This window comes from Sylvia atricapilla, chromosome 16, assembly GCF_009819655.1.
Source record: "Sylvia atricapilla isolate bSylAtr1 chromosome 16, bSylAtr1.pri, whole genome shotgun sequence".
NCBI classification, from domain to species: domain Eukaryota; kingdom Metazoa; phylum Chordata; class Aves; order Passeriformes; family Sylviidae; genus Sylvia; species Sylvia atricapilla.
The window spans coordinates 11,663,061-11,805,825 of NC_089155.1; the positions used below are offsets into that span (position 1 = coordinate 11,663,061).

Consider the following 142,765-nt stretch of genomic DNA (forward strand, 5'->3'; position numbering starts at 1 on the left):
TCGTGCTTTTTCTGTGTAGAGTGTTGAGACGGTTTTTAAGAGATTCACCCCATTCTTTTGATGACCCTGGTGGTAATGGAGGGTCTGAGGGTGCCGGGGACACAGTGGGCAGGAGGACCAGGCTGTGGGGATGTGGGGACAATCCCTTCATGGCCTGAGGATAGAGGGATGATCCCCTCATGGTGTGGGGATGGAGGACGATCCCCTCATGGCGCGGGGATGATGAGACGATCCTCTCACGGCGGGGGGATAGAGGGACCATCCCTCACGGCGTGGGGATGGAGGACAATCCCCTCATGGCGCGGGGATGGAGGACAATCCCCTCATGGCGTGGGGATGGAGGACAATCCCCTCATGGCGCGGGGATAGAGGGACCATCCCTCATGGCGTGGGGATGAAGGATGATCCCCTCATGGCGTGGGGATAGAGGGACCATCCCTCATGGCGTGGGGATAGAGGGACCATCCCTCAAGGCGGGGGGATGGAGGACAATCCCCTCACGGCGGGGGGATAGAGGGACCATCCCTCACGGCGTCCCTCAGCGCAGACCCGGCCCGGGCCCCCAGGGGCCTCCACGGCCTCGGGGCCCAGGGCAGCCGCAGCGCCGCAGGTGGGGTGAGCTGGGGCCGGTCCCTGAGGGAGAAGCGCCAGCCCCGAGCCGGGTGCTCGGTCTGTGGTGCCGGGCCGGGGCTTCCCTTCTCCTCCTCCTTCTCCTCCTCCTCCTCCCCCGCGTGTGCGGTGCGCGGCCGCATGTGGGGCGCAGGCGGCGGAGTCTCCACCTCTTCTGGCAGCGGGAACCTGTGGCTGCCAAGCTCCATTAAAGCCATCAGCAGCCGAGGGTACGCGCTCCGCGGAGAAGGCGGGGTGGGCTGCGGTGCTTAATTTTAAAATATATACTTTTCTTTTTTCGCCCCCCCCTCTTCATCCCTTCGCAAGGCTCGGGCAGAGCAGGACGCCCGCGGGCTGAAGCCGGGGTGCCGCCGCCGCGGGCACCGGAGCGCCGGAGGCGGCCCATGGCTGCACCGCCGGGCGCCGCGCCCCGCTGAGCTCCGCGGGCACCGGCGGCGATCGCGCCTCTGGCCGGGACACACAGCGGCCACCATGGTCCGGTGCTGGTGGCTCGCAGGGCTGCTCGTAGGTAGGTGCCACCGGCGGCTGGTGCCGTCCCGCGGCGAGAGGACGGGAGGGCGAGCGGGTGGCGGAGTCGGGGTCGTGCCCTCAGGAGGCTCCCCGTCACCTCCCTCACCCGTCCGGGCACAGTGAAGAGGCAGGAGCGGGCAGGAGGGTGCGAGGAGTTGGAGTGCCACGGGACTGACTTCATGGGGAGTGCAGAGGGACAGCGAGGAGCGTGCAAGAAGTGTGCGAGGAGAGCGCAGCGGACTGGGGAGGAGGACGCAGGAAAATGCAAGGGGAGTACGAAAAGGGTGCAAAGAAGCGGCGAGGAGGGGGCGAGAGGACCGGGATGGCGTGAGGAAGCCGCACGGCGGGTGTCGGTGTGGCCGGCGCCGGGACGGGGATCCCGGGGTGCCCAGACCTGGCAGGAGGCACCTGGCGCCGGGAGCTCCCCGCTGCCTGCCCGGGTCACCCTCGGTGCCCGCCCGGCCCCGGCAGGGTTTCCTCACCCTCGGTGTCCTCCCGGCCCAGGCAGCGTTTCCTCACCCTCGGTGTCCTCCCGGCCCGGGCAGCCTTTCCCTCACCCTCGGTGCCCGCCCGGCCCGGGCAGGGTTTCCTCACCCTCGGTGCCCGCCCGGCCCCGGCAGGGTTTCCTCACCCTCGGTGTCCTCCCGGCCCGGGCAGCGTTTCCCCGCCGTGCAGATGCCGGGAGCTCCGCGGCTCCCCCGCCGCTCGCCGGGGCGGGGACGGGCGGGGAGCGCCCGGAGGGACCCCGGAGCCCCGGGTTGCTGCCCCCAGCTGTGGGACCGGGAGCGGGGACAGAACCCCTGGAGCCTTTCCCGAGTGAGCGCCGTGCGGGATGCCAGAAGCGCTGGCGGTGCTGGGCTGGGGCTCAGCCTCTGCCCCCCGCCCGAGGGTCCCGCCGTGGTCGGGGTCGCTGCCCTCTCCCCAGGGACAGTCGGGCATCCATCCCCTTTGCCACCGCAACTCGGTTCCTGTCCCGAGCGTGGTGCACGGAGAGCATCGAGCAGAGTTTAGCTGCAGGAAGGACTTAGAGGTGATTTTCTCTGGAGTTGGGAATTCTCCCTGGGAGGATCCAGCACCTGCCCTGGCAAGGGACAACCTCACAAGTAGCGTCCTGCTCCAGGGACGTGACGCTGAGCCCCAGCTGTACAGACAGACTCTCGGAGCAGTGCAAGCTGCATCTTTGCGGCTCTCTTTTAGAAAGGCATCTCTCAACCCCACAGCTCTTGGAGCAGTTTCAGAAGAAAAGGTTCTGGCTTAAGAGACCATATGGGAGAACAAAGGCAACTGTGCTGTGAAAAAGACACAAGATGATTTGTGTTTACAACAAGGAGCAGTGTCTGAGGGAGACTCCTCTGCCCTCAGACAGTATTTTCCTAGGAAATGCAAAGGACATCCTTGGTTGAGACTCCTGAACAGAAGGGACAGGTGAAAGGAAGGGTTGGGAGGATGTCCCTGAGGGCCTTGTGCAGTCTGGACACTGAAAGTCCAGGCACCTGGTTCCTACTGCTCTTTCTGCTGCTTAGTTCACTCATCTGAGGTTTTGGGCAGCAAATACCACACTGGCTCCCCTGTCAGGCAAAAGAACTGTGTAGTGACAGCTCTTGGATATTACTTGCATTAAGTGTAAGGGACCAGATTATAGAAAGAAATCTCTGAGCAGGGCACTTCTGTAGAGTTACTTACTGTTCTCCTAACATGGGATCTTTGTTGTGCAATGTTGCAAAATAAAGCTGAGAAATATGAATTCTCTAAGTATCTTATTAGCTCAAGTTGCTCTGCTCAGGGATCTGTTATACTGCATTATGTAACTTAGCTCCCTGAAGTCTAATTAAAATAATTCTTTCTTAAATCCTCATGCAGTTTCTCTTAGTCCAGTCTAACCTAAACTCTCTTCTTCTCGCATCTGATGTCAGTGAAAGAATTTCCATTGATTTCAGTAAGAATGGAAACCGAACCTCAAAATTACAGTTTAAATACCTAAGTCAGACCCAGAACTCATTAAAATCAAAGCGAGCGTTGATTGCTGTGAGCAAGACTGGCATTCTGCATTTTGCATAAGGCTGAACATTAGCATGAGCATGACACCAGTGCATAATTAGTTGAAAAACCACTTTAGTTAGGTAACTGGATCTGACTTTGGAGTCTCCTCCAGAAAAGAATCACTCATTCCTGGAAATGTCCCCAGAGACTTGCTGAGTTTTACCTAAGCTTTCATTAAAGTCTGTGCATTCCAATAACACTGGACTGATATTTTTCATGTGTAGCTTCTCCTACATGGTTTTAATATAAAAGATCTATTCTTGCTTTCAATGTTTATTTTTAAGTTTGAAAGTGACTGTGTTGAGGCAAGATAAGATCACCACTTGCATTCAGTTAAGAGATTAGCAAGAGAATCCCATAAGTGATACAAAAACATTCAGCATAGAGATGTGTGTCTATTTACACAATAATATATCTGTTCTTGCTATTAAACCAACATCATTGTCTTTGGTTCAAATATTTATTTGGGTAAAGTTTACTTAGCTAATTCCTTTTTACCCAGTTGGTGGTTTTTATTCTTCATTTTTCAAGCTGGCCAAAAAAAATCAACAACTAATGTGCTATGCTGGATCGTGTGATGTGACTATTTTTTTCTTTCAATAATTATAGGGTTAGCCACGTTTCAAAGTATATGGATATAGATAAAAACAGGGCTGAGATGTAAAAAAAGCACAAGTGAAAAAAATACGGTGTGGTTTCTATATTTTCCCCACAAGCACAAATTGTTGAGTAAGGAGATTTTCAAAAGCCAGAAATTGCTGTGAAGAAAACCAAAGCTGGAATCCAGTGCTAGGGGAGGCTGCATCTGGCAGAACAAAGTTTGGAAAGAGGTTTTGCTTTCAGTGGGATCCTGTGTTTCCCCACAACAGAGCATATGTCATCTATAAAGACAACACTTTCATGGGTGAGATAAAATCATAAAATCAACTTCAAAATTAGGAAGCACCTAAACAATGCTCTTACACAAGTGCTTTGGTTTTCTTACTCATTTGCTGAGGAAGATAAAGGTTTGAAAGAAGAGAAACTTCCTGATTTTAAGATGGTGTATCTCAGATATAATAATCCCAAGAAGCTGACAGTGAGAACGTGAGAATTTCGATGTGTAACCTTCTTCTGTAGGCTAAGAGTGCTGCCAGAAACTGAAAATATGATTCACAGAACAGCTCCTTTTCTTGCCATTTAAAATTGTGTAAGATCTTAGGGGTTAGTAAGATGCAATCTGTGGGTTTGTTTTTTTTTTCTCTAAGGAGTTAAAAGATCTCGTGGTTTAAAATGCATTATTAGAAAAGTTCTGTTTCTGTGTCTTAGAAAAGAAGCTCTGATAACTATTTGAAATGCCAGAACTTCAGGGTGTTAAGTGATAAGAGGGTTGAAATCCATCACTGTTTTTTGAGTTCTAGCAGGGTGGTGGTGTGATAATTGTGGCCTTCATAGTGGTGTTTTATTGAATCATCAGGGTTTGGATTCAGCTGAAACGGAATGCTGCAAAGAAGCTCAGCTCCTGTGGCACTGTTGGACAGACATTTGGATTGGTGCAGCCTCTACTTACAGCTGGTGTGAGGGGACATAAATCAGCAGAAGTCTCACCACAGAGTGCTTGAAGAGATTTGCTTGAGTTCAGATTTTAAAATAAGACTTTAAACTTGAGTGCATGTCAAGCACTGAAAAAGTTCCCCATGGTTTCTCCTGGGTTAATAAGAAACACTGACAAATGTGTGACATTTTGGCCCTGTCTAACTCCAAGACTGTGGTCTTTGGAAACAGCTTTCTCCTGGCACTCTGGGATCAATGTAGACACCAAGCTCCCCACTGAGACAATTGGATTCACCTTGTTCACACTCTCACTAAATCCACAAGTGCTGGACAGGGCAGGTTATGGCTTGGCTCTCCCCTGTTGATACAAAAACACAATGACATGTTATTTTTAAAGCTTTTCAGAGAAAAAAAAATCATTTTTCCGAGTTAGGCTGCCTGGAAAAGACAGATGAAAATATAAATGGCAGCAAGGTTTTGCTGCAGAAAAGCTCCCAGAGTTTGTTAGTTTTGAGTAGCACAAGTCCTGTTATTAGATTATGCAGCACGTAGGTTGAATGTCAGCTTTGATTTTAGCATCTGTCGGTAGAGTTTAGAAGAACTGGAACACATCAAAACTTGGCTAATGTGGACAGGCAAAACAGTAGACTGAAATTTCAGGCTATCTAGAAACCACACCCAGACCCCAAAACACATGTTAGAAGTAACTTTAATTCTGTGCTCCAGATGAACAAGTAACCCTTTTCTGTGGTCACTTGTGACTCTAAGTTAAACGTGTGTGTATTGCTGGTGTGGGCTCTGGATCAGTTTCCCTCCTTCCTGCAGAGCTTTTTTCCTGAGGATACCTTCTGCTATGACTGCTTTTGAATGCCCTTCTCATCCTTGGCTTTGCAGGAGCCAAGTAGCCTCAGAATATTAGATCCTATTAGATCCTATTTTTATTACTATAAACAGTATCCTTGCAGCAGCGCCAAGAGTCCTGTTGTGTTAGGTGCTAAATAAAGAGAGAACAAAAGGATTGTTCTTGCTTTAGTGGGTTTATAACCTGATTTCCTGGACTTAGATTTTCAGCAGTGAGTGCTTGACATGGCAGGGACCTGCTGGGATTCCCAGCTGTGTCCAGCAGTGTAGTACCTATTGCAGTTGCTTAGGTCTCTACATCCCTAAATGCCTTTATGCATCCAGCCCTCCTTTCTGCTCCCGTGGAGGCCAGGCAGGGATTCTGAAGAGCAGGACAGTGAACAATGTGCTTACACAGGAGAGCAGCTGTCCCCCGTGGGAGCAGGGAACTGGGACGGCTCCATGGCAGTGGGAGACTGAAAGGCCTCTCAGATTATCCCGCCAACTCCCTGCCAAGAGCAGGTTGTTCCCTGCTGAACTAATGCTTTGCTCAATCCCTCAAAATCCTGCCAAGCAAGTGGACTTAGGTTGCCTACTACATTGTGCCTCGAGAAGTTCACTCTGCCATACAAGCCACATGTTTTTTCCTCTCTTCATTCATTCCCAACAGAATCTTTTTATTCGCTGCAAGGAATTCCTGCCCTTCCTTGGTGTTTGTGCTTTGTGAATATTTATAGGCTGTTATCATATCCATCTTGCTCAGCCAGGCTATATGTACTCTGCTCTTTTAATCATCCTTTGTAACCCAATCCCTCCCACCCCCTCATCATTTTTTGTTGTTCTACTCTCAACTCCCGCCAGTTCCAGTTGCTCATTTTGCTTTGGGTAAATGCTGTATTTATGTTAATATTATGTGGTGGGTGGTCCTCTCTGCAGTCTTGGTCCATGTGAGTGATTTAGATGTTTGAAATGAGGTTGACATTTTATAGCCAAGCCATGGCTGATTACTGGTTCTGCTCTTCAAAGCACTCCAGGAAAAAAAATATGCTTAGCCATCACTATTAAAAATGGCCATGATAGCCACTAATAAAGTGTCTGTGCAGGGGTTCAGGGGCATTGCCAAAACTGGCATGAGTGCTCCATACATTCAAAGCAACAGTGTGGCATTAATTTCACGTCCATGTGCTGTTCATTCTGTTGGGTTTCCAACTCAGCTGAATTAAGGAATGTAGATGTAGTATTTGCCATTTGGTAAGAATGTGAACTCTGGTTAGAATTTAACTGAGTCATGATAGTAGCCCCAGGGTGTTGTTCAGCCTTGGACTGAATTGTCTTGCTTTTGTTTTGGAAAACAAATGCTTCCTTCCCCCCATGGGCTGTCCCCAGCCTCTCACTGTTTAGGCACCCAGGGAATTAGAGATCTCACTGTGGTCTCACCTGTCTCACCAAACTGAAATTCAAACTTTCGGCAATTCTCAAGATAAAAAGCCCTAATATCACTTTCCTTTGTTTTCTTTTGGGTTTTGGTTATATATTTACCTGTGTCAAACTTACATGGCAATAGTGATCAGAGTTAAACACAAGTCATGATATTCTAACTGTGTAAATTCTCAGATTTTGGCTCACAGCAGGACCCTGCTCTCAACCTCTCTCCTGTCCCTGGCTGGGCTGCCCAGTGCAGGGCTGGCAGCAGCACGGGCTCTGAGCTACGGGCCACTTACCCCGAGCTGACCACAGTGGCTGGGCCAGCTGGGGCCATTGGGCTGCACGGAACTGCTGCTCTGTTCTCCAGGAAATCTTCTGACATGGACCAGTTTAGCTGTAGAAAAAGCATCGGCTGGTCTGAGTCTGTGCAGCATCTGGGGTGAGAGGAACATGAAGTGAAATGGCTCCCGTCTCTGTCAGGACAGCAAGGATGTTGTGTGTAGAGCTCTGTTGTGGAACCTAAGAGTGGTGTTTTGGCGAGCATCAACTGCAGGAGAGCTCTTGGGAGGGTGGACTCACATCTGGCTCTCATGCTTTGGTTTGTCATCACAAGTCCTCTGTGCCAGATCTTACATGTCCTGCTTGATTCACCTCATTTGAGAATATCATGATCTGTAAGGTCCCTTCCAGCCCAAACCATTCTGTGATCCCCCCTATTCCATTTCTTCTTCTTTCCTCAGAGTGTTTACTGTCAGTTAATGGAGATGAGCATCTTCTGAATAAGGTGCTGATGGCACCTTTCTTGTTTACAGACTCCAGTAGAACTGGGATCAAGCCCTTGAATCCCATTTACAGTGTTAGGTTTGGCTGTCTTTGGGGTAAACAGCCAGAGAGGCAGTTCTAAAAAGATATTTTATTTAAATGTAGTTTATACTGAAGATCTTTGAGTTACTTCTCCTTCCTCCCCTTCCCTACCACAAATCCCATCTGTCTTGTCATCTGTCGCTGGACATGACACTTAACAAGAAAAATACATGATTCCAGGATTCCAAGAGCAAAATATTTACTTCTCTAGTGCCTTAAAAACCTCCAGGCAACTCACCACAAGCCCTTCACTATTTTAATTGTGGATATGAGACAGATCAGGCAGTGTTCACAGCCTTAGAACAAAGCCAGGCTAAAACCAGAGAATGGGATGTCTGAACTCGTTTGCCATTGTGCTAAAAGTATGTGGTGAAAGTATGTTTTGAAAACTTCTCTAAAATCCTAAGCTACTTGGGACTTTTGAGTCGGCCGAGTTTCCTCTTAGGATCTGCAGGATTTCATGTATGATTATGCTCAGCTGTGCAGAGGAAACTCCAGGTGATGCTCTGCAGTGATAGTTCCTGGGTAATACAGTTACTGTGCCAGCCCTGAGACATAACTGAGAAACATTTAGTGAATTCAAAGCATTTTATGAATATCGTGAACTGAGCACCAGACTGGAGAAAGAGCTAAAAGTGAATATACCCATTCTACAGACAAATAGGAGAAGGGATGAATAATAGAAACACTTTTCCAGAAACCAAGCAGTGCTCCAGTGAAAGCACTGGCATTCTCCCTCAACCACTTGACCACATTCTGGCTTCAGTTCAGGGAGGCATTACTAATCAGGAAAAATGCTCATGCACTGGCTTAATTTCAAGCACATGCTTAAGTTTCACTGAAACCAATTAGACTTAAGCATGTGCTTAAGTCCTGTCCTGAACTGTGTTGAGTTTGCATATAGGCAGAATGCAATGTTCTGCTGTGATACAGTTTTCCATCCCCAGTGGGTTATATTTAAGTTTTATAACTTTATAATATTATAATACAAAATTTATCTCTTCCCACAGAGCTGTTCTCTTGGGAACGTCTTTTTCTGAGTGAATTAAAAGCACCACTAACTTAATCTCCACACAAATGCAAGAAAAATTGATTTGCTAAATACAACCATTTTGTTTGCTTTTAGAAGAATGCTTATTCCTTTGGTGGCCAACCCAAAATCCATTCTGTGTGCTCTCAGGAGAGAAAAATGCTGAAGAAACACTGTTTTACTGTGTTAATGAAGTCTGTGTGGAAAAGTATAATTCACTTATGCAAAATATATTGATACATTTCTTACCATCTATTTCTTTCCAGTCTGAACATTCCTCACAAAATATCAAAGGTTTTATGTCATCTCTAAATGAAGAAATGTGTAATGCTCCATGACTTCAGGCCCTGATCTTATCCCTGTGAATGGGTGACTAACTGAAACATTAGAATTATAAATGGGAATGATAAATTCTGGCCATAGGAGGCAATAACATGTAACAGATTAAACAATCTAGCTCTGGAGAAGAGCTGATCCACAGTAACTAATTTGTTGCAAACTGTAATATATGCATTTTCTTCTCCATTTATGAAGAAAGAGATGTGTGACTCAACTTTGCTTTTTTCCAGAGTCAATCTGCTTGGGGGAGCACAAACAGGATTTGTTTCCAAGAAGGAATATGACAGCATTTTTCTCTTGGTTGATAGTTTTTTCCTTTAGAAGCGAGCAGTGGCTCTGCATCTGGAGCACACAGCACTTGTGTAGCACAAGGCTCTCATTTCCAGGCTTGGCCATTGCCTCGGAATCTTTCACCCTAATTTTACCAACAATTTACTGTGGGGAGAATTTGAGAATTTCCAGCTCTGCCCTTCTTATCACTTGATGCCATGGATCTGATTTTCCTTAGCATGGTTTACACAGGTGAGGGTTGGAATAGTTGGTCTGCAGTTGCTGCTGGTGCTGTCTGCTCAAGGCTTGACCCGGTTTGTGCTGATTGCAATGATGTTTTCAGCCCTGCTGCTCCTGACTGCCCGAGTGCTTGTGCAGCCCCCTTGCTCCGAGGCTTTGGGCCGGTCTTTGGGCTGCAGCACACACCAGAAATCTGGGAAAAGCCCCTGTTTTGTCTAAGTGCTGAGCTGGGGAGCTCTCTGGAAATGCTTGTGGTTAATGGATGCAGATGACGGCAGAGTGAGCGAGGGGAACAGATCAGTTAGACATTTTTTTAGGTTTTCCTGTGAATGAGGATTTTTGTCTTGAAGATGAATTGTGAATAATTCCTTCCTCCTGCCTGAGAACTCTATAGACCAGTTAATTTGTGTCTCTCTTAAGACAGAGGAGCTGCTCTGATGCTCTTTACCAGGGGCTGAGTAACAGAGTGGCACATGAGTGACAGCAGCTTTATGCTGCTCTTGGAATAGAGAAGTGCTCTAACTACAGATTTTAGGTCTGAGACTGAACTTTTCCAGCTTGAAAGGATGTTTGGATCTGGTGGGGCTGGAGTATTTGAGAGAAAAAAAAAGCAGCCACAAAATTTGGACACAAGCCAATAGCTTTGGGTTTGAGGATGCATCCAGCTTGGAGTCTTGTGCTCAATTTAGTAAGACAAAATCCTTAGGAATTCCCATAATATCAAATATTTACATTCTGGAGACTTTTTTTTTGCTTTTCTTTTCTTTCCCCATGGAGCTTCATCCCGATTATAAAAATTCCCTTTTGTATTGAATGTGTCAAAATGCAGTGATTGCACTGCCAAAGTGTCTTTGCTCCCAAACAATGTAGACTATTAGTGTTTCTGCCAAGAGTAGCACCAAGGGTTCAGTGAGATATTGAAGCTTCTGCTGCAATAAACACATGCAGAGCTCAGTTTGTGAGTTGACTGGGTAATATTGTGTATATTTTATAGCTGCAGTCTGTATATCTATAGACTGCACTGATACCCCTGGAGTCTTTCTGCGGTTATGGGCAAGAGTATATCTGACCCTTATGTCCATTATTACCGCTAATATAAATACAATTATTTTTTAATTTACTGTATTCTCTAGGATAATAATCTTGTGTTTGTTTGAAGTGTGGTTCACTTTGGACTGCCCTTGTTCTGATGACTTTCCAATACTTAGGCCTCTTAGGGCAGTCAAATGAATCTTGGCGTATTCTGCACTGAGTTTAAAGAAAAAGCCCTGGGAGCAGGGAGCACACAGGACCAAAGAGAAAAGTCATGGCAGAGCTGGGATGAGGATACAGATCCCCAGCTCCTAATGGCTCTTCTAAATAGGCACTCATGGGGCAGCCTCACACATGCTGCAGCTGCCAAATTAGAGGTTTAACTAATAGCAGTGGGTTTTGTAATCCCATATTTTCCCATTTTCACATGAAGAATCACAGGAACTGCATTTTAGGAAGCACGAGTGCAAGCAATTGTGTAGGAGTTGGCTGTGCCTGCTCGCCTCGTCCAGCCCTTAAGGATGATAAGAACAGTTAAGTTGTAAGAACTGTTTGCGAGCAGACTCACAGCAGTTGTGAATCTGCTCCCAAAAGAGCCCTGAACTCTTATAATTTGTCTGCAGTGCAGGGTGAGGTACCAGAAAATGCAAGTTTGGTTGTCCTGGCCTTTGGGTGCTACTCTCCTCCTTCACTGGGGGCTTTCCTTTCCATGTGTTTATTCCTTTTGTGAGAGTTCAGGCTTTGTGTGTTTAAGACTATGCAAATACATTTCAAGTGACCTGTAAAACCTTCACAAATGGCAGCACCATAGTGAAGTGACTGAATTTGTCCATCAGATAAAAGTCTGAAGTTACTGAGTGGGAATCCCTCTCCTTTTAGAGGGGATTTAGTGGGACTCCCTCTCTGGGAGCCTCTGACTTGCACAGCAGACATTTAATTACCAAATTCCCACTTGACTTGGTCCGGGGCTTGTATATTGTGACTCTGTGTCTTCATCTCCTTGACTGAGGCACAGGGTGTGCAAACCTTTCACATCCTCGTGCTGTGGGAAGGCGACACAGAGATGTTGGGTCTTTTGTTCCAGCTGATAGACAGTCTGGAAAGCAACCTGTGTCCTAGCATTGGTATAAAGTGAATAAAATTGGCTTCAAAATGTCTAGCACACTCCTGGGTAAAATGCAAAGTACAGCTGGAACAAACGAACCCCATCTGGGCTTCATAAAGCCCTGGCTGGGCTGAGCTGCACTGGGACCAGGGTCAGTCGTACCACGGAGAATCAGTGGGGTTTCAGGGGGTGCTTCACCCACAGCTCATTCCATGGTGCCAGGAAGAGGGAAATCCCAAGTTTCTCAGAGAAGCAAGCCCGCAATGAGCTCCACAGAGTGCTTAAGTAAAGAGTGAATAATGTAGGAATATATGTACATATGTGTGTGTGCATGCAAAGGTCTTCAGGATTTAGCTGAGTGTTCACACATTCCCTAAGCCAATAACATCCGTTGTTATGGGAAATGAGGTAAGTGACAGAATTACTGTCCTTATGGCGGGCGACAGGCGAGGCCAGCGTTCCCATGCTGTAATTCCCCGCTCCAGCCACTGCCTCAACAATACCATGAGAGGGGGGCAACGCGAACAAAGAGCGCTCGCTTTTATTTGAAGGTTTCATCTAAAAACCAGTTGGACTCAGATGAAACTCAAGTCGGAAAACTTGAGCGAAATAACAAACCGCGTGTGCTTAGCTAAGAGTTTTCTCTGAGCGATGCCGCCGGGGGTCCGTTCTCCCCGCGGGGGCTCGGGGGGCTCCGCTGGCGCTGACCCCGTGTCCCCGTGTCCCCGTGTCCCCGTGTCCCGCAGCCTGCGCGGCCGCCGAGCCACACTGCCACCAGCAGCTGCGCCACCTGCAGGACAGCGCCGGGATCGCCGCGCGGCTGCCGCCCCGCCTGGAGGGGCGCTGGGTCTCCACCGGGTAAGGCACCCCCAGACCCCGGGTAAGGCACCCCCAGAACCCGGGTAATGCACTCCCAGACCCCGGTAAGGCACCCCCAAACCCCGGGTAAGGCACCCCCGGAACCCGGGTAATGCACCCCCAAACCCCGGGTAAGGCACCCCCAGAACCCGGGTAATGCACCCCCGGAACCCGGGTAATGCACCCCCAAACCCCGGGTAATGCATCCCCAGACCCCGGTAAGGCACCCCCAGACCCCGGGTAATGCATCCCCAGACCCCGGTAAGGCACCCCCAGACCCCGGGTAATGCATCCCCAGACCCCGGTAAGGCACCCCCAGACCCCGGGTAATGCACCCCCAGACCCCAGTAAGGCACCCCCAGACCCCGGGTAATGCACCCCCAGGTAAGGCACCCCCAAATCCCGGGTAAGGCACCTCCAGAACCCGGGTAAGGCACACCCTCAGAACCCGGGTAAGGCACCCCCAGAACCCCAGGTAATGCACCCCCAGACTCCGGGTAAGGCACCCCCTAGACCCCGGTAAGGCACCCCCAGAACCCGGGTAAGGTAGTCCCAGACCCCAGATAAGGCACCCGAGACCTTGGGAACGTGCCCCTCTCCCCTGTCAATGCGCCCCTAAACCCACAGCAAAGACACCGCATACTATGGGAAGGAACATCCTCTCAACTTGCCCCCGATTCCCAGGAACGTGCACTTAACACCCCGGGTAATCACTCCGTTCTCCTGGGAAGGCACCCCATCCACTGGGAATGCATCCCCAGAGCTCTGGGGGACCTCAGAATGGACCCCCAGAGGCCCCAGCCCCTCAGCGCAGCTCCTGCCCACGCCTGGTACAGCAAACTGCCAGGCAACAACAAGAATTTCCTTCTCCCCTTCCCCAAGGCCCCATTGCCATCTGGAGGAGGGCTGGGACCTCTGGGTGCCCCTGGAGCCTCCTGCTATTTCCCATCGGGGTGCAGCTCGAACGGGCAGAGCAGCCCTGATTCCCGCTGCCCTCCGGATGCTTCCCTGTGGATGTGCATGAAGTGTAACACCCTCAGCCCATCACTCCCACTGTCCGGTAGCAGATGCCCAGACTGTAAAACCACCCAAGGGCGGCCACATGTGTGGGAGGCTCTCATCCACGATGCTGCTCCCACCTCTGCTCTCCCCTCCCCTGCACCCCGGCTGCCCTGCGAGGGATTTCCCCCCGTTCCACCGTGGCTCAGCGCTGCCTTTCCCCGCAGGTGTGAGGTGCGGCCGGGACCCGAGTTCCTGACCCGATCCTACCTCTTCTACTCCAACCGGCTCTTCAAGGCTCTGCAGTTCTACTACTGGGACCCCTCCTGCCGCGACCCCTCCTACTCGCTGGTCATCAAGGGCAAGCTCCGCCTGCGCCAGGCCTCCTGGATCACCCGCGGGGCCACCGAGGCCGACTACCACCTGCACAAAGTGGGCATCGTGTTCCACAGCCCCAGGGCCATGCGGGAGGTGGCCTCCTGGATCAACCAGACGTCCGGCGAGGGCTGCCGCGGGTTCCTGCCCCCGGGGCGCTCCTGGGCGCCCGGAGCCTTGTACGAGGTGCTGAGCGCCAAGACGGAGCGCGACTGCACCGCCGCGCTGGGCTTCGCCATGCACGAGCTGAGCCTGGTGCGTGTGGAGAGGCGCTTCCAGCCCCTGCTGCAGCCCCAGCAGAGCGGGAGCCGGCTGGTGGAGGAGCTGTACCTGGGGGACATCCACACGGACTGGGGGGAGAGGCTGCACTACCGCCCCACCGGCTACCAGCGCCCCATGCAGAGCGCCCTGGTAAGGACGGGGCCTTTGCACGCTCCCCTCACTGCACCAGCAATCCCTGACTGTTCTAGTGGCCCCTGGCAGCACTTGGCCCCCTCAGTCCTAGGGACACGCAGGTGCAGGGTGCAGGGGGATGTGGGCTTCACCCTCTGCCTTCCTGAGAGAGCAGGACCACGGTGGCTGAAAGCAAAACCAGCACGGGAAACAAGCCTGCACTGTCATGGGCCTGGATAGCTTTTGTTATGGCCGTGTTTTCCTAGGAAATGCACTTTCCTTGTTCCCTGCAGCAAAGTCAGTGAAGGCTTCAGGCTGCACGTGGTTAGAGCCTGTCTGCTCTGCCCTTCGTCTGCTCTGCCCTCTCCTTTGCTCCTTGAAGTGTGCTCCAGGCTGAGGGGAACAAGGGATCTGCCATTAACTCTCAGTCTTTGGTGTAATGCCAGTAGCACAGGAAGCTGCCCCCAATACAATGATGTTATGACACACAAATCAGATTTCCATTTGGAAGTACGTAAAACTGAGCAGCAGAGTTGGTTGCCTTTTATTCTAGTTTATTTTCTGTTTTATAGCAACTTAGTTTAGTCCCAGGAAAGCAGCTTTCCATCTGAATCGAAGCTGATCAAATCAGAAATGGTGGAGCGGTGAGATGGGGTGAAAAACCTCTCTGAATTATCCCAGATAGAAGGGAAATAAATGGAAAAAAAAAATTTGGGGCAACATTTCCCCACACCCCGAACTACACCAACTGCACTTCGAAAAGCAGAGCAACACCCCTGTCCCTCTCAAAAGTAACATTCTCCAATTGGTTAAACTTGTGTTATCTTGGGCCAAAACCATATATATGAGCAAAACCAGATGGTAAACATAAACACTTTTAAAAGTTAATTTAAAACCAAACCTAAAGATACTGAAATTCACTCTCTGAATGCAGCCCTGTAATTAATCAGCCAACAGCTCTCCAATGGACCTGCACATGATGTCACCACTTGGCGATAATTAGAAGCTGCCATACATTAGAAATAACTTCACACGACTGGTTTAAGCAAGTAAGGGTTTTGCTCCATGTCTGTAGTAATAATTTTATTGGGCACAGGATTTTTTTTCTTTTTCCTTTTTTTTGGAAAAAATTTTATTTTCTGTGAACTGACGTCCATTTGCCTGTGCTGGTGAGTTACACAGCTTTGTCAGGAATTATTTTTTACTTTCTTTATGAAAATATCACTCTTTTTTTCCCTTAAATTTATATCTGTTTTAAAGAAACCCATTCTCCCCAAATTACCTTTCATTATCAAAGAATTTCCTGCCTAAGGAGAGCATATATATTTGCCAACTTCTGGGATTATTTAGCCATAATGTACTGTGTACTGTCAGCACTCATTACTGTGACAGTAGCAGTAAAGCAAGCTGAAAATGACTAAATTACAGTAGACTCCAATCAACTTGCATGTAAATTACCCACCCTACAGTTAACTACTGAGTTATTTAACCTTCTTGCCTATGACAGTTCAGTAAAGATTAGCTCGTGTTCTAGAAAATTATATAATGTTCCAACCCTGCTTATTTAAAAATAAATCAGTTGTGATATATGAAGTACAAGAAAAATTTCCAAGCTACACAAAACCCCCGCTGGCACCGGCTCAGGGGCAGGGCTGGTTTGACTCAGAGCTCGGCACCGGCGGGGAGGCGAAGGTCAGGGCTTCATTCTGCAGAGGGTTCTTTCCTTCTCCCGTCCTGGCTGCTGCGAAAACCCCACGTCCCCCTCCCGGCTCTTCCCGGTCCTGCCCCGCATCGCTGGATGTGGGAGCACGGGCGGAACACCTCGGGCTGTGCTGGAAAAGCCGCAGCTCCAGGAGCTCCCCGACAGCTTCCTTCATTCCCAAAAACCGCGGCGTTTTGTTCAGTTCTGGCACTGCCCTCACCCTCACCCATGGAGAGCTGCCGGGAACCCCCTGGCTGTCCCGAGGGAGCGTTCCCCGTCCCGGAGCGGCTCTGCCCTTGCCCTGGGCTCGCTGCCGGGCTGTCCTCAGCAGCCCCAGCGCGGCGCGGGGCACAGCCCGCTGTCCTTCAGCTACCAGAATAGCAAAGAGCAGGGCAGCGCTTTATCTCCCTTAATCTGCTCCGAGCCTCTGCCAAGCTGCCCGCAGTTCCGCACCCTGCTGTGGGCGAGGGGAGTCGCAGCTTTTGAAATATTCTGGAAGGGTTTTTTTTTTTTTTTTTTTTTTTTTGTATTTTTGGTTTGGTTTTTTTTTGCTTCCCAGTTGCAGAACTGTTATTTTTTCTGTCTCCTGCAGCACCACGCGCACCCTTGCCCGGCGTGTGGGCTTATCTCCAGGGCCGATGAGCATCACCCCCCGATCCTGCCCGCCCGCGCCCCGCGGCCGATGCAGCTCAGCGGCAGCTGGGTCAGCACCCGCTGCGAGCTCCGCCCGGCCGTGCTCTTCCTCACCAGGTTCTTCACATTCCACGGCAACAACCACACCTGGGAAGGGCATTACTACCACTACTCCGACCCGCTCTGCAGGCAGCCCACCTTCACCATCTACGCCTCCGGGCACTACACGCAGGGCATCCCCTCCTCCAAGGTGCGGGGCGGCACCGAGCTGGCTTTTAAAGTCACCCAGGCTCGGGTGACGCCCATGGACCAGGTGACGGTGGCGATGCTCAACTCCTCGGCAGCGGGAAGCTGCGGCTCGGCGGGCTCCTGGAGCGCCGGGGTGGAGCAGGATATAACACCCACGAACGGGTGTTTGGCTCTGGGCATCAAGCTGCCCCACACCGAGTACGAACTGTTCAAAACGGAGCAGGACACGCAGGGGCGCAGCCTCCTCTACATCGGGGAGCGGCCCACGGACGGCTCCAGCCCCGACAGCCCCGACAAGCGGCCCACGTCCTACCAGGCCCCTCTGATCCAGTGTGCTGCAGCCCCAGAGGAGTTCTCCAACTACATTAGCCTGAAATACGTGGGAAGAAAGGATGCCAATGGGATCGAAGCACTAAAACCTTTGCCTGTGGCCTTTTTATTGTTTATAGCACTTCTGTTTTTAAGATGGGACTAGTTATCTCTTCAGGTACAGCGCAGAATTCAGATAAATCTTGGTGCTAGCGTGATTTTTATTTCCTTCAAACGAGCACATCTGGAATCAGTTTTACTCAGATTTGGAAACACTTTTTAAAAACACCCAACAGTGAATGAAGCCAAGGAGATATGCCTGACTCCACACTGTTTGTCCTGTGGCTTTATTGCCTAATCTCCTCTCTTTGCGTGCAAATTTAATGTAGTGACACGGATGCACTGCACATTGCAACAGATAATTCAGCAACATGAGGGGGGAAAAGAGAGACATCAATTAAAATTGCTGCTTTGAGCTTTTGACATTGCTAAGATTTAATCAAGAGCTTGATTCAGATGTAATTCAAACATCCGAAGTGTTTGCTGCTGAGTTTCTTTGAGGTTAAGTTCCCTCCCATCACACTCCTTTTTGCTGTTCATGCAAATTTAATCTGCAGAGTCAGTCAGCAATAAACAGTCAGCAAGTGTTCTTGAGAAGGGCACGGTTCACATGCCTCTTGCAGTTCACAGATATTTTCTGCACTTTGCCTGTGTATGTCACACACAGGGACCCACAGCCAGTCTTTGCACTTGGAGATGCCCAGGACAGCCCTCACAGAGGACTTGACTCTTCCACCTGCCCCTGGGCATAGATTACTGTAGATGGAAAACACTTCTGTGCACACCAGCTCCAGGCCTCAGCGTTCCCTGCAGCACTGCTGTTATCCCTCCTGTGTTACCCCAGCTCTGGAGACATCAGCAGTGTCCCCGTGTCACTGCTGCTGTGCCGGGCACAGGCACCATCACCACGAGCTGTGGGAAAGGAAAGATCCCCCAGCAGCCTTCTCAGGCCATGTATTTTCACTGCCTCCTCATTAGTTACTGGCACAGCAGTTGTTAATCCAGCTCTCCTCTCAAAGTGTCACTTCCAGCCTCGTTCCTGTACAGATGTTTTATAAATCTGCCTCTGGTGAACAATGAGCTGAAGAGATTGCTCAGATCAGACAGCACAGTCAGGTCAAACTGATTCCTACTGACAAGCAGGACAAACTATGAAATTATATTCCCTGTCTGCTGCAGCTAAGCATCATATAACTTCCTCAAGAAGCCCTTCTCCAGCAGCTAAATCCTCTCCAAATAAGCCTATATATCTTACCCACAAAAGGTATTTTGTTAAAGCAGCTATGCAATAGCCACCTTCTTAATGCTGTATTTACGAACTTGCAGCTTGTACTTAGATAAATTATGGGGTTTATAACACAAAAATACTTTGGGGGGATCTGTACATTAATAATTCAAATGAGATGCTTATTAAATGCATTACAGTTGTGACATAAATGTTGTCAGCATGTTCACATGTTCCAGGCATGACCCAGTATTAGTCATGCACATAAACAGTTCTACTCAAAGGTGATCACAAAAGGGCCAGGCTTGGCTGCCTTGCCTTGGGTTCCCTCCCTAATCCCTGGAGACTTCAGCAGGCAAATCCTATTTGCAATCTTGCTGGTTGTGCTTTGTTCCCTGCTGCTACATGGAGATCCAGGGGTAACTGGAAGTGATCTCAGAGAAGGTGGTGTCTCCTTGGGGATATTCCATTAGGATGCTGTGAACTGGGGCAAGTCCTGGGCAGCTGAGCTGCACCTGCTGTAAGCCACGCACCGGCAGAACTTTTCCTTCAGGAGTTTCCATCACTGAGCTCACCACAGCCCAGGGAAAGGCTCCTGTGGCTCCCATCAGCACAGGCACTCGTTCTGCAGGACACAGATGCCCGTGGCAGGAACAGGGAACAGCCTTGTGCAGCCTTTGAGGGTGGGTGGAGGAGGGACAAGGCAATTCCTGCCCTAATTTACCCCCATGAATCAGATTTGTGTGCAGATCCTTTTTTTTTTTTTTTTCATTTACACGGCACAGATATGGATTAAACTTAACAAAGGTCCAGGTCCTGCATGGTGTAAAAGCTCTTACAAGGCCACAGATCCTTTCCAGGTGGGGATGGGATTAACATGATGTGAAACACCATCACACACTTACGCAATGTTTGCAACAAGCCCTTGGGAAGGCTCTGCCCTGCAGCAGCTCAGGCACCACTGGCTCCAGCAGCACCAGTTCCCCACTGCTCTGCTGGCTGAACTTCCCTGTGAAACCTCATCAGGAGACTCCTCGTCCTCTTCCCCCCTCCAAGTACACCTCTGAGAGGAAAAAAACCCCATGAAGAGCTATTTGCATAAATATCGTAACTTTTATTGTTCTGGTCACAGTTTTTGAAGACACATTCCTAAATTACACAGTTCTCTCTTAAGAATTTGTGCCTTTTTCCAATTTGAGTTTGCCTGGCTTTGACTGCCAGTGATTCTTGTGTTGCTTTTTAAGATCAGAGAGCTGCAGTGTGCAGTATTTTCTGCCTGTGAAGGTACCAGTGCACTGTAATCAAGACAGTCTCAGTTCTGGTAGAAAAACTCAGCCAACTGAGTTTTCTCTCACCCTCTCTAAGGCATTTTCACACTCCACCAGTAATTTCTGAATTTTTTTTTTTTTGCATCCATTCCAATTACTCAGCTTCTCTTGTAGAATGTAAATATTCAAATTGCATCCAAAATTCCCAACTCTCCCAGCTGAGACATACAGAAGGATAATCACTTACAGCTAACAGTAATTAAAAACAAGAGCACATCCGTATTCATTAGGCTTTTACCCTGGGACTGCACTGGGAATGTACATGGAGCTGTTACTCATTCTGGTCCTGGCTAGGGATATTTTTGTTACGTTTTATCAGCAGTGATTTTGTATCTGTGTTCCTCAGTGATCTGGAACCATGGAATCTGCCAGGTCCCTGCAGAACCCTTCTCTGGGCATCTCCATTTCATGGTGGTTCTCTCTGAGCTGCAGCAGTGTGGGACTGTCAGGGAACACAGAGCCCTGCCAGACCCAGCTCACTCTGACCCCACAGGACTGAAACCCAAAAGACACCATGACAGGACTTCCACCAAGCTCCATCAGGAACATCCATCTCCTTTTCCATCCCTTCCCAGGGTGTCCTGACCCACTGACCACCCCCAGCAGCAGCCCAGACACTGCCCCAGGCTCCTCCCTTGCCAACCCTGAGCAAGGTTTCTGGGCCTACTGAATTAAAAACTGTTAATTTTGAATCCTGAGCATAGCTAAGGAATGACATCACCTTCCCAGTTGTTTTACATCATCCCTAGGTTTTATCTCCTGCATCTATTTATTAACAGTTCTGATCCTATTGCAAATTTCCTCTGAACTTCAGCTCCTCATCTCCCTCTCCAAGCACTCCAGCCCACATTTTTCTTTTCCTTTGGGCTGTGCTTTCCTTATTTTCTTTATTTCCTAACTCCTGTTTTGAATGGATTGCTGTGTGCTTCCCTTTTTCTTATTTGTGTTAAGTTACTTTCCATCTAATTTTTCCCCTCATTTCATCACTGAAGCAGGATGGGCAGTTCGCCAAAGTTGTCCCTCTTCTCAATTGCAAAATTATTGTTTTTTTGGCCATTTAATACCTTTCATTTAGAAAACTGTCAATTCTACTTCAGTTTTTCATCTAATTTCCTCCCTACTCCCAGATCTGATATGAAATTTGCTCAGCTATGCCCTCTTGAAGCACCAATTACATTTATTAGCAGCTCACATGGCTGTTTGCTCAGCTCCACTGCAATCAGGATCCCAACCTCACTTCTGACATTCATTTATCTTTATCTGGCATAAACAAGAAAAACCCAAATTATTTCATCTTTCACGTCTAACACTGCATCAGAAAAACAGGTCTAGGACATAGACCAGGAGCTTTAATCCTGAGTACAGGGCTGCCTTCTACTACAAAACAAATAAATACCTTTTTACTGTCCCTGTGAAGAAAACCCAAGCCAGTGTGTGCTGGAAGTTGGCGGTAACACACACATGGGTCTTTGTAAACTCTTCTACATTCACTTCTCTTACAATACTTTCTTAAAAGATTCATCCTTTTTTTTTACCACTCCAAAAAACAAAAATATAAATTAATTTCCAAAGTCTCCAACCATTTTCTGGCTTCCTGCACTGAGACTGAGCCTTCAGTACCTTCTTTAATACCACGATCTCCTCAGACAAGCTGCCTTTCCAATTCTCTGCCTCTTTAGCAGGTGCAGGAGTTTAAAGTGCGAGCCAAGTCTGCCAGACAAACAGCCCTGGGTCTGACACACAGCTCAATTAACAGTAACTTATTTTTCCTATTAACCACCTTCATGCCTCTCTGTTTAAAATACCTTAGAACGCATTTATGCATTCTAGATTTCCCACTCAAAATGAAAGAAAATCTGAAGCACTTTCAGATACATTAGCACCATCGTGCCACTGCTTTGTTTGAGAAACATGGAATTAATATAAAAGCCTGTCCCACACTTTAAATCAAACAATCCACTGCACTGGAACAGCAGGAGGAAGCTGGAGGCAGAAAGGAGATGGATGACAAGACTTGTTGCTCCGAACTCCACAAAGAGTGAAGAGGAAGGAAAAGCAAAGAGGAAGCAGGAGGTGAGTGTCTGTGGGATGGGGAAAGGCATCCAGGAGCAGGATGCCAAGGGACAGCTCCATGCCAAGGGACAGCCCTGGGACAGGCAGGGAAGAGCAAGCCTGGAAGGGTGATGGGAAGAAAGAAACCCAGATGGAAAACAGGCAGCAGGGAAGAAAAGGCATTTAAAGATGCTCAGCTGAACAGGGGTTTCTCTGCCAAGGAGCAGTGAAGGAACAAGGATGACTTGGCCTGGACCAAAGCACTGAGGGAGGGACTGGAGTGAGATTTGACAGCTCAGGCAGAACAGAGCAGAGGGAGATTGGGCAGCCGAGTCTCCAGCCCCCACAGAAATGCTCCTCTGGGCTCAGCACTGAGGCAGAGATTCCTGGCTCCAATCACACTTGTGTGTGGCCTCCCAGTGAAATGTGGAAACAGAAATTGCTGCTTCAGCTCCGAGTTCCTCCCCACCACGAGCTCAGGTCGAGAATTGGGACCCACACACGGAACACAAAGAATTCCCCCCTGAGACACACGAGGGTTACACCCAACACCACAGAGCCACACTGGACCTTCAACTTTTAAAAACCCATTTACATGTAACTAAAGAGAAATTAGGGTCCTCCAAGTCCAGGCACACGAAGCTGGGCAGTTTTGGGCAATTTCTGAGCAGTGCCAGCTCCCTTTTTGATCACTGAAATGATCAGACACTGCAGTGTGCTCCCCAAACTCACAGTGCACAAACCTGGTTCTGCCATTTCCCTACTCCTGAGTGCTTGACTTTGTACAGCCTTAATAAAGGTCTTTTAAAAGTAGCTCTCTGTGGGTAATTGTGCGTGGGACATTTGCCAAACTAAACATGAGGGAGTTCAAGAGGCTTTTCTAATCTTGTGAGTTTATCCACTAAAGAAAAAGATTTGATTAAAAAAATGAAGTACAGCTAAACTGGGAACAATACTTTACTACGGGCTGTTCTTCATAGGCACTTCAGAATCTTGAAAAAAAAAAAAAAACCCCACAAAATTAGGAACTTATTAAATCAGAATGAAATGTACCAATGCAGAAACATAAACAGAAATGCCAGATGTATAATGTCAACTTGTAATACACAGCTTCAATTAATTCTTCTTAATTCATTTGTTTTCTTAACTTCTTTTGTTTTGCTCTCTGGGAAAGGCCATTTTCTAAAGACGGATCACAGGAGGAAAGATCCAAAGTTCAAGTTTACTCCAAGGAAAAGCAGCCTCATTCCTGTGCTCACAAGATCCCTTTTGTACTTTTCATTCTTACAGAGGCATCAGGACCAACTCTGGACTGGGGGGGCAAAGACATCTACGTGGAAGTTTAGTAAAGGTTTCAAAGTTTTACTCTTCAAGTACAAATGTGAAATTAGCTCAGAACAGGAACTGAAGCCCCAGGAAATGGCAGAGTGAATGACAGGCACACAGTCACAGTGTGTATGTGTGCGCTCACCGGGGTATCATGTGCAAGATTCCTGGCTGGCTCTCATTTGTGTTATTTTAAAAATAATCTTCATTTATCCAGTAAAAAACCACAACCCATTAATCAATCAACTTTTATAGCTAAGCAGATTTGAGCAGTGGCAACACAATTACTTTGTTCTGTGAAGCGAATCTGCTCAAAATCCCGAAAACATAAACTGAATTTCACTCACCACCTGTCACTTCTCAATTTGCTCACCCGAGGCCTTGGGCCATGGATGCTCCCCCATTCCCAAACCATGGCACAGTGGCTCTCCAGGCCCTGTGCAGCACCAGTGCAGCTCCAGTGCAGCTGTGACCCAGCCACGACAAACAGGAGCTTCTGAGTGTTATTTCACAGGGCCTTTAATGTCAAACAGAGATTTCTGGCAGTGCTTTTTTTCCCCTCATTTATTTTATATAGGAAACAGAACTCAGGATGTGGAATTTCAGGACATCACACAGGGCAAGAGAAATAAAGTTTCAAACTTAAGGGCACTACAGTGAAGCCACTACTGTGCCTGAAAATTCAGGACATTCCACTGAAGACACAGAAGTGCCATTCTCTGAAGAAAAGGGATGAGTTTTCTTCCACTGGGCAAAGCAACATCAAGTATGTCAAGACATAAAAGATCCATTCCTTGTGCACACCACGATGTCAAATTGCTGACAAGAATTGCAAGTTCACATGTGCAGCAGATACAAACCCTTCATAGTTTATTGATGAAAAGAAATTTTAGTGAATTGCAAAGTGAAGTTCCAACTTTATCCCACTAACAGCATTTCAGGAGGAAAAAGTAACACCACCAACCGAGCTTTACAATCCTGTATTTTTAGAAAATGACATTATGGTACATCAATCCCCCTCAACATAACAACATGACATGATCTTGCTGTTCAGCCCCCAGGCTACTCCCCAGTAACCTGAGCTGGTCCTGGCTTGCACGTGCAGCTGTTCCAGCTGTGCACCCCCAGCTGACAACTGCCAATGCACAGCAATAGTTATGATCATTCATGCACGGAGTATTTGCTTTAAGATGTGGAGAACTACATAAAAATAGAAGAAACCATTTTCCATTCGTTTCCCAGCACTAGGCTTCAAGACATTGCAGGTCTCTGGTTATATCCCAAATTCGCCCGAAGAGTGCACCAAGCATCCTCTACTGGGTGTTACAAAAATCAACAATAAATGTGCAAGTGGTCATCTTAAAGTAACAGCAAGGACAATAATTAGATTAGTAATAACTTGATTTCTACTACCATGAATCAGTCACAGGTTTCTAGTATCTGATGTTGTGTGAGGACCCCAGACAATAATCTTATTTAGAAACTCTACATTTTGTGCACAACTTCCTAAGATGTACAATGTCCTTCAGAACAATTCACTTTCTGTGAATACTTCATGAGAACATTTGCTCTTGTGTTGCCACGAAAGGAACAACTTACAAAAAGAGCCAGGTGGCTTAAGAATATCCATCCAATCTATATTTGCACTCTATCTACAAACTGGCCTTTTAGAAACCTTAGAAGAAAAAAAATCCCTTAAGATTTCTCTCTACTGCCTATGAAAGAAGGGTTTGGTCAAACAGGGAGTGAGAATTCCCCTGATCAGTCACTTTATTTTAAGCTCAGCAAGGCAAAGCATTACCCAGACAATTCAGGGCTGCTGTGTTCAGGCTCTTGTCAAAAATGGTGAGGGAAAACCTCAGGATTTTGTTAAATTCCAAAACAGGAGCAGTTAATTTTCTCGTTTAGGACTGATGGTGTGGGTCAGCCCAGCTGCAGGCTACAGATGTTACCACCACTGCAATCCTCTCCTGGTCTCCTTCATCAGTGTTTGAAGGGAATCTGGAAAAGCACGAGAGGGTTTCCTGGGACCTCTTTATGATCCTGGAGTGCAAACACCAGGAACAATTTTGCTCAGGAACCACCTACAGTTCCAGGCTGGCACAGATCCCCAAGAAGTGGCTGCTGTGCACTGGGGGAGGACTCTGCTGGCTTTGCCCTGGGCCAGCAAAGGCAGCTGTGGTGACTTACACTGGGTGTAAAAACTGCCTGGAACATTACTCCAGATATCCTCACAGGAGACCAGCTTAAACCTTCAATCTTCCCCCTTTATCCTGCAAAAACAGCAATTATTTTTTTTTTAAACCAACCTCTTTTAGGCTGTTTTTAAGCAGAACAAAGGACTCTCAAAAAACCCTATTTTTTTCAAAGTGAATCAGAAATTCTGATAAGAGAACAAGATATTTACAGCCACTTAAAAAAAAGCCCCTACTTCATATCTCAGTCTCCCTTCAGCAAAGGTTTTCTCAAATACAGCCTTCAAAGCCACGAAAATTAATTTTGCAGTATCACTCACAACCCTGTCCTTCTGAAAAGAATGCTTCATTAGAAGGTTTTCTTCAGCTTCTACTGCCTGGGCAGCATCTTCTTCTAGATCAATTCTGCCCAGTTTGTCCCATCATCTCCCTGCTTTGTCCTTTCCAGCTCATCTCCCCCCTGCCCTGCCCTTTGCAGCCAGGCTGCAGTGGCCCTGTCCCTTCCCTCGGAGCAGACAAGGCACCAGCACTTTAAAATGCTAAAAATACACCTTTCTCTTGAATCTCCTAGAAATACTCCCAGACTCACGTTCATGAGCTGAACACACCAGTTAAAGGGGGGGTTTTTCCACCTATTTTCTTATTAAGCCTCACATAAAATTTCCCTTATTTGCTCTTGCAGAGGAGGAAGCCCTTGAGACACAAGTGGGACAAACACAAAGGTCCAGGAGTGCAGCAGAGAGGCTGCAGCCCCAACAGCTCTCTGACAGAATCCCAGGAATAGGGAAGGAATGACAGAAGTCATTTTTAAAAGACTCAGCTTCATCTTGTAATATGCTACAAAAAATTTTGTCACTCAATGTTTTTGGGTCTACCATTTAAGAACAGATGTGAATTTCACCTGCTCAAAAACTGTTTCATCTGCTGAATTCATCACGTTAAAACACACCGGGGTTGTTTATGCACCTTGTGGGAAAAGGAAGCTTAGAAACAAAACCACCTTATTCTAAAGGTGCTGTCAAGTGTCTGAACTCCTGAACCCAACTAACCTGGAAAGTGGGATGTTACCTTGAACCTCAGCCTGGTTACTCTGAACAGCTTTTGTGTGGCAGGCTCACAATGGGGTGGTTTGGTTTTAAAATTAGTCTGGAAAAAAAGAAATTCATCCTGAAATTAGTTTCCTTATGCCGTGAACAAAGCTGACAAGAAAACCTTGTTTCCTCCCCACCTCTAAAACTGTGAGAACAGGACAAAAGTAACAAAGGAAACATTAATTTGGGGGCTTTATTTAATTTTTCTTTTCTTTTCTTTTTTCTTTTCTTTTTTTTTTTTTTTTTAAGATGCTACATAGTCAAACAAGATTGGTCTTTTTACGGCATAGGACTAATTTACTACTAATATTTTTGTTTCTTCCCTAGATAGACTTATTTACATACAAAAACAGTTTCCTGACCACTGTTTCCCCAATGCTCAAAACTCCCAACAATTGTGTAGTGCCCAAAACATCAGGAGGCAGAAGAACCTTGCACTACTACAGCAGCAGATTTTTAGTTCCTGTCACTGGCTTTGAACAGGTGCCTTTTCATACCACAAAGTATTAAGTCATTTTCCGTGACAATAAGGAAACATGAGATGAAATACATTAAATAAGTCAAATATGCATTAAACATCTCTGAATAATAACATTTTAATTCAACTAAATGAACCAACAGCAATGTAGCTTGGTCCCTTGGTGAGAACAAGGCATTGACCTTTATTCTGAACCAGCCCCTCGGTGCTGCCACAGACAAGTCTTTGCAGCTTCTCACTACTCACTGAAGTGCCAAGAAATTGGTAACTTGCACAGAGTTGAAGACACTGACAGAAACTGTTAAATTCATGAGCAGAATGGTGGATTAACGTATTTTACAGAAGTTATCAACACCTCCTGCCTAACCCAGCTCCAAACATCCCTTGGGCCAGCTCCAGCAGTGGAGGAAGAGGTTTTTTTCTAGTTTTCGTTTTTTTTGTCCTTTTTTTTTTTTAAAAAGAGGTAATCCAGCAACATGTACCAGGGGTCTAAGAATGTTTAAAATGACATATACAATATTCCATTGTAGTGTTAAATCAGGATTTTCTCCCCCCTTCATCACTGAAGCATATTCTCTTTCATTCATTCCCTCACTGTACATTTTGAACTTTCTAGATTATGTTACATAGTATTTGTGCAGGGGTAATTTAAAGGCAAGACCTGTGAGATGTCATACATTAATTTTTTTTTTTAAACATTGTTATGAATAAATTTAATCCAATGATATGGCAGAACCATCAAACCAATCTACAATTTCCAGCATGCTGCCTCTACAAGGCTATTTTTCCTATAATTACACCAAAGACAAAGAACAAAACCACCAAAGCAAGTAGTCTGGAGCTGAGCCCTTCGTCCTTGACAGCAGCTGCAGAAGGAGATATTGGGCTGTTTGTCTGGGGTACCTTCCTCATCCGCAGTCCATCTTCTTCCTAAAGGAACAGATATTCATTATTTCTACAAAAAAAAAGCTCTAAACATTCACCCTTCTCTCATATTTATTTAGGTGGGTGTTACAGAATAGGTGAAAGCGAAGGTACAGCTAAGTTAGAGCTTTGTTTCCTGAATAATCCTGAGAAGGAAGGGGAGAGGCAGGAGGGGAAAGCCACACGCTCTTGGAGGGTTTGTCCTGCTAAGGGATGGGGGAACCCTGCAAGAACTCCTGTCCAAAGTCTAGAGACAGCTCCAGAGCTTCAGAAAAATAATGGAGGAAAAGCCAGGAAGGTGCTTTTCTTGCTCTGTTAGCAAGGGAGGTGCTGTTGGGGAAAATGTTTCTCAGTATAACTCAGATGAAGTTTTTCAGAAGCCGAGGCAATTACACTCCTCATTCCCCATGTCAGATGTCACAGGCAAATCTTCCCAGCCCTTGAACGGAACTGTTCTCCCCCATCAGATTAATGCTGACATTTTGACATGAACCTAATGGCAAGGATTAGGATGTTTTCCTGATAGGAGTTTGTCAGCTCACTTGATTTAAAGATGAGACAACAGATAAAACAATGTAACAGCAGCAGATATTCTCATTTCAAGTGGGGATGATGCTCCCCTCAGCTCTCCCTGAGCTGTTGAGCAGCACAGCTGTGTGTTAACACACTCCACACACACACACACCCAGAGCACTTCAGGAGAGGGGCAAATGAGTCTTTTGTGACTTAATTTGTGTCCAGCTGAAGCAACAGTGTTAGACTTTTCAACGTGACACAGTATTATAGTGCAAAAGTATAAGGTACCGAAGCGAAAGTCTCCAGTCTGTACTTAAAAAAATACTCAAGAAACAAAACTGTTATGAAAGTTACTGCAGCCTTAAAAATTGTCAGGTAAGTGAAGTTCAAAGAGCTCAGGGTATGTCAGTGTTTCTCACTTTTGAATTTAAATGGGCACCTACGTGATCTGAAGGTCAACTTTTTTTTTAAAATTAATTCATTTACTTAGTCATTGAAAGCCACAGGCTACCCAATACCTCACTGCTGCTCTAATTCTGAATGGGGACAACTGACTTTTGTAAACAGTAAAATGGTGTTGACATACAACACGCTTTGTATAGAAACAACAAATTCTCATTTTAAACACTTTAATTTCCTTCTGACAGTGACTCCAGCCTGACACTGACAGCACCTGGCAGCAAGCAGTGATTTAGCATTGCTTTCTGATGTTTTACAGATGTTTTTAATACTCCACAAAGGGAACAACGAGCTCACCGATCGAGGACGTTACTGTAAGACATCAGCTCAATTCTAGATAGCTCCTGGAGAGTGTTTATTCAAGACTGATTTGCAAAAAAAATTAAATAAAATCACTTTGAACTTAAAGAGTACTCGCTGGCAAAACAAGAACACAAGGAGAAGTTAGGGTCACGTCTGTTATGTACACATATATTATTTCTGTGCAAAACAAAACTGTTTTCAGGAATGCCTTCATGCATCAGCCAGCCAAGCAGCATCAGAGCTGAGAGAACAGAGCTCCTTTCACTGGGCTGCAAGAGTCACAAGATCCACACTTTCCTTGGTGCTGATATCTATGGAAGCAGACACTCAGAGCAAATCAAACTAGTGTAAGAAGAATTTTTCAGCAGTGATAAAGGCTTCTCAATGAGTGGCTTTCCCAGCCATGTGCTGGATATGACAGGAAGCACATTTCCCATTCATCTGTCTCAATTTGGCCGTTTCAGCAGCACATTACAGGTGCAATTACTGAAACACTCAGTATTTGCACAACACTGCCCTCAAGCTCCCGAGGTTTGGGAGAACGGGGCCAAGTCCAACACTGAATGCTTAATTCAGACTGAGAAATTAGGTGGGAAAAAAAAAAAAAAGAGGGGGAATTCACTCCTCTGGGTTGCTACCCAATCACCTTCTGTGAGTGCATGACTTGTGCCTCCTTTCAAAGGAACCATTGATTTCAGCACCTTCACAGAGTTTACAGAGAAACCTGAATTATCTTTTACTTTATAGACAGTGTTAAAATATTGTGCTAAGGTCAGGTAACCAAACCTTTAAGATGGAAGCTTCTTTTTCAGGAAAGGGGTAAATCTGAAAAGAAAACAACAGCAATCTTTACCTTAAACTGTTTATTCTCCTCCCGTAACCTCTGAACTTCTACTTGAAGCCTCTTATAGTCTTCCATTACTTTCTTAACTTCAGTGTCATCCAAAGAAGAACTTATTGATTTAGACATTACAGAGGAATCTGTCTTTGTTGCAGATGTGGATACAATTTTATTTATTTCTATGTCATGCTGTTAAAAAAGGATAAAGTGATTTTTGGTTAGTTATTAACACCACACCACACACCTGATAAACAGGAGGAGAATCAGGTAAAATTGGCTGTGCACACCTGACACGTGCCTGTATCAAAAGAAATGAACAACATTTTGCTTTCTGCAACTTTCCTGCTATCCCAGAAAACACCAGAGCAGCAGCAATAAGTGAAGACAGAATGAGCTTGACTTTTCAGACCCTGCATATGCAGAAATGTCCCTAAACCAGGTCCCACAAGCAATGGTCTCCTCACCCTTCCCTCCCCAGGCACACACAAGCAGCTACTGCAGGAGGCAGGACAGGGCTGCAGCCTCCTCATTCCTCCTCCTCCCCATTCCCTGCCCACTCCTGCCCCTCTCCATATTTCTGAGTTTTGTGGGCACAGAGAATTTGCAATCCAAGTTGGGAACCAAGGTTCAGACCTCCCAACCCTGCTCCCCCTCTCCTGCCTTTGGATCTTCTCCATCCCTGCACTTTAGAAAGGGTCTCTCATGGAAATAAACCTCTCCCCAGTCAAATAATTACATAATCCTAATTACAGGCTGTTCAGTGCAAGGTAGAACAACTGTGCCTTTAATACCTGCACACTTGGAAGCATTTTTTCAGTTTATTCAATCCATTATTGGTTTTATACTGGACAATACATATTTGCATTACACATTAATACGTCCATTACCCTAACAAGAAAGAATCCTACAATATTATAGCTGTTAATTTTAATATAATTCCTAACTGCATTTGTGTCTTCCTCACCAGCTCTCTATCAATTTGCCTGACAAAATCAGAGTTGTACTAAGGAAGTGTTGGAAAGGCAAATTTTATATTGCTGATGATTATAACTGCTTCAGTATAAACTCTGTGCTTCAGAACCAGCAATCAGCATCTTTCAATTTTTTTAAAGTATTCTTTATCCTGTGACCTTTCACTAAATGAAAACACATCAACTCAAAAATTGCTCTGTGCTACTGTTGCAACTGGGCTGCTAGTTACACCAAGGATTACCAAGACTTTAAATAGTTTACATTGTGTTTTTAAGGGTGATCCCATCCAGGCAGTGAAACAGAGGGTTCTGTCTTGTGCTTATAGAGCAGTGTCTGTCCAAACATGCCATTTCACAGGATTTATTGTGGTATTGAGTTAAATCACTCAATATGCATCTGAAAATACTCACAGGCTTATCATTTTCTGCTGGTAGCTCAAACACACACCTAAGTTTCGAATCCATGAGTTCTTCCGGTTTTGCTTCTTTCCACTGGAATAAGTTAATATTAATCTCATATTAAACACATTAGTACAATCAGGCAGATTGGAAATGCAGCGCATTATGGAAACAAATCACATCATTTCACTCAGAAAGAACCCACAGGTGTTTATCACACCACCATTAACCACATACAGGATGAAAAATGAGATCAAAAACATAACTGAGTGGTATCATAAAGCCAGATACTATGAAGCAAATCATTCTAAATAGTCTGAAACTTCCACAGGTAATTCATGAGAGAACTGGGAGTTGTGTCAGAGTAATTAGCAGAGACAGGGGGAGTTATGAGCCTGCTTAAAAATAAGAAGACAAAAAGGTAAAAGGAGGGGTGAATTCAAGGGAAGGGAAAGATAACAACCCCCCAAATAAATCACAGAGTGAGCTCTCAACTCTCTGCCCAGTGGAGCTCCTATTCAAACTTTTCAAATTTCACATGAGCTTTTCTTCCTGACTGCAATGAACTACAGGACTGTTCTTCCCCCTCCTTGTTTTCCATCCTTATCAATCAGCATCAATGTCTGAACAGCACCAGATGTGCTACACACAGAGGGGTGACTTCCCTCACACCTCCTCTCCCCTTCAGCTGGGGAGTCTGCCATAAACAAGATTCCTTGCAACCTTTAACAGGGATCAGTAGTAATAAATCTTTGCTCTGTAACCCTGGAGTGAAAATATTTCTTCTCAGTGATAATAAAGAGCAAAGAAGTGTCCACACTCATATCCTGGAGTTCTGACGTGCTCCTCTTCACTCTCCTGACCATCCTCCTGTAGCTTGGTATTCCTCAGCATATCTCAAGTAGGTGACAAATTATGGCTAAGCCCGTGCAACCTGGAGTAGTATTTAACTCATCCTAAATAGCTGAATCGTAGTTCAGCTCTTCTGGGGCTGAAGTCAGTTCTATTTCCAGCTCCTTGGCTGCCTGGGAAGTGTTGAAAGCTTTATAGTACTCCCATAACTGGTCTCACCTGTTCATCCAGAATAGGAAGAGATCTGGAGAGTGGTAACAGAACTGAGAACTGATCAAAGCGTTACAGGAAAGGGAATCGTATTGGGCTGGAGAGCTCTGGAAAACTGAAAGGCCCATCTAGGTACTAAAAAACATTCTTTGCCAGCAGAATAACATTTGTCATGGTATAAAGTAACTCATAAAAATTAAAGAGCTCGAAAGAAAGGCAGACTGACTTATCTTCCTAGTGATGCAGACATTTTATTACTATTGCTGTTTCTCCCACTGGATCTTATTTTGAGCCCATTAAACAAATATAGTTCCATAAATCACTTTGAGGAGGGAAATTATTAGCCTGCAGAGTGCCCCAGCTTTAAGAAGCTATTCAGAAGAAGACACATATTGTAAAGACTACTGTAGAGTATTTTTGGGTTGGCTTTTTTGTTTTTAAGCAGCACACACAAGCCACACACTTTTAGAGTAATGGTCTTTTTTCCTTTTTATGTTGTGTCCTCAACAGCCACTGAGTGTTCTCTCAAGCCAACAAAAACTAGGCTACAGAGAGCTTTTCCTTGTGCCCTCTTCTGGGGGCAAATCTTGCTGTTAAAGGAAAGCCAGCAGTTGACAAAATGGTTTATTCCTTTGCAGGTTGCCTTACTGTAGCCTGACATCTTATTTTTATGTCTTTTGTCCTTCTCTGCTCCAGCACCTACATTTTTCTTCTGCTCTTGGTTGTGATCTACAGGACAGAATCTATGAGAGACTTCCATTTACAAAGCCACAGCAGACACAGGTGGGGATAAAGAAAAACACAATACTTGTAAATAATCCTCCTGCATCTTGCAAAAAGAGCTGCTCAAGGGGAGACTCAAGACTGAGTGCAGATGCATAAAATATAAAGGATGCCACAGATTTAGAATATATTCTGTATATCCTTAGAATATATGGTTCAAGCTGGCCTTTCTAAAGAAGGATGCATTGCAAAAATCCTACATCTACTTGTTTCATGGCTTGGCATCCCATTACTGACAGCAGCTTCCTAAAGAAGCAACCACCGACAACAACTTTCAGTGCAAGATTCCTGGGACTCAAAAGCACAGAAAACTCCTTGCCATGAAGAGATGGAAATCTGGAAAAGATTTCAAGGACCCTTCCAGATTGGTTTGACAACCACCCTTAAAACAAAGCAGTCAAAGGACTTACAAAATTCTACAATTAGAAAGAAATCCATTTTAATTAATTTCAATACTTACTACTGCTTCCATATCTGAAGTATCATTTGGAGCAAACATAGACTGAACCATAAACTTGTGTTTACTTTTCTCATTAGGGTCATAGTCAAAAGGCTGTAGCATCACTGGAAGAAAAAAACCCAGAACACATTGCATTAACATTGCTCTGGTGTAGAGTCATGCACCGATGACACAGTCACCAGATTTCAGAAAAACAAACATTAAGATGGTTTCAAATTGTCTGTTGTTATGACCAAAGCAGCAGCTGAGATCAGGAACCTCACTTTAAACCAGAATTTTGAAAGGAAGCAAGAGAAACAGATTTTCTCAGTCTGTCTAGACTTTGGTCAGAGAATTCTGGAAATGCTGATCACTCCACAATATTCTGTACACAGCTATGGCAAGATAACAATAGTAATTTATAGAAAATAGGAAAAATTTACATATCTTCTGGGACAGAGGGAAAAAATTTCCAAGACAGCAGCTTTTTGTCTTGCTCCATCCTTGGGGCAGAAGTAACAAGCATTTTGATGAGCTGCACACACAATATTGCTGATGGTGCCCGAGAAAAGCTACAGAGGCAAAGTCAAACATTGTAAACCTTGAGGTTAAAGCTCGGGATGGAAATTTCCTCTACAAAGTTTAAGAGTCTCATGGTATTTGATTTATCAAGTACAAGTATTTTGCTTCCACAAATAAGTGAAAGTTTGTTACCAATTTATAGCTGGATGTTTATAGTTAAACGTGATGTAAACTTGGCCTATGAAAGGTATGCAAGGAATGTATTTCTCTCCATTCAAAAAATCAAAAGCATTCCAAAATTTACTTATGCAGAAAATGACTGTTTAGGGGGCAGAGGAAGGAACAGCAGGTTTAGGCTGTGCTTTAGTTTCATTTTTTAAGCAATACGGGGAAATTCCATGTCTTTGCTTTTGGGTTAAAGCAACCTGAGGAGGGATAGTTGGGTACTCCATTTACATGGAATTTTTTTAATAAATAAGTGGTCACTTGGAACCCCCACATTTTCAAGTGACACCTGGATATTGAGTCATAGGGACATTAATTGGCTTCACCATGAGACAGAACATGTGGAAATAAGCAATGCACTTTACACAAACATGTTATCAGACCCTGCAAAAAGCCACCACCCCCTCAAATTGAAAATGAAGCTTGCAAATACTGCCATTACTGCTAACAGAAAAAAATGGTGTAAGGTTTTAAAAATTCACTTTTTATGACCTGTCTTCCTTCAGCCCCTCAATTCCACCACGAAGAAGAGAAGCAGTTCAAGAATTAGGACCATTTTCAAGTACTGGTGCTATTAACATTATGTGCCTAAATTCATATGCACTAATTGCAGGGGTTTATCATATAAAAGCAATACCCAAAGATCCCATTTGTCGCAAATGAAAGCAAGTCAAACCAATTTGCCTCTCTTAATGAGCAGGGCATGTTATGGCTGTGCCATCTTCACTGTGCACACAATCTGGCAATCAACAACCAGATGCCTTTTAAAGCCCAAAGAGAAGGCAGGCAATAAATTCTCTCAGATGAGGTGCTTTAAGAATTATTATACATTTTTAACTTACCTTGCAGTACTTGGATATTATTTCAAAATAAATGTTTGCAAGTTAACTGGCTGCCTTTAAAACTGTTTTCCAAACAGGAGTGACTGCACTGTGAAAGCACAACTATTCCAACACTGCCTGACACATCACTGAAAAGCAGCAGCATAATTTGTTTCTCCTCTGTAGTAGACACTTTAAATAATTCCAATGATCCAACTGGATAGTCAGAATTTATTCAGCATTTATGGAACTTCTACAGATTGTGGGTTTTTTCAGCTCACTTTGCTGAGTGCAACTAGCAGCTCATTTGAAAATCCTCATTTCCCAAGGGACAGTGCTGAATCCATCCTGGAATGCCAAATGATCACTGCTCTGAGCTCCATTCACTGAACCACAAGAGCCAGAGAGGGCTTGACAGCACAGACGTTGTTAGCACTTGTATTTTTAGATCAATACATGAAAGCCACATTGACACAAATTATTCAGCAAATGTCTTGTAAGCCAGATGGGAAGCTCAAAAATATGTACTTTTTTCAAGAGGAAACCAAAGCATTTTAATATTTATCCACATACTATTGGGGTTTCTGTGAAAGATTAGTTCCCTAAAGCTGCCCTAATTGCTGGAGAAATTGCTACTGGGAATGTGGCTCCTTTGTTCTGAATGGAAATCACAAACCATATGCAAAAATTATGTGAGATGTATGTTCCTACAAAATGCCTTATCACATCAGTTGTCCCATCTGGTCAGAAGTTTCAGCTTTCATCAGTAATCAGAGTTTTAAGAAACAAAATTATGAATATGATCTTCAAGTTTACTGTCAGCAGCATCCATCAGGCAGAGATGTATCTCAACCACTTCCCAAGCTGCTCACCCCACAGCTCAAGCACCAGCACTGTTTTACCACAAGCAAAAACTGCAGAGTCACTGAGAGATCAATGCTCGTTGGTTTTCTCACACATTCCTGCAAAATCCCCAGCATTTTTCGCCCAGTAGAGAACTAAGGAGAGGCAGTGACCACCCAATGTGCTCCTTTTCCACAGAACAGATTACTGGCAGAGTTAGTTAAAATGACAGAAGCATTAAACTCCTCTGGTTTTCCCAGAATAAACCAGCTTTCTCAAGGAACTGAGGAAATCTGAAGCAGGGAACACCTTTAACACCTGCTAAGATCCAGCTGTCCTTTCCAAGAGCTGAAGGAACAGAAAAGTCTCCCAGCTCACATAGTCAGCAACCTTCCTCTAGTTTCCATCTAAATTTATTAATGGCCTGTTTACTTGGTCCTGGACCAACACTGCCCTTATGCTGAAATACCAGAGACGGGGAAGAGTCATTTACTTCTGGTGCCCTCCAAGAAATTAATCACAGCAACTCTTGGCCTCCTGGTAAACTTCAGCCAGACTTGGTAGGTTCTCTCCAGGCCAGGCTCCCCATTCATCCTCTGCACCTGTTTTGGTTTGAGCTCCTCTAATTACACATGCAGGAAACTTTACTAATGCCTTGAACCACAGCATTTATGCCCTCTGACCTCTTCCCTTACCCAGATGTACAATGCTACACCTGCCTTACTCACACTCACATTACCTCAGCATCTTGCTCGCCCCAATCAGACCTCCTCATTTAACAAGCTTGCAATTGTAGCCAGAGTATTTTATTCTCCAAAGATGTGATTCTGCAGTTTTTCTAACGAAACTCATCCCATTTCTCTTACTGTAGCATTCAAGGACACCCAATTCTGCTGCATATCTCTAATCTCCCAACTTTACAAAACCATCAGAGTTTTTATTGTACTCTTTGTTCCAGAATTGCTTGTAAAAGCATTAGACAAGATTAGGACCAAGAATCACCCTCAAGAAACATCACCAGTAGTTCCCTGATATCACATTTCTATCCACATCACTGTTTATTCTAAAGCAGCTCATTCAACAGACAGTCAATCTATTTTTTCTTTTCTGGCTTTATCAATCATTTTCCCAAAGGGCACTGCATGGAATTCTTCATGGTCTGGATGGATCAAATCTACCACACTTATGTCACATAAAATACCCCAACCAGAAACAGGGGCAAGCCTCAAGATCCTTTTGGAATTCCATCAGCTCTGGCAGAGGTGAGCAAAGGACACTCACGTCTACAGAAACAAGCAGCATCCATTGCACCATCCCACCTTTGTTTCATGTTTATATAAATAGACATAAAATTTCTGTAAATAGTTCAGTAATACTAGTAAGTGTTGAATTTGTGAAGATCAAGATAGAACTTTTAAGCAGGCAGGCAAAAACAACCCAAAACTTGGGAGTTTCTGCAGAGTCCTGGGAGGTCTGTGGGAACAGGACACTGCAAAGGGAACAGGAGGGACACTGCAAAGGGAAGTTTGGGAGTGCAGCAGTGGATGGGACACAATCAGTGCCTGAGGGAATGGGGCAGACCCACTGTGACTGCAGAGCACAGCAGCTCCATTCCTGCCTTTTCAAAGTCAGGCCAGCTCAGAAAGGAATAAAAATCCCCTCCTGGATATTCGACAGCAACCCAAGGATAATGTCAGCTCCTCCTCACTTTTAGGAAGCCTGTTCAGACTGCTCTCTTCAGTGGGACACTGTGCACAGATGGTACCATCTGCAATTCCTCTCTCCTCCTTAGACATCTACTGCAGACTCACCAGCATCTGCTGGTATTCCTCCACTTCTCCTTTGTAATCCATCCCTGCATTTATTTACGTTTCAAAGCCACAAAACCAGCTCTCTTTGCTGAAATCAGACGTGCTGAGCAGCAGTGGAATGTGTGCAAATACTCCTTTTCCCAAGTATTGCAGCCCCAATGCCATGGAATCAGATGACGGTGCACACATACGCTTCCCGACAGTTACATAAACTCGGCTGTTAAAATTACATGCCATTATATAACAGGTGAAAACACGGGCTCCAAACCTGACATCCCAGCAGGCAGCACATGCTGACAGGGCCTCAATTGCTGGTATTTAGCAAAAGCTGTGATGTGGCATAAGAAGGCAGCATTTGAGACTCCACTAGATTGAAGTGAGCTTTATTTTTCCAGCGTTTTGTACGTTTTTTTAAATGAGCCATCGTATTAGTGTGAAATAAAGTGGAACTGCTGCCTCTTAGAGCAAAATATCTTCTCATATACTTAGAGCAAAATAGTACAGACACAGTTTCACAGGAGTATAACAAAGGCATCTGGTTACTACAGGGCAAAAAGGAAGAGGCTGTCCCAAATTCAGCTTCAGGCAATAATATTCTCTGAGACAAACAAATGCATAGGCACGGATTTTTTGGAGACAAGGTGCAGCATCAGTGCAGTGCTATCAGTGGTTGTGGAAAAGCCTCAGCAATTGTGAAGGGGCTGGATTGCATAAACACAACCCAGTTAGCCTAAGTGTCCAGAAGTTACTGTATTAACTGCATTTTAATAATTTGTCCTCAGTATTTTCACTAGGTTTGGAGGAATTCAAATCCTGTTTATTCAAGTCCTATTGTTATGCCCTGTGCAAGACTTGAATTAAATGACTGAAAAGGTAGATGATTTAGAGGCAAAGAAACAAATTCTATTTGTTTTTTACTTCATTAACTCCAAAATCAGTCTTCTGTCCTCAAGCCATATTACTCCAAAGCAAAGGTTAAACACATCCCCCCTTTCAAGGAATGTGAAAATTCTATTTTGCAAGTTAATGGCAGTCCCCTCTTTGATCCCTCACACCCAAAGGATCCCATCTGCTGATCAAAACCCAAGACACTGCCATCCTCAAGTCCAGAATTAGGTCCCATCCACAGTTTGAAGGAACTTAATATATTACCTAAGGAACAATGCAAGTGTGCTATTTGCATTTTCAAATATAATGTTAATGCAGGGACTAGCAATTTAAGATTGTTATTTATTACTACTGTTAACATCAGCATGGAAATATCAGAACACACATGTGAGCTTGTGATTAAATATACCACAGCCATTTTCCACACTCACCAAATCATAAATCACTACAAATAAGGTTATCAGAAAAGGGAAATTCTTAAAGCTGTGTAAGTAAGAGCAAAGCACAGCAATCTCATAAGGGGATACTTCAGCCCTGGAGTAGATCCACACTCCACCTGGTGTGCCACTGGGAAGGGCCAGGCTGGAAAAGCAAGCTGCTGGCAGCATAACAAGAGCTGCTTCCTACAACACTTGCCTACGCTGTATTTGCTCAGGGTGGAGCTAAGGGGCACTTGTGAGCAGAACTTTAAAAAACCACTCAACACTGAGATCAAGACATTTCAAAAAGCCTGGTAAGAGCCTGCAAAGGAAGCAGGCTTTTAATTTCCCAAGTTCATCTGCAAGATGAAAAGCATCCACATCTTTATGGCATGAAGATAATTTGTAGCTAGAAACCATGCTAATTTTCATTATCATTTCATTGATTTCAATGCATTTGATATGCTTGCCTGCAGCTAGTATAGATGACAGACAGCTTTACTTGGGAATTGTCCCGACTTTTAAAAATCTCCATTTCTCTCCAGAGAGCTTTTTCATTTACATATTAGTCATTTCAGAGCTCAGTGGATACGTGCTGGCCCTCTCCTGAAGCAGAAGTGCTTTGCTTGCCCCACCTGGAGCTCCCACACCTCCCTGGTGACCTCCTCACTGTGACATTCCCCTGGGATTAACTGCAAGGGAGGCACAATCCTGCAGCCCTTTGCACACTCAATTTGACACCACAGAAATCCCAAAGACAACAGATCAATCACTGGGCAAATATGGGCCTGTATAAGAAGACTTACAGGATTAGAGTTGCTTAATTTTACAGTGCAAAGTGGTTTGGGGATCAATTTTTATTTTGTTGAAGAAAGCTCTCTCTAAGGGTGAGGTGTTTAAATATTTTACATTTTATAAAGTAAGAAGCTGAACTCTGAATTTTTACATGTTTATTTTTTTTTTAAGTAAAAAGCAGTGATTTTAGCTTCCCAAATTTATTCTCCCAGGCTAAAAAAGTTTGGTAGGAGCAAACTGTATACTCTATCAATAATATTTCTTATCATGCCAATATTATTCTTTTTTTAAGAATAGCAAAGTAAATCTGCATGTTTTGAGAAATAATTTTCTTAACAAAAGTCTGACTTTATTCATCCAATATGCCACAACTACACGCTTTGACAGAATTCTTTATTGAGAACATGGATCAGAGGAGTCATTGAGAGAATATATTATCATCAAGTTAATAATACACAGATATTCTGTTTGAGAATACTCAGCTCTTTATGCTTTCAAAGTAAGCCACTCCTTTGCTTTTCCATTACCAAACTTAGGCAAGTCAAGAGCTACTGACTCATTAGAGAAAATCATTAACTCTTCCTATGCAACAGCAAAGATTTAGTCATTTGACATTTTGAACACCAAAGGATGCTGTTCAAGGCACACAACACCAGCATGGTTTGAAAGCAAATGTTTTCATTGTTGGTTAAATCAAAAGCAGTTTGGCACCAGCCCACACCAGTCTAAACCAGTGGCTACATTCCACCCAGTTTTATTCTTCCCTCGATGGTGCTCATCCAAGCACTTGTTTGACCCCGTGGTGAGCTGGTTCAGGAAGTTAAGCTGGCAAAAAACGAACTGTACAAAAATAATCCCACAGGGAGGGCAGGGCTGCAGCAGGGCTGGTTTGGATATGCTGGCTGAGGCTGTTAATGAACCATATCAATCATTTTTGTATTTCCGCCTTTTTCCTCTCCAAAACAGGATGTAAGACCAAACCTATTACTGCCAGACCAGGAGGAAGGGAAGTAAGGATACATAAAATGGCTGCTTCTCCATGAAAACACAACCTCTTGGATTCACCAAAACACTTTCAGGCTGCAAGGCATTCCAAGAAATAATTGATTACAAGAAGCTATTTTCAATCCCCAAAGAACTGCTGGAATGGCTTACCAGAAACATTAATTGATGTCCCTGCATCGATAATTCCACTGTTGGGCCTTACACAGTATCTACGTGGTGCTGTGGTCTTAACTTTGAAGCACACGTTTCTGTCCGTGGGGTTGCCGAGCTTCAGGTTTGTAGTGACCACATCTGTGAAAGGACCTGAGGAGGAGAGCAGAAGCAGACTTGAAATCACACAAGAAAGCACTTTTCAAGCAGAGGCTAAGCAGGAGCTAAATCTCTGTTCACAAATCTTATAAAGTAATTAGATGCTCAATTTCCATCTGCAGCACGTACAGATAATCGTGCACGCAAAGCTGAGGCTGCAGCCAGGCCCCAGCCCAAGAGCTCATCATTAACAGCAAAACAATTGGGGGAAATCATTCACACATTGTGCCAACACCACAACATGGCATTCAAAGGATGCCAAACTCCCTGCTGTGTCACAGTTGCTCCATTCTAGTCACTGAAACCCAGGCTAGCAGAGATGGCACATATACCCTGCTGTAGATGATAACTAGTGAGCACAGTCCAGTTTGTTAACCAGGCAAGGGGTGGGGACCAAGGACTGCCACAGATCCATCTGCACATGAAGCTGGACCTCCACAGGACCAGGATTCCACCAGGTACTCAAAAATGCCATACCAGAAACATCAAGACAAGCATGCAGGGTACATCTCCTTTCCCCTACCAAGGTTAATTATTTTTTGTATAAACTGTCTTGGCAACTAGAAATTATAAACCAGAAGAAATAAAGCAGCCTACCTCGCCCAGGACAGGAAATCACCATGTGGAAATAGGAAAATTTTTAGACACTGAGAGCACTGGCAAAGATTTCCATATTAGCAAAGCCAAAATCAAGCCACTGTCAAGTTCTGCAAAACCAAGTGCAGGCAAATCCATTTCTCTCAGGCTCACTACCTAATTGAAACTCCCAAATCCCTCAGGCAGAAGAAAGGCTGATTTCCTACAAGACACTGATAAATCAGACAGGTAGCACACAACTACAGTGCTTTACAGACAGTAAAGAAGTAAAATTAAAAGAAATATAACCACACTTTGATCAACTGTCTTCTCCATAGAAGTGATTAATTTGATGCCCGAATAAAACACCTTCATCTGTCCTCAGGAGTAAAAGCAAATTGGTCAAAAAAAAGCATCAAACTTTTCCTTGCAGAAATGGCAGCCCTAGAATTGAAAAAGGGTGAATGATGATGATAATAAAAATACCGGCAGGCAGCATTCCACCACCCTGTTCTCACAGCATGGATGCCTTGATGTAATTTAAGTTGGCTTCTTATTCTATGCAAATTTGTCTCCTACGACAATATTTAATCCAGCTGTAACAGTACTACAGTCCTGCAACCTCTATCCTTGATCCAATTTGTTTAAAGTAATTAGAAGGGGAAAAGCCTCAAAACAATCACACACATAATAACCCCAACCAGACAAGAAGGCAGCACCCACTTCTGACTTCACCCTGAGCAAATCAGCTTTGCAATGCAACACAGGAGCTAAAAAACTATTGAAGCAATAAAATTTTCAGATCCCATGGCAAAGGTTTCACTAGACTTGTGCCTGGTGAAACACTGAGATGTGAAAGAGAATGAAACACAGCTGTAAAGTTTTCTCTGTGTTCTGCAAGCAGGGAGAGACTTGAAGCTAATGGAAAATAACTGGCTAGAAGCAGCCACAAGTTGTTAAAGAAGTTAAAGAAGCCAAACCATCAGAACAGTCCACAGCAAACATTTAGGTGCTTAAGATCAGTAGCAGATCTTCAAAACAGCCCTAACTGGGAGAAATCTAACATTTCAGATGAAATTATAGGATGCCTATGCAGTAAGGATGTGTCTTTACTAAAAAATTACAGCTTGAGCCGTTCCAGCACAGAGGGAGGGTTGGCTGCACAAAGCCCTTCATCTGCAGCTGCATCCTCAGTAGTGCTTTACTGGTCTGCATGCTGGGATAGATTTCCTGGGGGAAAAACCACGTTTTTACTTGGCTGATCCATGAATGTGTGCGGGATTTGTGTGCCCCAGCACAGAGCTGCTGTTTCAAATAGTAATACAACAACAATTCTGCACGGAAAATAATTTCCAAATGGAGTTACTTATTGCTAACATAGATCATACCAAAACATTTGGCAGCAAAACCTTTCGGCAGACGGAACTCATTTCTTGTCTGCTTGGTGTTTCCTCTTCTGTTTTGTCCAGTAAACCCTAAACAGTTTCTTTAGCTACATTTCCCTTAAATTACAGGTTTTACAGCCACCACAACTGTACTAGAAGGTTGACATCTGCTTCCAGCAAACCTGTGTGCAGGCACTGTCCTTACGGCACTGCTGGTCAAACTCTGCAGCAAAGCAAAACACAGCAGACAAACGCAGGATTAACGTGCCATTAAGGTGTCCTGAAGTGTGTAAAAAAACCCCACACCACAGGGTATTACTCAGGGGTAATTGGGGCATGGCAGTGAAATATTATCACTTGGCTGGCCTGCCTTTTAAGAGCAAGGCCCATGGACTGCCAACTCGGGCTGAAACGAAACCTTGGTCGCCTGTTGTTGGATTACTACAGCCAAGGTCAGGTTTTTTGGGGAGGCTGGGGTATGTGGGAGAACTTATCTCAGGACAGACACAAGCTAATTCTGCACTGGAGAGACACCTTTGCTTTCCAACATCTGGCTTTGAGCACTGCAGATAAAGCTGTGTGGGTATTAACAGTCACATGAGATGCACATGAACTCTGGAGCTTCATTTTCCAGCGCAAGGCATTGGGACTTTGGGAATCACACCCAAACACAGTAAGAGAAAACACTCTACACTTCTTTCTGATAACTTTGTCCTCATTATAAGTGCATGGACTATTTATACAAGTTGATGCAACACCTGGATGATGCTTGTACTCCCAAGGTGGGCTGAGAGCACAGTTAAGCCAGATTGGTGTATCTGGATGGTCCCTGGGTCAAAGCAACAAGTGAAGACTGACTCTTCAAACCCAACCCCCTTACTTAATCACATTATTTTGTTTTGAATGTTTTTTCGATGGGTCATAATATTTCTAGATAAGTGGAACTCATACTAAGGCAGGGTGCTTTCCAAATGACAATTTGCTCTTCAAAATTATCCCAGCTGTTTTTCTCACGTGTTTTTTAAAGATCATGAGAAAAATGCCACTGGTGTCATCCCAAGGACAAAGTTATGAGAAACGGGGTCTGTACATGCATCATCTGACATGGGGTTGTCATGGGAGCAAGCTGTCTAGAAGGAAGAATGCAGCAAATTGAATTTGGTGCTGAAAGTCTCAAATACTCCACAAGGGCTTGGTGACTTTCTCCTGCCAAAACAAAGTCAACTCATGTTAATGCAAAGCGGGCATCTAGTGATGCACAAGCTAGCAGTATTACTAGGAAAGGAAAGGAAACATCACCTTCTATACACATAAAACAGCAAACAGTAAGAGGTATCTTGGCTTTTCACAGGACTACTTTTCAGCACAGTTATTTCTGAACTGTGGCTTTTCACCCACATATCCAACCCCTCACATTTGAAGATCACAGTGTTATCTCAGAATTTTCCACAGTCCATTTCCTATTTAAACACCAGTGCTGAATCAATCTTTCCTTAGAGAGCCATTCCCAGCTTTTTTATATCATTACTAAAATGGTGTGGGATATTACAATGCCATATTACAGTATGGCATTGTAATATCCCACACCATTTTAGTAATGATAAAAAAGTCAGGGAATTAGGTCAAAAGAACATGATGTCAACTCTATTTAAATTTTAAATAACTCTCACTGCAATAGAAATTGCCCATAATTGTTTCAGCAAATCCAGGCTGATAACTTTTTGATGAGCACAGTACTCACTGTGAGTTTCTTGCCACTCACTCCTCCAAGAAACCACGTTACACAGCCACACCATTTGTACTACATCTTAACACAACCATCCTCACCTTAACCAAAATTCCATGCTTTGGCATGGCAAATAACCAGTCCTCATGCTGTCTGGCACATGGAGGAATTTAGTGTAAGTGCCAGCAGAGGGAAAGCTTTGATGGCACAGGCTTGGGCAGGAATGTTCAAACCCAGCAGAGACAGTCCTCTGCACATCTGTACCTGCAATTATCACTGCATCTTTCTAATTAACTACACACATCAGGCGGGCTACAGGGTTGCTTAAATCCTGCATGAGTCCATCTCACTGCTGAAAGAGGAGGTGGTCTGGCCTCTCATCTCCACCAGCTGCCTGTGCAAATTGCACTCTGTTCCTCTGCATGGGCCAAGAGCAGAGCCAGGGAGCTGCTGAGGCTGGAAATTAATCCACTTACCAGGCAGGGAGAGAGGGAGGGGGCAGCGGGGAAGAGCAAAAGGAGAATCAGTTTTCAGCCAGAACGAGCAGTACTCAGACCTGGCACCAGAGAAGCTGCATCTTTCCTGCACAGCATTCTGCCAATTTAAGGTCTCACAGTTGCAGGTTAAAGCTTGCAAGCAACATCTGGGCATCCGTGCTGCTGTCACACTGCTATTGGCACTGGTGTTGGTATAGCTGATGGAAGTAATTAAGGCACATCCATCATTTTTTCTGTATTTAAATCTAATGCAAATTCTCATCTGCTAAAAGCTAGGCATCCCTAAAAAATGTAGTGAACTTTTCAAAGAAAAGCACTGCAGGAATACTGGATACAACTGGCAACCATTGATCCACAAGACTAAGAATAAATTCTTAACAAGTTGCCCATGTTATTCCCAGAGTGTTTTAGGTGCACTTTCAGCGTCTTCTCCTCAACAACTTTTGCAACTCCAGCTCACCACAGACCTGTATCCAACAGCAAGGTAATTGGAAAGAGCCAGAAATACAGGCAGAACCTCTCGTGAGATAACCTCTCTTGTACTTCCTTTGTGGAAAGCAGTGGAATCCAATAATAGGAGGGGAAGGATGTATTTCACCATGGTTTAATCCCACTGATGTGTCAGATGAAAGTCATTAATCACCTGACACATTAATCAGCCATAGAAAGGTAACTGAAGAATCTTTAATAAGGGAGATGGTGGCAAGCAATAGAGGGGAAACCTAAATTGTTTTGTGACTGTTCTCAAGAGCCCAAATCCTGCATGTGACTGGTGAAGTCCACACGGAGCAGTAATTAATCCAGTGAGAGAGCCACACTGACTCTGTGTGAGGGGAAAGGATGGGGGCTGAATGTGACACTCATCCCTTCCCCACCTCACAGCCTACACTGGCCCCTCTCCCATGGCTTTAAGTGCCTCCCCCAGCTCTGCCAGCCCCTCAAACTGGGGATGCTCCTTGCCCTGCTCTAGAGGTGTCAGCACCATCAAACAGCCACCACACCCATCTCTCCATATGATGTGTTCAGCCCTTCCACCTGCAACTTTTCTCATCTCCACATCCCAGTGGTTTCTCAGTTTCTTCACTGCTTCTGACAGCACCAAGCGACTTCGTTTTATTTCCATGGGCTCTCCCATTTTATAGTTGTGGATGTCTATCAGCATTAGAGAGACAGGCAAAATAAAACCAGTAGTGATGTGCAAGAGGGCTCAATAACAGGTAGGAACTTGACTTACTGCACGGTTCTCTTAAAGTCAGATATAAAGCTGATGACCTTTGAAGATAAACACTGAAATGAAAAGAGCTGAAATGTCAAGCAAGACATCTTGAGCTATCAGCCAGGTGCCTGAGAATCAAGAATACCCAAGATCCAATCAAACTCTCCCACCACCTTACTTGTCTTTAGACAAATCACTTAAGGGCTTGATCTTCTGCTATTAAGAGCCTTAAGAGTTGACAGCAACTCCAAAACAGAAGCAGCTTTGGACCCTTATAGTTTCTCTCTCTGTCAAGTAAGGAGAATACTTACCTAATTACACAGAATCTTGTGAAGATTAGTGTTTTAAAAAGTACTGTGTGCCAAGGTTTAATCATCATCATCATCTGGCTCTGGAGACTTTCATAATTAAGTGAGCATCCGCAACTTTTGAAATCAAATAAGTTAAAAAATCAGAAACAAGAAGAGCCTGTGTTGCATAAATATCTGATTTCACAAGTAAACTCACTGAGAGAACCCAAACTCCCCCAAATTTGGTAATTATTTTAAAGAAAAATCCTTGTGTAAACCACATGCCAACCTTTTGACCTCAGCTCAGACTTTAAAAGGAATTAGCTACAAACCCCCAGCCCTGTGGAATCGATATTTTTACTCCCAGCATCCACCTCCTCACCCAAAAGAGCCCTTGAAGCCAAGTGACAGGATGGGACTGGTCCCTTCCACTTCTGCTGTGTCAAACAGGGGATGCCTGGATGAAAAAATATCACAAAAATAGAAGCAACATCCACATCACTCCCTATGCAATAGCTGATGCAGTGGAGCAATTTTTTAAAGTAGCGATCAATAAAGTGACCTAAGAATGAAAAAAAAAAAACCAAGAAGGTGCAGAAACCCAAAAAAATTACATGATCCAGATGCCAAAGTTGGAGCAAGGCTGGCAGTAAGTTATTCCATTTAGATGGATTAATCAGTGTCCTTCTCTGGCCTATTCTAACATAAACTATTTTTCTCAGAGCATGCCTCATGCTTAATTGGGAAAAAAGCCCAAACCCCAAACAAACATGAGACTGAAGACTATTTTCAGGGGATCTGTTAGTATGTAATTTTTGTCACCTTTAATCCCTCAGAGGATCATTAAAAGTCTGACTTCACAGTTGTAAGAACTGAGAGCCCACACATCAGCTTGCCAAGAGAAATAGAAGAACATGTCCTTCGTATAATTTTGGTACCAGTGTCAGTTGTTTTCTCCCCAGCTGATCTCTTCATTGTTTTTTTACTGCCAAACATTACCTACAGCAAACCTCAGCAACAAAATCACACAACACGAAATATTTTCTCTGCATCATAAAGTTAAACCAGATTTCTGCACACACTTGCATAAACAAGAGACTGAGAGCTGCCTTGGTGATCTTTCAGAGGTGCATCTCTGTTTCAGCTGTGCTTTCAGATCCTTTCAGAACCAAGTGCCAAACAGATTGTGTTACTTCGCTCATTCTGCACACAAATATCACATGAACCAACTCTGTCTAGGTATGAAAACAGCTCAGGAAACAGTGGGACAGCAGCTGCATCTCTTCCAATAACCATGATGTAGCCAGACACCTTTTTGTACCCAGCCTGGAGCTCCATCCTCGGGGTATGGAAAGGACATAAAGCCCAGGCTCCCAGGAGGAGTGGGGATGCAGCAACAGAGCAATGAAGCCTTGATGTGAAAACCTCTCTGACAAAAACACTCCTGAAGACTGAAGTCAATGTAAAATGTTTCCCTGGAAGAACCATCCTGATTTTAATCCAAGCTACACTTTTTCTTCTAAAGTGATTTTTCCTGTCTAATTTCATCACTAATTTCCATTTCAAATGCACATTAAAATGTTAGGGAAGGAGCAACTTAACTACTCTAATTTTACGCTCACATATACTCCACAAATAGAGGAATTTGATGTGCAACTTAAATAGCAAATGAGCAAATATTTTAAGTGCAAAGCTGTGCATAAGTCGAAAATATCAGAAGAAACAAACAAAACTAGATATTCTGGGAATGCACAAAGAATAGCTGCTTTTCTAATAAGTTTAAAAAAAAAAACCCAAGCCACATAAAATAGGCAGTGGAATACTATTTATGGCTACAAATAAGGAAGGAATCCTGAGTTTAGCAAGATATATTTCAGGGGAACCACTTGAAAACCAGCCTATTAACTACTTTCAGGACCAAAGAGAAAAACAAAACAAAATCAGAAATTTAGCCAGCAGCAGTGAGAAAACTTAATCAGGGAAAAAAAAAACCAAAAAACCCACCCAACCCTGACCATTCATATGTAGGGCACAGAACAAGAAACAAGGGCCAAGTTGTGTTCTTTAAGCAGAAACTTCTGTCTTTTTCAACCTAAACAATTCCATGATTCTATCACCATCTGCATCTCTGTGTGACATCACAAAGCACGGTGTAAAAGCAGCTATATAAAAATTAAGGGGGAAAAAAATGTTACTGCCCTTAGATCTTTGCTCTTAATCTGGTAAAAATATAGAAAGCTAGAAGAAAAGAAATCACAGTCCAGAGGAAATGCAAATGTTTTGAGAAAACAAAAAATATATCGTTAATTCACATATCACAAGAAGTTCTAATTGAAAATATCAACAGACAACAAACATGAAACTGCACAAGGGAGAGGGTGAACTGCTGGGAGAAACATCAGAACCACCAGCAAGGATGAAGTAACTGGTGTGATGAAAAAAGTAGCAGTCTTGGGGAAAACAAGAAAGTGCATTTTTTTTTCTCTTAAAAGAATTACATAGTCATTTGACATGCCTTCTACAAGCACAACTAATTTGTCTTTTAAATTGCTTGTAAAAACATAAGATTTGGCTCCATACTGATCCCCACACCTACATGATTTTATAATCTGCATCCTAAATAACCGGATCACCAGGCAAACCTCCCCCTTCTCTATTTTTCCACCCCTCGTGGAAACCAACCAAGAAAACAGGATTAAATTTAGAATGATAAAATCTTTAATCCATGCACCATGGTATGAGGGACTTCGTTTACAGCTCAGAGAACTAGACACTAAAGTAGTTTAGCAAAGAGATTATTTTCATGAAGTATTTATAATAAGGTGGGGTAAGTACTGCAGGCAGCAGCAGTCCCCAGTCTGTACCCATGTGTTTGAGGCCAGGAGAATTACAGTGGAATTGAGCAATTTTCAGAAGAGCTCTAAGAGAGAAAGAACAGACTGAGCCCTCGGTCTGGGCTGTGCTGCTGGTGTGAACACACAATCACTTCCATCCCTGTGCACCTCTCCCCTGCCCTGAATTCAACAGGGCAATGGTCATTTGCTTTGCATACATTTGCAGTGACAACAACACCCTGACAGCTGCTCCAGACCCACGGCACAAATCCCTCTTCACAAAAGGTTGCCTAGCAGGCCAAATTTTAAACTCAACAACATTCCAGGCATCTCAGAAAATATCCTATATGGCTCTACAGGCATCTCGGGCTACAGAGCACTGAAAGGGTTGATATATTGAAAAAAATACTGGGTCAAATGCCAGAAGAAGAGACTCAGCATGAATCCAACTCCTAGCTTGGACAAACTGGTAGCTAAATATTCATATATGTGTGTAAAATAGGCTTCCTTTCTGCCTCTGGTCATCACACAGGAAGACAAAAGCCCTCCAGTGTTGTGGTAGGAAGTGTCACACCAGCGCCAGTTCCTCATCCACAGGGGAGAGGGCTCTGACTGGGAACAGCTCCTGACCTAATCAGTGAGGATTTACTGGCAGAAAGACCCCAACAACACAATTGCAGCAGGGAGATGATAATGTTCAAGATCACGTTTCTTACAAATACAAAGATGAAATTTAAGTCTGAAACAACAGCTGTCACCACAAACAGAACTGCTGCAAACACCATCAATAAGGCTTTCAAAGCCAAGCAGCCACACTGACAAGGGAAAGTAAAGAGGCTGTTATTGTACCAACTATGAAATGCATTCAGTAGTTATTAGCTGTTCCCAGCAGGCAGCAAACATAAGACCAATATGGTAACAAGATAGTAGAAAATGAGTGTGACTGCAAGATGTGGGCAGAATTAGCAAGGGTCATTTGATTCCTGCACCGCCTCAGCTGGGCAGAAAGCTGTGCTCAGAGCACTCAGAAACAAGACAAACCCTCCCTCGCCCAGTTTCCTACAAAAATTGCATTAGAACATATGTAGAAGTTGCTCATTTGATCCAAAACTCATTTGATGCAATCAATACCTTCCAGAGCCGGCTGCATAGGACAAATTAAGCTGCTTTTAAAACTGGGTATTTGTTCATAGATGTAAGCTGACCTGAGCTCATGAAGTTGGATCATTTGCTATGGTGATGATGCCTTTTTTCCAGCTGAGTTTCAAAACAGAGCTGACAATCTATTTAAAGGTTTGTACTTGAATTTTTACAATCCTAATTCTGAATCAGAGAGCAATTAACAGAATTCACTCTTGTCTTTAACGGCAGCTAACCTATTTTAAAAGAAATAAAGCATCACACGATTACTGGTAAGTTTTTAATTTATAAAACTTGTGCAGCGAGGAAAAATGGGTAATAATTTATTTTCCAATGAGAAGGCACTATTAGGAACTGCTGTATAAATAAATTTCTACTCCATATTCCTTTCACGGGTGACAGGACACTGCACATGGCATGCAGGGCAGCAGCTGGTAAATACAATTTACTGCTAAGTACCAGTGTGAACCTGCATCCACTCTGACACATTAACTGTGTCTTCATTTTGCCATGATAGCCCTGCTCCCAGGACTTGAGAGAGCCACCCCTTCCATCTGTATTTTCAATATAATCTGTTATCAGATATATCTTCTGAAGTGATGAATAGAGGTCACATCGCAGCAAACAAATCAGACTGGCAGGCTGCCATCCTCATGAGCTTTAAATAACAAACTTGAAAAACTTTTTCACATGTCATTGCAATAGCTCCATAGCTCAAAGTGAGCTGAAAATCCATGGACAAACATGGGATTCCCAAGGAACAGGAGGTTGTGAATGTATGTGGCTCATTCTGTACAGTAAAGGCAAGGAGTTCATCACATTCAAAACACAAAATCCCACAGAACTAAGAGAAGCAATGGCCAAGTAACAAATTTTATCACTGCATTAGGTCCTTCCCTGAAACAGTAATACTTTGATCCTATTAATGTTCATAACTTCAACTGGAATTCTTAACATCTGTACAGCACAAAATTATTCAAAAGTCCTTAACCCATAAATCACATTGACCAAAGCCTTCAAGGAGATTGTGGTATTTTTGGAAATAGTCTTGGGAGACCTAAATACATTAATTAAATTTAACAGAAGATGCAGTTAAACCTCCTCGACTGCTTCACACATCTCAACTGTTCTTTGCTGCTCCAACCATCCAATTCAGAGTTTCAAATTCCTGTTAGTCCCACACGTACAATTCCTCTCTCCTTTCCCAGTGGAGCTGTGAGTGTTGTGTCTGTAGTGTATAGGACACCAACAGATTAAGGAAGCTCAAGAGAAGCACGATCTTCAACTTATTCCACCTTTCAAAAAAAGAGATGCGTTGTAAGAAATTCACAATGCATCACCACCCTCTCTTACCTCCAGTTTATTCCCTCCTAACACCTCTCTTTTAAAGTGAAGAGACTATGCAAAGTGATGAATTAATTATAAAACCAATGGAGCACGTGAAATCAGAATAATGCAGTGAGATGCAGCAGGTCTGTACAACTAAACAATGTTTAATAGAATAAGTTATTGATTTTAGCTAACCTGCAAGAAAAGTGAATGTAACATGAACTGCACCAGAAAAAGACTGATTTTGTTTGATAACTGGAATATATTTTAGGATAAATTTGTGTGGATTTAGGAAGCCTGCCTGTTCTTTAAATACTATGTCGTCTTTTAAAGACTATAATTTGATAATTAAATTCAAATATGTAGAGAGATGTAAAGGTTTACTGGTATTTAATGCGGTAACAATGACTTGACTTGGAATCAGGCCAGACAAAGGGAAGCAAGGGCTGGTACATCTTTCAGCAGGAAAGCAGACAGCCATTGGCACAGCAGCCTTCAAAGAGTAAAGAAATCCTAGTACTGGCTGCCATTCTGCTGTGAATACCAGGAGGGCTCTAAGAGTTTAAAGAAAAGAGCATATAAACGTTCAGCTTAAAAGATGCATGTTAATTATCCTAAACGAGCAATTCCTCACAATACTGTGGCACTGTTTTACATTCTTAAACACGGCTTGTGCCTAGAAATTCCTATTTATCCAATACAGAAGAGGATGAGCACAAAGTCAAACTCCTCCCAATACCTTCGGTGCAGGAGTGATTCAACCATTCCCGATGGATCAGGACAGGGACAGAGAATAGTCCACATGCCCTTAACCTCTCTTCTGAGACTTGGCAACTGCAGCTTCAGCTAACACTAATCTCACATCCCAAATGTTGCAGGCCTGCTGGACTGAAGAGCTTTAGCCCGGTATCTGGTGGGAACGGGATATTCCTGTCAGACACAGGAGGCTTTGCACACCCCCAGTGCAAGGAACAGATCTGGCTGGAGTTTACTCGGGCTGACCTGGAGGAGCTCAAAGTGTCTCAGAAGGGAGTGGCAGCCACCCAGCCACGGAAAGGCAGGTCACATAAACTGCACAGGACAGGGGCTAAGCTAAATACTGAATTTCAATGCTGCAGAAGCACTGCTGGACTGAGTACATCAATTCAGGCCGAGGCCACACCTTTGGGCTGCAGCTCTGAGGTACCCAGGGTTTGCACCTGAGGCAGTGACAGGTGACAGCCCCGGGTCAGGGATGAATCTGCTCTGTTCGAAACGGAGAGTTCTGGTTCATCGTTGTGCCCTTAGCAGAAAGCCAAGCTACACAGTGACATATTGCACAGGTACAGAATGACATACTGGGGACAGGCACCTGCATTTCCAACTGGCACGACTCGCAGAGTTTAGCGAGGCACTAATCCCTGCTTGGCAGTACTGCCGGGAGCCACTTGGGGAGCACGGACAGAGTGCTGAGTCATAAGTCCAGCCTAACCTGGAGCAAACCTCCAGAAACGCCACCAAAATGTCCCTCAGCCTCCGCCACCTCCCATCTGTGCCACCCCTGCTGAGCAACACTGCCCCAGCACCCCACCTCTGCAAACATGCAGCACCATCTCAAACGCTACAAACCCAGGGGAGGTCGAAAATATGCTATATTTTAACAGAATTTTACTTGCTGACATTAAACAGCCGATCTCTACTCCTGGTGGGCACATATGGTGAAAAGACAGATCAGCCTCGGTGGGCAGTGATCCTGTGAGGTGCAGGAGGCATCCCTGCAGCACAATTCCACGTCCTTGCTCAGGTTTAAATCTAGCAATTCTTAAAGTCAGAGCCTTGAACGTTGTAATAAATTCTTGGCAGATTGATGTCATCTCTTAAGATTGAAAAAAAAGAAGAAAGGGAAACATAAATGTAAATGTCACATATACCAACAACAACATTCTTTTTCACCATTTGTTACCAGTAAACGCTGAGCTATAAACCTTCAGCTGGATCAATTTTTTTGCAAGCCTACGACGACCAAAAAGTGGAGGAAAGTCACCAGCAAGACAGCAAAGCTTCTATTTCACCTGGCATCAAAGATCAAGGCAAGGAAATAGGCACCTTCAGCCACCTAATGGTGTCCAGCCTCCCACGACTCACAGCTGCATTTCAGCACAGCACACGCTGATGCTATTTTGGAGCATGTGTGCTCTGCTGTAGGAGATGCGAGGCGGGAGGAAAGACAACCCCTGCTCATGTTCACATGCTGTGAAAAAAAAAAATTCCAGCATGAAAAACTCCTTTGATATTTTTTTTTTTCAAACGAGACACAAGCGCAGTATTTTGAAACGGAGCACCAAATGAATTTATGAGATTCCCTGCAAAACTCAGGGGCCACAAAAGCTTCTTTAAAATGATCTTCAACCCTTAAGAAGTGAAAGTGCAGGCCATGGCTGCAACCCCAAAGTGACTGGGATGCATTATAGAAGACATCCTCGTTCACTGTATTATTCTCAACATCCTACCTGCCTCTAAATTTTACACCGAAGAGCTACACAGAGCCTTTCAACAGCATCAGAGCGAACAATTTTCTGCTTTTTCTACCTGCCTGCATCTGGATTAAGCCCTTCACCATTTCCAGTGTTTGGTTTACAGCCCAATCTCAGCTTCCTACATCCAGCACCATGTCTTTCAGCACACACCAATGGGGATGCCTGTGCCAGTCAGCAGCTCCATGACCTCTGTCAGCCTGGATCTACTCCTACAGGGCCAAGGAACGCTCTGGAAATAAACGTACCTCCTTCCAAAGGTGACAATATCATTTCGGCCCTATCACCAGGTAGTGTGCCATCACAAGATCAGTAGGGCAAGAAATGCTCAGAGCAGAGTTGACTTTGTGAACACCTCAACCCGGCGTTTCCCGAATGAAGGACATCGGTCAGCACTGCCTGCCAGAGAGGACTGTAAGGCAGAGGCATTGCCAAAGCATATGAATGCTGCCCGCAGCATTAAGTCTGTTTGAACATTAATATTTAAGTGTACTTTGAAACTAAGCCATTTAATAGCTGCAGTTAGTCCAGCAGCATTTCATGTTATGCGTTGCTGGCTAAAGACCTGGCGACCAAAAGTGCTATGGTTAGTTGATTTAACTTCAATGGCTGCTGGTTATTTAGCCCAGAACCTCGTCTGAAAGAAAGACAGTCTGACAAATTATCAGTACTTCAAGGAAAAAAAAAACAGATCCTGGCAAGGTTTATATCTACCTGTGATGAAGAAAAGAAAGAAAAACAAACCCTGAACCACAATTATGTCTCATTAGCAAGTCAGTGCCAATTAAGGTGCCACTTTTTGCCCACCTGAGCTTGGATTTGCTTGTTTGCTGAAAGCAATTTTATCCAGAACAAGAGATGATTTTCATCTAATCACACTTAACACAAAGAATGTGAAAACAACAATAGTTTCCTTCTTAAGCATGTTTGATACTGCTGCCATAACAACTTCAGCTTACAACAAAGATATATTCATTCCCCCCAGTGTTTATTAACAGGCTGTTTGACAAAACCCACTTCATATTATGAGTTCAAATAGATTTACTAATAAAAACTGGTAAAGACCATCTCTATATTTAAAAATGTACATGAAAGCTTTTTAAAAAAGAGTATCATTTTTGCCAGAGGCCAATAAATGAATCTCTATTTTAAAAAAAAGAAAGCTTATTTGCCAGATAATCAAGCAAAGCCATAAAACACCTCTGACTCTGGTCGCATAAATAAACTCGCTGATTGCTTATTTGTAATCCCAGAATATTGTATTACAGCTGTGCTGTAAGGCTGCAAGACAGGAATTTCAGTGCCAGCAGAAGCCCAAACCCATTCAAGACTTTTATTTAAAGGATGGATTTTTGCACAGGCAGACTACTCGTGACTTCTTTGGCCAAACGGCTCGCTAAATTATAATAATAAGCAAAAAAAGCCAGGAAGTGCTGCCCAGCACCTGGCCAGAGGCCTCGTGTTTTTTGCCAGAGACATGACTGCAACCCCACAGCGCCTGGGACACATTACAGTAGAAACCCTTATTCGTTATCTCATTCCCAACATCCTTCCTCCGTCTAGATCTCACACCGAAGAGCCACGCAGAGCAGCTCCACAGCCAGCAATTTCCCGGTTTTCTCTCTCGATTGAGCCCTCCAGCCGCCCCTAGGGTCCGTGACACCCGGGTTGGCAGCGCTGCCGCACGGACACCGCTGTCCTACACTGCAGCGGCTCCTCGGGCGGCCACACGGCCCCCGGGGAGCGCGGCCCCGGCTGCGGGCGCTGCCCCGCGGGGTCCCGGCCGCCGCCCCCGGGAAGGTCAGGCGGGCACAGCGCGGCGTTCCCGCTGCCGGCCGGGGAAAGGGACTCCATGGGGACTCCACCGGGACTCCACGGGGCCGGGGGCGGCTCGGCGGAGGGCGGCGGGCGCGGCGCTGAAGGACATTTTATCTGCCGGCGGTGCCCGGCCCCCGGAAAATGGCTGCCGGGGAGAGGAGCCCCAGCGCGGCCGCGCCGCCCGCCCGCCTCCGGGACAGGCGCCGAGGGGATGGCGGCGGCCGCCTCCTACCTTTGAATTTGAGCTCGTGCTGCGGTTCCAGGCTGAGGACCTGCTCCGCTTTCGCCATGTTCCTCCTCCTCGGCGGTGGCGGCACCAGGCGGAGAGAGGAAGGGACGGGGAGGGAGGGGAAGGAAGAGGGGAGGGAGGGAGGAAGGGAGGGAGGAGGGAAGGCGGGCGAGGGGCGCGCCCGGCCGCGGCTTCACTGCCGGCGCGGCTGCCGTGTCCCTCGCTGGTCGCTCGGCCGCTGTCTCACCCTCGGTGGTTGGCAGTGCTGGCGGCGGCCCCGGAGCGGGGACAGGCGGCGGCCGGCGGCACACACGCTGCCGGGCAGGGCGGGAGGGAGGGAGCGGGATGATGCAGCACGGCGACAGGCTGCGGCGGCGCCTGACGTGAGCCCGGCCCCGCCGGCAGGGGCCGCTCCCCTGGCCGGAGCTGCCTCCTCGGAGCCTTACGGATAAATAAATACCGTTTAATCGTCACTGGAAAGATTGGTTTGTAATAAAGGCCTTGTTTTCCAGAAGCAGAGTGTTGTTTTAGGCCTCTGCTCCGCCTGGCCTCGGGGTTGCCCTCAGGCCCCTCAGCCGGCTTCCAGCGCCGCCGGGAGCTCGGGCCAGGGCAGGGAATGCTCCGGGGAAAAGGAGCAATTCTCGGGGCCGCAGGGCTCGGAGAGAAGAGTTACAGCCTTAGGGTAGCCCTGGGAGCATCGAGCTGCAGGACATACCCTCTTTTTAATGAATAAAGCCAGAACTTCAGCTCAGCTCAGGTTTTAAGGCATCCCCCCTCCCGTTTTTTTTAACAATAACCAAAGTTTTCGGTTGCTCGTTGGGGTTTTTAGTGTTTGTTTTGGGGTGGTTTGTGGTGGTTGTGTTTTGTGGATTTTTTTTGTTTGTTTAGTTTTGGTTGGGTTGGGTTTTACTCCAATGGTTCGAAACTTTTTTTTTTTTTAAATTTACAGCATGGTTTAATATAAATAGCTACTTTATTGATAGCCCTAGGCCAGTGTAATTACAGCAACACTACACTTTTTTGCTGCCCTCTCTCTTCAGGTTGTTTTAAACATTTGAAAAGTTCCTGAGAATTTATAAAGCATTGCTGTAACCTGTCAGAGGCAGGAGTTTGGCAGAAATGTGCTGGTCTTAAGAACTGGTAATTTATGTACACTAAGAAGTATTCACTGGACTTTATACATACAAGACTTCAGGAGGAGATGCCATTTGCAGAAATAAAAAGCTCTCAAAAACAGTAACTCAAAGCACATGGTTATGTTTGGTCCTAGGCAGGGCTGATGAGCAAAGACATGAGAGGTGAATAAAAATGTTAAAATGTTGTGAAAATTCATTTTCTCACACCAGTATAATCTACATGATGCAACGCACCTTCCCCTCACACAAATTCTTTGTATCACGTTATTTGACTTAATAAATACCAAAAATGCATAAGGTAGCTAGAAACATCTAGAATTACAACAAGAGTGTTGTTCTCCTTTCTGGCACTGAGAGCAATGTCAAATGAGGATGTATATGTTAAAATTAACACCCCTAAGCAGGACAGTGGCAGTCACTGCTCTGAGCACATCCACAGTGTTTGTACCACACCTTCGGCTGCTCCTGTCCACCACAATCCATTTTTCTGCTCATGTGCTTTACCACCTCCCATCCTGTTTCATCCTTTTTGTTCTCAGTTGTCTTTCATTCCATGCCAAACCAAACCCAACCCAACCCATACCTGTATTTAGTACAAACCTCTTGGTTTTGCATGATACAGGTGAAACCTGCCGACTCCTTCCAGCCAGGACAGTGGGACTGATCTTTTTAAAACTTCAGCACTGCAGGGCGGTACATTCAAATACTGCTCTTGTTCCTTAAATTCCTTCTCTTTTGGAGCAAGAATGGTCCCATAACATCATAAAGGGGTGCAATTTTTTCCCAGGAAACTAGATTTGGATGGTCTTACTATTTTTTAGCCTAAACTACAGGTTATATCATTTTAGATCTCAAGTCAGGAGAGAATTGAGTTCATTCATACTTTGCAGCTTTCGTGGTTGGTACTGTGGGAAGGTTACCTTCTTTTACCTAATCTCTTAAGTTTTATTTTATAAACAGATCCTCTCTGTAAGCCAGGCATTCTTGGACCAGTAATTAATATAAATGACAAGTTTTTTACGTATTGGTAAGGTAATTGCAGCCTAACGGCCAGGAGTAAGAGAAAGCTTTCCACAGCATATAGTCATACATAATAAAAGCTCTAAAGTAAACAACTATTAAGTGTTGCTGCCCAGACCTTTCCGAGTTCTACTTTTCCTGAAAGAAGTACAAAGAACCCCCTGAAGCGTTTGATGATCCACCTCTTAGAGGATTTGCCAAGATGGATTGCCTTGCCCTAATTGGCAGCTCTGAACTTACCTGTTTGTGTTTGAAGGACTCGCCCACGTTTTCATCCAGGCTGAAGGTTTTATAAAGCACAGCATTGTTTAAATTGAAAATTTATGAAGGCTCATGAATGTAGGTTTTTGCTTCTTGTAAATAAATGTGTGTACATTTAGTGTTGTGCAGGTGAGATTCACTGAACTGGAGGCCACCTGCAATACCCCACCCCTGTTTCACAGACAGCCCTCACTGGGAACAATTCAGCCACAAGACCAAAAGGCAACTTGTTGTTCACGTGGGTTTTTGATTAACAGGAGAAAATTGGAATGAACACTGCATGGAAATGCTGGACAGCACCTGAAAGTTTCGTACTGAAACAATTTCAAAGAACGAGTTCGTTGATGCAAACTTTCTACCTTATGATGAGACTTGATCCAAGTGAAACATTCTCATTGTGCGTATGCAAACCAGGTGGCTTGCATTTAGTTTGCAGATTCCCCATGCAAACGTATGCAAATGTCTTTTTCTCTCTATTCCAGCATATTCCTTGTGTCTACCCTTCTTGTGCCCTCCCTGATGCACATTCATGCCATCTTAGACAAACACATCTGACACTATTCAAAAGCAGTTTGTTCACATCTAAGAGCATAACTTCATAATTGCACGTAACAAGAAATTTAAATTATTCCAGGTCTCTGCTAAACAAAAGATGACACAGTATGGATTTCCTGCACAGGAACTGCAGGCACCTGCTTAGTAAAAACTTGCATCCAACCTTTTCATGTGAAACAGCAGTCCAGAAGCAGGACTTTTTTGTTTATTTAGCTTTTGAAGGCCGCTATTAACTCAACATGTTAGATGTGCATCCCAGACTGAAACAATCAAACCACCTCTTTTAAGCATCACGTAAGACAAACGAGTTAACTGCAGCCAAATCCATATTTTTGGGGACTACATAAGCAGCAGAGCATTGGTTTAAAAAAAGCAAGCTACCAAGCAGCTGGCTGTATTAACAAACAAGAGAAGATCCCTTCCCAGCACAACAGGTCCCACGACACTATGCAGATATTAAAAGCACTCTGTGGTTTGGATTGACAGAAACCTGGCCTAAGCAGATGAGAACTGTGCATTTCCTGCAGTCTAAGGTAAAAGCAATGTATTAAATAACTTGGCCCTGGATAGAATTTGTAAGGCCTTGCCCTGCTTGACAAGACTGTGTGTGGCCTGCAGTTTCTCAGACATGGTGCTGCAAAGAAAGGAAGTGTTACACAAAAGCTGCATTCTCTCTGCTGTTTCCCCCCATCCCTTCTTTGCACAAGATCTTCTGCCTTTGTCTGTGTGTACATAAACCAGGGAAAAGCTCCTGTTTCTGAACACCAGTCATCAGGACTTCAGGAAAACAGCTATTCCAAACATTTGCAGATGTAAGCTATTGCTTACATTCCTCTTCTATAATTATATTGCTATAGAGACTTTTTTTAAGATGTGGAGAATTTTGGAAGCATTTATAAACAAGCCAGCGTATTTATAAACAAAGCTTTTTATTAATAAAATGTTTACACCTTTTTTTTTTTTGTTTTGCACAATACATCAGACTGGTAGTGATTTAGCATGTTATTACACTATAAAAGTTTATTATGAATGCTTAGGCTGAAAAGGCTGTTTACATTATGTCAAATCAACATTTCTTTATTTGCATTCTATGCACTATATGGGAGTGTAACAAGTCAAACAAAAAGGAGAGAACAAAAGCCTGGTTTTCCTCATTAGCATCTACAAACCAACAATACAGACAAACCTGTACACGCTCTCAGGACCAGCCCAAGAGAAGACTAAAAAAAAAAAAAAAATAGTCTCAAAACATTCATAAGCTTGGGAATTCATCACTACAATATTTCATCACTAGTAATCTGACTACACTTCATGCAGTGAAGCAATGGTTGGAAAGTTGTGCAGTTTACAGTGCTGCAAATGCTCTGTAACTTTGAGCGGCTGAAGTTTGTTTTAGTAAGAGATAACATAGTAAGAAGGCACAGACCTTTCAACCCTTGTAACAGGTTAACCCCATCCTAGAATGAAAAGGCAGAATGTTGTTATGAGTGACAAGAATTGCTGACACAAAGGTTAACCTTCACACATTTTACAGGCAAACATTTACTACACTGCAAGAGCTCTATGCATATCAGGTTATTTTTGTGTCCTGAACACACAAATACAGTTTCTCGCTCAGGAAAAACCTTGTTTTTTTCCTTCACTGTCCTCAGTGTGGGGGGGTACAAGTGGGGAGACTGCCAGGAAGTCTTAAGCATCTTAGCTACAGAAATGCAAACCATTTCTGTGCCTTAAATCGATTAATTCACCATCACAGTGTCAGTGTTGGATACACGATTTCAGAAAGAGGAAGTACAAGAAAGAAAGTTAAAATACAGAAGAGTGGACTAGAGGCTTACAATAACTTGTTCCTCCAGGTGAATGTGCTTTTAGCCTTCATTATGTGGTAAAATACAGTCATGGCACAGGTCTCAGCTGCTGTAACAGTTTCATAAGGCTGTGCTAATAAATTACCGTTTTGCTTACAAATATTTGCTGCTGTGACAAAAAAAGACACTCACCACCTTTGTTGTCTAAATCCCATAAGGAAACAAAGAACAAATTGCCAAGAGAACAGAATGGATTTAATAGGAAATACATACTGTGACACGAATAAAATTGAGGCAAGATAGCAGCAGTGAATTTATCAAGGTGTCAGAGTTACAGAATATTCAAGTGCAACAACTGGATGAAGAGCATGACAGAAGACTGGTCTGTGTCCTTCAACATTTGAAAAAGTTGGTTTGTTCAATAACACGTATGTGAAAACACCAACAGAAACCAAGCAAAGTGAACCCCAACATTCTTAAAGGTAAATTATGACAAAGGTAATCAGCTCCTTAAATAAAATTTCTAGTTAGTGTTTAAGCAAAAATTTAGGGACATCAATTTGCAGGTTGATCTAACAGGAACAGCGAAATTGTTTCTTCGAAGTCATCTTTATTCTAGACTGAGAAAAGTCATCCTACTGCCTCGATTCTTCATGTGAAATAGGGAGCACCAAGGAACTCTCAGCCATTAGAACTTTCACAAGTATTTCTGAATACTCTTTATTGCATGTAGACTCTGAAAACACTGTTAAAAATTCAGGGTTGGGTGGGGTGAGAGGAAATGGAGGGGGGGAAGGTGGAAAAAGCTGACCCTAGGAACATTTTGACATGTCACAGGCTAAGCTCATCAGTATTCTTGGATTTCAGGATGGTCTCATATCCCTTGAAAGATTTGTTATCTGTGACACTTCAGGGATGAAGTCTGGAAATGCTTGTTCAGTTTTCTCCAAGTCCTGCATTTTTGACTGCAGCTGAGCAAGAAGTGGTTTGCATTCAGACTTTTGAGACCTCCAGAATATCAAAAGGGATTTTTCAGAAACAAACATTAGTGTCAGAAGGCCTAAATAATTTTAGGGAATTACATTTTGGCACCTGAATTTTTGTACAATATACAAATACGTATATTTCAAGCATATTCCTTTTGACAAGCTGGAGCCATATGACTCAAATGAAAGCTAAAATTACTATTTTAACACTAGAACCTGTATTTCCATCTTACACTGGTAATTCACACCATCATCATATTTCTGTAAATCTTCTGTCACCTACCATCACTAGGCTGTAATCTACTACCAGAGACGAGATCTGAACATAAGACATCAACAGTTTTCTGTAGGGAATTTTTTGCAGATTTTTAGAGACTTATTTCCAAGTACACAATTCTCCTGCCTTGAGTAACTGACTTGTGCTTTACAAACCATCTCAGGTGGCTGTACAATGACTTTCTGCTAGAAAAGTTAAGACAGTTTGTCCTTTTCTCTCAACTATGAGCCAAAAAGCCATTTTTTTTGAGGCTGCAAGTATTCAGGAGAGATACACAAAGCCTTTTTACAGAATGAGGAGGCAGTGTAGAAGTTGAAGCCAGTGAATTATGCAGGTTCTCCTCGTGTTGGAGATGATTTTGCCCTGCTTGTCTGTAGCTACTGCTGCTGAGTGAGGTTCACTCCAGGGTGAGCAGCTCCACAGTTCTGACAGCTTCTGTCCTGTAAATCATCCATTCCTGTGCAGATTGCTGACACAGCACACCACAAATAGCCTACACCATCCTTAACACACACCAAAGACTGTTTCACAAGCAAGTAATTCAAACATCACTGCTAAAGCTTCCTTTTCCAACTAATAATGTGTTATACTGGAACTAAACACTAATGTGAAGGAATAATTTGAACTTAACAGTGTAGCAAAAAAAATCTTGCTGAGGCCAATTTTTCAACCATTCAAGATTTTCACTGTGAATTAATTTTTGATAATTAAAATGAAGCTTTAACCAAGAATGTAGTTCTCCCTCAACCAGGTTAAAGGATTAGACTTCCAAATCAATAAGTAGGTCCTGTCTCTTCTCCTCTTACTCCCTTCCCAAGCGAGTAAATAATCCTTCTTGAGCAGGCTGGTAGCATTAAATGTAAAGCAACACATCAAAGACTCCAGTCTGCATAAAACATCCCTCTAAACCATTAACTGTCTGATCCTGCAGCACTTAAAGGAAGGGTCTCACTGATGCCAGCAGGGATCTGGACTGCAGGGATTTGTTGGACCTAAAACAAAGTCTTTACCTTCACGGCAACAGCAAAAGTTAGAGTTGTCTTAGAACTTTTCAAAGCACCATTAACAATTTTCAGCAGTATGATTACTAGATACTACTAAATGTCAGCTTCCAAATTTCACCTCCTTGGGTATTTGATATGCCAGTTTTCAGCATGTATGCAAAATATCCTACAAAACTACCTACAGCACAGATTGAGAGCCTGGCAAGTCAGCTAAGTGACTGTTTTAATAGAGGGTCATATGAAGACACCTTCCAGAACCTGGAGAGCTCATTCAAGTTGCTCCAAAGCTTAAGAATGAAATATTTATCAAATTATATTTTTGTTCAATTCTTTTAAATTTCATGAGCAAGAGCTGGTGGTGTTAGAAGTTGCAATAGTCATATTTTTTCAGCTAAAACTGCTCTGGATCAATGACATAACATATACACTTTGTTACATTTTTACATACGTGACACTTTGCCATTTCAAACTTGTTCTGCAGAAATTCATCTGTGCAACGTGCTTTGGGATGACCCTGCTTGAGCAGGGAGGTTGAATCAGATGACCCACTGTGGTCCCTTCCAACCTGAACCATTCTGAGATTGTGTAATTCCCTTAGACAGGATCTGAAAGTTGAGTCTCTCTGATGAGCTCCACTCATTAGACAAAAAGATGTGATGGAATAAAACTTTAATCCTGAGCTTTTTAAACAATTTCTTACCAGGAAAAAAGTTATTAAAAATTTAGCTGGAATGGTTGATAATCAGCACTCCAAACACTCCAATACCAATGTATCTCCAAATAGAGAAACTATGTTAGGACAAAATATAATCAATTCCAGCAAGCCTAGTGCAAGATCAAAGCAGCTGAGCTAACAAATTATTAATACAAAAGAAACCATTTTTCTCCACCAAAAATGAAACAATGAGCATGTGCATCTCATGCAGGGAAGATTGCATTCCAGCTTTCAGCAGGGCCAGTGATCAATAAACACTTATCTGGACTCAGAAGAACTTACATCAACTGTCTGTCTTTTGAAATAAGTGAGTATTAAGAAGCAGCCTCGGTCCAGGGTTGGTAGTCTGGACAATCTGGAACACTGGCTATTACACATTGCCTGCAGTAATTCAAGATCAGAACTGCAGAAAGAGTAGGGTGTATACCCATGGAGTTGGATTTCTTGGGCTCTCTAGAAGCATGGAGCCTGCAGGACTATGGCAAAGAAGGCAAAATTGGCAATGCAGGCAGGGTAAGGAAAAGGCATGACAAAAACGTGGTCACCAAATATCATTAAACTCACTGACCCATCCAAAAACCTCACTGTACCAGTTTGCCTGTTTTGCTCCAGCTCTGCAAGAATTTTCACTAACACAAATGAATCTGAAGTCCTTTCATTTCTTATGAATTTTCCTACATTTCCTTCAGAAAAAATACTTGAGATGATAGAAAACCAGATTAAAAAAAATAAGCATCATCATGACCTCAGTTTGATACTAAAGCTAACCAGCATATTTTAGTATATACTCAAGTCTATTAAGCTCTTTTTCTTCAAAAGTATTAAAGTTTCTCACTAGTGCTGGTAAGAAACAAAAAGTAAAAATAAATAAAATAGCACAAACAGGTATGGTCAACCTATAGTTTAATTGAAAGCCTACTAAAACCCATACAGAATAAGCTAAACACTGATTTGCTAAAAACCCTCACAGATGAAAAACCTCAGGAATGGAGAGGTAATGATCTACATTACCCCATGTCTTAAGGTTACTTCCTATGTGTATTTTTGTGCCCAAAACAGGAAAGACTGGCTGCACCCCAGATGAAAGCTTGTTCAACAGACAGGCCTCGTGCTGCCCCAACAGGATTTTCTATTGGCCCTTTCAAAGGTCATTGAAAGAGAAACAATTTCATCTGCCTCTGGATGAACTCACAGTGACAATACCTAAAATGCAGGGAAAAACTCCTGATGGACATTCCCCAAGAGTTTATCCCTAGGTGTGGAATGGAAGGAGTGTAAAAGACTGTATTATTTTTTACTGTTTTTACATAATTTATAACACTTTAAACACCGGTCTCATAAATATAATATGAACACTTTACACATGCCAAGCAATTAAAAACTTTCCCCAAAAACCTGTAGGTCTTATCAGAACCACTGGCAGCATCTGTTTACAGCATCTCTTTTTTTGTCAGCAACCACTTAATTTAGTCAGATCTACAAGTAATTTTCTTCAACCAACATCTTAACATTAAAAAAACCCTGCAACAACAAAAAGATGCCTATAAGCATACCAGTTTGCCTTAAAGTGATTACAGTCAGCATGAAAAAGGAGATTGTCTGTGGTTTAAGATCTGTTGCTTGTGTCCCCACCCCCAGTGCAGATCATCTTAAATAAAAAGTGCAAATGGGATCTGGGGACTGGATGGACTGATTTACCTACTACTTGTCTTCAGTTGCTTATTCTGTAGCCATCTCACATCAACTGTCCCATCATACTTTGGATTAGCTACACCAACATTTAAAATAAGGCTCACTGAAGAAAAGGAAGAAATGACATCTAACTTCCAGACTCCTCCTAATCCAATCTCCCACAAAAGTGCTCATTTCCCTTTTTACCTCCCAAAAACCTTGATTACAAAACTATGAAAACGCTTCAGTTCTACCATCCACGTAAGTCACCTTCCAATCAAGCAAGGCCAAAGAAGTGATGATGGATTCCCTTTGAATGCAGGAGACACTGCACGCTGTGGCAGGCAGCAGGCTGCCCTGACGACTGCAGTCTTTTCTGCGCGCGTACGGGTGTCAGAAGAGCAGGCCCCTTTTTTGGGGGGACCTCGGGTGTGTGGAACACCAGCAGATAAAGATCTAAGACTGAGAATATAAACCCAACGTGAACTATTAACTTCCAAGACCACCTACTGTATAAACAAGTTTGATTTCCTAAGGGGTCAGTCAACAGCAGCTGCGCTTTGTCACCGATGGCTGTCGTCGAAGTTTGAAGCCCTTCCCACTGGACGCGGGGTTGGTGTCAGTGGATGGAATTCTGCGACCTGCAAGGAGGCAGGAAAAAGAAATTTATAGGAAATGTTATACTTGAAAATAGTTCTAAGCATCCGGTGTGTGCTCTGTATACAAAAACGTGCCCTCGATTAGCTTATAGGTCAGTAGGGATGACATTCCTGCCCAGCAGGATGGCAGCAACAGTCTGTGTTATGTCTGTGAGAGGGACGGCTGCACAAGTGGACAGCAGAGGAAGTTTGAAGTCAACTTAGCAGCAGTTACACTTCAGGCTCATCTAGATCTGGACAGCTGAGCTGTAAAAGCACTTGGAGAATACTCTGCAGGATGCAAAACCATCTGGAAGAGCTTGAGGACAACCATCTTGACCTGTATTTCCACAGATCACCTGCATCGGGCTTAACAAAGGAGTGCTTGTAGAGAGTGCTGCTTTACTCATCTCATCAGTCTTTACAATGGACTGCTCCTGGTTGAGCATTCTCTTCTGAGGAGGATTTATGATTTCTTTTCCCCCCATAATTTATTCAAGATCAATTTTAGAGAGCAACTATTAAGTCAATAAATCAGGAAGCTAATCTACAGCACATACTTTTTACATCAGCTTCAATATATTCAATATATGCTTCTACAGACCCTATTTTTTTCCTTAAGTCTGATGTCTCTGTAGTTAGTTCTCTTTTCACAAAGAAGCTGACACACCTGCACATTGGTGCTGCTACTTGACACATATCCTCCAAATAATATTGCATACAATTCACTTTGGAATACTGCTTTTTATTCACACATATAAAAAGTATCATTGTTGTCCTCACCACAAATGGGACAGAAAAGACTTGCAATTTAATATAAAAAATCCCCAAGGTACTACAAACATACTTGAGGAAAATCTACATGCAGTAGTTGCTATTCCCCGTGCAGTAATCTGGCATTTATGAATTCTTGTATTTTTTAAACTACACTTTTTTAGCCTAAGTACAAGCACTAAGAGTGAGAACTTAATTCGTTTTCTCAGATGTATAAAGTCTGGATCTTCCTCACGCCATTTCCTTCCTCTTTCATAACCTTGGAAGTAAAAATTGGAACATTCAATAACAGACATGGTAAGATGACACTGATTTCTGACATGAGTACTCTGCCTGCTATTTATCCAGAGCATCACAGTAGGAAAAAAACCTCTAGAAGGAATATTTAGAGGTCATTTGGTGACCAGAAATTCATGCAGCTCATTTTGCAGTTTGTAGTCATGTCAGATTGTGATGAATTTAGTATAAAGTCTGTAAATTCTCACCCAAATAGCACAAAAAAAAGCAATATAGAAATCAAATTTCTACTCAAGTTATTTTGCAGAAGAAAGTACATTAACTGTTTAAATACTTACTAATTTCTATAAACAGTTCATTAATGTTTATTGCATTTTTCGCACTTGTCTCTACAAATATTGCATGAATGGAATCTGCATAGTCTTTAGCATCTTTTTCCATGACTTCTCTGGAAAAAAAAAAAAAAAAGGCAAAGAAAAATTCATAAATGCAAAAGAACCCCATTACTCAAAACCTTAAGGGACAGATTAAGTTTTTAAGTGTCTCCTATAATGAATATTTTACCTGTCTGGCATCCCAGAGCTCCCTCATGCTGAAGCTGATGCTCTGTGCTGTCTCCCTGCCTTGAGGGATGAGCACAGTCATGAACTACCCAAGGCCTTAATCCATCTGACAACAGTGCAGTGCTTTTGTCTGGAGTGCTCCAAGCTTAGGTCTGCCATCAATCCTTCTGAGGTGTGTTATTCACCCCACCAGCTTTTTATGTCCTAAGAAGATCCTAAAGCAGTATTTCCAATGATCTTGTGCATTTCTTGCGACTGTTTAGAAAACCAAAGTATCTCCCAACACTGCACAAATCATCAGCACACTATTTACTTTGCATGAAGATGCAGCTATAGAAAAGGAATATTTTTATGCTGAGCACACAGAAGTCTACAAGTTATTCTGCACCCCAAAGAGGGCAAGTGGACGATTTTGTATCTTTCCTTACACAAAATGAAAAAATACAACCCCAGTAACTGTAGGGGGGTCTGGACTTTATGTTGTATCACTTCACATACAATTTCTACAACACACTGGCTACTTTCAGTAATGAGGGACTTCAGGATATCAAGAGCATGGACTTTGAGCAGTGACTCAAATATTGCCTCTGACTGAAGTACAAGGAATTTTCCTCATTAGCTTGAGTAGCAATGTTTGCACCTATGATGCCAGCTGAGCACGTGAGATGTGAATTCTGTCCTAAATAATTTTACACTGTATTTCCTTCAAAAGATAAGCTACTTCTAATGGAAGTTATTAGAGCTCACTAGATAACTTCTAGGTATTAACAATTTGTAAAACCACACTCAGAGCCACCTTTGCAGTGGTTCTTTAAACATATTACCAGCTGTCTCCTTTGAGACACCAGCTGTGGTGCTTTTAGTGAAACCTAAACCCAAGAAGTTTACACACACCTTCTTTCTGAATTTTGGCCTATTTAACCAGGACATCAATAAAAAAAGGCCTTCTTTTGTTTTTAGTACATGCCTTCCTGAAAGTTTGGCTGTTCATAAAGTTTCTCAAGAGCTTTTCCCGTTCCCTGCAACTATTTTGGCCACAGCTAATTCCACCCCAATATTTAAGCAGGGAAGGAAGGCACCTGAACAAGCAAGCTAGAAAAACCTACACAATGCTTTCCAACAGGCTTGGTGTTTTTCCTGACAAAATGAGGTGCTACAGACTGACAAGGGCACTCCTTGTAAAGTGAGGTAAACAGCTTCTATTACACTATAGTTTCACAGGCAGTTTAGGTTTGTGTAACTTGGCACTGCCACCAGAAAAGGTAATCCTGTCTCCCTGTAAACTGCTCGTTCCTAACCCTGCTATCCCCACGCCGTTATGCCAGCAAGTGTTCATGGTGTGAGAAAGATAAATACACTTGGATCAGTTTTCTTTTTTTTATTTTTTTTAAAGGGTTAGTTTTAATCTGGATCCATTTTACAGACCTATTTACTGCCCAGTCACACGTGTACTCACATCAGCACAGGGGAGGAAGCGGGTGAGACCATCCAAGGGCACACTAACCACATCTTCTGACAGCAGAAACAGCTCAAACCCCATGTCCTCTAACAGCAGAAACAGCTCAAACCCCTTGTGAAACCACAACTCTAGGGCAAAAGAGCTTAAATTCTTCTATGCCTTTCAGCTGCTCTAAAAATCTGAAAATATTTAATGCTAGGGCTTAAGGAAAACCCTCAAAATGGACAGCAGTTATTATTTACCTGACATCATTAAGATCACACTTATTTCCTGCAATAGCTACAACAATGTTGGGAGGTCCATGCTGGCGAAGCTCTTTAACCCAGTTCTTTAATGTTGAGAAAGTTTCCTAATGTGGAAAAAAAAAAAAGAAAAAGGGAAGGAATTAAGAAATTAAGAGTCAGAACTGGCCCACGACACAAATAAAAAACCCCAGAAATAGAAATGCTGGGTCAAGATGAAGTTTCTTACCTCTTTAGTGATGTCATACACGATAATGGCTGCTGCTGAGCCTCGGTAATACATCGGGGCTAAAGCACGGAACTGGAAGACAGACAGCAGACAGCATAAACCTGACCTGCCCCTGGCTCCAGAACCTCACTATCATCACTATTACTATTGAAAAAAAGTGAAAACCAAAATCACAGCGGTGAAAAAGTTCCCTTTGCAGTCACAACTAGCCTGTGCAGCAGAGCACGTAACCTCCCAGGAAGGCATTGTTCTCCTAAGGCCAGGCAATAAATCGTGTGGGGCTCAGCAGCACCCACTGCAAACAGCAGGAAGGCAAACTTGATCTTGTTTTGCCTAGATTAGAAGCTCTCCCTTAACAGACTGTCTACACAAACATGTGCTTGACTTTAAACACCAAACAAGGGCAAGAACGCAGGGAGAAGCAAGGTCAACTTTGACTAAGATGAAAATGTTAAGAAAACTGGTAGATATTAATTTTGATCTGAAATGTTCAGAAGCTGCTGTCAGCTTCCAGCCCTGTGGATCAGTCATCAGTCTCAAATGCTAGAAACGCTGGTTTCTTCACAATCTAACTTATGGCTTCAGGGATTTTGCTTCAGTTTTCCCCTCATTTAGATTTTTTAGAAGCATGTTTAAACCAAAAAACTGTGAAAACCCACAATTATGTGCCCTGTGGCAAGCAGAGCTTTAAGGAACACGCCAGATAAAAGGCTGCAGTAATTTTTTTAGTGATTTTCAGAATTAAATCTACAGCAGGTCTGTTTGCTTCATAGGGCCTGTACTTTTGTGTGGACAGAACCTTATGGATACAGTGCTAAAGAAAAGTGATAAAGCACACAATGAAATAGCACCGAAAATATCAGTGAACTATTCTTAAGAACAGTGGAATATTTTGCCAGCTTTAAAAAAGCCAAGACAATTTATCCAGCAGCCAGAACTCTCTATCAAAGTGCAGAGTGAACTGCATGTATTGGTTCCATGTAAGCATGTATGATTTAGAGCTTTTGTGCATCTTATTACTCAGGGTAAAAATAATGAATAGGATACAGTTTTTCATAAAGGCTTATTCATTGCTAATAAAATACCAATTTCCTTTTGCTTAGTACAGTTCAACTGAGAGCAATATAATAAATCATAAAAATCTTGCTATAAAGCAGAATTCCAGACCATTTACATTTGGCTCTCAAATTCTGTTTTGAAAATAGGATTTTGAATGCAAAGTTCAGAATATAAAAATATTTAATAGTGGGAAAGGGAAACATGGGCAGGCATTCAGTTCACATTGGGACATAATCCCTCTCTTCCCTTTAAGTACTAAAATATAAAGGGTAAACCACCACTTGGACTGGTTGCAACCTGGCTTTTTGATTATCTCACTATTTACATTGGGAATAAACCAACTTTCCCTTGCTGATTTTGTATTACTCTCATTTCCTGTCTGCTAACACTTAGATACTTTTTTCCACCTTAGAGCAGTCGGCAGATAAAATATATTAACTAAACAGATGTTACCAGAAACACTGGATTTTCCTTTTGCAATTTTTCCAAAGACTTCAGCTTGCCCCCAGCCTCCAATTTGCGTTTTGACAGAATTATTAATGCAATTATGCATAACATAATTATGCAGGGAAACTCAAAACTGTTAGGTGAGCAGGCAAAAATCCTGATTACTAGAAGTGACCTCCTGTCAATTGAATTCAGTGCAGAAGAACTAAGAGAAGAAATAAGGTGTGTGTGAATGACTTGGTGCACATTCCCCTCTCTGGAACAAGGCTATCCAGCCACCCCAAAGCCACTGAGAGCAAGGGCAGTGCCCAGTGCACTGCAGCACTATTTGCAGCTGGGCTTTTGAAATGGGAAACAGCAAACACTCCTCAAGAAGGCAGGACTGTGAATTCCAGGCATTCCACATCATAGCTCAGCAGAGACATTTCAGTTCCAAGAATGGTGTGGACGTTTTTAGTATTCCAGATCTATTCCACAGAGGGAATCCCTTCCATAATTGATTGTCAGATATGTTGCATGACCAGAAAAGTGTGCTGCAGATTTCAGGGCCAGGCAGGTACACAGCCCATTTGTGACAGAAGTGATAGTGCTGCCCTGCTCTGGAGAAAGAAAACTCAGTGAAGATACTGAATCATTTCAAAGCAAATATCCTTGCTCACATTTCACTGATTTCCTCGTGTTATATTGGGGTCTCAAGTGATTTCTCTCAGATATGGAATATAAACTTCACAGGTATCACAACTCCTGGCTCAGAGTCCTGGTAAAACACCCTTCCTTTTTTGATTTCAATAAAGATATCAAGCAACTTGTATGGAAGAAAATTAAAGAGGTATCACTGAGAGTCCAAAAATAGACCAGGAACATGCCGGTCATGTACAGAGATGCTTCCTCAGATTAGATGTGCTGAATCCAAATCACAGGGTCCTCCCATTGCTTGCACAGTTAAAGCAAACAGGATGGAATGCTAAAATGTAATGGATGTTCCCTGCCAAATAGTGGCAGGCATGTTTATAAAGATTTCCATTTAAGAGTACCAACCTCTAAAAATTCATACCTCTACCTCTCAGAATATCACTTTGCAGCAATAACATTCCAGAATGGGCTATGATGTTCACTTAAGACAAACTATTTACAGCAAATGCTGACTGACTGCTGGGAATGGAAGGACTCAGGATATTTTTGATAACACAGATACTATTGGACATATCTCCTGGGAAACATCCCTGACAAATTAAGTTTGCTTTATGCGGTGCTGTTAGAAGGAAATAAATTGTCATTCAAAATCTGCAGCACTAAATCACAATACAAAAACACTTGAGTTACTTCCTAGCCATGAAGGCTGTTATCAAGCCAAAGAGCTGGCAACTCAGTTCCAGCAGGAATCCTAAAGGTCAAGTGCCTGTGGCTAGGGATGACTGAAGCTTTACAAGGTGCTTGTTTTGTTTGTTGTTTTGGGGGGAGTTGTTTTGTTTGGTTTTTGTTTGGGCTGTTTCTCAAGCCAATCCTGAAAAGCAGCACAGCTGTATTTGCCTGTTGTTACCCTGAAGTAGCAACCCAACCTTTATCACAGTTACCTCACATCCTAAATAAACTCTTTGTGAGTACTTGGCAGCTGCCAGCAGTTCACTTGCAGTCAAGAAACAGCAAGAATAAGCACTGTTAATACAGCTACTGTAATTTCTACCACTCTTACTAGTAATCCATAAGCAAGCAAGTTCCATAGCAAAGTCTTCCTTTTAAATTCCAAGTAAAAATCATGCAAATCAATTAGCTGGGATTTCATCTGATTAGTCATTTTCTTCAAAGCTTTTGTTGCCTCCCCTCAGAACTATGCATGCTGCAGTGATCAAAACCCCAAACTACCAAATTAAAATTTAAATTTTGAAAGAGATTGCTTGACATAGCTTCTAACATCAGATTTGAGTAGTAAAACTTTACAAAAGAATAAAAGAGCAGTTATCACCTGTAACATTGTTTGAAACTCTGCTTAGGAAAGCCTAAATTTACATCCTGCTCACATGAAGCTAACAGAATGTGTTAGCAGTTGTATATTTTTCCAGAATCAAAGCCTTGTACTATGAAACATGATAATTCATTTCACTTTGATTCTTGTGTTGCTGCACTGGCTGTAAATATTGCAGTTGAATGTTTAAAACTCAACTAGAAATAGTACTAGAGACTGCTGCTGGTTTCCCCCACACCAGCCTCTTTTTCTGTGGCAAGACCATTCCCTTTCAGTGAATCTAAACCCAGACTATTCTTTCATTAACTCCTTGTAATTTTCCTTACCTTTACACTTTAATCATAACAACAATGAAAAATAAAAACATATCTGCAGCACCCACATCTAATAGGAACCTGCACAGAGGTGTTCTAAACATGTTTGTAAAACCAGATCACTTTGGGACATTCAGGGGCAGATTTGAAAAGCAACCTAAGCTCTGGTCCAAACTTTCTCCACAGATATTGACTTTCCTTACCCGCTCCTGTCCAGCTGTATCCCAAATCAGGAATTTATGCAGCTCATTTTGATACTGTACAGTCTTGGTCATAAATGAGGCTCTGAAAAAAAAAATACACAGTTCACGCTTTTTGAGAATATAAATACAACCTTGGAACATTCATTACCACCATGAGATTTCAAAAAGGTTCACATTCCAATGAAAGTGTTTTCCCCACACATAAACACACAAATTGATGAAGCGTTTCAGATACAAAGGCTGAAATTAAAAGAAGATGAAGTTTCCTTTCTGAGACTGACATTCAAGTACCAAAACACAACATGAATACAAATTATAGGTTTTAATTTTTCATAAACTTTGGATTAAAAAAAAAATACAGGATGTATGACGAAAAAACCCCAGAAAGGTCAGCCTTTTAACAACATCCTTCCTCACAGCACCACAGCAATCACCTCAGTGCACACTGGAAAATCCTAGGAGGAAAGAGGTCAGATTCTTCCCTTTGTATCAGCTTTTTCTATCACTGCACTAACATTCAGATAACTGCTAGTAAATCCATACTTGGGAATAAAATAGGAGATGGTTATCAGTATTGGTAGGTGTTAACAGGACAAAGAAATCAATGGAGTAAATTGCTTGTTGTCTGCACCCTGTACAGCTCCCAAATCCTGCCTAGCATTACATATTTTAGTTTGCAGAGGCTCTTGCACTTCCAGAAGAAAAAAAAAAGTATCTCCTGTGCTCCAGGTGCTTCTCCCCTGGCCCAAATTGTAGATTTTTTACAGTTAAATATTGCAAATATTCTGTGGTTTACTTGATCTGCTTTAGCTGAATGAGTGTATTTCCCACAAGAACACAAATTGAGTGCCCTTACTCTTTTACATGAGAAAATCCTTTGCTGTCTCTCTCACCTGTAGGCTCATTTCTCACTGGAAAAACCACACACTGAATTCAAACCCTTGCACAGGTGGAACTAGAGGTGGCATAACTGTTTTAAGCACACGAGATCCCTACACAGTGAACTTGAATACCTCTTGTGTGATTAATTCCGGCCACTTGAAAATACTGCAGACTTCCAAACTTGTTCTTCTGTCAGTTTTGACAGGATTGTGAAGACACTGGGGCTTCTTACAGTACCCCAAACTTGCTGTACAGTCAGACCCAGACAGCAAGAGTCTTTCAGCATGACCAGCCTTGAATACCTGAGGACTCTGAACTCCAGTTTATCTCGGGGCTTAAGAACCACTTAATGATGTCCTTGACACTTTTGTAACGAATGTAGCTGCAAACTCTGGACTTGTTTCAATGCTAGAAGAGGACAATTAGCTAGCTACATTAAGGAAAAGGAAGCAGTTACACAATGTTTCAGCTCTTAGGAGGTACCCTTCTCCCCATTCCTCAAGCCCAGATCATTTGCCAAGTAGTGTGTCAATCTCCAAAGTTGATTTGTCTTTTAAGAAGCCAAATAAAAAGTTGCAACACCCCAAAAAAGGAAGAGCCTAATTGCAATGCATTTCAACACCATTAACTATCTGATGTATTTCTGCAAGGAGTAAAGAAAAACAAAGTGACAGGACTATCTCTTGTACAGCACAGTAGAGACTTTCACTTCCTTTAAGACTGCTGCAAGTTATGCATCAAATCTGAATTCTCTGCTCAATATGGAAACAGCTTCCTAAATCATAGATTCTCACTGAATTTATCTTACTTGGTTCTATAAATCAAAACATCCCTGTAAAGTCAATCTGAACTGAAAAGCTGTGTTTCTTTAATTCACATCACAAGCAAACCATCCCCTGACAAGAGGTTAAATGCTTCTCAAAATCCTTTGACAATTGTATCAACAAGCCCCATCCAGGAGTTATCCTGGATGACTTTTAGTAGCAATAATGTTTGTTTTGTCACTAAATTTCCCAGCTGCTTCTCCCAGCCAAGTAGGCACTATAACTTGTTTGATATTCCTTTTTGATGCTATAAGATATTCTGCAGTACCTAGAAGTAAATGCTGGTTAAATGTGCCCTCAGCATCCTGAAGGGAGAAAAGTTGCAAAATTCTGACAGGGCTTCAGCAGCTGCCCATATCAGAAACTGAGCAATGAACATTGACAACAACAAAGTGTGATTGCTCAGCTGATTCTAAGAGGAATGAAAACAGGACAGGAAACAAGATCATATCTCATGAACTCAAAGACCCAGGAATAAAGTTGAAACATTCTTAGCTTTAGTTTTGCAAGATGCTCAAAGCTCTTCTAATCCTTACTTTGTCCTTTCCACCTACTAGTCTCAATCAGGAGCTAAAAGCAAGGTATAAAAAAAAATGTAAAAAATAATTTACTTTAAGCATTTAGACTGTGTATCTTGCTGGAGCTTTACACAATCCCTGCATTTGGGCAAGTTTTGATTCATTTATATAGCAAATTATCAAAATAACCAGTCCTCAGACCAGTGAATGGTTTTGTTAAGGCTGGTAAAAGATTTTCAGTCTGTCACTTCAAGCAACTATAATGATTTCAGTACAGTCAATAAACCTCTGTTAACAGGGAAATTCAAACAAAAGCACACTTCTACAGAACATCTTGCATCTTAACATCAGTATTTATACTCAAAAAAGGAGGGGGGTGTAATGGAAAAGAGAGAGACCACAGGGACCCCAATTTTTCAGAAGGACAGGATGAGACAGAGCTGATCATTATCAGCAGGATCTTTTTTGGTCCAGGCTGTAGCAGAGCCTGTGTGATACCTGAGACAGGAAGCTGTACCCACACCCCACACCCCTCTTGCCATCAAGCAAAGGCTGTCCTCCCATAAGCCAAAAACTGCTTCTGATCAAAGCAGCCCAAAAGACACTTACTAAGAAAAAAAAAAAAAGACAGCAAAAGAAATAAAAAGATCCAACTACTCTGAGAATTCCTGATGCTTGCCCTTCCTTCTATCCATTCAAAGATTCGAGATCAATAATGTTGCTACTCGGAGGCTCAAATTTCAAATATCCTCCTCACCTATGAGACCAAGTGCAAAAACAGTTTCATCAGGTAGCTTTGTGTGTGGCATTTCAACTAATTAATGGTAAGACCTACCTGAATTAGTATGTTAACCACCCTCAAGAACCTAGGAGACTTACAGTCCCTGAGTCTTAAAAAATTGTATTAGAAATTGTGGAGTTGCATAATAATTAGATGCTGAAACTTAAGGGTTGTGCATGAGAAAAGCATACTGTCCCTTTAGTAGAAGCAATTGTAGTGTAATTTATTCATTGTTAGCTTAGATTAACAATACAAAAATGGGTCCAGACCTTAGCCATGAAAATGGAAGCTGCAGAAGTGCTGAGAACACTTGTACATGTCCTGAGGTAGCTCACAAGCTTAATTAAGGCTGCAGTCATGTTTATTACCACATTTAGCTGCCACACACGAAGAACTCCCAAGTGATCTATTCAGGTAATTTCATTTTATTCTTGCATAAATCACATTTACTTCATTTAGTTTCTTACCCTATTGTTGGGTTGATGTTGGGATCAAAGCTATCTTCCACAAATCTCCACACAATACTTGATTTGCCCACACCAGTGTCCTAAAAAAAGAACAGAAACAGTTGAAAGTGGTATTAATGACTATAAACTGATTTTTTTTTGTCCTCAAATCCTGCAGTGAATAACACATTCCTGCAGAGAATCTCAGAGAAGCTGTGAAATACTTCAGGTATTATATTAATTTAGTAGAAAATGAAAGGTCTGTGACAAGTTACAGTTTCCTGAACAAAACTGTTAAGTTTTTTTTGAAGGACCACAAAAATCTGCATTCACACTTATTATTACTCAAACTTGGGAGTTTTTTTACAAAGCTATGCACACCTTAGACTGGAACAGCAGCGGGAAAAGACCACTTTTGGTAAAATATACAGCAATTGAGTATGGCTTGCCAGGATGGAGGACCAGTGGAGCACATGAAATTACACAAGTGTGACACATGCATTCAACCTCTGACTAATGCTGTCCCACCCTGCCTAATGAAAGACTTGAAATTTCTTCTGTGACACACCTGAAACACGTTACTAATGCAACTCTACAGTGCTAAAAATGGTGAAAGAGGAAACAAACCATGAAAACCCTGGATTGTGTATATTTTTGCATCACTGACTCCATGGCTAAAAAGCAAAAGATATATACAAGTCATATTTAAAACTGAAATAAACTCTTAGTGGTAAAACGCTTCTCAGTAGAAGCTGGACATTTGAAATTATATTTTAATTAAGATATGTGAAGACAAACTTTTTGCTTTACATTTCCTGAGTCATTAAAACTTTAAGGTATAAACCCCTGAGGAATTGCTTCACTGAAAACGAAGTTTTACATCATTCACGTGTTTTTTTTCCCCCAAACTCCTGAAAATTTGCAGTAATTTAGTACACTATATATGACTGCATTCATCCCGCCAAGCTGGTTCCTTCTTGAGAAAAATCACGTTATCACAGCTCGGTATTTTATATTGTTTGCAATCTCATTAATCAGAGCAAATCTTAAAAAGAGAAACACAGATGTGGTTCCTGACTCAGGGAGTCCAAGGCCAAGATTTCTTAGGTGCTTATTCTCCTTTTCTTCCATAGCAAAATGCTTCTCAGGCCAGGCAAATACAAACAGTAGTTACCCCAAATACCTTCGGAACACGAAGGGCACTCAAACACGTAATCTTCCTCTCTTGAAGGGCAATGCGGTTATTTAAAAGCAGAAAACAATTGTGAACAACAGAGGGTTTTGATGCAGGTGGTGACACCTCCACCTGTTCAATGAGGGGCTCTCAGACAAAACCAAACCAACATACAGCTTCGTACCCTTCAATTTTCCACCTTCTGCCTCCCTTCGCTCCACGTCCTCTCCTTCACCACCCACAAGGCTTCCAAGCCTACATGTGTTCTTAGAATATAAATTCAGGCCACTCCCTCTCTCCCACCAGTTCGATTTCAGGTGCTTCTATTTATTTGGTGAACTCCCAACACGAAACAGCCGAGGAGAAAGAGGGAAGCACGTACTGGGAGTTCATGCTTCCTCTCTCATTTGTTTGTAAAGGCGAAGAGGAGGTATCGACCCCGGGCACACGCCTTGTCCCTGTCCCCTCAGAGGGTCGGGGCACCCCACACCCGGGGAGAGCTCCTCACAATCGGCAAAGCCTCTCGGGCTCTGGGAAAAGCTTTCCGCCATCGCCACAGAGCCCCTCCAGCCTCTGACAGAAGCTCCCCGCCATCACCAGAGGCTTCCCGGAGCTCTGACAAGAGGCTCCCCGCCACCACAGAGCCTCTTCAGCCAGCCCCTCGTTCCGCTCCCCCGCTGCCTCCCGCCGCCCGGCACTTACCCCCAGAAGGCAAACTTTCAGCTCCCTCAGAGCCATGGCCGGCCGGGCAGCGCCTTCAGCGAGCGCCTGAGACGCGGCCCAGCACGATCATCGCCGCCGGCGCGGCGGCCGCCCCCCGCCCGCCCGGTTACCCGCACACCGCGCTCCTCCTCAGGCTGCGCGGGCGCGCCGCCATCTTGGGCGGCCGCCGGATCCCCGCCCGTGCCCCCCGCTCCTTCTCGTCCCCTCTGGGCGCTGAGGGGCCGCTCGACCCCCGGCCGCCGCCGCTCCTTCACCCGGTGGCGTTTCGGGGCTGACCCGGCGGCAGGAAGCGCCCGCGGCTCCTCCCTGCGCCCCGCCGCTCCTCCTCCTCGCCCGTGTCCATTCCAAGATGGCCGGTAAGTGGGGCCGGCGGGCGGGCGGCGCGGCCGGGGCTGCCGCCGTCCCTCCCAAGCCAACCCCCTGGTGTCTCTCTTCTGTTTTTTTCTGTTTGTAGGGATCCCTTTGTATTTTGTGGATTTGCAGGATGACTTAGATGATTGTGAGTAACTGTTTTTTATTTTTCCGCTCCCCGTTCAGGCCCGCGCTCCCACCCTGGGGTCTTCCCGTCGCCCTCTTTCCCTCTCCGCATTTTCACCCCGGTGAGGGCGAGGGGAGGATTTTGAGGCACTTCTGGCAGGTGAAGGTCCCAGGGCGTTGGGACCATCCCTACTTCTTCCAGTAACCTCCGGGCTCGGTGTAAACAGCGGCTGCAGCAGCGCCCGAGCCTGGGAAAGGCGCACGGGGGGATCAGCCCCGCTCCTGTTGTCGGTGGGAATTAGGATAATTAGGGATTGCTCAGCTGCAGGGAGACTTTCCAAAGCTGTAGCGGCTGTGAGGATGCGTTGCGCTGCTCCCGCATCCCGGGGATGTGCTGGCGGTGTTTTGGGATGAAGGGAAGGTGGCCGTGTGTGCCCCGGTGCCAGGGCAGGGAACAGCTCCGTCACACACCAGAACAGTCCAGGGCTGTGTCCCACAAGAGCTGGACACCTGTCAGACCTGAACCAGCCTGGTAAGCGCTGTGACTTCAGGAGATAAAGCTTTGACAGTGATGCGAACTTTAGTTGCCTTAGAAAGCAGCTCGCTCTCTCTCTGTGGGGTGCCTTCATTGAGGCGTTGGATGCTGGAGTGTTTTTTTTTTTTTTTTTTTTTTTTTTTTTTTTTTTTTTTTTGTTAAAAAGAAAAATGATACTTGTGTTCGTTTCTTGTGAGAAACTTTTGTTTCTCGCAAGACCTTTAGTGTTTGACACTGCTTGGAATTGTGAAACTGGTGGACCCATCCCACCCACCTTCCCAGCTGAGAAGGCTGATTTGGGAGAAAGGTGATCTTCAGGAACACCAGGGGAAGTGTTGGAATACAACTGAGACCTAAAGGCTTTTGTTTGGAACATGTGCAGGGACGTTGCCTCTGTGGGAGGAGCTGGTTCTGTGGAATTCTGTTAGTGGAATTCTGTTGTTGTGCTCAGTCCTTGAGGTTTCTGCTTTTCCCTAGGAGATAGCAGCGTGTAAAGTGTGAGAAACAGAAATAAATGCAAACTCCACAGCAGTGCTCTTACGGGTTTTGGCCTTGGACCATCTCTGGAAGTGTTTGTTTTCCATAAGTGTTCACTCCTTGGCTCTTCTGTTTAGATTGTAACAGATTTGTGTGCTAAGCTGATTAAAAAGCTCGACACTTGTAAGGCAAAACTCGAGTAAATAAAAATGTCCTGATAAAGACAGTTTTGCCATAAGTGGTAATTCATTAAAGAAGTTATTAGTTTCAGGATGAGCATGTATAAATATACCTTTTCAAGCTTTATTAAAATCTAATTCTATGCTATAAAAATATTCTTTGATTATGTTAATTAATTTGACAATACCTTTAGTATTATGGAATTCAAAGCTCTCTGTTGTAGCAGAGTTCAGGTGCCCCATGACTGAGATACTGTTGTTCTAAAGACTAGGCTAGCAAAGAGTTCAGGGTGTGTTTTAGGAAATAAAATCAGTGAAATAAATTACTGGAAGTGGATTCTCGTTTGCTTAAGTAAATTGGTGAAATAGTGTCATGCACACTGAAGATCAATTGTATTGAAACAGAGTCTGGGGCTTATTCTGAATGTGGGAAAAAGCTGTATTAAAATCTAGCTAAATTCAAGTGCAACTTAAAACTTGTTTTTCATAAGATAATGGGTCATCTGGAAGAAATAATTAGCTTATTTATGCCCTTTGTGCAATTAATAAGACAGTATTTAAAGAATTTGGTTTTCCTTCTGCAAACACCAGGAGGGAAAAATTACCTTCTTGAGCTGATTAAACCATTGTGCTGGTGTTTACTGGTTTGTGCTGTGAAATGTGAATAGTGACACTGGGTGATGCCATTGAATTGCTCCACTAGGTCCTGTGACCCTGAATTTCTCACATCTCTGAGCAGCTTTTCAGCACAGTGAACTCAAGTTCAGCTCTGAATACTGTCACATTTATTTCTGTTTATAGGTGCACAGATTTTAAGCTCACTTGTTTGATCTAGTTAAAGGGAAAAACACTGAATACTGCACATACCTGTGAAAGAACATTAGCTAAGTAATGGTAGTTCAGTATTTGGGATTTACTTTGTAGTACTTGGTGTATTCTCAAACCTGTGAGTACTTGTGGTGTCTTATTTTATGGAACAAAACCTCAAACCCTGAGATTCTTGAGAAAAGATAAAATAGATTCTGCCATGATTATTCCTTACTTATGTGTAGTGAGAGTGTATGGAAAAAATTTCAGGTATTTAACTCTCAATCCTGAGCATGAGTAGTGGTGCTCTGTTTTCTCTCTGCTCTTGGAGGCACTGGTGTGTGCTTAAGTACTTTAAATGAATAATGGAGCTACTCCACTGCAGTAAAATTAAACATGTACATCATGTTTACAAGATTAGTCCCAGGTGTGGTATTGTAGTCAAAGTTAGAACTGGGATTTAGTTCATTGTCGTTTCAATTGGTAGGAATTCTGAACTATTTGAAGTAAACTAGCAGCTTTAATAATTAAAGTTTTTCTAATTAGAGACAGGTGGGAACTAAGTAAAGCTAATGACAAGTATATTGATTCTAATCAGTCTGTCTTTGTGAACCAGGTGACTAAGCTCAAAAATCAGCTACTGAGTGTCTGCTCTGAGTCTGGGAATTTCATTTATACATACTCTAATTGCACAGACACAAGGATGGCCAGAGTTTGGATTTGGAGAGTTTGCTGCAACCTCAGAAGGGAAATGTGCAATCCTACAGACACTGTATAACTTCCCCTGAGCTGTCAGGATTACAGCAAGTTTCTTCTGAAGCAGCAAATCTGGATATTCCCTCTTGAGATGCTCTGACTCGGGGAAGTCCTGGAGCAGATTGATCCCAGACAGGCCTGGGCTCTGCAAATTGTTTGCACTTGTGCTGATAAATGTTTTGAACCTGACAGACCCTTCTGTAAGGAGCAGCCATGAGGAATAATAATGGCCAGTGGAGGGGAAATAAGGGTGTCAGTGCAATAAGTCATCTTTCTAAAAAGCTGGGAATAATTAGCATCTGTTTCCTATTGTGTAGCTGTGGGTTCACTTGTAGTATCTGTGTGCACATTTGAAATGTCAACATTGAATCTAATCCCACAGTTCTATTTTGTTTGAAAGCTGTTGAACTTGTTGAGCACATTGTTTGCAAGAACAGCAGAATTTGGAACTTCTGCAGTATTTTAACTCACCTGGGTTCCTTGGAGACCTTAAACCAATTTGCTTTTTTCCCCTGAAGACCCAGGTATAGCATTTTTCTCCAAGCATGTTCAGATCATTTCCTCTTTTACTGAGCTGTATTTCTGAGAGTTTTGACTTGTGCTGAATAATCAGAAACCAGAGTTTTACATAAGAAGTGTTGGAGAAAACCTGAGGCTTGGAAGGTTTTTTTTTTAACATATAAATTGACTTTTAATGGGTATTAATGGAGTTTAGATCAAAGAAGTGGCTTGTTGTCTTCAGTGGTTGTCACTGGCAGCACGTGTGCTGGTTTGTGAGATGTTCATGCATATGAGAAGCTGTGTTGGTAGAATTTGCATGTACTAAAGTGTGATCCCAGATGCTGTATTTGTATTTGAAAGGAGCCTGCCTGGCTCTAGGGGTGCTTGGGACAGTTGTAAACCCAGAGCAGTAGTATTAACTACTCCATTGCAACTCTTTCTGTGAAATTCCTATATCCAGTGCTTCAATGAGAGCATTTATGTGAAAGATTTGTGTTGCAGCCACATTATTGCACTTGGTTGTAGGGGGGTGAAGGATTAAAATAAGTTTGGCAACAAAGTTCTCCCATTCCCTCTCCTTTTCACAGTCATACCTCCTGCCTGTGGTCTGTAAGTGTGACTGTTAGACTTGTAAGGCAAACTGTAACATCTCATGGTAATATTTGGGTAAAGATCTGAAGCTGGGAATGCAAAAAAGATTCAGGGACAAGTGGGTTCACACAGAGAAGTCCACAGCTGATAGGTGCAGGAGGGAGCTCCCAGCATGTTCACAAGTACTGTGAAATTGAAGTTTTTCCCAAAGTTACCTGTTTGATTTAAGTAGTAGGGACCCAGTAGCTACAGTGAGAAAAAGAACTTTGAAACAGGCTTAAGAATTTGCTGTTTTAAAGCAATTCAGTTTGCAATTTGCTATGATTTTTAAAATTCCAGTTTCTTCTAATGGGACTTACTATCCTCTTGAACGTGTGGGTTGGTTTGTGATGTGTAATTGTGTCAGCTGAGCCCTCTTAACTCAGTGCATGTGGATCCTCCACTGAAAGGGCAGAGTAATGTGTTTAAAGCTGAGGGTTTTGACAATCAAATTAAATTTTAAAGCTTGAATTTACACGTCTGTATGCAAGTGTTGTACTCAACTTCATTAGATACAATTTAAGATGATTTTGTAAGCTGTTTCCAGTTTTGTGCAATTACTTTTCTTTTAAAGAAATAGGTACTGATTTCTTGTATTTTACATTGTAACATCTCTTGCTGACTCTTGGATTTTTATTTTTTCTTTTTGGCTACTTTTCATGTCTTTCAAGTTGGCTTTGAAGATTATGGACCAGACTGTGATAGCATGAGGATAACAGCATTCTTGGATATCCCTGGACAGGATAACTTAACTCCACTGGCTCGTCTGGAGAAATATGCCTTCAGTGATAATGTATTTAACAGGTAAAGGCACAGCAGGAACACTTGTGCTGCCTGAGTCTGAGTGCATTGTGGGTGGCAGGATGTCACTGGGTCTCTCATTATTCTCCCAAGTACATGCCTGATGGTATTTCTATTTGAATAACTTTTAAAACACTTCCATAAAAAGAGATTTTCATGGAAAATTATCTAAATAAATCAGTTGTCTAAATAAGATCTCTCGATTCCATCTTTGTTTTGTTGGTACGTAGAATGCTCAGAGAAGAGCTTGATCTGTTTTATGGTGCCATTTACATTTGATAAGTTCTCTTTGCATCCCATCTAAGTGTCATTGGCTGGATATTAAGGCAATTATTGTGTTCACAGGCAAATTATTGCCAGGGGCCTTCTGGACATCTTCCGAGATTTCAGTCACAATGAGGAAGACTTTCTGACTGTCATGGAAATAGTGGTCAGGCTCTCTGAAGATGCAGGTTTGAAAGTTTGCTTTTGTTTGGTTTTTGACTTGTGTGAGTCATTTTACATAAATTGCAGCATAGGAAGTACTGACTTCCCGTCCTGAGAAGGCAATGAATGAACTGAGGATGCTGAATCATCCAGCAGGAAGATCTGTCAATGAGAACAGATTCATTTTTCTCTGTTTTTGAAATATTTTGTCTGGTAAATGTTAAATGAAAGGCCTGAAGCAACATTTTTCAAGAAATTTTTTAAATTTGAATTGTTATATCTGGTGTAAGGGGCACAGAGCAGTTGTGTGTTTTAACAGTTCATGTGCATACATTTGCGGTGTCTGGATTTTCCAGCTCGTGATCTCATTTTATAGGATTGATTTGGGAATGTGCAAGTCTCTGAACTGTGATGATGTATGTGAGGCTATTCTGTTTTACTCAGCTTTCCTTTAAGAACAGGAAATCTCACTGATGCTATTGCTATGTTTTGGTTATTTTAATTTTCCTCTGTCGTGAAAACATAAAGAAAAAGTCACTTTTTTTTTCCTTAAGGTAACTGATCTTCATTCCATATTTACCAATGTAATTTGATTTTATTTCCAGAGCCAACTGTTCGCACAGAGCTGATGGAACAGATACCTCCCATTGCCATTTTTCTACAAGAAAGTCGACCAAAATTCCCAACAGCATTTTTTGAATACCTTATGCCCATAGTGGTGAGGTACCTCACAGATGTTAACAATCAGGTAGGAAAAATAGACAACAGGAATTGAATCCTTGGAAAATTCTGTGTGGTTCAGTGAATTTAAGGCATGAAGAAGAGATAAGAGGAAATTCCATGATATCTGGTTTTTATGTAGTGCTCTGTGTTTGTTGGTTTCAGCACATTCCTCTAGAGAGGTCTTTTTTTTTTTTTTTTTTTTTTTTTTTTTTTTTTTTTTTTTTTTAAGTTTTGGGTTTTGTTTTTAATACTTCTCTAAGCAGATAATGGGAGGCTTCAGGATTTGCCTGACAGCACATGGACAGAATCTGATTCAGGAGTCATGACTTGGAAATCCTGTCTTCTGCTTCATCTTGTGTCTTTTTTTCAGAATGTGATGAAATGTCATCTAATAATTATATCAAACTTTAGTATTTATTACTAATTCCTTATGACAATAAAACTAAGACTGTTTTTCTGCGTTTGTTTTTTTCAGCTTGTACCTGTGTGTCCATTCAAAGGATAGAGGGTTTTGTGGTTTTTTATCTGTGTTGTTTTCAGAGTGACAAGCTGGTTTTGTGTGTTTGTTTCCAGGTTAGAAAGGCAGGCCAGGAAGCACTGCTGATCCTGCTGGAACAAGACCTTGTGGCTCAGAGTGACATTGAAAATAAGGTGTGTCCAATTCTGCTGGACCTCTCTGCTCCTGACAGCGATGATGAGTACAAGGTGGAAGCTGTCAATGTAAGTTGATAACGTTAATTTAGTGTGGTGATTAAGCTGAGGTCCAGGAATAGTGCTGACATTAAATGAAGTAAGCAATCAAACTTTTTTGTGTTTATTCATTAAAGTATTTGGATTTTGACTTTAAAAAAACAAGTCTTTGTATTTTTTATTCCGAATTTTTGAAAATATCAGATTTAAAAAGAAGCCATCTTTATACTTCAGGATGCTCAGTGATGTCAAAATATTAGCTGAATAGCTTTAAAATACAATTGGTACTTGGCAGCCTTTTTTAAAATTCTTGTTAGGATTGTTACATCCCCCAGAGTTTTCTTTACGTTTGCTTTACCAGGTTTCACAGTAATGTTATAGAAATATGACCTGATCTCAGTTCTGAAGTGTTTTGAAAAAAGCATTGCCTGGTGGCTTTCAAGAAATCAGTTGACTCCACAGAAAAGTGCTGGTGTGTAATTACATTTCAGCATGGATATCTGACACTTGACCTGTAAAATATTTTACCAGCTAGATTTTCCTCTTCCTTGTTTGGGAGTTGGGAATTGCTTAGGCAATTTTCCAGGATGACATCTGAGCACCAGATGCCTTTTAGGAGTTTGGAAATTTGTAGGAAAGTCCTTGAATGGTCTCTTCCTTAGTTCTTCTTTAGCATTCTATTACAAAGGCAAGCATTTATCCCTAGAAAGGAGTATTACTTTTTGTGAAGGTAGAAAGCTTCAATATTTTTTGAAAAACAAAACCAGAAAGATGAGGACTGTAACCTGATGATATTTGTGTAAGCACTAAACCCCTGGTGCATGAGAGCCTCTTGCTTTCTCCTCTTGCAAATACAAGAATTACAGCAACTTCTCCCAGAAAGTGGGAGCTGAAAGGAAACACACAACCCAAAGCACATGATTTTCACAGCAGAAACATGGTTTGTGTTGGTAGTAGAAGCTGATGGTTCCTCAGAGAAAGCTGAATTAATGAGCACATTACAGGAGTGATGCCCAGGAATTTTAGGAGTTAACAGCATATAATTAAAGTTAGTAAAGTGTGCACTGGCTCAAATAACTCTTTTTCTTGCACTCCCTTTTTTTGTTTCCTGTTGGATGGCAAACTTACATTTTATTGTGGTATCAGAGCTCAGGGGGATTGTGCATATCTTTTAAGTATCTGAACAGTTAAAGCCCAATGTCTTGTATGCTGAAGTTTGGGATATTTCTAATATGCTTAAAGAATGTGGTTTTTATAAAGTTCTTAGTGCAATGGACCTTTTGTCCTCTCCATACAAAATACCAGTGTTTGCCACATTGTAAACACCTCAAAAACAAATCTATTAATAAAAGTCTATTTAACCAGATAAAAAAGACAAGGAATTAAATGCAGAAATGCTGTGTTCTGGCATAGAATGATTTAAAGTAAAGCTGTGTTTGTGCTTTATATAAAACAGGTGTATGGAAATACAAAAATATCTAGCAGTTTCATCTATTTGATTGTAATCACTGTCTTGTTCTTTGAGGTAATTTTTAGGGGGAATGTTTGGCTCTGCTTACAAGCTTTATAATTTTCTTCTCCTTACACATATTCCTTTCCTGATTTTCAGATCATCTGTAAAATGGCTTCTATGTTGAGCAGAACAACAGTTGAGCACATGCTGCTTCCTCGTTTCTGTGAACTGTGCAGTGATGGGAAATTGTTTCAAGTCCGAAAGGTTGGTGTGTGTCCAGCTCTAAACCTAAATGAATGACCTAAAAATGAATTTGTCCATAGCTGTTCAAATGCCTTCCTGCATTGTTTAGTCACACCTTTAGCTGGTGGAACTTCCAAAACATCTGGAAGAGAAGTTTTGATTTATTGACATGGTTCTAGTTTGTGGTTCAGTAAAGAAACAGATAATAGACTTTGGCCAGTAGGTTGGGTCCAGTAGTTAAACTGGTCTTGCTCATTTAATAGCTTTGCACAACCTCTTTTTTTAAGCTGCTGTGCTTGGTTATAGGCTGGAAGCAACTTTTATAATTTCTAGCATCTTATTTCAAAATTCAAGAGTACTAGACATTTGAGACATCCTTTCTTTTTTTAAAAGAGTCTTATTTTTGAAAGGAGAAATCCCCCAAGTGTAACACTTACTTTAATTCATGTTTGAATAATAAAAGAAACTTGTAGCATAAGAAGTATTAACATATTTGAGTAGACTTAAGGGTCATGCCGAGGTTCAGCTTGGTTTGCAACATAAGCTGCACTTTTTGGAATTTGAGCTGCTTTTATTGCCTTCTAAATAAGCACAGAGAGTGACTAAAACATGTATTAACACAGCCCTATCTTAAATTATTTCAGATTTTGCCAACATCTTTTTCCAGCATGAGGGGATGTCCCTTTTAATTAGAGCTTCTGTAATGGCCTGTAAATGGCACGAACTTGAGACCTTGATTAAACTTTGCTTCAGCAAAGCACTTAAGCCACCTTGAGCCAGGGCAGTGCTGTCAGTACACCTAAGTCCTGACCCTGGTATCATGTTCTGGCCTGCTTTGGGTTTGACAGCTGCTGCTCAAAGTGATTTAAACTTTCATGTGGGTTTATTGTCCCTTCTGGTGGTTACTGGAGCAGAGGATGCTCCTGATGCAGAAACCTTTATTGCTATTGATCCCAGAGGCATGTGGTGTATGGGCACTTGCTCCAGTGAGTCTTTGTTTGGATGAGTTAATATTACATGATGCAGTTACAGGGCTGAAATTGAAAGAGTCAAAACATGTGCAGTTGTTTGATGGGATAAATAATGCATGGTGGAGTTGATAATCAAACTAATGCCCTTGAAAGAGACACAGTGGTATTAATGACTTTTTATTTTGTAGATTTGTGCAGCTAATTTTGGTGACATTTGTAATGCAGTTGGGCAAGAAGCCACAGAAAGAATGCTGGTATGTAAAAACCAAATCAATTTGCAAGACCTGTATTTCTCAGTTCAGAAAGTTTAATAATGAGTTTCTTTATTGTCTTCTCTATAAATTAATCAGTGTGCATGCATTTTTTTAATTGACTTGGCTAAGGCTTTGATTGCAAATTACACAGCAAAACTGGGAATTAAGAGAAGTACAAAGTTCTTCTTTTGCAAAACATTTTTAAAAATGTAAATGACAGCAGATACATATACAGATATATTTTTTTATATAGATATACACACACTTTAGAATTGCCGCTTTTATTTTTCCCTGAACTAGATGATCATTCAATGATCATCAATTCAGCTATGACTCTGTAGGCCATTAAGAATTTTTTCTATTCTTTCTTATTGCAGATAGTTGTACATGCATTCACACATTCCTAATGGAGTGAGACAGATGGGCTTTTTTCCTAGTTCCTTTAATTAGTGTATGCATTTAACCTGTCCCTGTTTCTTCTGTTCTTTACTTATTTTAATCTCTCGAGTTTGTCTCCAGTTTTCAAACAAATACTTTGATATTGCTTTGTTTAGTCTTCAGTCTTTTGGATTGTCTTGTTTTTGGCAGATTCCCAAGTTCTTTGAGCTGTGTTCTGATAGTGTGTGGGGAATGAGGAAGGCTTGTGCTGAGTGCTTTATGGCAGTGTCTTACACCACATCCCCAGAAGTTCGCCGGAGCAAACTGTCCCCAGTGTTCATCAGCCTGATCAGTGACACCTGCAGATGGGTGAGTGACTCCCTCTGGAGTTGATGCAGCCTCCCAGGCAGATCCTAGACAAATAATGGCTGAGTTTAGTGGTGCTCTGAAGTGCGTTTGCTGAGATCAGAGCCTAATGTGCTAAAAACTCATCTCATCTAATGAGATAGTGTCTTATTTTTTACTCTCTCTCAGCAGTTTGTAAGTGTAAATACCCTCCTGAGAAAATGTTGCTTGTGTTAAATAGTTGAGTTGAAGTAAACACATGTCCTTCAAATTTGTAACTTCCAAAAGATTTCTGTACAATGATTGTAGATACATGCTTAGGTGAATCACCCTTTGCTTAAGTGTCACTTATTTGGTAATTGGTTGCATTCGGTATTAAATGAAGCTGTTATATTAAGAGCCAATAGGTTCTTTCTGAAAATTGCACCAAATTTAGATTTTCTACCTCTGTGAGAGTTGCATGAAGCCTGACTGCTGCTCTTACACCACCACAGGTTCGTCAGGCTGCTTTTCAGTCTCTTGGCCCGTTTATTTCTACCTTTGCAAACCCTTCAAGTGCTGGGCTTTACATTCGAGAGGATGGGACACTGAGTATCCGACCACCAGCACAAGATATGAATGCCAATCCCTGTCAGCCAAGCCACAACACCACTGTGATGTCTTCCAGTGCAAATGCTGCACTGTCCAGGTAAATCCTGGCTAAGGTGTGCTGTAGTGGAAAGGGTTAAAAGGAAGGTAATTTTCTTTGTTGCTTGTCAAAGCTGAAAATCTCCATTGGGGAATACAGTGCCAGAAAAGGTCTGAAGAGTGAGAGCACACATTTCAGTGTAACCACATTATTGAAAAATTCACTTTGGCTTCACGGGAAGGAAAAGGGAAAACTGGTGAAGTAAAAGAATAGTGGTAACACCAATTCTGTCTTTAGAGAAAAACAGCAGCAACAACAGAAGCTTTTTATGTACTATTTCACTGAAAACCACTTGTTACAGAGTACCTAAAGTTTACTTAAATTAACTTTGTTTCCAGCTCAGAACAACCAGTGGAAATCAAACCGGAATCATCGACTGAGGAGACTTCAGCAGAAACTCATACAAATCTCTCTGAGGACCTAAACAAAAATCCACGGGAAGAAAGTTCAGATTGTTGTGCCAGCCCTGGAGAAGAAGCGTCTTGCTCGTGTCAGGGTGACAAAGCTGCTGCTGGCGGCACTGAAGGCAGGAAGGAGAGCAGTTTTCCGGGGCTGAGCTCGGCGCTGCCGCCTGCCGAGGACGTGTTTAACACATTCCTGTACTGGCGCCCTCCTCTGCCCGACATAAGTCAGGAGCTGCTGCAGTTCAAGGCTGAGAAGCACAACGATGCCTGCTCTGGGCCGTGTAATAACTGTGTTGCCAGCAGTGAAATAAAAAAGGTTCTGGAAAGCTTGCAGGAGCACATAGATGATCCAGATGTTCAAGGTGAGACTCTGTGACAGTAAAATTGTGTTTTCTCTCAGCAGGTTTTCTGGTCTGTACAAAACACCTGACTGCATTTTAATTAGCTTGGTATTCATAGAGTGAGGAACCTACCTTGAGTAGTAGTATATAGTAGGAGATTATGCAATAGCTTTTTTAATAAGATCTGAGTTATTTCTAGAGCAGCTGGGGAAATGTTCCTGGCTTCTGTTTACATGAAAAATAAATTGATTTGACTACAAAAGAAAAAACAGCTTGTTCAAGACAGTTTTAAGAAGTTTTGAGTATTGTAGGTACTGTGAATTTAGTGACAGTGCTGCCTGTTACAAGCTGAATTCATCTAATATTGGGTGACTGAGAAAGGCCCTAATTTCAAGTTCTCTCTCCTTAACCACCTGAAACAGGCCCTTTGTTGAAAGCATTGGAAGGATATTGGCCTGATAGTGGGATGTGTGTTTTATGGACCAAATCCCTCTTGTCATCCATAGTCAGCTCAGTTTCTTGTTTCACCAAGTCTCTTGAGTGCTCTGCAGTAAAAGGCCTTTTCTTTCCAAGAGCAAACGTTTGATAATGCAGCATTTCTGTGCAGCTCATACTGGGCTACCTTTTATCTTTTCAGATGAGTTAATGACAGGTTTAATGCCTTTAAATGCAGAAAAGAAACTAAATAACCATCTTTTGCTTTATACAGCTCAGGTCCAAGTGTTGTCTGCTGCTCTCAGAGCTGCTCAGTTTGATTCTGTTGGCGACTGTGAGACCAAAAAAATGGAAGAAAGTAGCGACAATCTTCAGAACAAAATGATTTTGGATGAAACAGCTGTTTCAGATGCTGCCTGCAACCAGGTGCAGGGGGACACTCTTTCATCCCCTGCCTCCCAGGAAGACATCAGTGACCAGTCAAGTACCAGTGTGTTGAAAAGCACAGTGAGTACAGGTTGTGCTCCATGTCTGAGCTGTGTGGGGCTGTGTGTCCCTGGTGTTAACTGACTCACTTTTGATCCAAAGCCTTTGAACATTACTAGACCACAGCTATCATATTCTACTTACTCTAATCAAAAAAAGAAAAACTGTTAAGGGTACTTTTTTTTCTGATTTAAGTTCTGTTGGGTATAATTTAAGTTAATTTCAAGAACAAAAGCTATTTAGAAGTAACCATGCAACATGTATATGAATGTTGGGTTTGTGATGTTAGAGTGCCCTTTTTAGAAGTAAATCTTAATTACTGCTGCTCTTGTTGCTGCTGCAGTCTCTGTTTGCCTCAGTGTGCAACTGTTGTCTTTTTGTACTTGCATAAACACACTGAACAAGGCTCTGCCTGTGCAGGGCTGTTCTGAATCTGAGCTCCATTGTTCTGCACTGTGATGCTTTGAAATAGCCCAAAGATCACCAAGTCTCCTTCATTTCACTACCTGGTACCTCCTCTTACAGGACTCAGAGGAACAGGGCAGAGGAAGCAGTGTGTTTTTGAGGAAAGAGCAAGAAAATAATCCACCATATGAAGATGACAAGTCAAAATTACAGGTGATTAAAATGGCATCTACTGGATTTAGTGGAGTACTGGATACAGTTCCTCTTACCCTTAATGCAGTGATATCTTCTGCAATGGATCAGTTGCAGAATGTGAAGGAATGCTCCAGAATTCAAGGAGAACCCTGTTTTAAATGAGAAAATTAGAAACATTCTGTTGCTTTTTTGGTGCCTTAGAGGCAACCTATGCAAGCAAGGTGGGGCACTGACTGTCCTGTTCTGTCACTGATTTACTGTTTGGCATCAGCAAAGAAGGAATTTTCAGCTTGCTTGATGCAAGGTGTTGATAAAGCCATCATGACAGAGCAGTCAGCAATGAACAAATAACCATTGGAGTCATGTACCCTTGGTGTAACACGCACAAGGGGTGTCTTGTCTCTTGTGTTTTGGTGCTGGCTGGTTGGTAGAACTGTAGCACAGCAGCTGTATTTTCTTTCTGCTCCTAAATGGAAGTGTGTCTGTCTGTAGGACATCATCCCTCAGCCTTTACTGGACCAGTACCTGTCCATGACTGACCCTGCCCGGGCCCAGACTGTTGACACTGAGATTGCCAAGCACTGTGCCTACAGCCTGCCTGGGGTGGCCCTGACTCTGGGCAGGCAGAACTGGCACTGCCTCAAGGACACCTATGAGACACTGGCTTCAGATGTACAGGTAAGAAAAAAAAGTTTTGTTACAAAACGATCAGAATTTTGAGGAGGGTGTTTTTTTTTTCTTTCAGTTTGTACTGTAGTTGTAAAATCACTAGATAAATTCATGTAGAGGAATAAACGTGTACTAAAAATATTAAATTCCAGATTTAAATCAGACTTGATAAATATGATTAACACTTTCTACTAGCCCTGTTTGTCCTGCTGTCTCAGCCCTCACACAGGGGTAGTTGAAAAGCCTGTTTATTTTAGTGCCTCATGTAGTTCCCTTGTGGCCTGTTTGCAGTGGAAGGTGCGGCGCACTCTGGCTTTCTCCATCCACGAGCTGGCTGTGATCCTGGGGGATCAGTTAACAGCTGCTGATCTGGTGCCAATTTTCAATGGCTTCTTGAAAGACCTGGATGAAGTGCGTATTGGTGTCCTCAAACACCTGTATGACTTTCTGAAGGTAAGAAAATGTAATACATTTCTCAACATGTATTTTTTTGATTCCATTACATGAAGAGTTTTTGAATGAGCTGTGCATGTCTCAATATCCAATTAATGTTTCATTTTCTGCAATGCTGCCATTTTGTGTATGTGCCTCTATTCCTTCTTTTAATGTGCCTCACCTCTCTCTTCTCTCATATCCCAACAACGTACCAAGCTGAAAACCCTTTATAAATGTGCTTGCAAATGCTGCTGCCTGTTGTAAACTGGGAACATTGCCCCAGTAGCAATTTGTGTTTGGGGCTGGGAGAGAAGAGAACGGATCCTGATGGGCTGCTGTGGAATACACACAGATCCTCGGCTTCTTTTTACTCACTTTTCTGCCCAGAGATGGTGCTTTGGGTGTTGCTAAAGGGATGACTTCTGGTACTTTGGATGTCACTTGCCTGTGTCCAGCACTGGGCTGATTGTGCACAGTTTTTAGGAAGCACCTTGTCATTGGTCACTTGCTTTCTGGCAGGAAAAGGCACATAGGTGTGAATAGTGACACACCAGAGAACTGCAAGTTTGAAGTTTTATCAGTTTTATGCCAGTAATGTTTTTCCTTTAGCTACTTCATGCAGACAAAAGGCGAGAGTATCTTTACCAGCTGCAAGAATTTGTGGTGACTGATAACAGCAGGAACTGGAGGTTTCGTTACGAGCTGGCAGAGTATGTAACTTTGTTAACTTCTGATTTTTAACCTGTATTACTAACTTGGAAATAAGTACATTCAGAAGTTAGCACATCTTGATTAGGAGCTAAAAGTTTACAACTGTTGATTAGGGAGGAAAAAAACCCTGGCTGTTTAGGGTTGTCTGGGGGGAGTCGAAGACATTTGGGGTTTCTGGGTTTTTTATTTTTCACAAGTTGTGTTGTAATGTGTGACTGAAAGTTAAATGTATGTGATTTTACTAAAATGGAGATCCGATTCACTTGCAGCTGATGAAACGTGACAATCTGATAGATACTATTCAGTGAGAGTTTATTAGTTCAAGACTCCCTTGCAAAAATTAATGAAATGCATGTAAAAAGTAATTTTTTATGTGTAGGAAAGAATGATCAGTTATTAAAAATAAGTTAGTTCTTTTCTTCTGTAAGACTGGGTATATAAAAAAAGTAGATGAGCATCCCACAGTTCTTTTTCTACAATCCCTGTTGAAATCTGAAGCACCTTTGTAGCCACAGTCTTCAGATCAAGTCTGAGCTTTGTGTTCATCGTGTTGCTGTGTTTGGGCTCTTGAGGCCTCACTCTCCCTTTGTTGTTTGGCACAACACACTCACAGTGGTACAGAAGCTGCATGGCAGCTCCCTGAGCCCTGGTGGGGAGCTGCCACTGCCTTGGTTCTGTGTCTGGAGTGAGTGTGTGTCTGCTGGTTCTGTGGCTGGAGTGAGTCCTGTGTGGTTCTGACATCGGAATTGTTTCCTGAAATGTAGATTTTTTTACACTGAGGTAAATACTCAGTCTTTGCTTTGCTTTGCTTTTGCTTTGCAAGAATGTACAGGGTCTTGCTTTGAAGCTGAACAAAGCTTCTCATGCTTCTGTTTATAGCTTTTGTTATTTTTTTGGATAACGTTGATACAGATACATGTAGTTTTGATCACGGTTTCTCTGGGCCCACCTGATGGATTAAAGCCTCTGACAGGTGAAGAACAAACTGCTCAAGGGCTCTGTAGCAACCCTGGTGCTTTGGTGCTCCTTTCCCACCTGTAAGAGCTGGTGAATGGCAGCAGGCTGGTGCTGCACTTGGTACAGTTCATGATTTCCTTTGTGTTCCAGGCAGCTGATCCTGATCCTGGAGCTCTACAATCCCAATGATGTCTATGACTACTTAAGGCACATTGCACTAACTCTGTGCTCCGATAAAGTTTCAGAAGTTCGGTGGATCTCCTTCAAACTGGTAGGGGATTTAGTTCACTTCCTGGCAGGAGAGCAGGAAAATGGTCCTGGAGAGGGTACCTGAAATCACTGTTTTTTCAGACAAATAGGGTGAACAGGGATGTTTTGATAAACACAGGAATCAATATGGAAAAAAGTGAAATAGAAAGTTTATAAAATATTCTGAGTTGTCAGACTGCCACAGATACTGAAATTTTTCTCTGTGGTTGTATGAGAATGAGAAATCCTTTGAAGTGACTGAAAGGCAGTATATGTGATTTGGAAAATCTTCCCCTGTTCGGGGGGGGGAAAAACCCACAATAAAACATGGAACAACCAACTACTGATCTTTCCTCAAAGCTGATTTGTTAGGAAGCCCGCAGACACAGCTGACTACACTGAATACAGTGTCCCTTATAGAATTCAAATGAAATGATGCCTTTTTAAGTCTAAGGGCTGCAGCTGAAGTTTCATTTCTTCTGTTTGTTCCCCTCCTTTTCCTTTGTGTCACAGGTTGTAGCAATACTACAGAAGTTCTATGCAAACAGTGCCAACACCCTGGGATTAAATTTCATCAATGAGCTCGTAGTGCGGTTTCGCCACTGCTCCAAGTGGGTTGGGAGACAAGCCTTTGCCTTCATTTGTCAGGTAGGAATGTTCTCTGTTTCTATGTGTACGTGAAATTTGGGGCTTTTCAGCAATGTGGGCAAAACTGAAATCTGGACTCTCAGGTTTTTTTGGTCATTTTTGGTTTAGTCAGAGTCAGTGTGGTGTCAGTGCTGGCATCTGTATCCCTGTATATCCCTGTATCCCTGTGAGTCTGTGCTTCCTGCTGCCACATCCTTGGACTATCTGGTATCCCAGTGGCAAATTAAGAATTAAGTCCCAAATTAAGTCCCAAGAATTAAGTCCCACCTTAAACATTTGTTTAATCCTTGGCCATGCTAGGCTAAAGGATCACAGGAGCTCTTCACACCACCAGCAGGTACTGGATGCCAGGAACTATTTCCCTCTTTATTGCCACCACTCACCCTCTCCAAACCAAAAATGCTTACTTGGGTAGCAGTGAGGAACAAGGGTTGAACCTTAAAAGGGAAAAGGGTGATGACAGGCAAGAGAGCAGCATCTCCTGAGACATTCTGGAAAGAAATTAATCTGCTCTTCCTGGCCCATCTTTGGGGTGTTCTCCTTCAGGGCTTTTTTACAGGCCAAATTAAGGACAAGGTGGAAAGAATTGAAAGAAGTGGCAGATAGTGTATTTTTAACATAGATCTTGCTTTTTCTGTTGTGTGTTTGTCCCGTAGGCTGTAGTAGAAGAGGAGTGCATGCCTGTGGACCAGTTTGTTGAACACTTACTCCCCAGCCTGCTAAGCCTTGCATCGGATCCTGTGCCCAACGTCAGGGTCCTGCTGGCCAAGGCTCTCAGGCAGACCTTGCTGGAGAAAGGTGTGACCTTTATTTCCTTGGAAAGATGCAGCTGCTCGGGAAGCTGACCCTCCTCTGCCAGCACACCTCTTGCAGCTCAGTCAGTGCGAGGCTGCGGACCAGAACCACTCTAATCTGGGATTGAAATCCAGCTCTGAGGGCGCTTTGCAGCCTTGCGCGGCGCTGCAGGTGCGGAGCGGCCCCACACGGGGGCGCTGCGGGCCCGCGAACCGCCCCGAGGCCGCCGTGCCCAAATTTGGGGTCCCGCCTTCCCCTGAAACTGCCGGCTGCATTATTCTGCTCTCAAAACTGTCATTTGTGTGCTGCCCTCTGATTGTTCAGAGGGGGAAGCATAGAGATCACCCAACGTCTTTTCAGAATAAAGTATGGAGAAGGTTTTGGAATGCATTGTACAATAGCAGCTTCCTATTGCTCATTGATACATTTCCATTTAGGGCTCAGCAAAAGAGTTTATCTTGAAGTATTTAAGTAGCTAATAAGATGAATCAGAAGCAGCATATTTGTCTTTCTCTGTCAGCTTCCTTGGTTTGCTGTAGTTTCTGTAAGGAGACTAAACTGGATAAGCTGCCCCAGATGGTTCTGGCATTCCTTTATTTCTACGCTACTTATGCTCTAGGGTTTATTCCTTTGCATTTGATTAAAATTGTCTTTTTTCTTCTCTTATTCCAGCTTATTTTAAAAGTGTTGGCAATCCTCATCTAGAAGCTGCAGAGGAGACCATTCTAGCCCTGCAATCTGACAGAGATCAAGATGTGTCTTTCTTTGCCACCATAAAACTGAAACAGGATAACATGGACAATATCACCATTGAAAAACAAAACTAAGGGGATGTTGTGCAATGAAGGCTGAACAGCAGGATGGTTTTTCACCTTGTTTCTGTTAGTGTGAGTAATGAGGACAGATAAAGGTGGGTTTTGTCACCTATTTAAGCAGGAAAGGGGATGTTGAGAAATGTTACAGTCTTCATTTCGTGACCTTGTTTCATCTACAGCAGTGTTTGATTCCTGTGAGTAATTCCTTCCCTTTGGCTTTCCCTTTGTAAATGGAGATGATAACTCTGACCTCACCTGCACTTCAGTATTACCTGTAAAGTCTTACACTACACTCAGTGTTTCAGCATAATTGGAATTTACATTTCATTTTTTAACAAAATATTTCCGTTAGTACAAGTTTGCTACAGGTTTAAAAAGATTTCTAAATCTTAAAACCTGATTATAGCAAACTTTCCTGAAGCTATTCTTTCCTCACTTTTATTATAATCTTTGTACTGTTTCACCTATGGCATTTATTTGAAAAAGAAGTGTATATATGTGAATAGTTTTGAATTGTAACAAAAAAATTATGAAGAACTTAATTCCATATCAGTGGGAAAAGCTCAAAAGTCATTTCATGTTTTAAAGTAGTTACACTACTAGAATTTAGCATGGGTCATTTTTATGTATGATATTTTTCAAAGCACAGAAAGCTCAAGATCCTTTGTATATTGTGAAGTTACTATTAATTTGTTCCTTCTGAGCTGTACCCTTACAGTGTTAACAGGTGATAATTTCTGACTGCCCTTACAGGTGTTCACAGGTCAGTTTTTGTTGCTGTTGCCTCTCCCAGGAGCAGGTTGACTGGAGATTTCCTAAGTGGAAAATTCCTCCTTCTGCCCCAGCAAAGGTCACTTGAGTTGAGAGATTCAGTTCTGTGACAGGAGCTGGAGGTGCACAAGGGTATTACAGAGAGTTACATGCTTCAGTCTTTGTTTTACATGCACACCTCATTTAACAAACACCTTTTAACCTGCCCAGTGGTTAAACCACAAACAGCTTTTCCTAAGAAACAAAGGAGCTCTAAATTCTGCAAAACCCCAGTGCAGCAATGTTCTGGGGAAAGGTGGTGCCACAGTTTGCTCTGTAACCTGTGTGGGTTGTAGGGCCAGGTCTGGGGCAAACACCAAGTGAGACGTGTAAGGTGAAGTGGGATGTCTCCTGTCTGTTGGAACAGGGGCTTGGAAGAAAGAGCAGAATTGTGTTAGTCAAACTGAGCAGCCTCAGAAAAATTATAAAGCTTGTGCTTCTGCTGGACCCTGTCTCATCTTGCATCCAAAATCTGCAATAATGTGGGTCCTGGGGAAAAAATAGTAACTTTTTAAATTGTGGATTGAATCTTTGTCCTGCTCCAACACTAATGCTTAAACACTAAAGAAATGGTGTCATGTGATAAGTTACTTTCTTTCTGAGAGCAGGGTCCTTTCTCCTCAGCAGACCTGTGCAAATACATGCCCTTATTTCATCTTCCACAGTAAGTATTTCACGTGGGGGAAGGTTTTCACAGAAATACCAGCTCTGGTTTTGTTTGAATGTGGCTCGTCTGCAATACAGTGTGTAGGTTCCTCAGCTGGGTTCTGTATTTTGGGAGGGCTCACTTTTGTATGAGTTAACCAGTCATGTATTATAATATGTACAGTATTTGTAATAAATTGTTTTCTTGCAAGATCACAAAATGCTCTTTGGAAGCTGCAGGCAGAAATATATCACTGCTATTGCAGCAAACAGTGTAAACTCTGCAACATTCTACATTTAATTTTTTACAGTTTTTTTTATAATTTAAAACAAATGCTTCTTCAGTACAGACTTTTTATGATTGCAATTTCTTAACAAAAAGACCCCTCAAGTTTAATTTTTTCTAGTTCTAATATCTTTTTCTAATGCTGGCATTATACTGATATTTTCTAACAGTTCAGATTTTCTAAGGCCTTTCTGACAAGGTTTCACTTCAGTTTTTTATTATCAGTTCATTAAATTTCTCAGCACTGAACAGATTTTTTTTAAGTGTGTGTATATGTAAGTATGTTTGAAATATAGTGTATATAAATTAAATACCTTGAACATTAACCCAACCCAGGTTGCTGTTTGTCAGATCACCTTGAATAGTTACCTTGACTTGCAATAATCCACAGGAAAACACAAGCTCCCACAGGTTTTAGCATGTTTGGTTAGTGTTCAGTAGGAGTTTTTAACTAGGACGTGTGTAAAGGGTAAGCCACCAGCTACAAAAGTTCTAAAAGGCTGAACAAAGTTCTTTGGTCCTAAACAATATTTTGGTACCTCTCTGGCTCCCAAATTCAGGTTGGTTTTGAACGAGGCGATTTCAGTCGAGCGTTGAAAACCTCCTGTTACAGCTCCACAGTTGCATGTCCTCATGGGGGCCAGCAGAGTTCTGGGGTGGGTTTTTTGTAGACAATGTGCAGGTCTGTTACCCAGATTTACCCTCTGCAAGTTTGTCTTTTTGGTTTAGTTTTAAACTAGAAATGATTTCAGCATGACTAAAGGCCGCACTTTACGTCTTGTCCTAGACAAATGTATGCAATGAGTGTGTTCACGTGCAGTTCTCTGGGTTGTTTAAATTATGCAAAAATATGTATTTAAAAAGCCAGGTGGAGCAAAGTTAGGTAGTCCATCCACTTTCACAGCAGCAGTAGGAATATTACTTTTCAGCATTTCTAGCTGAGGAACATGACAATAACAGTAGTTGGTGCAATATTGCTGGGATGCTGTAGGGAATGATGCAGCACTTGTAATCCAAAGCATGTTGGTCATGTTGCTGAGGTTTGAGCCTCCCTGGTGGCTCTGGTGGGATGAGCACGTGGCAGCTGTGTCAGTGCATGGTGGTGTTTAAGGCCCAGTTAAGTGGGGACACTCTGGAAGTGTCATTCATTTGTCAGAATAAAGAATCTATGTATCTTTCTATTTGTATTTATCTCAATAAATCCTGTGACTGTTTTATAAACTAACTTGTGGTAACTGATTTTTGTGCTGGGTGAGATGTCAGTGCATTTCTTGGTTAATGAAACCTGTCCCAGGATGTAAATGCTGTTGGCTGTCAGACCAGGGCTGAATGTGCAATCCTTCATGCTGTGTAGTAAAAGAATCTTTAAAATGTGCCATCAGTTGCTGGACCTTCCCCTACCTGTGGGGATATGGAACTTGAAGGGAAGTCTCCTTCCAGGCTCAGGCAGCACCTGAGCAGAGTTTGGTGTTCTTGGCAGTTTCACAGCACGGTTGGTCTTGTCTTACCTGTGAAATCCAGTCTGCTGCACGTCTCCCTGTGGAAGCTGAGTGTTGGAACCTGGGAGCAGAGACCTGCCCTTGCTTTGCCATTGCACAAACAATTTTTTAGCTCAGGGAATTTTTAAGGAGAAAGAAAGAGAAGCTGTTGTTACACCTGTTCCATATTTATCAATAGACACCAGAGGCTCAGAACACTGTGGCAATTGTTACATTTCCTTCTTAAAGTGAACCAAATGAACAGAAATTGTTAAATTCCGGACTACAATACAGCTTATAAAGCCCAACAGCCATCAGGAAACTGGTGCTGATTGGGCTCTTACATGTTTTCCTCTTGCTTAGGAAAGAGAATTGTAGTCAGCTTGCAATCTCCCTGACATTGTTCCTGATGGAAGCAGACAAAAAGTACCGATGAAACAGAAGGGCTGCAATTTAGTTAATTTATGCAAAACACAATCAGCATTCAAACTGGGAGTTACCAAGCAGAAATGTATTGATAGAAAAGCCAAAATACTTTATGTGCATAAATTGTGAAATATTAAAACAGGATTTCAAAGAGACTCCTGGAATTCACATAACTCTTAGTCAGAGAAGATTCAGGAGGGAATTTTGTCCCTGTCAAATCCATGAGGAGGGGCTGTGATTTAGTCCCCAGCACTCAGGCCATGCCTCCCTGTGCTGCTACCCTGCACAGCTCTGCTGTGGCACAAGAGCTTGGAGCAGTAAGGAAAAAGAGAAACAGCTTTTTCAGAAGAGTGATTAGCAGGGAGGGTGATTGCTTATGAGGGATGGCTGCTAAGGATCCATGATAGGGAGAGGATGGAGAGGGAAGAGCAGTGAGGAGGTGGCAAAGGACTGAGAGAAATGGAGCTGCAGATGAGCTGGGGCACACAATGCCAAAGGCTGGCTGTCTGCAGCACAGCTCTGTAGCAGAACCCACGTCCACACACTTTCTCTGCCTTCATCTTCTGAACTTGGTGTTGTTGGGTTGTAACCACCAGCTGTGTTCAAAGGCAGGCAGAAGCCAGCAGTGAGCTGTGCCTGAGGATCTGCTGACCAGTAAGGTTTAGGGAGGGCGGTGGTTTGCAGAGGGGAGCCAAAAGTTATTAATTTCCTACTCTGCTTCCAGCTGCCTGTTTAGGTTGGTTTGATGCCTGAGCCAGGCTGCAATTGAGGTTTGTGCTTTAGTTTCCCTTTAAGTTCCAGTTCCCTGTATGCTGTTCTGTTTGCAGCATTTGCTTGACAATGACTGTCTGCTGTGGGTTGCTGGTGTTTTTCTGGCATTCCTGTGTGTACAGGAGCTAATAAAGGAACTGTCAGCTCAGAAAGCCCATGAATATGGTTCTAGTGGCTTGGGATAAGAAATGCAGAGATCCCTTGGCCAAGCCTCCTCCGTGGAATTTCTGATGCTATTTCAATTCATTTGGTTTCCAGTAGCCAAACAACCTCTGGGGTCAAGCAGAAGTTGAAGTATAAAAATTCATGGCTATGATTCCCCTTACCTCCTATGAGCTGCTGTACATTGGAGGAATGATCTAGATCACAGCAGTTGTCTTCTGTCCCCTGATGAGTGTTTGTATGCATAATTCAAATGTGTGCATGTGTTTGAATTCCAGCTTTTATTGATTGAATTGGGCTCTGATAATAAACAGTATAAATAAATCAGAAGCGAGTTAAAGCACTGATTTGCTGGGGGCTTGGAATTAAAATGAGTGCAGTGACCTCGAGCAGAATGTAATTTCAAAAGTGCCTGAAATATGCTGATGACACAAAATAAGGCCGAGGAAGTTGGAGGGGGAGAGGAACAAAACAAACTCATTCCAAATGATTTGGGTTTATCAGGATTACAGGCAGGTAAGTGGCTTATGCAGTTTGTTGTAGGGAAGGGTGAGGTAATGAGGCCAGGGACCAAAAGTAACCAGAGTGCAGTCAGGGTGAGAGTGGTGTGGAATGTGGATCAGAGCTCGTGGGAGGGCAAGTGCAGCACTTTTTGTTGGTGTCAAACATGAGGAGTCCTCTCACTGGGCTTTGGCAAAGCACAAACCTTTCAGAGGCTGAGATGTGTCTGGTGGTTTGTACATGAAGAGAGGAGAATCCAGCTTTTCATGTTACAGCAAATATGATCTGTTATTGAGCTGCCTAATAGTTCATCACACTGATTTCAGACTAGAAAAAATTAAAAAATGCATTGTTTTGGACTGCTGAGTGCCCTGACAGCCACAGGAAAGCAAAGAGAAATTGGTGAATCCTTCCAGTTGGCTAATCTAGAGGTAGATTCTGTGGTTTTGAAAGTACTTGTTTTCTTCTGGTTTTCTTTCCTTCTTTTTAGTCCTAATGTCTATTTTAATTTTTTTAAATGTTTCATTTATCCCCTAAATTGTAAGCTTTGAGTTTTTCTCAGTTGTTGCCAAGCAGCTTTTGAAACCAAATCAAAGGCAGAAACAATAAAAGGAGATCTCTGTGGTGAATTCTGTCAATGTCCTCACAGCTTTTATTGTTCTGATAAAATCCATATTAATTGTCCCTGTTTAAAAGGGCTTTCTCTAACTTGACCTATATTTCTAAATGTAATTTTTGCACTTATTTTTCACCAAAGAAATGAGATATTTGAAAATATAATTTTCCTGTCTTGCCTTTTAGTTCCCCAGTTTTACATCTATCCTGAAAGATTCCAAATAATTAAAAATTTCCAGTATCTTAATGCCTATCATTAAGGGCATATTAATAACACAGAGACTTCTCTTTTCCTGTGAGCCCTCTGTGCTGCATCTCATGAAATCCTTTCTTTTTGGAAGTCACAGCTTCAGTTTGCCACAGCTGAGTGAGACAGTGAGGAGCTACAGGGAAAGCTGAACTGGGAAAGGACAGAAGCTAAGGCAAGTCACCAATAATAATTAATCTCCTACCCTAATCCTCGTGTCATATCAGAATTAAATCAGGTGCGGTGAAAGAATCCTTGGGGAAGTAAGAGATGCACTTGGGATTTTTTCTGTTTGGAGTGTCTTCAGGGGTTTGTGGCCTCTGATTGATGTGGTGTCCCCTCCTGGGCTACTGGGAAGGTGCTGGATGCCTTTGAGATGAGCTCTCCTCCCACCCAGACTGGATCTTGCTGTGATTTTGATGTTTCAGCAATGAGGACAGATGCCCTCCATGTTCTGGTGTCCACTGGTTCTCCACAGCAAAGGATCAGTGTTGGCTGCAATCTGCAGCCTCAGAGTTCTGTTGTCAGCCTGGGCTGTTGTCACACACTTCACTAATACCCTCCAGTAATTTTATTTCTTATTCACATGCACACTTAATGTCCTTAGTCATTAGACTGAAAAATGTTAACCTTGTCATAGTTAGTGACTGGAAGCAGAAAAGTCCATTTAATTCTCAGGGGAATGAATTCTAATTTTCTGCTTGTCAGAAAGTGGCATTTTACATATTTTTCTCCTTTTTCCCCCCCCCCCCCCACCAGTTTAGTGCTAAATTTAAATGTGTGTGTGTCACAGGAACAGACCTTTAGTCAGTGCTAAACACCCCAAAAGCCTTGGCAGGGGTCCAATGTCTGAGAGTCTTGACCAAGAGCTGCTGCTAAAGCTCATCTCAGGCGCTGCCTGAACGGCGTGGGGGGGTGAGAATGAAAAGTTAAGAGAGGAGAGGTCAGCACAGAGGGCACATTAACATTGCATGTCAGGATGCATTTCTTCCCCCAGCAAATCTGGATGGATGAAAAGCAGCTCATCTGGAATAAAACGTCCAGTGAAGAAATAAATTACGTTAATCAAGCAGACTAGTACTAATATTTGTCATTAAGATGTGACATCTTCTAATTAATGTCACAAACTACTGTGAGCCTTTAAAAACCATACTGGTGGGAAGGGAAGTTGTCTGCAGATACCGAGTTCCCTGTTTTATGAAAGGAAAGAGCTTGTCTTGAAAAATAGATGGCATTTATGGTAAAGAGAAACAATCCTCCCACAGATTACAGCTGTTCACTGCAGTGTTGTGCTGGTGGTCTTATCTCATCAGTGGATGTTTTATATGGTTCTTTTTATTTTATTTTTTGGATGCATTTCCATAAGGCTGTTCTAAGGAGGACGTTGTGTACTGGGAGCTGGATGTATTTTGAGAAGGAGACACCACTACAAAGAACTCCAAGTTTAAATTGCAAAGATGGATGAAGTAAAATTGAGGGATGGTGATTTTGCTTTTTACAGATGGGGGCTGAAGCAGGGGAGGTGACTGTTGTGGCCAAAGTCACCCCGGGAGTCCGTGGAATTGCATCCTGACCTTTGAAGTGCAGTTCCAGAATTTTACCATATATTGTCTTCTGTTCCCTTGCTGCTGGATGTGGATTTGATATGCACATGTGTAATGAGCCAGGCATGTTCTGCATATGTTTATCCAAATTGTGACCTCAGGGACACGAGGGGAGCACTCCCTGCTCTGGTTAGGAGAGCTTCCCTGGCTGGGCCCAGCCAGGGACTGCAAAGCAGAGTTGGCATTTATTTTATGAAGTTAAAGTCCTTCCACTGCCCGTTTGGCTTTTTAGCACCTGTGGGCTCTGGAGAGGCCTGGCAGGCAGTGGGTGATGCTGCATGGCTGATGGTGTGGCCCCTCGTACTGTCTGATTAATGATTAGTGTGTAACAAATTAATAAATCGATACCACAGACAAATAAACATCCATTACAGGGGCCTCTCAAGCCTCTCTCCTCGGGGGAGAAGGCAGACCTGCAGGCATTACATTCTTCACTGGACACAAAGCCCCTGGACTCTGTGCTGTCCTGACACCTTGCAGAGGGAATGTACACTTGAGATTAATTATATCCCATGGGTGGTTCAATATGTGGAACCTGGAAAAAGCCTGACGTTTTCGGCTCAGTTTTGTTGTATGCAGATGTTCTTGCAGGGAAGGGTGAGTGATCAGCGCAAAGTGGGCTCAGGAAGGCCCCGGTGTCCTGCCCTGAAGGGATTTATCCACAGGGACTCATTTCAGACAATACCTTTGAAGTCTAAAGATAAAATCTCACTGCCCAAGCTCCCTCCGTAGCTTTGTGGAGAACAAGGATCCTGTGGTGTATCATTTAAAGTCTGAATTTGGACTGCAGTCCTGAATCATGACCAGAGTGTAAAAGTAATGCATGTGGCACATCAAACACTGCTGACCTGAGCCTCTCTCAGCCAAAATCAGGCTACAAATTGAGTTACTGTGTTGTCATCCTTAGGCAGTCAGAAGCATAAAAACTTCTGTGCATCTGGCCTTGTTTTTCAGAAATAAAAAGCATTTAAAGTTGGTGCGATACATTACAGACTGCAGGTAATTAATGCCCTTGTAATGACCAAAGGGAGAATTCAGACAGAATTCAAATGTGGTTTCTGAATCTGTACAAACACACACAAATCCAGAATGGGACAGGGGAGTAAATAAATCCCTGATTGGCCTGAGTGATTTTTCCTTTCTTCTTACATAAGAAGTGTGTGTGTACTTCTGTGCCATGCTTGGGGCATAATTTATGTATTGCAATAAATAATAAGTATATGTCTGCATAATTAGAAGGGACAATAAAGAAAAGCAGTTGATGAAATTGAATTATGCATATTTAAGCTGTAATTTTTCAGGGAAGGCTGTAGTCATCAGGAAAGAAAGTGAAGCTTGTTTGTTTTGTTAGTTTTGTGAGAGTCCTGAGCTGGGACTATAGTCTTGTAAGACTTTGTGTTTTTATGTCTCATTGTATTACCCCACAGGGTTTGGGCAAGACCAGGTGAACAAACCAACATTTTGGAACCTGAGGTATAGGATAAACTCTGCAATCTGCCCTTATGGGGACTGTTCAGGAGGCTTACAAAACAATGCTGTGTATTTATCTACTTTTCCACAGTAAAAAATGTATAAATCAGCATTATAGAGCCCATCTTCAAAAGAGGAAGATTTGGCTCACTAGGTTTGAAGAGCCATTCTCATATCTGGATGGTTTTATACATCCATGACCACTCTAGATGTGCTTTATTCAGCTTCAAAACGAGTCCAGCAACACTGCCAAACACACACATGAAATGAATGTAAAATGTATTCCAAATAATTGCAGTATTTTTGTAATTTGGGGTCTTGTGTGTTCCAGAAACCCTCAGCAGCTGGTTAACCCCAGCAGGAGCAATGAGCTGAGAGGGGCACAGGGAGTACCAGGGGCTGGCTGCCCAGCAGAACCAGCTGGGTCCAGCCTCTCACTGCTGACAGGTAAGGATGGATTAGCAATGACTCCAGCAGTGCAAATGAAAAGGAAATGAAAAGCAGATTTAGGCAATTCTTTCTCCTTTGTGAGTCCTTTAAATGTAGAGATCTGCATCTATGCATGCAGGACATCTTAACTGAGATTTGCTGAGTATGGAGAAGGTGGTTCCCTCTCCAGTTAAACAGCTCTGGTGCAAGGTGAAGGAGTAAGGCTCCAGCTGTCCATGGCTTTGGCTATCCCAGTAAATTACTGATTTGCTCAGCACTCCTACTTAAAACAAACAGAAGGACAAACAAACATAGTGAAAAGATGGTTTGGTCAAATCTATGGCAAGAGCTTTTCTCATTTGCACAGAAGTAACTGGAGCTGTTGTGGACGCAGCTTCTAGAAGAACAAAAGCATCAGCAATGCTCCTTGGGAACCAGGTTATTGTCCAGTTTGCACTGCAGTGTGTTCCCTTCACCTGGCACCTGGCTCAAGACTCCCAAAAATTGTAGGTTAAAGTGAATTTTCCTGCTTTGAATATTCAGGGCCCATCTCCTGGAGCAGAGCTCTCTGGCCCAGCGGCACCACTGCCCCTGTGCCCTGTCCTGTGCAGAAGCAGCACAGCCAGCCTCACTTCTCAGGCCTTGGGCTTCAGCAGCAAAGGCTCTTTTGTTGCCACAGAGAACCCAACTTCGCCTGTGACTGCAGCCGGGGAGGAAATGAGGTGGAGGAGGAGATCTCCATGTCCAAGTGGAGCCATAACCCTTGTCCCTCCACGCTTCCCCATGTGCCGGGCAGTTGGATCTGGGTTCCTGCTGAGAGACTGTAAATATCTGGGTTTGTTCATTAACCACTGTAGTGCCAAGATGGAAACCGTGATGCACCTGATGGGAGCAGAGAAATCACACAGCTTTCACTGAAACAAAGGACATCGCTGGGTTCTGCAAATAGGAGCATAATGGCTGCTTATTTTTTCCAGACAGGGACTGGAGCTCGCTGGGGTTTTTTGGGCTTCTTGCTTTGTTTTTGTTTTGCTCCAGCTTTTAAGGATGAGAATGTTGTGTCTGACGCGTGTCAGCGAACAGAGGAGATTCACGAGCAGAGCTGAGCTCGTCTTGCTCCCCGGTGAGGAATAAAAGCATTGCCCGTCTCTCACTTCGGGAGGAGAAGGAGGGGCTGCGGGAAGTGAGAAGGCATTGTCAGGTTCGGGTCAGGCTGGAGCATCGCGGATTAGCCGGGTGTCACTCGGCAGCCTGGAGGCATCGCCGGGAAAGCCGGAGACAGAAATGTGTGTGCAGGGGCTGGGGGCCAGGGCTGCTCTCCACATTCATGGTATTTCGGGAAGGCAGTCAGGAAAGTGGACTGAATAAAGAGCCCTTTATCAAGGAAGCAGAGAAAATGGCCACTTCTACAGCCCTATATTGGAACTCTTAATTATGCTGTTATTAGAGCTGTTAAAAACTTTGATTAGTGAGAGTTGTGTCCACATTTAATCTCAGTCTGGTACCTGTAAGTCTGATCGTGCACCCAGGGAAGCTGCTGTCAGTGGAGCCACCAAACTGGGAGCGTGGTGCTGGTGGGGAGTGAAGATTCTTTGTTCTGTTTATTTCTTCATGGTTGTATCTGGTTTTGTGCTTAGAAGTCCACAAGTTTATTTCAACGTTTCGTGAATTTTTAGTTTATTTCACTTATTTAGTGAAGCAGATAAAGCAGTGAGGGGGAAAAAATGTGAGGGTAAATTCAGTCACAGGGGCCACATACACAAACTGGGACCACAAGGTGTAAAGAGATAATTTCCATTAATAAAAGCACATTGTATTGACCCATCACTTCCAAATTTCAGCTAGGTCTCATATGTAACTGCAGAGTGCAGTTCACCTAAAACAGGACACACGAGGTTAACAAAATTGTTATGGTTTAAAATTATTTCTCAGTGCCATTAGTCTTTTCTGTGTATGGCTGAGGAACGATGTTTCCTTCACTTCCAACCCCATCAGTTTCACAGCACAACAATATCAATTTCCAGTACAGTTAAATTTATTCCAGTATGGTCCTGTGAAATGGTCTGACATGCTTTCAGCTAAATGACAATTTGATGGGATGTGAAAACCACAGGAGTCAGGAAGAAGGTAATAGTCTGTGAGAGGGCCTTGTCTGGCTACAAGAGGAACAAAACACAACACACTGAGGAACCTAAAAGGAGGAGAGCCTGGGCTGGGCTGCCCTGGGGAGCAGAGCTTTCTGCTCTGGGTGCCAGTGACTCTGTTAGATCAATGTTTGTCACTTTGCTACTTTGTACAGTGGGGAAGGAACCAAACAGAACCCTTCCCTAAAGGAGGAAATGAGGAGTGGGAATGGGGAACCTCATGGCTCTGAAAATGATAATAATAAAAATGACATCCTCTGTTTCGTAAGGAAGCAATCTCAAAACTGAAGTTACCTTTGTGGCTCAGGCTTAGGGCTGCAGTGAGGGTCATTGGGATGGATGGCAGAGCACATCACTGCAGAGAAGTCTCACACAGAGCACTGAGGTTTGTTCTCCAAGCACCCTTTCAGGGACTGGATCACTTGTCTATGCAGAGCCTGTTGCTGCTTTTTGGTTCTTTCCAAATGTGACTCTTGTATGGTGATTGCAACCTCAGTAGTGCTGCTTACTCAGAATCATCGGTAACTATGATCTAATCAAAAATCTTTATTCTCTGTAAAATGCATTTTAAATAAATAGCAATCTTTTGACTCTGAGCTCCTGGTAAAGTAACTTATATTAATGAAATTATAAATAGCAAGTGCTAGTTCTGTGCCAGTTCTAACAGCACAGAAAACAACACATTGTGAAGCAAAACAACAGGTTTTAGTCCCTCAATTTTGTTGTTTGTTAAGTGAGTGCTTGTGAAAAAGAGAATTTTGATTTCATTGTTCTTCAACTCAAATACAGCTGCCATTTAAGCCTTTGCTGTTTTTTCACCACACACCCAGGAAAGTAACTGCAGGGACACATCCTTGGTGGCAGATGTGGGGCTGACCTGTTTCCACCTCCGGCTCTGGTGGAATTACTGGGAATCAGATGCAGTAACATTTCTGTGTGTGCAGCTCTGAAAGACCATCCACAGCTCTTCTCTAAAATGAGTCTGTTAGCAGAGTTTACCTAAAAACAACACTAAAGGCCAGATGGCTTCAGCTTTCTGAAAAATTTCTGTCAACCAAGGAGTTGCTCTGCAGCTCCCTGTGCTCACCAGACGTGTCACAAGAGACCAAATGAAATTTTGGTTGGAGCATCACAGACATCTAAATTCACTTACATCTCCTTCTCATACTTTGGTTCTGCTCTGACTTGGACAGAAACACGGGTCTAACACTTTTATACAGAACTGAAATTGTTTAGACTTTTGTTGCACTTTTGAAGTGATTTAATTTTGTTTTGGAGCATTTTCTGGTGTGTGCAGAGTTTACTAACACTGTCCTGACCTTGGAGACGTGTGATATTTTACAGTGTGCAGTGGCATTTATGTACCCAACCTGGCTCCAATAAATAGGTTAATTTCCACAAATTAAAGGCCAGGTTTCAAACATAACAAGGTGATACAATAATTCTGTAATGACCTTTAAGATTCACAGCTGGGGCAGATGACTTGGCAGTCCTTTGTCAGCTGCAAATCCACAACTTCTACACAGGTTTTTTCATGTAAAATGTTAGAAGTGTTGGAGAAAAAATAGTCAGGTTTATAGTTTCACATAACACCAAAACCCTGAATTCATGGAACAAATAACAACTGATAGTTTTATGACAAAAAAATTACTTTAATTTTTAGATTATATTCCTTGCACATCCCAAATTAGTCTCTGTCAAGGGATCTCCTGAAGTAAAGGCACCTTAAATGACAGAATGAACAACACAAAAGCCTTACTGTCAGGACAGAGTTAATATTCAGACACTGGAATAAGAGTCAGGAATGTCCAACTGTAGATGCTGGACAAAGAATTTATTTTGGTTTTCAAAATCAAACCATGGCTCATCTGGATTTGGATTTCACTTCATACAAACATCCACTGGGTATTTGGTGCCAACTTTGATTCTTTGATATAACTCTCTAAAAGCAAGTGAAGTTCCCCTTTTATTTGGCCTGAATTAATGTAATTTGATTGCTACTAAATGGCGTATTAATCATTATTATACCTGTTTACATAAATCAGACAAGAATAAGATCTTATGAACTTAAAATAAACTGAAGAACCACATACCACATGATTAAAATAAGCAAGAGATACAAACTTGGCAATGACAAGAAAGCACACTGAATTTCAATATTGTATAACAATTATCTTGGTTGTCCAAAGAACAGTGTACACAGGTTATGGTTAGTAGCTAAACTACAATTTAACTTCAATTTCCAGAGTCTGATTCCAAAGTCATTCTTTGTTCTGGTTTTTAAGCAAAGTGTCTGAAGTTACTTCTGCTATGTGTTCTCCTTCTGGGGTAATCTTTCCAAAGGATATGACTCACTTCTCCATTATTTGTAAAGAATACGGAAAAAAGTAAAATATTATTATTTTGTGGGCATTTGGAAATGGATATCAAAAAAAAAAAAAGGTGGGATGTTGATCATGGTGAGTCATTTCTTGGGAAGAAGGGAAGAACAAACACTGGCTGCTGCCTTACTGCTGTGAAAGCCAAGGATGTAGTGCTGACTCAAGCAGTAGATATTGATGGCTGCAGAACACAAAGGAGATCTTGCAGCAGGGTTAAAGAGGAAAACCTTTCCCCTTTAAGTGATAAGGTGTTAAAAGGAGCTGCCTGAGTTGATTTCTTGGAGTCTCTTTTTTGTTTAAACAACCTTCTGGTTTGAACACCTTGGCCAGTTAGAATTACATCCTGCAAACAGTTGCTGCAGCTCAGTGAGTCTCCTGAGCTTCCCAAAATCCTGGCAAATCTTCAGGTGCACAATGAAGTGCAAGACTGATTCCAGGGCACTGAGGGAGTTACCCCAGTAGCTCCAGTGCAATCACCTGCTGGCTCTGAGCATCTCTCCCTGGCTGGTGCAAATTTTGGTGCACACACAAAACTGAAGTGATGGAAATCCTTTGTAACCCATTTGCATACTGAAAATTAACAGAAAAACCCTGTTTTGATACTGATTTTTCAATGTGAATTTGTGTCACTTCATTGCCTTTGTGTACTTTATTTCTTTACTGGGAACTACTCACTTACTTATGTATGTAATTGCATTAAATACCTGCAAAGCACACCCAACACAAAGCCCAGTGTATTTTATGAGTATTTTATGAGTAGAGGTTCTCATGGAGTAACAATTATAAAAATTTGCACTGTCATTCCAACTTCCAATGAATATTTTTAAATTATAGGCTTATTAGTGCTAATAAAAATAGTACGTGCTCTGTGATTTTTACTTGAGTTTATTTTTTTCCCAAAGTTACAAGCAGAAGCTCTAAAGCAGAGTTAACAGCTTGCGTGCCATAGATTCAATTCAGTAAAATGAAAATGTTCACACTTTACCAAAATGATTGTGGATTTTCACATAAATAGCAGAAATGATCAACAGTCCACTACAGGATATTTCCTTAGGAATGCAGATGGATCTTTGTGCCTCTTTATTTCATAATGTCACTCAGAGGCTCACATGGTCACTTCATTTTACAGACAGCTCCTTTGCAGCTTCGGATTTGATAATCCTGCTCAAGTGCCAGTGCTGGAATACTGGATCTCCAGCCAATAAATCCCTGGGTAGTTTTAGGTACTGGAGGAGATGGAAGCACCTAAAGTCAAAGTAACACGTAAAACTGAAAGATGAAAAGGTTTTTGGTTGAAGTTTCTGTCTTACAATGTTGTCTTTTGTGCTGTAGTCTTCTAAAACCAACAATCAAGTCATTGTTTAGTAATGTATGTTGGAATCTTTTTTTTTCCCAAAGTTTGGCTCAATACTAAAGGCTTTAATTGCTTAACATTATTAGAATTAATTTTATTATTATTATATATGGAAAAAGCTCAAGCTGAAGATCATCATTGTCATCTTTAAAACTAATTAATTTCTGTAAACAGGAGAAATAGTGTTTTCTCCTTGCTGTAATACACTTGGTAGCAATGCAGCCATGGAATTATAATTCTAAATCCAAATGCCAAAGATATTACTGACCAAGCTGGCTTTTACATCAAGAACTCCTTATTCATTCTACCTTTCTTCTACTTTAAAAGACGGGTGAGCAGCAAGTTAATCTGCAACTAATCTAGCTAAAAAGGAAACAAAACAAAAGCCAACAGACTCTGTTCAGTGACTGCTGTGCTTACTTTGGCTGAATCATCTCAATTGGGCACGTTCTATCATTTCAGCATCTGGGGACTTAGCAGAGAAATACACAGCAAGAGAACAATGTTTCAGTTCTCTTGCCAGAGTTGCTTCACTTTGTTCTTTGGCCAAGATTAGAAAATGTTTATGATATTTAGGTGGAGCAGCTCCTCAGAAAAGATAATTTTTATGGCCCAAAGTGCCACCCACTGAGCAGGATAATGAAGGAAATCATGTCCCACTTTTGGTCTGGGGGAGGGGACTGCAGCAGCTTTTATTAGTCTAACCTAGAGAGAACAGATTTGACTGTTACCACAAGGTAAATGTGCAGAAAGACAGTTCTGGAAAGGATGTATGAAACTTCACTCTGAATATGTAAAGGGTGACCTAAATCACAGCTAAGCCATCTCTTCCTCCCAGTTCTGAGGTGAAATGGAAACTCTGTTCCAACGAGCACCAGGCTTGTGGAGAGCTGATAGCTGCAGGATTTGTTAATGCACCAAGACCCTCACGGGGCTGAGACTGCAGCTGGACTGAGATTGGAGGTCTGGGACTAAAGTGAAGAACAAGTAGCAGCAATGGCAAAAATTATGCCATTTCATTTCTTTACCACACTCAGCACTAGCTCTTAATTTTTATTTTAATTTAATCTCAGTAAAAGCTTTCACTACCTCCTTACCTTATCTCCCCAACCTTGGAATCCTTTGAAAGAAAGCTAGTTCAGCAAGTAAGAATTTCCAATCTCCTTTACTTCCCTAATCTTCTCTAAGTGGACTAACCTTCCTTTTCATTAGCATATTCTGCTTCCCTTTTTGTATGTTCCTCTCCCAATGTCACTGTTTCAGTTGCCTGTGGAGTCACTCTGCTCTTGGTGATCCTGACACACCATATTTATAAATTAAACCATCAGTCACATTCTACTCTCCAGCTGTTTGACAGCTTTAAGACTCTGAATGTACATATAAATCATATAAAGCAAAATGATTATGACTTGGTTTATTAGAACTGGCTTATTATTAGCTTGTGGTACTGAAGAGGACAGTGGTATTGACTCTGCCAAAATCCAGACTCTTAAATAAAGCTAGAAAAATTACAACCATATCCAAAGGGCAATTCCTTGTCTTAAACGAAAGCTTTTAAAACATATTTTGGCTTGCAGATGCAGTTTACTTTGACCTTTAGTTAAAGACCCCCCTCTATAAGACAACTGGTTTTCAGAGCTTGTGTGGTTTCTTAAGACAGATGTTGCTGTATTGCAATTTTAAAATCTAATTTTCTAACCTTAATGTATTTTTCCACAGGTGTCACAGGTCGAATCTGCAGATGATCTGGAAGCTGTAGCTTGGGCTTTGCATCTTTTTTCTTTTCCTCCCCAATCAACTAAAACCAAAACATATTTAAAAGCTGGACTATTTATCTTTTGAAATATACTATAATATATGATATCTACACAATTCCCCTTGTTGTATATGAACTTCCTGTTCTTTCCATCTCAAGCAGGATTATTTATTTCAGTGCTGTGGAAATTACTGGGTTTTCTGTTTCAGAAGACATGCAAACTACATTTATAACTATGCAGGGGCTGCATCAGTCCTGTTCTTCAGCAATAAAATACTCTGATTCCAAATGTAAGATCATGTGCTACTGTATTCTAATATCTAAACATCACTGAGAAGAGACATCACTCCAAATATTTTCATTTGTTGTAGATTCCCCCACTGACAATTTAATTAGCTGGAACCTTTTCCCCTAGATTTTTAAAATACCATATGGAGAGACAAAGGGGAAATATTTTCCTGTCAGTGTGCATCTAGTACTTGTTAGCACTATTAGGAGTCACGCTTCCCAAGAGAAATATATCAGAATATGCACGGCATATAAATTACTACCTGATGTATTTTATTCAGAAGAAAACTAAATATCTGAACCATTTCAAAAGTAGTGCAGTTGCTACCTTGGATGCCAGTAAAGCATACTCAGTACACTTCTAGTCTTCTGTGCTTTCATGACTTTGTGTCCAGATAAATTTGTGTACAAGTATTTCATGTGGTGCTTATATTATAAGCCGTTCAATTTTACCTCCTCAAGAGGTGTTTTCAAAAATCCCCATTTTTCAGACCATCTTTTTGCAGCATCTGCTTCTTTTTCAATTTGATCTTTCCTGAAACCAACAGACAACAGTTTAATATTACTCTGAAAACTTTCATTAAAAAAAAAAAAAAACCCAACCCAACAAGCCAACCCAACTATTGATGTCACAAAGCGCAGCACTTCAGCAGGAATCTTTAAACTTCCATCTCAAAACGGCAAGTTTATGTGCAAATTACCATTGTCTGACTCAGAGCTAATGGGAAAATACTTTCCATTGGTTTGAAACACCGCATGCGAACGCACTGCTTTTAAATTAGGTTTTGTTAAGAAGCCGAGGAGGTTGAAAAATAAGTACATATACTTTCATTGACTGCTTTGACTGACGAGACGCCCCGACCCCGCACCCGGCGGGGAAGGAGGCAGCTCTAAAAGCCCTGATTTTTTACCAAGGCACGCTTTACCCAGCTTTTAAACACACACGAGAACTTCTTTTAGCGTGGGGTTAAGGGGCGGGAGGGGAAAGAGGGCGGGAGTGGAAAGAGGACGTGAGGGGAAGATGGACGTGAGGGGAAAGAGGACTGGAGGGGAAAGAGGACTGGAGGGGAAGGAGGACCTGAGGGGAAAGAGAACGAGAGGGGACGGAAGACATGAGGGGACAGAGGACTGGAGGGGAAAGAGGACTGGAGGGGAAGGAGGACGGGAGCAGCAGCAGAGCAGCAGCGCTGTTCGCCGGGGCCGGGCGGGGCTGTTACCAGTAGTTGTCCCGCGCTATGTAGTTGTTGGGTTCCATCGGGCCGGGGATTCACCTCAGCCCCGAGCGGGGATTTGCCTCTGCCCCGCCGGCACCGGGGATTCGCTTCAGCCCCGAGCGGGATCTGCCTCAGTCCCGATCGGGAAATCGCCTCAGCCCCGCCGGCACCGGGGATTCGCTTCAGTCCCGAGCGGGGAATCGCCTCAGCCCGAGCGGGGATCCGCCTCAGTCCCGACCGCGGATTTGCCTCAGCCCCGAGCGGGATCTGCCTCAGGCCCGAGCGGGATCTGCCTCAGGCCCGAGCGGGGAATCGCCTCAGCCCCGAGCGCGGATTTGCCTCGGCCCCGAGCGGGGAATCGCCTCAGGCCCGAGCGGGGAATCGCCTCAGCCCCGAGCGGGGAATCCCCTCAGCCCCGAGCGGGGACCGGCCTGGGCCCCAGCGGCCCCGGGGAATCGCCTCAGCCCCAGCGGCCCCGGGGAATCGCCTCAGCCCGAGCGGGGATTTGCCTCGGCCCCAGCGGCCCCGGGGAATGGCCTCAGCCCGAGCGGGGAGCGGCCTCGGCCCCAGCGGCCCCGGGGAATGGCCTCAGCCCCAGCGGGGACCGGCCTGGGCCGAGCGCCGCGGCCGCTCGGGCGTTGCGGGGCAACAGCGGCGGGAGCGCCGCGGAGTCACACGGCGGGCGGGCACACAGCATGGAGCCATGGGCCAGAGCGTGTTTAATAAAGTGTTGGCAAGTGCCCGCCCGCTCCCTGAGGATGATGGCCGGGAAGGATGGCCGCCTCTCGTCCTTCGGTAGCTCCCCGGCAGCACCGCAGCCGTGTGTCGAGGAAAAAAGAGTGAAAAATAAAATTCCCGCTCTCTGCTTTCGTGAGGCCCCTCAGGCAGGGGATGCGCAAGATGGCGGGAGGGGCGGGCCCCAGGTAATAGAAATGAATATAAATAAATTTAAATAAGTATAAATAAATATAAATAAATACAAATAAAAATTACAAATAAATACAAATATAAATAAATAAAATTAAATATAAAAATATAAGTAAAATAAACGAGTGTGCAATAACTCGTGTAATGAAATGTTGGCAAGTGCCCACACGCTCTGAGGGGCAAGATTCTCTCTTGTCCTTTGGAAGCTCTCCGGTGGCATTGCTGCCATATCTCAGGGAAAAAAGAGCAAAAAAATTCCCACTCCCTGCTTCCTTGAGGCTTCTCAGGAGGCCAGGTAATTTTTTTAATTTTTATTTTTTTTATTTTTTTTATTTTTTTTTGTGTCTTCAAATGAAGGAAAACGTGTTTGGGTTAAGGCAGTGGAAAGCTTCCTTTTAGCCTGCTGTCCTAGTCCTGGTTCCTCTTGCTACACATCAAAATAATTTTTAGATAATTTCATTGGGAAAGAACACCAGTCCTGCGATACAGTGTCTGTCTGATGTCTTTTCCTGATAAATGTCCTTTACAAGCTACATGCCTATGACAGAAGTTCTGAGAAAGACTTCAACATAATTTATGGCTTCTATGTGAGAACCCAGAATATATTTACAGCCTGTAAAGAGTTCATTGGGTTCCACTATATTAATATTTTTGGCTCTACATGAATTTTTTGGCAATTTTATTTTTTTTTGCAGTTGTTGGATAAAGTATTTCGACAATGAGCAGAGCCAGCTGGCTTTTTGCCCTTATGGGTTTTAATGGTCCCCCGACCTCTCTCGTGTTGTCTGGAAATTGTCTTGTGTAAACACCCTGGAAATAGTTAATGGGACTCTCACACCACTGGACACTTATTATCCTTATTAGAAAATAAATGAAGGAAGGTTTTGACTTCAGCTGAGTGGTATACAGTGTATTTGAATGTTTTAATTATTAGAGTTTAAAAAAAAAAAACCCAGAAGACCTAAAGCCCTTAAATACTTGAATACCTGAGAAGACTATATACATTTATTAGTGATTTTAGAAGTACTAAGAACCTCTGTTTGAGTAAGGAGAGAATAAAAAAAGCCTTCTGTAGTTTTAAAATAGCAATTAATGCTGCTCTTCTGGGTCTCTGCAAATCATTAAAGTATCAACAAATGGAATATTTCACTTACATGCCATTTCTTGATTCTCTAATTGACAATTAGGCTTGCAATTAAATCAGCTGGGTCTCCTATCACACCCATGAATGTTTACTCATTGTCCTCCTTAATTAACTCCTGCTGCTTTTGTCACATTTATCTCAGGAGTCTTCTTATTGCTTTGATGCTTTCTGTGAAAAAGATCATTTGTTAATGAAACAATCAAATCTTTAGTTTACTGTGTCAGGGCTTAAACTGCACCGGGATTTGTCAAGAGAGGTGAAACTTCTTACACCAACACTGTGGAAATAGAACTTTATCATGTTCAAGTCTTTTGCACTTATTTCTCAGATGAGGGAATGTAGTAAATGAGTAGTTAGTCATAGGTCTTATTAGGCTCTTATGAGCACAGGGCAATATTAGAATTGCACTATGAGAAAAAAAGTGAAATAGGATTTTAATGAGCTAATAATGATACAGAATGACAGGAACACAAGTCTGTTGAGATTCCAGAGTCTTCTGTGGAAAGTCTGGATCTTGTGGCTGCATACATTTGTCATTATGTGACAAATGCTGAAGTAGACCCTACATCATTCAAGGTATCACCTTTAAAGAGAATCAAGTCTCAGTGCTCGGTGCCTTTAAGGTGGGTAAATTCTCTCTGGATGTGGCCATAAATGCTGAAATTCCAGTTCTTCCTGTCATCTTCTGATTAGGAATATCCAACTATTCAGCAGTTCAGTAGTGCTGAACAAGAACTCACAAGTGTTCAAGAATTTACAACTTGTCCATAACTTGAGAGTTGCACATTAGTACCTGGAGTTTGAGAAACCTTTTGTCTATGACAGGCATTGCTCCACCTCTGGGGAAGCAGTTTGGGTTTTTTGCAGCCCCAATATTCCCTTTTCTCAGTCAAAAGAAGTGAGCTGCTGTGTTCTGATGCAGTCTGAGTGCTGACGATAGACATTAGAACTAACCAAGGGGAAAATGAGGTGCTTTAACCCAAATTCAGTTTTCTGTGTAGGTGTACAAATGCTTCCACCAGCACATGATGGGGCAATGCACGAGGGCAGTGCTGGGTGCTAGGTCCATTGTTTTAGGATGTTGTGTTGGCACAAACACAAGTGGTATTGCTCTGTGAAATAATTCAGGGAACTAAATGGCTTTGCAGAAAGTCAGCACTGTTTTAATTGCTTTCACAGAAGAGTTCCACAAGCAGTTGGGGTACTGCATGGAGGCAGCAGACAGAATGGAGACAGGAAAAGGTGATGTGAGCTGAAATGAGCAACTCAGGGTAGGTGGATATCTTTAAACCTCTACTGCTGCAGAAGACTCTCTATAATGCAATTTTGGCTTTGTTAATGTTTGCATTCTTGAAAATCTGAGTTAAGTTTTCATTTTCTGGAAATCTCACACGTCTATCTTGATACAAGAATGTTAAGGCTTTGTATAACGCTTGTTTAGCAAGAAAAGTATCTAGATGAGTACACAAAAGCTTCCTGTGTCATAGTCTGAAATTACTAAGGAAAAAAAAACCTTTTCTTTTGAGTTTTATGTAAGGATTTGTGCGTGTTGATTATGAATATCTCCACTCCCATGGAATGTGCTGAGATTTCCATCTACGTGATGCTCAGATTCAAGTTCTAAAGAATTGTTGTTAAATCAACCTTTGTATTGTTTCCTGAACACCTGTGAAGCAAACCAGCAGCCGTCTGGTATAACAGAAACTGGTTTTCTTGTGGAGATGATGGTTACACAGAGGAATTGTTTCTTTGTGGGAGCAGCTCCATCACAGGGAGCTGTGCAGCTTCTCTAGCACAGGGTCCTGCTGGAGAGATGTTTGTGAATGCTGCTTTTTGAGTGGAAATTCAGGGCAGTGTCACACGTGTGCTGTGAGCAGCACATGCTCTCAGTTTGGGCAATTACCCCAGGGCTCTGTTGCCAGACCAGTGTGTGACCAGTAAATCCCAAACATTCCTGTGCTGCTGTGGCCTTTGCTGATGTCTGGCTGCCCTGTTGAGGCAACTGGCCGTGCTCTGACTGGGCTGTCTGGCTGGAAAAGTGGAACAAATGCCCTCCACTGATGGCAACAGCAGTGAGGGAGGGGGAATGAAGATGTCCCTAAGGAAACTTGCAGTGGGATACACCAGTCTGTGCTCTCTGTTTCTCGAGGCCTGCCCCTCACACCTAAAAGTGCCATCTTCACACCTAAAATATTGAAGAGCAGCCTCATTATTTTCTTTCAGCTGCACTAATTTCGTGTCTTCCCCTCCACACCAGCAATGTCAGAACCTCTGAAAGTGAAGCTCTCTGCTGAGGTGTTTATATATCCATTTGTGTATCTGTGCTTAGGCTTTTGCATTGAAAATATTTGCCAAAAAATATTAGTCAGTACTGGCAGTTTTGTGTTTGCTGCTCCACAGTTTGCCGTGTGAGGTGTGGAAGTCTAAAAGAGGAGTATTTGAGCATAACTTCAGTGTCTTTGTAATGTTTTTACATAATATTTCAGATGTAGACAGTCTGAGACTGCCTTGTTATGATTAGTGTGATTTAAGTAATGAAGTCCCATTGACACAGACTGGTTTCATTTAAAAAAAAAACCCTGCTAAAGTCTATCACATCAAGAACATGTTAATTGGAGTTCCTGAATTTCCATTTATGAATGTAATCCAACAGCCTGGTTAGAATCATTATATGTTATGGCAAAATTTAGAACTCTCATCTTATTGTGGCTGTAATTATCCAGTGGCTTTTGAAACAGTGAGGGCATGTTTGTTTTCCCAATGATAATATGTTCCTTTTTTGTCCATAAAATGGCACTTACAGCTACAGCTTTATGCAGATTTCTGTGCTTGAAAAATTCAATAATTCCTGGAATTTTATTTGGTTTTGAGCAGATTCATTCCTTTTTATTCAAACTAAAGATTTACATGCGGGACTGCTTTACAGTAAACCTGATGGATGCGCTTCTATTTCTGTTGTACTTGGTGGAAGAAGTACAACAGTTTGCCCTCCAAACAAAATTATTTGTTCTGTGGACATGGAGACCTTTGTCACTTTCAAACTGGAGAAGGTGTTAGCAATAAAATCCCTGAGTCCCAGCATTGTCTCAGAGCACAGCTCCCCAGTTGTGGCTGCAGAGAGCTCACAGAATGCTGCCCTGATGCACTTTCAAAGAATACGGCCACCACTTGTAGCCACTAGAAAAATTTCTTGTAAATGCCAATGTGCAACAATTAACAGAACTCTCCTGCTGGTATGAGAACTACCTAGGCACCATATGAATTAAAGATGAAGGAGAAAGACACAATTTTAAATTTTGTTGCATTGTATAAACAGAAATCAAACTCTTCGTGATCTTTGAAAGTGTTTTTTTGTTTCACTACAGCGCATGTTTCAAATCAGGGAACGTCTCCTTTTTTCCTTTTGCCTGAAAGGCAGGGGGTCTGGGACATTTTAATAGCTTTCATAGCCTACTCTGCAAATATATTATTGCTGCACAATAGTTTCTTTGCATGAGAATTGCTTAAATAATTCAAAAAGGATTGAAAAATATATTTGAAGTTTTAATTTTATGCACAGAACATTAATGAGCAGTGCCCCTTAGAGACTTGCTGTCAGTTTAACATATTCACAATAATCTCAACACAGATGTTATTCCATCGAAATCCTTTTAGAAGGAAGAAACCAGTAATTTTTCCTTAGAGAATGTCAGAAAATATGTTATTGTTGAAAATTACATTTTGCTCCCAGAATGCTATGTAAAAAAATCAATGCTAGGAAGAATAAGTAGCACATTGTTTCTGAGGTAAAATGCATGTGAAACTTTTTTGAGCATCCTGTAAATTTTAAATCAATTGAGTGTTAGTCTCATGCAATTTTGCTTCCCTTGAGGGTGATTGCAGGCAGTGATGGGGTATCAGCATCTAATTGTATTCTAATTTAAGAGAGTGTTTGATATAAGTTCAAATTTCTCTATTTGTAGCCGTCACATGATGAAGTTATTGTCTCTTTTGGATACATTTTCCTCTGCATTCCCTGAGCATATAAATTAAAATACTTGTTAGAGAGAAAGTGCATACTTGGAATAATAACAGTTTTTGTTGGGAAATGCTTTAAGTACCCTTTCTGTTTTGTGTTCTGTGATATGCCTGTGTTTTCTTTTTTTTCTTTGGTGCACTCATGTTGTACTCTGCTTGCTTGGTCTTGCCTGAGAACAGCTCTGAAATTATGTTGGTACTATAAAAATTAAAAGATTGTAAATATTATGTTGCTCAATATTGGAGGAAAAATTTTTTGTTCCACTTGATCTTAGCTGAGGTTGATCTCCAGTGGAGAAGCTGTCACCAGTTCCCTGGATAGACCCCAGCCATATGGGAGTGGTGCGTAGGTAATGTGAAAGAGGACATTTGGGAAAGTGTTGGATGACTCAAAGCAATGGTTCTGCAATTTTCCCAGGTTCTAAGAACACTTCTAGGGCTGCATAAGTAAAAGAATCATAGTTGGGAGTGGAGTACAGAGTGCACCATCAGTTCTGTGCACAGAGAGCTGGTTGGAATAAATCCCATCAGGTTTTTCAGAAGTTGTTTGGAAGAGGAGGAGGGTGAAACATGAGGGTGCAGTTCACCCATGACCAAAAGCAGGAGAATTGCCAGTTCCAGTCCAAGAAATGTTTCACCTTCTTCTTGGGAAAGAAGCAGCTCCTCCAGCCACTTGGTGAGTATTTCCTACAGAAGGAAAGGTTGCAGTTGTGTAACACACAAAGTGGGATCTCACTTTCAAGTCTGTTTTATGAGCCCTGATGCCCAGAATGGCAGGGATGATGACTTGGTGAAACTTCCGGATACTGCACTGGAATATCCTTTATGAAAATGTATTTATTTTGCAAAGGTAGATATCTTGATCTCCAGTAGCTTTTAATTTCTCTACTCTGCCATTAAGAACAGTACAGAGAATATCTGTTTAGATGATGATAAAAAATAGCTGCAAAACTGTAAGCAAACACAAAAAGGATGAAATTTCCAAACATTTGCTTTAAATAGGATGCATTTTACTTGAAGTAACAAGCCTGGAGAATGAAATTCCATTCTGTTGTAGAATACAAAGAGAAAGAAATGCATTCAGCAGCAATCTGTTGTTTTAATAGCAGCTTGGGGAGGTCTTGGGATTTAAATTATTCACACTGTCATACTCGTGTCTAGGTTCATCCTATTTTATACTTAGTTGCACTCAAACTCCTCAGTTTTTAGATGTATGCACTATAGGTAATGTTGCCATAGTGAAAATGGTTGTACAATGCTGTAGTAGGAAAAAGCATAAATCTATTATTTTAATATCAGAAGTATTGATATTGGGAAAATGTAGGATGTTAGTGTTAAATTTAGGTTAGGATCTTGTTACTTTTCTTTATCCTGATAATAGAAAGTATTTTTTTTTTATTACAGATTTGGGAAAAAAAGTTTGTTATTAATTTCTTCATTCAAGATTTGGTAGCTTTCTTTGATCAGATTTGCTGCTCCTTATATAAACTGTGCCTTCAAAATTAACCTGAACAGGTTCACTGCTGTAAGGAAAATCAGTGTTTAAATAGATGTAACATGAAATATGCAATAAAAGGGTAAAGGATTAAGCACCTTAATGTGTCTATAGACCTTGGTTTAATAGTGCTTTAACCTGGCTTATGACATGTAATTTGTCACATACACTTCCCAATTCAATCAAAACCTCTTTCAGTAGCATCTTAAATAGTACCCACTCATGCAGACTTTCACATTAAAGTAATTATGGGGGAGGGGGAAGTTGTAAGAACAGAAAGAAAGTTTACTCTTCCTCTTTATAGTGAAAACAAATGTGTTTTTCTCCAGAATCTGCCAAGCCTGTGTTTTAATGATTTAACAGATGGAGTTGGCACATGTGAACCTGGAAGATGCATCTGTCTGATTTTTCCAGTCTGAGGATTTTTTAACTGCATTAATGGCACAGACAATGGTAAAATATCACCTCCCCAGGCTGCTTTGCTCTCCTAACACATAATGTCTTTTAAGGAAAAAAAAAAAGTGATAGGAGACTGGGGTGAGCAAAAGGCCAGAGAAATGAGGATTTGAAAAGTTTAATATTTTTTGTCTTCACTGCATTAAGCTTTTAAGCCTTTCACTTTGAATTTTGTGTGTATATGGTGTGGAAACAGAAATTCTACCCAGGCAATATTATGTGTGACCTCAGGGTTCTGTTAATTAATGGTTTAAAATAAGGAGACCAATAGCCACCAGTGCTTTGTCCTTTGTAATTGAAATTGAATGTTGGTTTTCCAATTTGATAATTTTAGTTTTTTAGGAGTTAGTTATTGCAAAGGTTCTGCTCATGTATAACTATATATTTAGCAATCTCATTTAGTCACCTGTACTGTTCATTCAAGCAGGCAATGCAGATGCTTAACTGTTTGGAATGAGGGTTTTAATTTGAATTTCTTTTGGACTGGAATCCTTAGCCCTCACCTGGATTTTCTGCTGAAACCTATGGAATACCTTTCTGTGCTAAGATCCTGAAGTCTCTTGGTTATTTGCACTGAGCTCTGGGATGACAGTGCAGAAGCAGGACCAGATGACCAGTGTGGTCCTTTCCAGCCTGACCCTTTCTGGGAGTCTGAAATGCCTCAGCAGGTCACAGGAATGAGCTAAATTCCAGGTTCTTTGTACTTCTACAGGTGTCTCTGTAAGAAAGTCCCCCTTCTGAGGAAAGTATTGTCCAAGGGCCAGGCCAGTACTCATGTGAGCTGCCCAGCTGCTTGCACTAACACTAGGGATAAGTGCTTTGGCTTGTGGAAGGATCCCTCTCTCTGTTTGTCAAAAAAAGTGTTGTGATAAAGTGAAATTAGATGCTCTGGGCTGTGAACTGTCCAGGACTTGCTCAAACAGCACCGTGCTTTGTGGTTTGCTTTACTACTCAGAAAGAAAGATTTCAAGAGGAACATATTTCATTGTCAATGAAATTAGAACAGCTTTTCTGTCTGACATTGAAAAATTTAAAATGACAGTGAAAAGGACAGAAAAACTATTGCAAATGCTCCAGACTTTTGGTTTTGTTTTTTGCTGTAGGAAAAGGTCTAGTGATAGAGCTGTACATCAGAAATGACTGCAGTGATGTGCTTCACTTATCTGTGTAACCATCTTTGATTCCACATGTGACACACTGGGATTTACCCACTGGTCTAATGAGGGATGGTGCTCCTGTCTATGAAATTTGCCTGGCCAATGTTATCAGATTATGAGTTTTCTGGAAAATCTGCTCAAAGTCCATGCAGATGCCCCACCTGCATTTCCTGCTAAAAATTTCCTGGGAAGAAGGTGGAGCTTGTGGTTCTACCACTGTGATGTCTTCTTTCTTTCATCTCCTTCCATCTCTGTAGTACTCCAGTTCTTGATGTCATGGACTTCTGTGAGACTCTTAAAATATTGAAACACACTAGGTAAACTTATTAATTGAGGCTGCTTCTCCATTTCCTGGCATTTTGTATGGCTTACATTGCTTTTTTTGTGTCTAATAACGAGACACTTGCTCTGAGCTGTCAACTGTCATAGGATTCACAACCCTTTGGAGGAGCCTCTTTCATTTGACGAGTTTAGGCTGCCAGCTTCAAATAAGTTCATAGCTTCAGGTTGTACTTAGGTGGGCTCAGCACAACTTTTGCTGTCTGTCATCTAAGTACATAAATAGGAGGGTTTCAAAATGCCCTCACAAAGTTCTAGAAAAAGACTTGGAGCCAGTGCAGAACCAGACACATTTATTTCAATAGTCTTATCCCTGAATCATGTTTGGTAGAGACAGAATAAATCTATTCATTTTTAGTGAATCAGAGAAGAGTGCTAAGAAACTCCTGCATTCAGAATCTCTCAAGTCCCAAAAAGAAGGTGCCAATTTTCTACAAGCCTGGGATACTGAAAACATCACTGCATTAACCATAGCAGATATTGCTGTTTGTTTTCTTAATGCCCTTTTGTATTTTAACAAATGGCTGTAATAATTTTCATCCTTGTTTTAAGGTTTGATTAATTGGTTCATTGTGTCCTTCCTTCAGAAGGAAACGTGATATCCCTTGGTATGAGTGACATATGGGTTCTAGCTGAAATGATAGAACATCCTTTCATTTAGCAAAACAAAAATATGCTTGGCACTCTGTTCTTCTTTGCTACTCTTCCAGCCAAATTTAATTTGTGAGCGTGATGTGGCATCTTTGTCATTGGCTATGGTGACAGAACTTCATCTGGGTGAGACTCTTCATGCTTGTGAGGTGAGGTCCATAGGGTGGCAGCAATAATGAGAGAGGTGATGTTTTCTCTGTTCTCTTCTGCCAACCTGTTTCATGTTGCAGCTCAAATCAGCCAACAAACAGAAAAGAATGGAAATATCTGAAATCATTAAAAAAGCCCTACTCTGTGTGAGTTCTTTTCTTCCTTTCAAATTTTCTGGTAGTTATTTTTCTTTTAAAAATCCTGTGTTTATTTTTAAGATAATCTTATAAAACACTATAAGATGAAGTCTATGTTAAGGGAAATTGCCTTGAAATGCAGCAAAGGCAATTACTTCTATTCTCCAGTATTCAAACCAGTTAAGAAACTGGGTGATTCCAGAGTTGTTCTATGTGCTTTGCTATATGTGAGAATACATCCACTATGAGCCTTCATTTCAACTCCAAACCTTCTCTCAACACATTGAACCCAGTTATGAATGAACACGGTGTTGTTTGTATCCTACTCACTGTTCCTGCCTTGTGTGCTTGTCACAGCACTGTTAACTATGGGTGATTATTTTAGGAATCTTTAGAATGTCATGTTCATTTAGCCTCTCCAACAAATTCCAAATTGTGAGACTGTTGCCAGTTCAGGAATTTTTACTAGCTTTTAATTCCTTATTATTTTATTTTGGACACTGATAGGAAGGGTACTTTATTCATTCAACTGTAACTTTCTACTGTGTAACTGAGATTGATTCCATCTTTCAGAGAAAAGAGTTTCTCCATTTTTGAAGGATGTTCTTATGTAAAAGTATTAAACACATCATGCAAGCTGAGTATAGATCACGCAAATTTAGTATCTGGTCTAAGAAAAACGAAATTAAAAACTGCTCAGAACACAGGTGCTGCCTCCCAACCCTAAGTTGTCTGGTTTGGAATTTATAAGTGTGTCCCGGATAAGAAGAGGCTGTGTTGCCAATTTTAAGGAACTTTTGGGAGATCACAGTTTTGTTCAGTGCATGTGCGCATATGTCGGTAGCGGTTGTTGTTAGGAAACTGTTTGTACTCAAGCATGGATTTAGACTTTTTTTCCCCCCCCAGTAATCTGTTGATTAATTTTTTCCAAGGAATAGAACAATTTGTGTGGAAAAAGGAAAGGTTAGTCAGTATGCAAATGTAACTACCAGTTTCCTTGATCTTATAAACCTGATTTTTTTTTTTCACAAACCAGTTAGGTATTGCCTTCTTAGGTATTCAGGACAGGAACTCTGTGTTGATCTCTGTTTTGTAAAGTTGAAAACATGAGGAATCTGATTTCAGAGGGGATATTTGGGTGTTACTGTAGAATGGTAATAATCAATAACAAATACACTAATTTCCCAGTCCTCATGATGTTGGGTGTTCCCTATTCCAGTATCCAGGTGAGCTCAGCAGCTTACTCTGATTCAAAGATTAGTTTTACTTTTGTTGTCTGATTTGGCAGGGTAAATCAAGTGATTTGGAAAACACTTGTGATTTTTTTGTGATAAGAAATTATGTTTTCTTTTAAAGAGCATGGTAGTTATAGTAGAAAACTATTGTTGGGAATAACTTTGACAATTAACACCAATGCAAAATAAACTTAGATTTGCCCCAATATTTGTAAAAAATGTATCAAAACACAGGTACTGTGACTGGAAGTGCCCTAAGGCAGCTTAGACAAGGTGCCAAGTGGAAGATAACAGTGTCAGACTGACCCAATCCCTGAAGTCTTTCCTGAGTAATTTGATTAAGATTTGTCTTCCGCTGTGATCATGTAGCAAAAGAAGAGTCAGGCAGTAGAAGCTTTTAGTACTAAAGTGTGACTGATGTAAGAGAAATGAACAGCTCTTCCATCATGACACTGCTGGTTGCCATCTCTGTGGTGGCAAACGCTGAGAGAAGACAAACACTCTCTGCAGCACAAAGTGTGACTGAATGCCTTTAAGGACTAGAAAGTGCTAAATGACCTTTCATCAATTTAATCACTTGACTGGGTAGGAAATTTTTTAATGAAGGTCATAGGACTGGAAAAATATCATAGATAATCGTGGAAGTGGCATGTTCTGCTCCTCTTGATTTGGGTTTTTTTTTCCAAAAATTATATCTGCAGACAGGATCCTTTTCCTTAGAAGAAAATACTTCAGCACAGTAATAGTAACAGAATCTTAATGTTCTATGTGGTATCAGATGGTGAAGAGTGGTGTTTTTTTAAAGCAGTGGTTGGTGTAAAAAATCAGAATTTAAAGACTCTCTCTGTGTCAGTTGTTTTTGTAATTTTGTTTGAATGCCTTTAATCCTGTTCCCACTGTGTAAAATAAATCACTGGCATAATTACTGGTGTTCCTAAAGGCTGGTTGTGGCCTTTAGAAACTGGGCCAGAGAAAATAAAGTCAGTTTGACTGTACATTGCTTTTTGAAGATGTAGTCTTCGTTGTATTTTCCTGTGAAATAGTCAGGAACTGCAGTCCAGTTACATCTAAACCCTACACGCTGGTTGCTCAAACCAATAATGACAATAAGAGGCCTCTTGGGTGACTTTTTGTGGGCATGAATCATGTGATCTTCTTGTCCTTGTTTGAAACAGGAAAAACTGTGAGTAGGGGGAGAAAAGCCAAGAAGCTCAGTAAAGAAATGAAGAGGCTGGGATGAAGCCATATAATGAAGTTTAGGCTGATGACCTTTCAAAGAGAGGCTTGAAAGGAGAGCAGAGATCAGAGGTTTGGCTTCATATCCACGTAGACTTGCTTGGAGTAATCCTACAGGGAGTAAGTGATTGCTTGCAAGTGTATTGTGGACTGAAGAAAGAATATGATAGATTGAAATTTTGTTAATATTTTGAGTTTGGAAGATTATCTGGACTCAAAGAAGCTTGTCCTCTCATCTGTAACTACAGAAGTTGGAAGAAAGTTTATTCAGCTGAAACATGGCTGTTTTTAAGTTCTGTTTTTTTGACAGAAGAACAGGGAGTTGTCCACTGCTGTCAAGAAGATGATAATCAAGAGCAAGTTCTAAATCACAAGTTAAGTATTGGAGAGTAGCAGATCTGAGGCAAGATGACATTCGGTTTTCAGAGATGGCTGAGCTCTTCCTTCGTGCAGCTGGCAGTCCTGGAGGTTGTAGTGCCGAGAGCACGTTGACTGCACAGCCTTGCAACTCTGCTCCCCCTGGGCACACTGGCATGGGACCATGCTGGTAATTCCTGTAATTGTCTCCAGTTCTATGCACTCTCCTTTTGGTCTGCTCTTTTCTGCTATTCCAGGGACTCATTTTCTATTTACTCTGGCTTGTTACACAAGACAACCTTTAATATACATTAAAACATCTTTTACTGTAATTTGAGAGATGCTTTGTTGTTCCCTTCCTAATTGGTGCAATGAGAGCTGTCTGCAGAGACATCAATATTAAACATCAGAAGAGAGTTTTTGAAGTTGAGCACGCGAGAGTATAGCAGGGAAAGAGGTCTGTGCTGGCATTAATAAATGAAAGCAGCCCACCTTGTTAGAACAGAGACAAATGAAACATTTGTATCCTTGGTGATTTGGATGCTGGCAGAGAAGTTTTGTTTGTCAGTCCTTTGACTTCAGACACTGTCTTATAATTTTCTCTCAGAATATGTACCAAAGAAAAAGGAAGGCAAAGTCTGTTTTTTATTTCTTTACATGTTCGGCAGGAAGACAGTGATTTGTATTCAGGCACATCACGTTGTTACATTACACAGTGTAATCCCATGAAGTGTAATAGGTCTTGAAAGATGAAACAGTCTCTGCGGGACAGTCACTCTTGGGGAATTCACTTATCAGTTTGTATCATGGCTTTCCAAGTCAGATCAGAGCTGCAGAAATCCCAACATCTGTGGTGCATGCTCTTACTTTCTAGAAATCAAATATAAACATGAGCAGTAGGACTCCTGTTCCTGAGCTGTAATGTACGAGCTTTGTCATGGTGTTATTAATATTTTGTGCCTCTCGGCACATGCTGACTGTTTCTCTGTGACGTTTGGGATTTGGGCTTTGCAGGGGCTCCTGCAAATGTTGCCTCCAGATTCTGTCTTATGCAAATTCATTCCTTTTGTAAAATCCTGCCCCCCTCCAATTTTGCTATTCTTTGTAGCGTCTAGTGAACTCAGGCCCAGAATAAAGTACAAGTGGAGAAGTGAAGTTTTCATCTGGTTCTGCACAGAAGGCTCGTGTGCATGAATTTTAGACTCAGCACAAAACCATAAGGCCTTGAAATTTGCTTAAGTCACATACCTGCACAAAGCTCTGCAGAATTTAGTGAAGTCTTTTTACTCTGAGTTCGTCATGTAATTTGGAGGTTTAATTACACTCATGAAACTGCTGAGGTTATTATAATTCACTATGTTTCCTTAGCTGCAGGTGAGGCAAGGAAAGGCTGCAGAAAGAGTTGTGGTAAGACTTTTACTTAATATGCTGAGATCTTCTGTGTTTTTTCCCATGACAGCTTGTCTGCCAGGTTACATTCCTGAGCTTCAAATATCACTGCAAGCTAGACATCTCTTGAAACCTGACCCATTTATTCCATTCCTACTCATCACATTTTGGTGTGGAGGCTCACATCTGACTTTTCGGCACAGGAAAAAGTTGGATTGTTAATTTTCTCTGAGGGGGGCAGAAAAGCAGCTCTGCAAAGTGGAAATTTTCTGATGAAGCACAATTTGTTCAACTCTCAGGGTGCTGCAAATAATAAGCATAAGAAGAATGTAAAACAGTAAGAGCAAACTTCTCTCTTCTATGAAATCTGTAGTGATGGAGGGAAGCAAATTCAAATCAGGTCCTAAAACCATATTGAATAAAATTAACGGATGTTGCTTTATTGAAACATTTTAATAAAACCTGAGCATCCTAAGCATCATGACTTCTGCATTCATGGAAGACCATAAGAAAATCTCACGTTTTTGTTTGAGGTTTTCAGATTCAGAAAGAGCTTAAATGAAATTTAGCCTGGAATAGAATACCCTGCAGAATGTGTCTGTGTGCACTCGAATGATTGTGTAACTGCAGTGGAGGCTCCTTTTAGCCAGCTCTCTCCACATGGGTGAATTTTACCTGGGCTGTCTCATCCCAGAAGACAGCAGCAGCTGGTGGTGTTATGTCAGAAAATGGAAAATAACTTCAGAGACTCAAAGTCACTCTCCAACTTCAAAGCCAGATATGTAAGACAAGTAAGGGAATGGCAGATTGCAACAAATCAGTCTTTGATTAATCTCTCCTGGGCTGTTGAAACAAATTTGCAATTTTTTGCTAAATACAAGCTTGGTGTGCTTCATTGATGAGAACAGCATGTATCTTATTTTTATGCCCAGATCTCACTGCAAGCTAATGCCACCTGGCATCAGCACTGTCTCCAAGCTTTTCTTCTGTTCATTCAAGACTTGATTTTGCAGCTGCTGATGGTTTTTGGGTGCCCCCTCCTCAACTGACTGTATAAACTTTTCTTATGAACTGCAGAAAGCAATGCTCCCAAAAGGAATAGGATGGCATTTCATGTGTGATGAGCCCTCAGTTGGCTCTTGGAAGGAGCTGAACTTCGAGGTTTCTCTTTGACTCTTCACATCTTGTTCTGTAGTTTCAAAACCAGCAGTGGTGAGAGACTTGATTTTAAATGCCCCTCAGACTTCCCAGGGAGAAGTCGATGCAGTTCTGGAAAGAGCTGGGCTTTGTTCCTGTGACCCCTTTTCCCGTGTGGCTGCTTCCTTTGCTGGGCTGGGCTGCCGGGTTCAGCAGGGCCACGTTTTTCTGTTATCCCGTGGAACAGCTGTGCTGCTGGAATGAGCTGCTGCTGGGGTTTTGTTAACACTGTGCTCTTCCACACCTCACCTCAAGGCTGGGCAAATAAAATGGCATTAGTAATGTCATCTGATGAAACTAACAGTTCCATGCCAAATGGAGTATCTCTTGAATTATCAGTTTGTGCAGCTGTGGTGAAGTTATTATGAAAGATCCCGAAGGATTTTCTGTAGGCAATGTGGGTGAGGATGGCTCTTAAATTTTGCATTCAGGCATAGTCCAACTGCCACTAAGAAATAAAGGTCAGTGTAGAAACTGGAGTGAAATGTGAAGGTTAAATTAAGAAGAGAAAGGTCCACAGGCAAGTAACAACACTGTTCTGGCTGTCTGATGAAGACAATCATTAGCATGTCTATATGCACACATTTGCTTTTCTGATCTGTGCAGTGTTTTTAAGTGGATCTTCAGTTCTCCTAGGAAACCATCATTAGGCTAATTGAAATGCTACCTTTAAAAGCAACAAATGTCATGATACATCTTAAAGGCTTTCAAAGAATCAAATGACATTCATGCAAGGAAATAAGGGACAGTCTATATAAACATTGAAGCACTGTGAGAAAAACTATAAATGTTTCCAAAGCCTGTAGGCTTTCCTTGTATTTTGAGTTGGTTTTAAATGATTTTGCAGTGTTTCCCAGCAAGGTAAGGGCAGAAGTAGGACTCAGTCCTAGAGAAATGATTTTTTTTTCCTAGGGAGTATTTAGGAATGGGAATTCTTTGATTCTCTTTAGAGAGCAAATGGCTCACAGAATAGTTACTACCACTATTAGTGTCTTGTCAATTGACAGAATAATATAATGTTCATTTTCTCATTAAATAAGAACATGCAACCAGAAGTCTGTTATATCTTTATGGAGCTCCTTCTCTTGTTGAATGTTTTACTCATTGACACCAGGCAGCCAAATTCTCTAGTACATATGTGTGCTTCAGGATAAAAGATGCATATGTTAGAAAGAGGTTTGGCCAACAGTCAGGGAACTTTCCTGAAAGGGCTGATTCTTTTTCCCTATCAATAAGTAAAAACCAGCTCTAACAACAGCCTGGCATAACTTTGCTGTCATGGTGGTATTTGGGGAAGAACTTGGGCTGTTGATGACTGTCCTTCTGAACAGTGTTAGAGGAGATTGAAGTAGAAAAGTTTTTGTCATAGCACCTTTTTTCTTATTACAGGATGGGAATGACATCTTCACAAGACCAGCAAAAGTCCATTTAGCTTCCTCTGAGGATAAAATGTGGTCCCATTTTGTAAAAGAATGTATTTATTCTTAGAAAGTCCTAATTTTGCTTAATGTCTTTAAAATCGACACATATTTTAATCAAATTTGGTCCATTTTTTCCTACAGATGGTGCTATTTTCCCATGAAAAATCTTAAAAGTTTGAAAATCAAATGGCTTCAATGCCAGTTCATTTTTAGCCCAAAGAAAAAAGCCAGGATGTTGCAAGGACTGTTAGAAGTTGTGCTGCTCTGGTAGTGGATGGAAAGCAAATGGAAGCTCCCCTGTTCCAAAGCTGTCCCTCTCTGTTTTGTCCAGCCTGCCTCTCAATCTGAGCTCTGGAGTGCTGTCACATACTGGAATAGATTCATACAGTGCTGGGATTTATTTCTGTGAAAGTAAATTTTGATATTAAGTGCTCATGCATGCAAACAAGTGGAAAATATGGCTTCCAGGACTTTCTGGGTTTTTGTATTTCTGAATCTATTTTTCCCTCATTCTTTGTCATGACCAACTCTTTTATTGCTTTTGAAATACCCTATGGTCAAAACAGGGGAGGTGAGTGTTCATTCCCCAACCCAGGAACTAAACAAGTCTGACTGTTCTCTTGAGGTCCAAGTTTTATATATTAAATGCAGTAGACAGACACTGAACACTGACAGGAATCTTGTGCTGCTCAGTCCTTCTCACTCTCCTGGTACAACCTCACAGGACTTGGGTGATGGTCAGCCTGATAATCTGTTCTGAATGATGCATTCTCACTCCACCTTTTTCTGCTGACAGACCATTGATTCCTTGTGCTCCTCCTAGAAAAGTATCTGCAGCTATTTCTAACACACAGAACAACATGACTGATCCAGCACATTTCATGAGATGTGACTGCTGTGTCAGGCAGGTATAAATCTGTCCATGAGGACACTCCTTGGAATAACAGCCTGTTGCCCCACTTGTACCTCTCAGTACTTTTTCATTTCTGGCTTGTCTTGAGTATAAGTGGAGCTTGAATTCTCCTGGATTGCCTCTCATACAGAGAGCTGTTGTGTGGGCAAAAATGGAATTTGTTACCTGTGTTAAAAAGTCCCCCCAAAAGTTTTTACATTTCAAGTCAAAGTAAATTCTAAAAAGGCAGCAACAGCCCATACTGTGTTTGCTGTCACTTTCTGAAAAACCCATTCCTGGTGTGTGCTGTGAACAGGTCTTGTTGCTGCTGATTCAGGCTCAGTCTGAACCTGAAATTTGTCAGGAGACATTTCTGAGACAGAACCTGAAATGTCAACAAGGCAGGGCTGATATTGAAGGAATCGCCCTTCTCTGGAATCACACAGTGGGAGAGCAGGAAGCAAATCTCATTTCTCCTCATTTCAGACCAGTGAGGGTTTTATTTTGTGTTTTTGTTGGGTTTTTTTTAACTCGTGTGTCACGGGCTGGCAAAGGCTGAATGTGTCCCTCTGTGGAGACAGTCGCTGCTGGAAACAGGCTGTCACCAGCAGAGTGTGTGACCAAAACAATACAGTTTTCTTTCTTTCCCATTTTCCTCCTTTCAGAACAACTCCTAGATGTTCTGTATACTGGCAGGCAGGAGGAAAAGACAGATGGTGTGACAGTGGGAGAACAGTCTATTTTAGCACTAATAAAAATGGGTCTGGAGATTCATATATGGCAGAGAAATTTTAAACTGGGCATAGCAGGGATAAAGCAAAATCAGCAGTGACCTTTCAGTGTTAGAGCTGCACAGGGATGGTTTTTTCTGTTGCACTTGAAATTTCGAGTTTCAGCTTTTACTAATGCAAAAAAACCTATTAAAATGATGCTAGTCCTGGTGTACAGTTTAACTCCCATTTCAAATATTATTGAGCAAAATATAGTTTGGTTACAGAAAGTAAAATATTCCCCTGTTCGAAAAGGGTTTTCCCACCAGCACCAGTCCTAAAACTGCTTGCTCTGCACATTTTGTGTGTGTATCAAAAAAAAAAAAGGAATAAAAATGGATGTTGCCTCCATTCTGTGAACCTTGATGAGTTCCTGACAGTTCATCTGTCCTGGCTTGTGCAGCTCTGAGGAGTCAATAATACCTGGGAAGGAGAGTGTCCATTGCAATTCCTGAGGGAATTCTCCTTGTATAGCAACCTGCTGGATTTGAGATTTCCCCCTGTAGTATTAGGGCATGTTTCACTGTGAGGGGATGAGGAAGACTCTTGCATGGGCTCTCGTGGAAGGAAAATAATGGGATTTCTTGTTCAGTCAGTCATAAAGTCTCACCTCTAACTTTGTATTGAGGTTTCTGTAGCCCTGGGGATTTTATATCAGTCTGCAGCGTTGGTAGCTGTAACTGCTTGAGGGGATAAAGGTTGTCAAAATGAAATTATGCTTCCTCTTGAGAGACCTTTTACAGGTCAGCATTGCTAGGTCTGTCTTAAGTGTTTTCTTTGAAGAAATTCACTTTAAACTGCTGAAATTAGCACATCTGCCAGGAGGGAAGGGATGCATGTGCAAGGGGAGATGAATTGCAAAGAAGTTACCACTTCTGTTGCCTGATGCCAACAGAGTGTCTGTCTTCTCATTGGTAGAAAGGAAAATATTTCCTATCTTTTTAAATATAAACTGAGCTAATTCCCTGTAGCTATCACTTGGCATCTCACAGATTTGACATCTGCAAACTGATTTAATTAATATTTGGGCTACCTTTCACAAGTGTATAGCACTTCCAACATACAGAAGTGTCAAGCCTTTAGTTGATAAAATAAGTTGTTTCCAGAGTTTCTAAAGATAAAATCATCTAATTAAGTCACCTTTTCTGTTTTTGTTTCTGATTTAGTTCTCAAACTAACACCTACAAATATCTGAGAAAGCCCCCCCCACTATCATTTTCTCATCAGTGTCATTACTTGGACAGAAATTTCTGACTTTCATGGACAGCCCCATCAGGGGCAGCAGAATGTGAGATGCTGACAGAACCAGCATGGATATTTCTGGGAGGATACTCTCTGCCTGCAGAGATCCTGCAGCCAACGTTTGCTGCACTTTGAGGAGGGTGGTGCAGGGCTCTATTAACTGAGCTGTAAGAACATCTGTGTGTTCTATACCACTGCCCTCGAGGATGGAAGAGGGGGATAAAAGAAATAGTGTGGAAGGAAGGAAGTAACAGAAGCCCAATTCAGCTCTCATGGAAGTCTACAGGAATTTTTCCAAGGACTTAATGAGAGCTGAATTAAGTTGTTGGTGAGAAGCCATGTTCACAGAACTCCAGACCTCCTCCTCTATTCTACATCTGCACTGGATCTGTTGAATTTATTAGGAATAAAAATCTAGTTTACAACATGTGGAAAATAGAAGGGGTGAAGGTTATGAGAAAACCCCAACTTACTGATGTGGGAATGGAGACCTCTTGCAAAATGGACTGTTTCAAATGTACTAAAACCGTGTCCCCCCAGCTCCCAAAGCCTTCCTGCATTCATAGTCCCTGACTTCATCAGTTTCACAGCATTACTTTTCAATCAGCAAACATCATAAACACAGGAAGGCAGATTTATGGCTGTTTATTAGCCAGCACCATTACTGTATTTACTGTAGTGTGAAAAAGGAAATCGGGGAAAAGTGCTATAAATCTCAGTGGCTGCAACCCAGATGCATTTATTTACTTACTGGATACTTCCCTAGTAGCTTAGCAGATGCCTGCTAGTTTACACTTATATTTTGAGCATATCAGCAGAATGCTCTAGAGGGATGGTTGTTAAAATCCTGCTGGGGTCTGTTGTGGGCACTGCTAGGAAGGAGCTACTGAAATGTGTTCAGTTTAAGCAGCTAAAATAGTTATTGAAGAAACACCAAGGTGTTAACCAATCACTGTGTGTTTAAAGGGAGTATATTTATACATTTGGACGTATATAAATATACCGTCTTGCAATAACAACAGGAAGATAAACATCTGGCTAATGAAATAATAGCAATAAAAGCAAAACTCCTGACTTGTTAACATGAAGATATTCTCTGTTCAAAGAGGAACCACAATCCTCAAATCTTATCTGAAGTCCTGGAGCTGTAATATCCCATTTGTGCTGTGCAGGGGGCTGGTATCAGATAGGGAGTTCTGTTTCCTGCAGGCCAGACCTAAAGGCTGTACTTTACCATTGGAAATATAATTGTAATTTATTCCAAGACAGGAAGTTGTCTGCCCCTGGATGACCTATTGCCATCTGCACTCAAAAAAAAAAGAAAAAGTTATTTTGAACATGGCTGTCTTCTAATGTTCAAAAATGCACGAATATTTCTTTACAGAACACTTGTGTTGTTCTCAGTAAACGTGACTTCTTTAAAGTAAAGAATGTGACTTCAGCAAGTGTTGCATTGTCTGGGCCTGTTCTTTACACCTTCATTATCTAGAAAAATCTAATTAATAACTGGAAGTTAAATTGGATGTGTTTAGACCTCATGTGTCTGAAAGATCTATTTAATTTATCAACTTTCCAATAAAAGCACAGCTTATTTTGTTCAGTTCAGATTTGTGGTCAGATTCAAAAGCTGGATCTAGATGTGTGGTTGAAGTCCAAATGTATTCTTCCTAAAGGGAATTCATGAATCCATTCAAACCAATTGAAATATCTTCACTGATGTTTGGTGAACCAGGAATTAAGTTCACCCCAAAACCTAAAAGGTTTTGATTTTTTACTATTTTTTCTGCTTACTATTGGCTTTTATTGTTAATGCTGTTTTAAAAATGAACAATAAAGGATATATATTATAGATGAACAGTTTCAATGAGGCTGTTGATTGCAATGACTGAAATCTAATTAAGATGTTTAAGATCTAAGTGATATTATTATTAAAGAATTACGTTAACAGAGCATTTGATCAGCCTCATAATTTGTTTTATGTGAATTATACTTAGGAGATAATGTGATTCCAAGTGACAAAAAGCTCCATTCTGTTTCTTTCCTCTTTTTCAGAGAAAACTAATATGCTATATTTAAATTGAAATAAATTGACAGAGAGGTCTCAGGGAAACAAAAGCACTATTTTGGCATCTTAACTTTAACTTCATATAAATACTAATACTGACATCATATAAATACTAATACTGACTACAGGGTTTGAGATGAAGTACTTTTAAATTGTATGAAGTACTTTTAAAACAGGAGCAGAAATGTCTGCAGATGAACATATGCAAATACATGTATATTTTTATACAGATATGCTAATTTGTTATGATGACAAGCTTATTAGCAGTAGCCAACAAAATGGCTGTGCCACATTACCTTTTTGACTGTAAAATCTGTAAACATCCAATTTTTAATTGAAAATAATTCAGTGCATTTTTTTAAATCAATGGGAATCTATTGGAAAGACATTTATTATTCAATTTACCAGTACAGTCAATAAAAATGTATGAACAGATCCTGTGTGATGCAGCTAAGTAGCAACCATGGGGGCAGCGTGCTAGATAAAAATATCCCTTGTTTTTGGAAATCAGGTCTGTGCTTGGTGACTCTGGGAGTCAGCCTTGGTCTGGTTGTAATTAATGTTTGTGCTTTTCTCACCCTCTGAATTCCATCAGTCCCACCTCCTGTCAGGTCCCAGCAGAGCGTCTCCTACAGAGTCAAGAGACAATTCAGCACATCTGGGCTAATCACACATTACACTTTCTTGCTCCTTGTACACAGATGTTGTCCAGCAGAGATGTCCCAAATTTCACTCTAAACTTATTTCTGTGAGCATCCTTCCCACACCTCAGTGCCTGCTGCCCTTGCCTTGGATGCTGAGGTGCTGCTTTAAAGTTTAACTCTGTTTGTGTCCACAAAATGTGAGTCTTGTCCCACACACAGCTCAGAGCATCTTGGTCAGCCCACACAGAGAACAAGCAATTGGGAGAACTGGAAAAGAAAAAACAGGAATCATTTTAGATACAACTGGACACCAAGAATTAGCAAAATACTATATTTCTGTGTTGGATTCCTTTGATTTTTACTCTGTAGCTCTAAGTTTGTTCCTTGGTTACCATGAAAGGAAACCAGGCAGGATTTCAGTCTTAAAATTTCAGTGTCATGTAACTGTGGGTTTGTTTGAAACCAACTGTTATATTTCAGTGCACAGCCTGACGAGTACCCTGGGGAAATGGGCACAATTCCAGGGAGACAATCCTGTTTCCAGGTTAAATGTGTTGTTCTGTGGTTACTGCTGCCTTGACCCTGTTTTGGATGAAAGGACCACGTCACAGCATTATCAATTCCCTGTCCACCCCTCACTGCCTCTCTCCCACAGACATGCCAGGGACTGTGGAATCAGCTCCTGGAATACTCTTGATTAAAACAGCTCCAATTCTGCTGCTGCCTGTGCCCTCCCAGTTTTTGGACCATCCAGTCATTTTGATTTAATTGAAATATTGTTTCATGAGTTACTTGTAATAGATGGTCTCTGGCACATAATTATTTTTTAAGCTTTCAAACCAAACAGGGCAGGGGATGAGGGAGAAAGTCATGGGGAATGATATGGGCTTGAACAGACAAGGACTGAGGGTGACAAACACTGCAGAGGAAAGAGAAAGTCATGAAACAAAAGGAGACAAAGCAAATGTGGCTGGATGATTTCACTCTTTACTTGGCTATTGCTTTGTGTGTGTCAGGACTCACCGCAAGAACCAACCCTTTATTCCTAACTCTGTCCCCTGAAATTTGTTGTGCCTTTTCTCATATGGCTCATTCTGTATCATTCCTTGAAGACAATCTCTAATGAGCCAAAATGTGCAGTATTGTTTTGAACCCATTCTTGGTTTTCTTTTCATGTCTGGAAGGATGGAAAATTAATTTTGCTCTTGGTCTGGTTCAAAATCTTCCTCCCACACTGTGGAGCCTGGATGGGGTGTTGGAAGATAGTATCTTCTGGCTGCAACCATCAAAGTGAGATCCAAAGGGGAAGTAGCTTTAAATATTTAACTACTAATAATCTGGTTCATAAAACTGATTGGGTGTTTATGGATGACAGCATTGATACTTTATGCTATTGATCTAACAGATGCAGTTAATCCTGTATTTTTAGAATATAAAAATATGCAAAAGTCATTTTTGATAGATGAAAAGAAATAACTCAGCCAGGTGCTTTAAAATGTTGATGTGTCAGCAGCCTTGCTATCTGTCATTAGCATTTTTTTTATATCTTAAATTTGATCAATACTTTTCTGAGGTTATGATCAAGTGGCATAAAACATTTTACAAATTCTGTTTCCATGTGATAGATTTTGTGTTCTATGATGGCTCTGATCTAATAGAGGATCCAGCAGCATTAGTAACTACTGACAGACTTTGACTTAAACTAAAGGTGAATGGCCACTTCTGGTGTTCCAAGTTTTAAGCATTAAACTAAACATGCTTTTAAAGACATTTCATCTTCATTGGTCCAAACTGAGCTCTTCCCAGAAATCAAGCAACCACTGAGATCCCAACTCAACCTGTTCACAGGGAATCAAAAGAATCTCATAAGAATTTTCAGGCTTACTGCTTCCAAAACACCTTGAGATTCCTAAGCTCAGGTAGAATGGAAGAAGAATTGTTTTGTTAGTATGTGAAGTGACATGTTGATAGATAGGTACGTCCTGAGTGGTGGTTTCAAATATTAAATGATGATTATCCAGAGCTCCGAGGCACTGATTCTTTGAAAGGGCTTTCAATTTTGTGGGAGTAAAATGACAGGGGCTGATTGCAGCTGATTAATACTGAGCTACTAATCTGTACTTTCTTTGTTCTTGACAAATTGTTTAAATTAAGTTCTGGGGAAGAAGGGACCATCCTCCAGTCTGAGGGCAGTAGAGAGCCTGGTTGAGAGGAACTTGCCCCGTGTGCTCTCTGCTTTCCTTCCTTGAGCATCTCCCAGTTTCAGGGGCACAATCCACCACTCTTCAACACCCTGTGGGAGAAACCTGTTGGGAATGCACTGTGTGTGGAAATTTAGGGAGAAATCCATGTCAGAAAAAACCCAGGATGTAATTAGCCAAGGTAAGCAATGTGTAAGAAGGAATCGGAATTACCTTTGTCTATTGTTTATACAAACAGCACATGGAGCACCCACT

General features: G+C 42.3%; 5 protein-coding genes across 7 annotated transcripts; 2 read left to right on the forward strand and 3 right to left on the reverse strand.

Moving 5' to 3' along the window:
• The first annotated feature begins 785 nt into the window (after positions 1-785).
• Positions 786-18,278, forward strand: APCDD1L (APC down-regulated 1 like). Its single transcript, XM_066330922.1, has 4 exons — positions 786-1,138; positions 12,605-12,716; positions 13,943-14,501; positions 16,778-18,278. The coding sequence occupies exons 1-4, from the start codon at positions 1,102-1,104 to the stop codon at positions 17,540-17,542; spliced, it is 1,473 nt and encodes a 490-aa protein (XP_066187019.1). The 5' UTR covers positions 786-1,101; the 3' UTR covers positions 17,543-18,278.
• A 5,942-nt stretch (positions 18,279-24,220) lies between these two features.
• Positions 24,221-57,169, reverse strand: VAPB (VAMP associated protein B and C). Of its 2 annotated transcripts, XM_066330928.1 has the most exons (7): positions 57,023-57,169; positions 41,308-41,460; positions 33,850-33,953; positions 31,557-31,637; positions 30,419-30,472; positions 30,120-30,158; positions 24,221-28,061 (listed from the first exon to the last, which is right to left on the reverse strand). In XM_066330928.1, the coding sequence occupies exons 1-7, from the start codon at positions 57,078-57,080 to the stop codon at positions 27,903-27,905; spliced, it is 648 nt and encodes a 215-aa protein (XP_066187025.1). In that variant the 5' UTR covers positions 57,081-57,169; the 3' UTR covers positions 24,221-27,902. The 2 variants fall into 2 exon arrangements, with proteins under 2 accessions (XP_066187025.1, XP_066187023.1); XM_066330926.1 differs by lacking the exons at positions 30,120-30,158; positions 30,419-30,472 and adding an exon at positions 30,187-30,363.
• Positions 57,170-60,903: 3,734 nt separating this feature from the next.
• RAB22A (RAB22A, member RAS oncogene family) lies at positions 60,904-80,085 on the reverse strand. The gene is made up of 7 exons (XM_066330931.1): positions 79,908-80,085; positions 78,053-78,132; positions 74,581-74,662; positions 70,595-70,666; positions 70,366-70,472; positions 68,440-68,549; positions 60,904-67,093 (listed from the first exon to the last, which is right to left on the reverse strand). The coding sequence occupies exons 1-7, from the start codon at positions 79,941-79,943 to the stop codon at positions 66,996-66,998; spliced, it is 585 nt and encodes a 194-aa protein (XP_066187028.1). The 5' UTR covers positions 79,944-80,085; the 3' UTR covers positions 60,904-66,995.
• A 122-nt stretch (positions 80,086-80,207) lies between these two features.
• Positions 80,208-101,773, forward strand: LOC136368603 (serine/threonine-protein phosphatase 4 regulatory subunit 1-like). 2 transcript variants are annotated; one of them, XM_066330929.1, is made up of 20 exons: positions 80,210-80,284; positions 80,383-80,427; positions 84,962-85,094; positions 85,437-85,543; positions 86,123-86,265; positions 86,814-86,960; positions 88,540-88,647; positions 89,786-89,851; positions 90,440-90,598; positions 91,069-91,262; positions 91,601-92,028; positions 92,717-92,949; positions 93,454-93,546; positions 94,021-94,206; positions 94,489-94,650; positions 95,242-95,342; positions 96,451-96,571; positions 97,063-97,197; positions 97,854-97,995; positions 98,665-101,773. In XM_066330929.1, exons 1-20 carry the CDS (start codon positions 80,278-80,280, stop codon positions 98,817-98,819), a joined length of 2,865 nt encoding a protein of 954 aa, XP_066187026.1. In that variant the 5' UTR covers positions 80,210-80,277; the 3' UTR covers positions 98,820-101,773. The 2 variants fall into 2 exon arrangements, with proteins under 2 accessions (XP_066187027.1, XP_066187026.1); XM_066330930.1 differs by lacking the exon at positions 80,383-80,427 and having other exon boundaries at positions 80,208-80,284.
• An 11,897-nt stretch (positions 101,774-113,670) lies between these two features.
• CIMIP1 (ciliary microtubule inner protein 1) lies at positions 113,671-117,448 on the reverse strand. The gene is made up of 4 exons (XM_066330448.1): positions 117,392-117,448; positions 116,628-116,709; positions 115,830-115,928; positions 113,671-114,021 (listed from the first exon to the last, which is right to left on the reverse strand). Exons 1-4 carry the CDS (start codon positions 117,427-117,429, stop codon positions 113,890-113,892), a joined length of 351 nt encoding a protein of 116 aa, XP_066186545.1. The 5' UTR covers positions 117,430-117,448; the 3' UTR covers positions 113,671-113,889.
• Positions 117,449-142,765: the final 25,317 nt, after the last annotated feature.

Bases quoted from the DNA above. Each gene is read 5' to 3' on its own strand.
- LOC136368603 (XM_066330929.1), top strand. The intron at 91,263-91,600 runs GTAAATCCTGGC...CTTTGTTTCCAG, and splicing joins GCAAATGCTGCACTGTCCAG to CTCAGAACAACCAGTGGAAA. The intron at 93,547-94,020 runs GTGATTAAAATG...GTCTGTCTGTAG, and splicing joins ATGACAAGTCAAAATTACAG to GACATCATCCCTCAGCCTTT.
- VAPB (XM_066330926.1), bottom strand. From the start codon at position 57,080: ATGGCGAAAGCGGAGCAGGTCCTCAGCCTGGAACCGCAGCACGAGCTC. The intron at 31,638-33,849 runs GTAAGTATTGAA...AACTTATTCCAG, and splicing joins CTTCAGATATGGAAGCAGTA to TGGAAAGAAGCAAAACCGGA. The intron at 30,364-31,556 runs GTGAGTATTTTC...CTTTTTTAACAG, and splicing joins CAGCAGAAAATGATAAGCCT to CATGACATAGAAATAAATAA.
- RAB22A (XM_066330931.1), bottom strand. From the start codon at position 79,943: ATGGCTCTGAGGGAGCTGAAAGTTTGCCTTCTGGGG. The intron at 74,663-78,052 runs GTAAGAAACTAA...TTTTTTTTTCAG, and splicing joins AACATCAACCCAACAATAGG to AGCCTCATTTATGACCAAGA. The intron at 68,550-70,365 runs GTAAATAATAAC...TTTTTTTTCCAG, and splicing joins TGTGATCTTAATGATGTCAG to AGAAGTCATGGAAAAAGATG.
- CIMIP1 (XM_066330448.1), bottom strand. From the start codon at position 117,429: ATGGAACCCAACAACTACATAGCGCGGGACAACTACTG. The intron at 116,710-117,391 runs GTAACAGCCCCG...TGTTGGTTTCAG, and splicing joins ATAGCGCGGGACAACTACTG to GAAAGATCAAATTGAAAAAG. The intron at 115,929-116,627 runs GTAAAATTGAAC...TTTTGGTTTTAG, and splicing joins TGAAAACACCTCTTGAGGAG to TTGATTGGGGAGGAAAAGAA.
- APCDD1L (XM_066330922.1), top strand. From the start codon at position 1,102: ATGGTCCGGTGCTGGTGGCTCGCAGGGCTGCTCGTAG. The intron at 1,139-12,604 runs GTAGGTGCCACC...CGTGTCCCGCAG, and splicing joins GCTCGCAGGGCTGCTCGTAG to CCTGCGCGGCCGCCGAGCCA. The intron at 12,717-13,942 runs GTAAGGCACCCC...CTTTCCCCGCAG, and splicing joins GGGCGCTGGGTCTCCACCGG to GTGTGAGGTGCGGCCGGGAC.